The 134,871-nt window shown below is 46.5% G+C and overlaps 4 protein-coding genes across 11 annotated transcripts; 2 read left to right on the top strand and 2 right to left on the bottom strand.

The window, feature by feature from the left end:
- The first annotated feature begins 61,651 nt into the window (after positions 1 to 61,651).
- RAF1 (Raf-1 proto-oncogene, serine/threonine kinase) lies at positions 61,652 to 102,512 on the top strand. 6 transcript variants are annotated; one of them, XM_066558139.1, is made up of 18 exons: positions 61,652 to 61,741; positions 72,407 to 72,462; positions 81,091 to 81,306; positions 81,956 to 82,068; positions 83,065 to 83,167; positions 84,709 to 84,866; positions 85,773 to 85,871; positions 87,305 to 87,458; positions 90,650 to 90,677; positions 90,768 to 90,895; positions 91,870 to 91,987; positions 93,946 to 94,030; positions 94,829 to 95,005; positions 96,226 to 96,272; positions 97,618 to 97,736; positions 99,276 to 99,407; positions 99,953 to 100,087; positions 100,976 to 102,512. In XM_066558139.1, exons 3-18 carry the CDS (start codon positions 81,100 to 81,102, stop codon positions 101,114 to 101,116), a joined length of 1,944 nt encoding a protein of 647 aa, XP_066414236.1. In that variant the 5' UTR covers positions 61,652 to 61,741; positions 72,407 to 72,462; positions 81,091 to 81,099; the 3' UTR covers positions 101,117 to 102,512. The 6 variants fall into 6 exon arrangements, 3 of the variants coding, with proteins under 3 accessions (XP_066414236.1, XP_066414235.1, XP_066414237.1); XR_010784393.1 differs by lacking the exon at positions 61,652 to 61,741 and having other exon boundaries at positions 72,365 to 72,462; positions 100,976 to 102,108; positions 102,307 to 102,512; XR_010784392.1 differs by lacking the exon at positions 61,652 to 61,741 and having other exon boundaries at positions 72,365 to 72,462; positions 100,976 to 102,108; positions 102,171 to 102,512.
- On the bottom strand, positions 102,394 to 115,182 carry MKRN2 (makorin ring finger protein 2). The gene is made up of 8 exons (XM_066558141.1): positions 115,107 to 115,182; positions 114,327 to 114,455; positions 113,281 to 113,426; positions 111,274 to 111,578; positions 108,916 to 109,130; positions 107,328 to 107,438; positions 106,770 to 106,914; positions 102,394 to 105,598 (listed from the first exon to the last, which is right to left on the bottom strand). Exons 1-8 carry the CDS (start codon positions 115,130 to 115,132, stop codon positions 105,452 to 105,454), a joined length of 1,224 nt encoding a protein of 407 aa, XP_066414238.1. The 5' UTR covers positions 115,133 to 115,182; the 3' UTR covers positions 102,394 to 105,451.
- Positions 115,183 to 115,270: 88 nt separating this feature from the next.
- MKRN2OS (MKRN2 opposite strand) lies at positions 115,271 to 119,294 on the top strand. The gene is made up of 4 exons (XM_066558005.1): positions 115,271 to 115,467; positions 116,236 to 116,285; positions 116,854 to 117,016; positions 118,578 to 119,294. The coding sequence occupies exons 1-4, from the start codon at positions 115,271 to 115,273 to the stop codon at positions 118,828 to 118,830; spliced, it is 663 nt and encodes a 220-aa protein (XP_066414102.1). The 3' UTR covers positions 118,831 to 119,294.
- Positions 117,283 to 129,621, bottom strand: TSEN2 (tRNA splicing endonuclease subunit 2). 3 transcript variants are annotated; one of them, XM_066558002.1, is made up of 12 exons: positions 129,579 to 129,621; positions 128,314 to 128,503; positions 127,502 to 127,583; positions 126,775 to 126,811; positions 124,174 to 124,672; positions 124,000 to 124,077; positions 123,484 to 123,534; positions 122,710 to 122,848; positions 121,667 to 121,703; positions 120,819 to 120,930; positions 120,322 to 120,411; positions 119,615 to 119,914 (listed from the first exon to the last, which is right to left on the bottom strand). In XM_066558002.1, exons 2-12 carry the CDS (start codon positions 128,485 to 128,487, stop codon positions 119,855 to 119,857), a joined length of 1,359 nt encoding a protein of 452 aa, XP_066414099.1. In that variant the 5' UTR covers positions 128,488 to 128,503; positions 129,579 to 129,621; the 3' UTR covers positions 119,615 to 119,854. The 3 variants fall into 3 exon arrangements, with proteins under 3 accessions (XP_066414101.1, XP_066414099.1, XP_066414100.1); XM_066558003.1 differs by having other exon boundaries at positions 129,585 to 129,619; XM_066558004.1 differs by lacking the exons at positions 119,615 to 119,914; positions 129,579 to 129,621 and adding an exon at positions 117,283 to 117,472 and having other exon boundaries at positions 128,314 to 129,083.
- Positions 129,622 to 134,871: the final 5,250 nt, after the last annotated feature.

The following is a 134,871-nucleotide window of genomic DNA, read 5'->3' as shown; positions in this document are numbered from 1 at the left end:
GTAATTCTTGTTTTACAAGTTTCTCTTTGATATTTAGGCAAGGGATAATCTTGCAGTTAGAGAACAAAAGTGAGGAGCATGGCATCTATCCCTGGCTCAGTACTTCCTAGAGAAAACAAAGGAGACAGAAAACAAGGTGGAAGCACAAAGTGTTTGCATTTCTTGCACACAAGGAAAATGCAATTTTATGTCAGGTCCAGTGTCTGCCCCAGAAACCCCAAGGCTCCAGAGCAATTTGTGAATAGCTGTGCTCAGAGGAGCTCCAGTGCCCTCCCTGCTGAGGGCAGTCTGTTGTTTCAGCAATACATCTTTCCTAACACAGTCCTTGCAAGTAGTGGACAAAGAGCCAAATCTTTTAAAGACCAAATAAAACAACAAATCCAAATTTGCAACCCATGTTGCTGCACTGTTTTCCTCAGAGTGGTTGGAGCTGTGGGTAGAGAACTGATGCAGTTGCTGGCTGATTGTCTTTCTTGAGAATGTGTCTGTACTAAATTAGCTATAGGAAATCTTCTAGGGCAAAATGAATCTGGTTGAGGAGAAGCAATCACACTGACTGATTCCAGATGCTTAGTCCATTTTGATTTGTTGTAATTAGCTGATGAGATTTCCAATAATTTCTTATTTTGTGCCTATAATAACATGAGAGTAATGAGCTAGCTCATGACAGATACCCACATTTAGAACCAGGCAAAAAGAACTTCCTTTGCTAACTAAGAGCTGCAGCTACACAATCATCCCTCTATTTCTCTGAAGAGATTGAAGTCAGTTATTCAGGAAGTCCTGTGGAATGAAGAGGTACAAGGGGGCCCTGGAGCACAGATTGGTGTCCCAGGAGAACAGGAAGGTAAAAGTGCAGATAAAGTCACCATGAGGCCATACCTGACATAACCAGTGTGGAGAAAGTGTCTCAATCAAATGTCCTCAAGCACATTCTGTGACATGGCAAGAACATGCAAACCTCCTTGTGCTCTTCTGTTATTTTTAAAACACCCTATGGAGTTACCTGCTGGCTGGGATGCTTGGGATGCTGTTTTTACCCTGTGTCATTTCCTTCCAGGTGTCATTTCCTCTGGTCACAGGGACAGCTCAGCCTGAGCCCAATGCTGTGGCTGTTAAGCTGGCAACGTGTTCAAATCCCAGCAGCATTTCATGGCCTGTGGCACGGCAAAGACCTCTGCTGAGGGTGGCTCTGACACCACACACCCCCAAATATTTTAGGATAACCTCCAAAACCTGAGAACAGCAGAGATGTTGATGTGCACAGTGCTGGTGGAGTTCTGGTGTCCCTCTAAAATGGGAGATTCCACTGGAGGGCAGGTTTGCTCATTCTGCTGCCTCAGTTTCTGGGCAGTGCCCTGCGGTTATCCCGGACAATGGATGTGCCGGGATTGTCCCCGGAGTGCCGGCTTTGTTACCAGCGGCTGCCCTCGGGCATCTGCCGCAGTCAATCTGCAGCCCCGGCTCCTCCCTTGCTCCAAATGCTTTTGTCACTGCCCCCAGCCACTTGCACGAGTGATTCCAAACTTGGAGTTTTCTTGATGAGGAATCAGTGACCAGCAATGTCTATGCAGTGTTTATGCAATAAAAAGTATCAATTCTTAATTTATCATTCTTGGACTGGATAAACCCAGCCTTCCATGGTGTTGCTGAGAGCACTGAATGCCTGTGGCATTCTGCCGACTCTGGCAGGGCATGTCCGGAGCTGTGACTCCAGAGGGGGATCAGATCCCACAGCTGTGACAGTGATTGCAGGGGTCCCAGCATGAGGGAAGAGATGAGGATCTCACTCCATGTTTCAGAAGGCTGATTTATTATTTTGTTATATATATTGTACTTAAACTAGAAATTATTTTATTTATATGTATTTAAACTATTTAAATTATTTTATTGTATATATTGTATTTAAAAGAATAGAAGAAAGGATTTAATCAGAAGGCTGGCTAAGAATAGCAAAAGAAAGAATGATAACAAAGGCTTGTGGCTCAGAGAGTCCGAGCCAGCTGGGCTGTGATTGGCCATGAATTAGAAACAACCCCATGAGCCCAATCCCAGATGCACCTGTTGCATTCCACAGCAGCAGATAACCATTGGTTGCATTCTGTTCCTGAGGCCTCTCAGCTTCTCAGGAGGAAAAATCCTAAGGAAAGGATTTTTCATACAATGTGTCTGTGAAACACAACCAAACCTCTTTGCTGGGCAGTCCCACTGGGCTGGGTCAAACGTGTTTTGGAGCCTCCACTTGAGATTCACAACCAGCCCACCTTGTATCAGTGAACATTTGACATTGAGCAAGTGTTCCTTACACCAAAGCTTCATCTTGTTGAGGGGCCATCCCCCCATGACTGTTCCAGTTGTGAAAAATGTGTATTTTATGATTGGTTTTTTGCAAATATTAAAATGAATATTATATGTGTTGTGTTAGAAAGTAATGCTGTATTAATTCTCTTAAGTAGTGTGGTAAATATAGTTATAAAAATGTTAAAATAGAAACTGTGCTATATAGGATACTTGTTTTAAAGAAAGGACTCACAGTGAGACAGCAGCCACAGGACACTGAAATCTTTCAGAGAAAAAGAATTTATTGCCCTCTTATCAGAAGAAATGAACTTCTTCCTGCCTTGAAGGCGCTGCTAGGATTTAGAGGGAGAAGCTGACATGACCAGACAGAATCCTGTGTTTGAATGGAATTTATGCATCATGTATGAGATGTATGAACATGCAACAGGTTGTTGTTTTTAAGGGTTAATCCTCTGTTAACATGTGTTCTTTTTTCGGGATTATGCTGCCCAGAAAAAGGTACCCAGATGTCTGTAACTCTTTGTTTCTATTGTCTCCTATTGTCCTAATCCAAATTGTCCAAATTAGTATTACTCTAACTGTATTACTATTTTTATAACAATTTTATTACTATTAAACTTTTCAAATTTCAAAACCAAGTGATTGGCGTTTTTCACACAGTTAACTCTGGGAAGGAAAGAGTCTTAGGGAAAAAATAGTATGTCAAGAGGCAGTGGCAGGGCAGAGACAGCCAGGTGCTGGAACAGCTTTACCGAGTTTTCCAGAGCTGGAAGCAGAGGAAATGGCCTGGTCTAGGCTGACTGGAGTGAGGAAAGTTGAAGGCAGAGCTGCCTTGACCTCTCACAGTGCCGTGGCTCCCAGCAGCAGGTTCCTAACCTAGTTTGGCTGCAGCAATGCTCAGTTGGGATCCAAGGCTGAAATGAGCTCTTTATCTGTACTTGACCAGGCTCCAAGTGATTTCAGTAAGAGGAGGCTGAGTCAGGACTTGGCTATAGGTGGATCAGAGCCTTTGCAGTGTTTATTTATTAAATATCTCCCATCTGGTGTCCTGTTTGCAGCCTGCCAAAGCAAAAAAGGATTAAATGCTTGTCCCCCCCCAACATCTTATTACTGAAGGAATGAGTAGAACTTTTTTTCCCCTCTACATTATTCCTGGAATAAGCTGTCAAGCAAGCAGTTGAGTTGTTGCACCTTACCACAACTTTTGCCAAGAAAGATTTAGCAGCACGGTAATTTAATGGAAAATATTATAGCCACATTCCTTTCAGACATAAATTCTCTGCAAAAAGATAGATATCTAATGGGAAAAAAATCTGTTAATATTACAGTGGTTTATCTGCTTTATTGTTTTTTCCAGTGAGGTGTTTCACCCAAAATAGTGCAGAGGATACAGGAGAGTGAGCTAAGTGAGGTTATCCCACCTTTGATTGAAATGTGGATATAAACCTGACAGCATCCTTTCAGCTGCATTTAATAATACATAGAAGTACAGAAATAATGATGAGAAATAGTCTTTAAAAAGAGATGTTCACCTAAAGCTGTGCAAAGCCATGTTAGGGATAGGCCTGTCAGGAAGGAGCGGTGGGAGTAACTCACAGGAGAGGAGAAATTATCTAAGAAATGTAAGCATTGCCAGCAACAAAAAGATAACTGAATTCCATGGTAATTTCCACCAAGCAACAAATGAAAACAATTGGCCTCTACCAACAGAGATGACAAACAGTTCTGTAGTTCCTAGAATATTTGTACGTGCTAAAAATAAGTGTGGCTCACTTTAATTGCACGAGAAGCTACAAGCTGAGGATGAGTAAAAGGTCATAGAAAGGTGCTGGCTTGGAGGTAGAAAAGCACAGGAACAGGCATCTCACAATTCCCAGTTGTGACAAAGGTGTGTGTGTGAGATATGCTGTAAATAGAGTTGCTTTAATTATATCATAGGCTCAAAGTTGGAGCAATAATGCAGCTGAGGCAGTTTTAAAGATTAAAAAAAACCCCAGATACTGTGGGGTTCCCCAGCAGTGCAAACATTCTGTGTTTGGAATTGTAAAGGTGAAAATTTACAGGTGAAAACTCCTGTAAGTTGCTCTCACTTTGACTCTTTTTATGTCAACTCCATATAGATTAAATAGAAATGAAACCTTTTTCTCCTCATAATTGTATCATCGCATAATTTTTCAATGCTAAATTTACAATGCTAATTGTTATTACAATACAAAACAATTACAATATTGGTTACAATTTTCAATGGTAGTTGTTTGATTCAGCCAAATACAAAAAGTCCTCAGCCTAAATGCTCTTGGTAAGTGACAACATCCTTAACACATGAGGCAGCTTTTTCTCCTCAGTGCACACAGCTCGGCCTTGCTCTTCTTCTCTTGGGATGTTCTCGAGTTGTTTTAAGGATTTCAGTCCCAGAAATGGACATTGCAAAACCTTTCTGACGTTTTGGGGTTTCACTGGTTTAAGCAAGACTTTTACTTAGGAAGGAACTATCTCCATTTCCTAGGCTTCTCCTCATTTACATGTGTAAAGTTTAACTTAGTGAACAGCTACCAAAGTCTTGAGTCTCAGAAAGGGATTTATTCATGAGCACATATGGCCTGCTATATAAATGCATAGTTCATCATTCATAAGAGGTGTGATCTTCCCTGTATAAATAAATAATTTTCTTCTGTTTTCCAGCTTTTTGAATTGATTACTTATAAAATCTTGTGGTGCATTCTTAGGGAATCTAGGAATAGCTCTCTCTGGCACAAACACTTAACACTTTCACATAAACTCTGATTTGAGTGCAGAAGGGGCTCCCTTCAACCTTTCAGGATACATTTGCAGTGCTCTGTCACCTTCCAGGTCCTTCCCTCGAGTGCTAAATACCCCCAGTTCTACTGCTCAGTGTGAGGAGTGGCTATTTCTATTTTGTAATGTTGTACACAGCAGATTTTGCTTCCCCTGATGATTTTTCTTCCCAAGTGATCTCTGGAGTGGCTGGAAACCCACTTACATGTTTTGTGTGACTTCAGAATTACATTCAGTGCAAAACTCTTTTTTTTTCCCCCCAGGAAGGCAGGCTTTATTTTAAAATAAATGGCTACACAAAACCCTTCTCCAAAGTACCCCATTTATGCACGATCCAGGTGATCATGCTGCTGCTTTAATTATTATACAGAAATGTCCCATCACAGAAAGCTGTGGGAACTCAGCACATCACTCCGGATGTCCAGAGTTACCGAGAGAACCCTTGGGGGTCTCAGAAACCCTGGAATGTTGCCAGGAGTGTTTGGTGGCTTGATTTTGATCCATCTACGGAAGTGACAGCAGTTTGAGGACATGAGAATCACTTGGGAGTGATGAGTGCAAGAAAGACACATTTATAAGGTGAAATATAGATTTTAGGGTTTTTGGTACAGGGGGGTTATGGAGACAAGATGGAGGGATCAGGGCGTGTCTCATCCTTCTTCTTTCTTCTTCTTGTCATCCATTTTCTGTGGTGATGTTGGCACTTGGGGATTGGTTCATGGTGAAGGTGCACTTGTTAATATGGGTGAAAGGTATTGGGAAATAAAGGTAAATATCATGTACGTAGATATTAGTATAAAAAGACATGACCGCCCCGTGAGTGGTCAAGAGTGCCCTTGGCTGCCTTGCAGATCAGACCTCTGTTGGGCAGACAGAAAATTTTGTAGATAAGAAACAATAAACAATCTGAAGACCGAAAAGCTGAAGAGTCCAGACTCGTCCTTTGAAACGCGTGCCACCCAAGAACCACCCTACCCGTGTCGGGGCAGAGACAGACAGCCGAACCAGACAGAAAGCAGCTGTAATTGCACTCAGAATCCATTGAACAGGAGGATGTCCCTCAGAGTCCAAAAACCAAGTTTGATGGCAAATGTTTCACCCAGAGCAGCCTCTGCATCACAGTGAGTGCACTCAGTGATTCTGCCCTGAAAAACAAACCTGAGGAGGGTGTTAGAGCCAAGCACAGCCAGAGCAGCAGGCTCAGACCTCCAGGCAGGCCATGGCTCTGGGTGGGAAGGGTTTCCACAGTCTGGTGTTATTTCCCAAACTTCTAACAACCTTAAATGAATGCCAAAGCTGACAGCAACTCCAGCACCAAGTGGACACCAGTTCTGCCAGCAGAGGCAGAGGCAATGACCAGGAAGAGCAGCACCACCCACCCCTCTGCTGCAGGGCAGAGGAACGAGTGCAGAGTCACCACTTGCAGCTTGCTTCTGGGGACCCTGCAGCTGCAGGTGGTGCCAAAGTTGGTGTCCTGAGTCTGGATGCAGTGCAGGCAGCAGAGCTTCCCACAGCCCTGCTTCTTCCACTGGGCAAGCGGGTTTTTGTCTCCTCCTTGGTGCAGTACCCATATGTGGTATTTTCATGGAGCCCCCATGAGGGGAAGAGGGATGAATCTGACTCCATGTTCTTAGAAGGCTCATTTATTATTTTATGTTACTGTTATATAAAAGAATACTATACTAAATTATACTAAAGAATAGAGAAAGGGTACAGACAGAAGGCCAGAAACTGATCAAAACTGATGACTCTTTCTCCAGAGTCTGACACAGCTTGGCCCCTGATTGGCCAATGAGTAAAAACAATTCACATGAAACCAATGAAACACTCACCTGTTGGTAAACAATGTCCAAACCTCATTCCAAAGCAGCAAAACACAGGAGAAGCAAATGAGATAATATTGTTTTCCTTTTTCTCTGAGGCTTCTCTGTAGCCATGATATTTTCTGAAAAATCCTTTCCTTAGGATTTTTTCTCCTGAGAAGCTGAGAGGCCTCAGGAACAAAATGTAACCAATGGTTATCTGCTGCTGTGGAATGCAACAGGTGCATCTGGGATTGGGCTCATGTGGTTGTTTCTAATTCATGGCCAATCACAGTCAGCTGGCTTGGACAGAGAGCTGAGACACAAGCCTTTGTTATCATTCTTTCCTTTTCTATTCTTAGCCAGCCTTCTGATGAAATCCTTTCTTCTATTCTTTTAGTATAGTTTTAATATAATATATATCATAGAATAATAAATCCAGCCTTCTGAAACATGGAGTCAGATCCTCGTCTCTTCCCTCATGCTGGGACCCCTGTGAACACCACCACACCTCTCAGCTTCCCAGGAGAGAAATCCAAGGGATTTTTCCAGAAGATATGATGGTGACATAGAGCTCTCTGCTGATTGCTTTCCTTGTGTGGAAGGGATCAAAGATCTACCAGGTTTTCTGCTGGTGGAGCCTGAAGATGGGCCAGAGGGACTCCACTCTCCTCTTCCCTTTGTGTGGCTCCATCTCTGCTTCTCTCATCTCCTGACCCAGCAGGTCCCAGACATCCAGGGGACCCTTCCTGCTGCTCCTCACTGGGGCATTGCCTCAGGAACCAGAGGGCCAGGGGAGCTGCCAGCACCCCCCCAGAACCACGGCTGCTCGGTACCCAGCCCATGGCTCTCCTCTCCTCCCTAGATTATTTGCAGCAATTCATTTGAAGTTCTTAGCTAAGCCCTATAACCTTGAATTTTATCTGCAGCAGTTCTTTAAAGTTTGGAAATAATTAGCTCACCAAAAAAAAATTTTGCTCCTCAAGCAGACAAAGTTGTTTTAATCATGCACCTGGTTTATTGGCACAACTCTAGAAATTTATATATCTGAAAGTGTTTGCAGTGAGTAATCTTTGATCTTCCATTACACCCGAATCCACATTATATAAACTTAAAATGGTTTATAGAAAATTTAAATGGATTTTTTACACCCTTTTCAAATCCCTCCAGAAAAATCATTCTGTTCACAGATTGTCTGCAGATTTATTATTAATAAGAATAAGCAAAGTTAAGGTCCAATATTGTGAGATTTGAGTAATACTAAGTTCTGTTAATTTGATTAAGGATGGGTTATCTTCAGTTGATTTTGTTAAGTTAATCTCTGTTAAGTTCAAATGTTACTGAGTTTGGACCATGTCCTGTTTAATTGTTCTTCACTTTAAGCTATTTCCTGTTCTATTTCAGTCTTGTTGAGACTTATTTTCAGTTCTGTTTTTATTTAGTGCAAATTAGGTGTTGGCAAAATTACATAAAGTTCAGCCCCAGTATTGTTAGATTTGGAGCAATGTTAAGTTACATTCTATTAACCTGATGTCATTTTGCTGTGACAGGTACATGACTGTTTGGAAAGGTGTTATCTCAACTTCCTAAGGCAGTTACTCTGATATATTGATCACACGAAGAGAATTTACTGATTTGATAATAGGCATTATTCACAAGATGTTATTACTGTATTTATAGCCAGCTCCTTATATACTTTAACATCTCTTTGTGCAATTATCTAAAAGACTCATGTTGTTTCAGGATCCTTCTTTTTTGCTCTCTAGCTGCTTATGCATCTGTTAGACCAGCTGAGCTCTCTGGCTGGTCCCTGCACTGGCTCTGGGGTTTGACTCAATGCTATCTCATAATTTTAAGTATTTTTCAGAGTTCCAAGGAAAGATCACTGAGCTTTATTGAAAGCCTCCTCTGAATTGCTGGTCCTGTGCTTCTCCCAGTTATTACTACAGAAGCACTCCAGCAGTTTGCTGTGTTTGAAGCATCTCTATCCTGAAGGAAGCCTCAGAGGGATCCAGCTACTAAATATTTTGATTATTCTTTAACCCCAAGGCCTTTACTCATAGCTGCTATTCTTAGGAGCCTTGTTGTAAAATGTGTTTAGGGAATTCCCTCCCAGTTGGAGCTTGGGGAGTGGCCAGACCTTGGGCCTACCTGGATGGAGAACTTGCCAACAAACCCAGATGTTTTCTGCATCAAAATTAGATTCAAGCCACTTTGACTTGGCAATTTGACCCTTTATATGTGACAGCTGAACCTATTTTTAGAGTGAGTTTGGGAATTATTATCCAGAAGTAATTATCCAAGCCCTCACTAAACTGAGGTTTGTCAACTTTTACAGACTGTGGGGTGATGGCACTGTATTTTAGTGATTACTAATAATCCAATTTCACATGTGTTATTAATTAGGTGTATTGTCTGAAATATTCCTAATTGTTGTACCTGACTTATTCCTGATTGCTGTCAGTTTCTTGTTCCTCTACAATATTATATTATAACAATACAATATATTGTTTTGTTATTCCCTTCATGTTCTTAGTGAGAGCCATACATGCTGTTTTTAAAACAAAAAGAAAGGGGAATTAACTCAACCATTTGGACTTTAAAACAATGGCCATTTATTTCCATTTCCCTAAGAGACATTGGACATGATTTTGTGTTTTCATGCTGTAAAACCCTGTGTCAATGGCATGATAGAATTTGATGAGTTGGTCTTTTATGTATCTTATCCCACATCTAACAGATAACCTTAATGAGATAATGCCCTCACAAGAGTGAGCTGTTTGCACATCAGAACATATGAGCCATTTTTAAATTAATGAAAAGGGGGAGATGTCATGGTCAGGTTGAAGAATTATAAAAGCAAGGCCTTATGAAACCAGGGAAGTTTTGCTCTGCTAAATTGCCAAAGCTGGCCTGTCACTTCTTCTAAGAGCAGTTACAAGTTCCCATGTGAAGCTGTTTGGAGAGTGAGAGTTCATTAACACAACAATCTGGTCTGAGGGTGAAAAACAAATGCACCTGCAATAACAAGGGATTTGTCCTATGAGAACCAGTAGAAAAAATTATATAAACTAACTAAAAATACAGAAGTTTGATAGATATGCAAAATACCATGTACTGACCAATAAACCAGGAGTAAATGTGCTGTGAACCAATCAAACATGACACAGGGCCTTCTGATAACCCTATAAAATATCACCTATACAATAAATATTCAGCTTTCTGCATGAAGAAGATGGAGTCTTGGCTGATTTATTCCAACACTTGATGACTTTTTAATACAAAATAGTGATTTTTGGAGATCTTAAGGACTGATGGAGGAATCAGAGTAATTCCAAGCCCTTTGGCACATGTGGAAATGCTGTTTGAATTACCCCCACACATCAGCAATGAGACTTCACCTTAAAGGCATTTTTCCCCAGTATTTCATGATTATTTGACCAATTTTACACTACCTTGGGTGTGGAATCAAAGAATCACAGAATGATTTAGGTGGGAAAGGACCTTCAGCATCCTGAAGTCCAACCATAAACCCAGCCTCCAGTGCCACATCCCCAGAAGAAGAGAAAGAGAGTATTTATTTAATATTTGGTATTTACAGAGTTTATCAAATTGTGTGTATGGACTTCAGAGCTGCAGCCACTGGGCTTTCAAACCACCCCTAATTCCTGGTGGATGGTACAACACTTATTATTTAGGACTGTTTTGGAATTCATGTCAACACTCTAAAAGCAGATACAGTCACCTGAGAGAAGGATTGCATTTGGTCCCAGCATTTGTTATTCAATAAAATGTAAAGCTTGTCATGGCTCACAAGTATGGCTTGTTTTTCCTCACTGCTGTCCTATTTTGATAATACAGTAGTTAAATATGCAATAACTCATCTGAGACTCATATGACTTAATATTATCACCAGCTTTAACAGGCATGCTTCATATTAAAGTCTTTAAAAAATTCTTCCTTAAAGATTCAGGCAGCTGGAAGCCCAGTCATCATTATATCATCAATATCTGTCTCCAAGGTTAGTCCCACTGATGAAAGGAGTCATCCAGAAGGATGTTTTATCCATGGGAGCCTGAAAATGGCACAAGACTGGTATCTAGCAAAAGATAGGGAAAAGGAGGTTGTGTGTGAAATTAGGAGAAAAATCAGCTGTCCCTGAAAACTGAAGAATAAATAGAATTATTTGGGTTTTTTTCTTTACAGAAGGAAGCTGTTATTTTTCATAAACTATCACTTATTTTTGTCTTCAGTGTATACCAGGATAAAACACATTATCTGCTCTGGTTATTTTCCTGGAAGCAGCTCTCAGTCAGCTTCAAACTGGGAGCAGTGATGGAAGCAAAAACAAATGGAAAGCACCTCAAGAATGTGTTTTCATATTTGGAGCTGGGAATGACCTTGGGTGTTGGCTGCTGCCTGGGCTGTTCCCAGGTTCCTGCAGGGAGTGAGGTTGACACTGCAGCCTTCAGAGACAAACACTCCCATTAGCAACCTGACGAGCAGGTTTGTGGGCAGGAGCTGCACTGAGTAATGAACATTTGGGCTGTTGGGGTGGGAACAGGACTGAGCTGCAGGGAATGTGCTGGGGGGGGGCTGCAGCCCAGGGGCTGTGCTCCCCAAAGGGCTCTGGGCAGCTTTCCAGGCTGGAGGAAGAGCCTCAACGAGCAGCTCCTTGCTCCTCACCTGCTGCCCACAGGGATCCCTTCCCCTGTATGGGTACCAGGGGAATGTCTGAGCCCACTCCACGAAATTGTCATTGAATGAGATGGAACCTCCTGCCACAAAGGCAGGGAAGGGGCTTTGGGCCAGGGCCTTGGTGCTGGTGATAAAATGGTTAATTCTTCCTCATACCTGGGCACTGCTACACCTGCAGAGTGGTGGTGAAGCCTGTGAATTCCCAGAAAAAACAGTTATTAGAATACATCAGAACACAGATCAAAAGTGGGACATGCTAGGGTTAAGTTTGTTTTTACAGCCTTAATTTAGGAACTCTGTGGGCAGACTTACAACAGCCTTCAGTGAAATAGTTCAGGGCTGATTTTCCCCACCTCCTTGGAGTCAGCCAGGGTTGTTTGCTGATGGAGCATTCACCTTGTTGGAAAAGCTGGGAGATGCACAAGGAGACTTGAGGAGAGGGAAAGGACAAATTCATGGCTCAGAGAACCAAAGCCTGTCAGGGTGACTGAATTCTGTCCTTGTCTGTGTGATGGGTCTCAGGTGGGATGGCACACAGAGCCTTTCCCAGGTGCTGACTGTGGGTTTGTGCCCTCTGGACTCCAGGGGCTCTGCATGTGAGACACTCAGCAGGCAGAAATGACCACAACTGGCAGCAGCTCCTAGCCCTGAGTTATCCCTGGAGTTAGCAGGAGAAAAGTCACAGGAACTTCTTCTGAGCCAAGGGTCAGCCCTGGAAATGGCTGAATCTGTTTGATTTGGTTGTCTCATTGTTAGCTGAGTGTGTGTCTCACCATGTGGGGGGACACATTCATCTCAAAAAATGTGTGAAAATGATTAAAATCTGGGAGAGTGCTGAGCAACCCAGCCCAGAGCCTTCCAGAGGAGAACATGGGTGAATAATCCATGGTGCTCTGTCAGTCCTGGCCTGCCTGGAGCCAGGGCAGCCAGGGCCAGAGATGGGACTGAGGAAAACTCCTGCCCTCCCAGCTGTGAAAATGGGACACTGCTGCAGCACAGCCTGAACAGCAAGGTTTTTAATGGAACAAACTTCTCCCACCAAAACTTCTCCCCCCAGTGTCTCTGTGCTGATCATTCCTCTGGAACAGGGGCTGCTCCAGGGCATTTCTGCCAGCACCCATCCCAAACCCCTCCAGACGTGTCCTGCAGCTCCAGGCAATGCTCAGCTCTCTGTGCCCCCACCCCATGGGGTTCATTCTGAATTCCAGCCAGGCCAGCAGGGCAGGGGAGCTGTGCCAGGCCCTGGGCACAGGTGAGGGCTCCACCCTGGCACCCCCAGTGACCCTGGGCACAGCCCCACGCCCTGGCCATGTCCCTCCTCCTCCTCCTCCTCCTCTTCCTCCTCTTGGCAGCAGCAGCCTCAGCTGCCCCAGTGAGGTGTGAGAGCCCAGACCCACCTGGGCTGGGCAGCAGAGCTCAGAGTTCACAGCCAGGAGCCCTCTGGGGGCCTCTAATTGTCCACCCTGCTGGGGGATCTCACAGCCTGCACAACTCCCAAGGCTTGCTGTGTTTCCCTTTCTTTTTAAAGGATAACTCAATAGGAAAATGGAAAAATATTATTCTTTAAATTACATTTCATTTAAATGAATTTTAATTTTCGTTTTAATTTTAGTTTTAATTTCAATTTCAATTTCAATTTTAATTTTAATTTTAATTTTAATTTTAATTTTAATTTTAATTTTAATTTTAATTTTTTAGTTATTTAAAGAATAACTCAATAGGAAAATTATTGTCGAGTACTTGGAGACTGATCAGGTGAATTACAAGTCAGTGATGCTCTGTCTCTGTGTTGCAGTGCAAGTGGAAACACAGACTCCTTGGCAATACTGAACTTGTCAAAATCCAATCTGAACCTCCTGGTTTGTTTTTCTATTGGACATCTCTCTTTCTGGGTCTTACACAGAAACTTAGGGAAAAAATGCTTGTGGAAAGATGGTGAGTGAGAAGTGCTCAAAGGTGTTAGGCAGAGCCAGGGGATCCCTCTGCACAGATCACCCTCCTCCTGTTGTTTCTCTGAGAACAAGACCACTGTCCACATGTCATGCCCTCATTTTTGTGCTGTCTCTGAAAACAAGCAATTTATTTCTAAAACAGCAGAGGATACTGAGATAAAGACTGAGGTAAAGACTTCTTTAGCCACCCACTGGCTTCCCCATCTTGAAAGAATGTAAGCATTTTAAAATTTAAAATCACATCCTGTTTGAGGGGTAACTTTAGGAGAGTTCCCCTTACACACAATCCAGCTTCTTTTCATTATTATATCCTAGAAAGCCACTGGTCTAATTTTGCACTTGGGACTGGGACTGGATGAGGGGAGCAATTCTGTATGTGAGTTGGGGCCAGGCAGAGCCCGAGGCACAGGATGTGACAGAGATCCCTGCAGGATGGAACCCAGGGAGTGCAAGGGCCCTTTCCACCCTGCTGGTCCCACAGAGAATGGGATGTGTGAATTCCAACAGATCCCATTTCAGGTTCACTCCATATTTAAACTCCTGGTGCTCATCTGTTCCACCAAGCAAAGATCATCTGAAAAATGTGCTCCCTGTGAGCAGTGGCTGAAAGGCTCATTCAGCTCAGCAAGTGGAGCAAGCAGAACGCTCCTGGCAGAAGCAGCAGCTGTGAGCTTGACCTTTCCCCACTGCCCCTTTCCCCCTCTGCTCTCAGGAGCAGGCTCAGGCATTCCTAGGAGCTGTGCATTTGGAAAAACAGAGCTATTTTTATTCACCCTGTGGTTTCTCAGCAGAGAGGTCTTGGGGAATATTTCCTTTCACGTCAGTCCCTTTAAACATTTTACAGAGCAGAGTCTGTTCTGGGAAGTCAGTAAATTTGAATTCATGTTTTGAAGTTTTATCATGGCTGGGAATATAAGGTGCAGGAGGCAGCCAGCAGGGCTGATGAATAAAGCAAATGCAGGCTGTGCAGTCCTGCTCAAGCTATTACCAGAGTATTTTACATTTGCTGTGCATCCAAATTAAACCCTTTACAGAAGCAGAGCAATCCAAAACCATCTGGCACTAGAATTTGGGATTTCATAATGCCTTAATGCAAACCATGTGAGCGGGATGTCCACAATGTCTGTGTCAGTGGGTTGGAGGAATGGATGGGGAGAGGATGAGCTTTGCAACAGTTGTGTCCATTTCCATGTGTGCTGTCAGTGCCCACCTTGCACCACTGGGGCTGGGCAGGGACAGCCTCTGCTCTGTCACCTGTCCCTGCCTGAGCCTGGGCACTTCTGTGCTCCTGGACACAGAGGAAAAGCCCAGATCAGAGAGGAGGAGCCAGGGGCACAACTCCAGAATAAACTGAATAGCCACAGGAGGTTTTCCCCTCTTGACACCGAGTGACAGCTAGGATTTGTTATATAACAGCTGATCAAAGCCCTCTTTGGCCCTCATGATGGGAGAGATGCTTCATCTTCTGCCAGGGCCCTGCTGAGGTGCTTTCCCCCCGTTCACTGCAGTGTCACAAGCAGGGCAGTGATGGTGGCAGAGGGAACTCGGGGTCCCTGGGCATCCAGGGCCCCTCTCTGCCCTCTCAGGGCTCAGTGTGGGCAGGAGCACCCTGGGCATGAGGCAGCCCCTGCCCATGTGCTCAGGGCAGCTCACGCCCAGACACCTTCAGCCCCTGCCTGTCCTGCCTGTGCCTCTCCCAGATGTGCTGCAGGAGGCTCTGCTGTCCACCTTTGCCTTCCTGGGCTCCTTGAGGAGCCTGTGGGCTCTTTATCCTCTTCCCTGGGTGGATTCTTTATTGTTCCCTGTCAGATTCAGCTTTTTTCTGACTCAGAGATGGGGTAACTGAGAGGTGCTTTAAAAACTTTTCTTCTATTTTCAGCTTCTTTTATCTCAGAGTTTACATACAAATACCTACCATGTAAACCTTCTATCAAACTTGAAAAATTCATTTCCCACACTTCCCTAGATGTTTTCCTTGAGGGCACTGCCAGAAGAGCCCTGCAGTGCTGCTGACACTGGTGTGGCCCTGGGGACAGCCCTGTCCCTCAGCCATCCTCAGCTTGGGGCACCCTGCTCTCCTGGGAGGAGCTGGATCCTAATGAGATCCATCCCTAATGAGAAGGAATTGGAGATGCCAGGTTCCATTGGCACTGGGGAATGTGCACAGTATGGAATGGGCAGATCATGGAATCCCAGACTGGGTTGGGTTGGGAGGGACCTCAAAGCCCACCCAGTGCCACCCCTGCCATGGCAGGGACACCTCCCACTGTCCCAGGTGCTCCCAGCCCCAATGTCCAACCTGGCCTTGGGCACTGCCAGGGATCCAGGGGCAGCCACAGCTGCTCTGGGCACCTGTGCCAGGGCCTGCCCACCCTCACAGGGAGAATTCCTTAACATCTGATCCAAACTCTTTATCATGGGAGCCTGTGGGACCCCAGCACATCCCCCTGGCTGTCCAGGATGGCCAGGACCCTGCCAGGGGGCTCAGAGACCCTGGCACAGAGCCCAAAGCACCTGGGGGTTTGATTGTGACCCATGGAGCAAATTACCAACCTTAGATGAAGATCAGCAAGCCACAACAGTTTAGGTAGAATAATAGTGAAGTTATCATGGGGTGGAAAAGTAGATTTTGGGGTTTTAGAATGGGGGTTCAGGGGGCAGGATGGAGGGAACTGGGTGTGTCCAGCCTTTCTCCTTCTTCTTCTTGGCCTCCATCTTCTGCTGTGATGGTGGCACTTTGGGACTGGTTTAGAGTAGAAGCTCAGTGTCTAACATGGGTGATGGGTATTGGGAAGTAACTGTAAACACTGTATGTGTAGTTTTTAGTATAAAGACACAACAGCACCCTGGGGGCAGGCAGAGTGCCTGGAACTGTCCTGCTGGATGGACCTCAGCAGGGCAGGAGACAATTTTTTATAGATAAGAAACAATAAACAACCTTGAGACCAGGAAATGAAGAGCCCTGACTCCTTCTTCAAGTGCTGGGCTGGGAAAAGAGACTTTGGAACTTTTCTTGGGGTCACTGTGAGCAGCGAGAGACCCCGACAGGAGCCATTCCCCCTTTCACTCCATCCTGTGTGAACCATCTCTCTCCATCTTCCCTGAAGCTCCTTCAGGCAGTGCAAGGACACAGTTTGGGCAGCCCAAAACTTCTCTTCTCCAGGTGAACAATCCCAATTCTCCCAGCCTTTCCTCACAGGAGAGTGCTCCAGGCCTCTGAGCGTCCTGCTGTCCCTGGATGGAACAGACACCTCTGCCCTGGCAGGGTGGAGCAGAGGACTCACCTGGCACCAAGCCTTTCCAGCCAACATTTTAAATTAAAAGCCTCAGTGACAGTGCCAGAAAAATAATCACAGCAGTTACATTTCTTTGGGATGGCAGGACTGAAGTCCTTATGGCAACGTGAAGCCAGGAGAGCTGGAGAGGGACTGGGGACAAGGATGGAGGGACAGGACCCAGGGAATGGCTCCCAGTGCCAGAGGGCAGGGATGGATGGGAGATTGGGAATTGGGAATTGTTCCCTGTGAGAGTGGGCAGGCCCCAGAGCAGCTGGGGCTGCCCCTGGATCCCTGGCAGTGCCCAAGGCCAGGATGGACATTGGGGCTGGGAGCACCTGGGACAGTGGGAGGTGTCCCTGCCATGGCAGGGGTGGCACTGGGTGGACTTTGAGCTCCCTCCCAACCCAAACCAGTCTGGGATTCTGTGATTCTGTACCAGCAGCCAGTACATTATCAATTATATGGTGACTTCACCAGCAATGTTTACTGGTAATTTAGTAGTTACACATTATTCCAAAATGTGAAAAACACCAATCACTTGTTTTTAAAATTTTAAACGTTTAATAGTAATAAAATGGTTATAAAAATAGTAATACAATTAGAGTAATAATAATTTGGACAATTTGGATTAGGACAATAGGAGACAATAGAAACAAAGAGTTACAGACATCTGGGTACTTTTTCTGAGCAAAATAAGCCCAAAAAAGGACACACGTTAACAGAGGATTAACCCTTAAAAACAACAACCTGTTGCATATTCATACATCTCATACATGATGCATAAATTCCATTCAAACACAGGATTCTGTCTGGGCAGTGTCAGCTTCTTCCTCTTCATCCTAACAGCGCCTTCGAGGCAGGAAGAAGTTCATTTCTTCTGATAAGAGGGCAATAAATTCTTTTTCTCTGAAAGATTTCAGTGTCCTGTGGCTGCTATCTCACTGTGAGTCCTTTCTTTACAAAAAAAAAAAGAATCCTACATAGCACAGTTTCTATTTTAACATTTTTTATAACCTAAAACTATATTTACCGCACTACTTAAGAGAATTAATTCAGCATTACTTTCTAACACAACACATATAATATTCACTTTAATATTTGCGAAAAGCCAATCAGAAAATACGCATTTTTCACACCAAACGATTATAAATTCAGCTTGTCAAATGAACAACTTCGATTATTTCGCAATTCTCTCTTCACAAAGCTGTCTTTCTGATGCAGGAACACAGCAACAGCCGCCGGTTCCGTGTCCCCGCTGCCGGGGGGGGCTCGGGATGGGTTTTTGGGGCTCTCCCGGCTCGGGATGGGTTTTTGGGGCTCTCCCAGTGCCCGAGGCCGCCGCGAGAGGGAGGACGCGCCCCGTGCCCGGCTGGCTCCGGCGCTGCTCACGGGAAATTCTATTTTAAACCAGGGCAGCCCAAATCCCTGCAAGATGTTGGCTGATATTTGTGGTGCAGTGCAAGAATAGCTTATTTTGGGTTGCCATAAACACATCCCGAGCTGACATAAACTAAACGAAGAGACTTTACAAAGTGTTTATACCAGTTTCACTGGGCTGGTTGGGACCTTTGTGTTTGGATAAACACTGAGCCTGAAATGCACTAATTTAGCTCAGAATGGGCATGAAAACCTCTGGTTTATCTTCAGAAGTAAACGGTGCACTGTATTCAGCAGCAGCTTCACAGAACTTCTTGAAGAAGACACTCCTCATCTGTATTTCATTGTTTCTTTTTTGAATATTTTGTATTATTTTTGTTGTTGGTTCTGCTTCCAGACAATCTCTTACCACTGGGGCATTCTGTGAATGCAGCCACTTTCCCTTGTCTGAGGACAAGGGAGAGGAGATGTCCCACCACTTGGCTGCTGGAGAACTTTGTGTTTTAAGCAGAATTTGTAGCTGAAAAATTCACTGAGGATTTGTTCTGAGGATGGTGCTGAGGCTTGTTTGCTCACATGAGGGGGAAATCACTTTTGGAGTGGCTCAGGTTTGAAATGCTTGCATCTGTACAGTATCTTCCCTTCCCAATATTTTCCCCTTCCCTTGCTTCTCTCAGTTGAGATCACCTCGTTCCTCCCTTTCAGACACTTCCTCCCGGGCTTTGCAATCTCCCTTGCCCAAGGAAATGCAGCTGTCACGATGGTTCCCAGATCAAAATTCAGCCTTTAATGCAGCTGGGGCTTGATCCATTAACCACTTTGAAGATTATGACCAAAGCCTGTAAGTGGCATCTGAAATATGAGCCGGCAGCAGGAGTTAATGAGGCCCAGGGAGCTGCAGAGCAGCTCTGCTGTCCCAGGCAGGGACCCAGGGAGGGACCAGGGCAGCCAGCCCTGCTGCAGGAGGGGCAGCGGGGCCAGGGACGGCCCCAGGCACCCCAAACAAGGTCAAAAAGCACTAAATTTGGAAGTGAGAAGGGGGTTTTGGCTGTGGTATTGAACGGACACAGAAAGGAGCAAAGTGTGGAGAGAGGAGCGATGTGGCTGTGCTGGGACTGCCAAGCCAGGGAGCAGCACCAGGGGGACCAGGAGCTCTGGGAGCAGAGGGAACACGGGGAGAGGCTGCCCTGGGAGCAGGAGGATGCACGGGGGGCTCCCAGGATGCACAGTGAAATCCCAAAGGTGCTTAGTGAGGTTCCCAGGACGCTCAGTGAGGTTCCCAGGATGCTCAGTGAGGTTCCCAGGATGCTCAGTGAGATTTCCCAGGATGTACACTGAGGTTCCCTGGATGCTCAGTGAGATTTGCAGAATGCTCAGTGAGATTTCCAGAATGCTCAGTGTGATTTTATCCCAGACTGCAAGGCAAGATGGATTCTATTTGCCATCTGTATGGCAGCTGTCTTCTGTTCATTGGGCAGTTTTCCTTATCTCTTCCACAACCAATCCTCCCTCCAGAGAGGACATCTGCTGATAACAGCTATTGAATGTCACTGCATGGCTATAACTACAGCATCCCAGTGTGAGATGCTCTGCTCAGAGGGAGGAGCCAAGCATTGCTACCCAGATAGAATCTGGAGATTCTGGAACACCAGCACGCTTCTCCACTGGATTCCCCAGAGGAACAGCAGCTGCCTCTTCTTCCCCTGGATCTTCAGAGGAGGACTACACCCTTTTCTACAGGATTCCTGCTCCAGCAGAACCACACCTAACACTCCAGGAGGGCTGCAGCCACAATTCCAATTGGACTGATACCAACACCCTGACCCACAGGGTGTCAGGTTGTGTTCTGACTCTGTCAGTGTTGTTCTAGTGCACTGCATTGTTTATTTTATCCTTTTATTTTCTTCCCTATTAAAGAACTGTTATTTCCTGCTGCCATATTTTTTGCCTGAGAGACCCTTAATTTAAAATTTATAACAATTATAAACAATTCTGAAGGTGGAGGGGTTTACATTCTCCATTTCAGGGGAGGCTCCTGCCTTCCTTAGCAGACTCCTGTCTTTCCAAACCAAGACAGATTTCCAGGATGCTCAGTGAGGTTCCCAGGATGCACAGGTGCCACTTGCCAGAGGAAGGCTCTGGTGATGTAAATGGCAATAATCCAATTTATACACTGTGCAAACCCAGGGCACCGGGAACATTTCTCTGTCTACTCTGGGGTGTCCTGACCCCCAGGGAAGCTCTGACTTTGACCCTCATTCATGGAGAAAGTTTCCCAGACTTCAAAATAAACCAGAATCCACAAAAGTGTGAAATAGATTATAGAGAGTAGTGTAGTTATATCACTTGGTGAGAAATTTAGTTTTGGGATTTTTAGTGTGTTGTGGATGGAAGCAAGATGGAGGGCACAGGGTGTCATCCTGGGTTTCTTCTTCATGCTTCTTCTTCCTCCTTCTCCATGGGTTTGGGTGGCATTTTGTAATTGGGCAGAAAAGTCTGCATTGCAGCTCTGTGGGATCAGTTCTTGGGTTAAAAGGGAAAATAATCCAGGTGTCAGCTCTTAATTGGATAGCTCAGTCTTAAAAGACCTCGTAACAAGAGACTGTTGGCCATTTTGTGCCTTCTAATGAAAAGCTGCTGACCTCACAGTAATGAGACTGTTTTACTGATAAGAAATAATAAACACTTGAGTCTGAACACGAATTACTGTCTCAAGTGCCTTCAATCCAGACCCAGAAAAACCAACGACTGGTACCCCCACAACACGCCCTTGGTCCTGTCAGCTGAGGGGAAAGGCAGGGAAATAACCCACACTGAGCACTGACAAGCCTGTGTTCACATCTGGGAGTTTCTCCTGAGTGAAGAAAGAGCTCCAGTATTTAAAACTCCTGTTAAAAGTGAGCTGTACCTTCATGTTGACCAGCACAGCCTCAAGAGCCAAAGGTGAACCTGCTGTTTCCCTGAGCTGCAGGAGAAAATGAGAGGAAGGAGCCACCCACAGCATCAATTAAACAGGATTCATCTCACATCAGCATGGAGAGAGTTGATGAGATCAAGGATCCACCAGAAACACTCCAATAAGTTTCCACTGAATCAACATTTTCTGATGCAAAACTCCGAATATTCTGTGACTCTGTCCTGTCTGGAAAAGCTGCAGCATCTGAAATTGTTACACCGAAAGTACCAATTATCATTTCTCCATTCCATGAATACCAAATGCTCACAATTGCTGCCTTTTGGAGTTTATTATAATTCTAAATATGATCCTGCTGTGACCCACTGGAACAGAGCAAATGGCAGAAAATGTAAATTGACAAAACTTGGAGATTTAGGCATTAGAATTATTCCATTCAGTGTATCATTCAGGCTTAAGTTATTACAAAAATAACTTAAAATTTTGTTTTCAAATACTCACCTCTACTTGTGCAAGGCAAAGTCAAGTCACTACAGCTTGGTTGGTCTCTTCTGTTTTACACATCAGCAGCTGAGTGAACATATTTCCATCTGAACATTAAAGAAAACAGCCTAAAAAGGAAAATATTTAGTCAAAGCTTTGTATTTTCAGTTGGGTAATATATTCATGAACAACCAAATTTTGTTTGTTCAGGACAACCAGCTGACACAGTGAAAATGGAAGTGGCCTTGTTCATACAACTAATCCTAAATTATTCTTCAGCCTTCCCCAGTGAGCCAGGCAGGATTCAAACTCAAGGTATTGGAGGTGCCTCATCCTCACCTGGCTGATAATGAGCAATTTTCCTGTGACAGGGGGAGCACTGAGCCCACGTTCCAGGGAATTTCTTTCCATTTGCACGCCCTGATGTGGGCAGCCCTGAGATGAGCTCAGCCTGAGCTGTGGTGATGCAGTGACCCCAGCAGAGCTGTCAGTGCCAGAAAATGCCACCACATCAGGCCCTCTGTGACCCCCTGTGCAGGGCACAGCTCCCACACGACTGCCAAGAAATGAGACTCCAGTTTGGAACTGATATTGATATTGATATTGATATCAATATCAATATTGATATTGACTGCTTGCTGCTGGGGCTTTTGGTTTGAGCAGGTATTTGTTTGGTTTCATTCTTTGGAGCTCATTGCTGGGTCAGCTTTGGCTCCTGTGGCTGGGGAGCAAAATGTGAAATGCAGCTTGATTGGGCACAGTGAATTTTGGGCTTTTTTACTTCTTCAGTGGCTGAGGTTTAGGTGAGAGTGTAAATGTTTGTGTTGTTTCCCAGACCTGCTCAGGGTGCACAACTGCCCTTGAACAGCATCTGTGTCCCCAGAACAGCACAGCCACGTGTGCCACCACACTGGCTCAGTCCCACAGGCTCCAAACCCTTCCCAAAACGTGCAGGGCCCCTTCCAGGTGCAGCTGTGCCCTCGAATGAGCTGCAGCACTGTCACCATGACATTTTCTGAAAAATCCTCTTTGCCCAGGGTTTTCTCCTGGGAAGCTGAGAAGCCTCAGAGAGGAATGAAAACAACAATTATCTGATTGCTGCTCCTGTGTTTGCTGCTCTGGAATGTGGCTTGGACATTGTTTACCAACAGGTGAATGTTTGATTGGTTCCATGTGAATTGTTTTTTCTTAATGGCCAATCCCAGCCTGGCTGTGTTGGACTCTCTGAGTCAGTCATGAGCTTTTATTATTCATTCTTGTTTAGCCTTCTGATGTATCCTTTCTCTTTCTTTAGTATAGTTTTATTATAGCATTAATATAATATAATATGATGTGATATAATATGATATGATATAATATGATATGATGTGATATGATGTGATGTGATATAATATAATATAATATAATATAATATAATATAATATAATATAATATAATATAATATAATATAATATAATATAATATAATATAATATAATATAATATAATATAATATAATATAATATAATATAATATAATATAAATATAACATGATGTGATAGAATAGAATATAGTAGAATAGAATATAATAGAATATAATATAATGTGATATGATATAATGTGATATAATGTAATATAATGTAATAGAATGTAATACAATGTAATATGATATATGATGTGATATATAATATAATATAATATAATATAATATAATATAATATAATATAATATAAATATATCAGCCTTCTGAGAACATGGAGTCAAATTCTCGTCTCTCACCTCGTCCTGGGGACCTCACAAACAGCACAGAGCACCTCACACCCTCCCCAGCTCAGATGCACACTGTGCTGTAGGGGTGGCAAGCACTTGGCTGCAGGAGCTCCCACATGTTCTTTATGTCCTTGAAACTGGAATTTTTTAGTCTAGGGCCAAGAGATGCCAGCTCCAGCACTCCCCTACACCAGTGAACTCAGTTTTTGCTTTGAGTTTTTGAACTCAGAACTTTGAGGTTTTGCTTTGCTTTTGTTTGCTCAAGCATTAATGAGCCTTTGTGATGCAGGATTTGAATAAAGTAGAGAAAGTGACAGAACTTTATTTTTCTTTCTCTGCTTCATTCAAATCCTTTTCTAAAGAGCAGAAAACTTTTCTGCTCTTAGAGTAACTTTCTACTCTCTTTTTCTACTCTTAGAGTACTCTCTTGGAGTAGAAACTTTTCTAAGAGTGGAAACTTTTCTAAAGAGTACAAAAGGATTTGAATAAAGTAGAGAAAGAGAAATAAAGTTCTGTCACAGACAGAGTGACTGAAAGAGTGACACTTCAGATCCTGAGCCCCTCAATTCTCCATCCCACCATGTCACTGCCATTCCTGGCCTCACACAAGGCCAGCAGAGGAATTTGTGCTCTTGTCTGCAGCTGCACAGAGCCTCTCAGATGCCCCCATGCTCTTCTACCTCTGCAGGTATTTGTTTCTAGCTGCCTGCAGATATTTTGCAGGAGAATTCCCTGCAGGGCAGCAGGGAAATGAGTGTTAACTCTTCCCAGGCCAGGCTGTAATCTGGAAACAAGCCAGAAATCTTGGATTCATACCAGGATGTCAGTGTTTTGTTGAGGAGCTGTGACAGCCAAACCCTCTGGAGCACCAAGCAAGGCCCTTGGCATTTGGGATGCTCCCTGTGAGAACACTTGGGAAGGTGGCACTTGCAGGATTTCCCCTCCCTGGTGCCCTGTTTGAGCTCAGATCTGAAACTTTGCCTTTTCTGACCAACTTTCAGGTGTGTTTTCAGAATTCTGCTTGGGCTGAAGTGCAGCAGCTGTTGCTGACTCTGGGTTCACCAGCACCGGCTGGGGTTGCTCTGAGATTCATTGTCCAGCTTGACTGGGGCAGTGCTAGGGTGGCACAAAGCCCTGGGGGTTGGATGTCACCATTTCCCAGGGTCAGCCCTCCTGCCCTGCTCTCCTGCACAGAGATAAAGCAAATCCCTCCTCCTGCAGGTGACTCTGCAGGATGGGACAAACAGGAATGACCCAAACCCCACGGGCTGAGCACGAAATCAGTGACTTTGTGAAGGTCACCTTGGCTCTGGGCATTTCCCTCTGCAAGGCAAACCTCACTCCTGCTGTGTTTGCTCTTTGCATACACCATAAAGTATCCAGGATATGAAATTGCAGCACGCAGATGCAGGAACGCCTCTCGCTGAAGGACTTTTCTGATTTAATACTGCACAAAGGTGAAAGCTTCACTCTGGTGTGGTGTGAGAATTGGAGAAACAGAAACTTCCACAGACACTGAAGGGTTTGAGCTGCAGCCTTGGGAGAAGCTTGGATTGATGTAAAAATAAAATGTACAAAAATTAAGCAGAAAAATCATAAACTTATGATTCTAAGTTGTAAGAATATGCCTTAAGTGAGTGAGCAGCTGCACTGCTGAGATGGTGAAGGGTTTGTAGTGTAGGGCTGGGGTTGTGTGGAGTGAGCTGAGAGCTCAGAATTATAACAGAAGCATTTGTGTGCATGTGAGACAGAAGCCATTGGATAAAAGTATCCACAGTGCAGCAGAAGTGAGTGAAGGTGATGGGTTAGAAAAGCAAAATAAACCCTGTGGCAGCTGTCCATTGGGTTAGAAAGTTCTGTATTGCCTTGTAACAAAGAACTTGTGACTGCTCTTGAGCTATGGCTGAATGCTTGCTCCTCTAAAATCTCACAGCCCCTGGACTGATGTTTGTCTGAGCAATAAATCATTTTTAGCTTGGAAATAATCCCACCCCTTCATCACCAGCAGTGCCAATGACAGTGTAGCTGCCCCCAGTTCTTCACCAAGGACTGGCCCAGCATCTCCTCTGGGCACTGGAGGCACAGAACTGCCCCAAGGTGCAGGGCCTGAGTCAGCAGCTGCTCTCCTGCCTGCCTGGGGAGCAGGGAATGTGCCAAGCTCATCAGCACCTTGCCATACCTGCAAGCTCCCGTCAGGAAAAGAGCCTCAGGGGTGGGTGTCTGTGGAATTTAGACCCAGTGTGAGACAGCCCGAACGGTTTGGGCAATAAATGAGTCACTGGTGGCTCTGAGCAAGCCCTGTGTCCCCACAGGTGCCTTCAGAGGAGCTGGCATTCCCTTCCATGGCGGATGGCAGCTGCCAGAGCTCGGCTCTGCCCGCCCAGGAATGCTCAGCACGGGACTGCTTGCAGTAAAGTGGAAAAATTATAAGAAAAAGGCCTCATAAAATCCAGCCTGCTCTGTTGTATCCATTGCTCACCTGTCATTTCTTCTAAGGGAAGGCAGCACTTTGCATGTTCCCATGTGAAAGCAAACCCAGAGTGAGCAGTTGGTTAACATAACAATCTATTCCTGGGTGAAAACCACCTGACACCTGTATAAACTGTGCAGGGGTGGCGCAGTTAGAATATCTGACCCCAGAAAAAACAGTTCTTACTGCTACTTAGTGGTTACATTCTTAGATCTGAAACTTAACTGCTATTTTAATTTTGACTGGAGTCTCAAAGTCCTGCAGAAAGCAAAGCTCCTCAGCTTGTGCACAGATTGGAGCTGGCTCAGGCAGCAGGGATGGAGCCCGGGCTGCCATCCCCAGCCGATAACAGAGATGGAGCCCGGGCTGCCATCCCCAGCTGATAACAGAGATGGAGCCCGGGCTGCCATCCCCAGCTGATAACAGGGATGGAGCTCGGGCTGCCATCCCCAGCTGATAACAGGGATGGAGCCCCGGCTGCCATCCCCAGCTGATAACAGGGATGGAGCCCGGGCTGCCATCCCCAGCCGATAACAGAGATGGAGCCCGGGCTGCCATCCCCAGCTGATAACAGGGATGGAGCTCGGGCTGCCATCCCCAGCCAATAACAGGGATGGAGCCCGTGCTGCCATCCCCAGCCGATAACAGAGATGGAGCCCGGGCTGCCATCCCCAGCCGATAACAGAGATGGAGCCCGGGCTGCCATCCCCAGCTGATAACAGAGATGGAGCCCGGGCTGCCATCCCCAGCTGATAACAGGGATGGAGCCCCGGCTGCCATCCCCAGCTGATAACAGGGATGGAGCCCGGGCTGCCATCCCCAGCTGATAACAGGGATGGAGCCCGGGCTGCCATCCCCAGCTGATAACAGGGATGGAGCCCCGGCTGCCATCCCCAGCCGATAACAGGGATGGAGCCCGGGCACTCCTCCCTCCCAGCAGATCCAGTTTCAGCCACAAAGCACCGGGTCCTTATCAGCCCCAGGAGTGCCTTTGTTCTGCTGCTGGCTCTTGACCTGCATCAGGAAGGCAAACACCTGCAGAGCTGCCTTTCCTGTGTCTGGGGCATGAACCAACAGCTGGGGCACTCTGAAGTCCTGGTTCCAGCAGAAATTTCTCAAAATCCCCTTTACCTGTGTCTTTCCTGCTGCCCCATGCCCTGTTTGCCACACTGATCAGGGGGACATCTGATCCAATATTCTGTCACTGGATAAATCAGGGCAGCACAGAGAATTCATCCATGGGCATGGGATGGTGGAGAGACCAGAGCCCAGATTTCTTTCCCACAAATCCTCATTTTAACCCAGGTGTAATTATTGACTGGGAGGACTCTGGGATGCTCTCTTGGATTGCTCTCAGGGCAGTTTATAAATCCAACAGTTCAGTGCTTCCTGCTGCACTCCTGAACTCCTGACACCCCAGCTCACCCCAAACCATCAGAATCATTCCAGTCATCAGTTTTATGAGGTAAGGAAAAAAAGGAGAGTTCTTTTTTCTCCAAAATGATATTACTTCTGCATTGTTTCCAGGCTCAGCCCTGTCCCAGATGTACAGAAATATCCAGTTTTCTATTTAGCAATATGGTGTGATTGCTCTCCTCTGAAGAGAGAGGCTGGTGCTGCTCCTCAGTGAGGTAATGGGCACAGGGGAGTCACTCCCCTGCTCACATTTGGCTCCTGCTTTCCAGTGTCTCCTCTATAAAGCAATTTATGGTACATGGAGGCTCCAGGGGCGTGGGAGCTGTGTGAGAAAGGCAAACAGAAAGTTAACTATTGCATCATCCTCCAATGTCCAAGTGACCAGGTACAGCAATTGCTGTGAGAAATCCAGGATTTGGTTATTTTCCTTTTAATTTTTTTGAGTATTAAACTACAAGAATGAGGGCATAGAGCATATTTTAGCCAATAAAGTTTGCTGTTAAGTCAATCAGAGGGTAAGAGATGTAAAAAGAGACCAGGTAGGGTGGCCTGCTTTGATTCTGATACAGAAATACTTCTTTAAGCCCTGTAATAAACCATCTAAAATGAATTTATTTGCTTATTTTAGCAGTGACATCCTTAATGGCAGGCAGTATTCTGGTTTGCTGCAGACATCCAGGTGGGTACCTGCACTTCTGAAAGCACTGGCCTTCCTCTGAGCTGCACAAACAACCAGAAATCAGACCCAAAGAGAAGGAAACCAGGTAAAAATCCTGGAACAACACTCAAGAGGCAAGTCTAAGTCAGTTACAGAGAGGTATTAGTAGGAACCTGAGCTCCTTGAAAATACTCTTTGTATAAAGAATGCTTTTTCATCAGTGAACTAATTCAGGTAATTTCCCTGCACACAAAAAATTAGGTCAAAGGTAGTACAAAGTGCATTTTATTAATCAATGTTCAGTTTATGGACATGTCCAGACCATGATACAGAACAAATGAGAGGTGCACTTCTTGCCCTGTGTAAGGAAACACTTAGGAAAGGAGATACTGGACATTTTGGCTGATGGCACAAGTGACAGGGACATTGTCAGCTGAGGTCTGGAGCTGCACGTGAAAAATGTCTCAGTGAAAAGCCTGGACTGAGCAGAGCAGCTCTGAGAGCAGCATCTGGCCAGCATTTGGCAGAGGAACAGCTTTTCTCTCCCAGTGGAACCAGAGAGAGGAGATCACAGCCCCCCCAGTCTGAAGGAAAATCCTCCTATTGAAGGGATTAATGTAAAATGGTTTGGCTCTGCTTGCCCTGGCACACTCTGAACTCAACAAAAAAGAGAGACAAGACCTTCCACAAAGTAAATTAAAGGTGAGAATCCACTTCTTACCCTGAGAGACCCCAAGTGCAGGTGCTGCAGATCAGACTGTGTGGATGCTCTCATCCCTGCTGAAAAACACAGCTAAAATTGCTCTCTCCGCAGTTACAGCACTGAATAAAAACCTTTGGGTTTGAACTTGAATTATCCACCCCTTCCACAATTAATCTCAGTGTCATTGAGTTTCAATCCTGCCTTCTGCCCAGTAGAGATTCCCAGATTAATGGTTTTTTACCATGTCCAAAAAAAGAAATAATAACTCAACAGAGCAAAGAGCAAGGACATGTCAGGGCAGGTAGGAAACAATCTCTTCCTAGAGATTAGTTGTAAATAAGCTGGGTTTGTGTGGCAGCTACACAGATTAGGGTTTGGATAAAATACCCTTGTGTAGAGAACAGAGCAGAATTTCTGTTTCCCCTGATGCACAGGACTCACTGTCTGCTGTACAAATATTTACACGGCGGGAGCTTCAGGCTTCTTGTGTGTCCTGCACTCAGGGACTCCCTCATCTCTATTTCTTGCTGGGAGAAAGGCAAAAAGTGGCTGAATGAAGCATGACAGAAGTGGTAACTCTGTATTCCATCACCAGCACCCCCTTTTCTCTCCACCCCTGCCTCAGGCTGCTGAGTGCACATCCTGGAACATCTGCCTGCTTCCCCTGCCCAGCACAAACACCTGTGCACAATCCATCACCCCAAAGCACTGCCCTGCACATGCAGAGCTCTGGGTAAACACAGAGCACACTTAACATCACTTCTTGCAAGGAAATTTATTAAATAGGTTGTTATATATCCCCCCATCATGCTTTGGGCCTCAGTGTTTGTCTTGAGTTGTAAGATCTGATTTGGGGTGTGTGTTCTATTGCCATCTGTCAGAGGTGGGGCAGGTATCTGCTGTTCATGGGCAGTTTTCTTTATCTCTTCCACAAACCCATCCTCCTTCAGGAGATATTTTCTGTCCATGGCCACTGAGTGTCCCTGCATGGCTGATCCAATTCCATCATCCCATGGGGAGATGCTGCGCCCAGGGGAGGAGCCAAGCATTCCTACCTGGATCCAATCTGAGGTTTGGGACAGCACAGCAGCCTTTGCCCAGTGCATTGCCAGAGGAGCAGCTTCTGCTGCCCTGCATGGCCAGAGGGAGCCCAGGCCCATCTCCAGCAGCCCTGGAGCTGCAGAGGAAAACTCCCCCCTTGTGCAGGATCCCTGCTCCAGCAGAGCCACAGCTGGCACTGCAGGAGGGCTGAGCCCCCATGGGATGGGGCTGTGCCACCCCCTGACACACAGGGGACAGGGCATGGGCTGACTCTGGCAGGGGTTTGGTTTGTATCACTGCATTTCATTTTAATTTTCCTGGTAAAGAACTGTTATTCCTATTCCCATATCTTTGCCTGAGAGCCTTTTAATTTCAAAATTGTAACAATTCAGAGGGAGGGGGTTGACATTTTCTATTTCAGGGAGGCTCCTGCCTTCCTCAGCAGACACCTGTCCTTTCAAACCAACACAGCATTTAAAGGGATTGCTTTGGGGCCATCCATATGGAATATTCTGATAGAATTTCTTCCCAAGCAAGACAGTGTGCTGTCCCATGTTTTATGTTCTGCTGCTCAGATCTGCTTTGGGGCCAGCCCAGAGGAGGCCACCAGGTTGATCAGAGAGCTGGAGCAGCTCTACTGTGAGGAAGGACTGAGGGGTTGGGGTTGCTCAGCTTTGGGGTGACCCCACTGTGCTGTCCCAGTGCCTGAAGGGAGGATGGGGCAGGATTATTCACCAGGGCAGCAGGGACAGCACCAAGGGCAGTGGCTTCAGATGGAAAGGGAGCAGGTTGAGATTGGATATTAGAGAAAAATCTCTTCCCTGTGAGGGTGGGCAGGCCCTGGCACAGGTGCCCAGAGCAGCTGTGGCTGCCCCTGGACCCCTGGCAGTGTCCCAGGCCAGGCTGGACAGGGCTGTGCTCACCTCAGGGGGCTCCCTAGGGCTGGGTAGTTGTTGCCTTATTTTGTGTTACATAGCAAGAGTTCTGTTATCATTATGGTGCAAGGATTCCATATCACCAGAGTTTCATACCTCCTCAATGGTTCTCATGGGCAACTCCTCTAAACACCGACTTTTCCTGGTCCCTGCAATAACATCTGACTCCTCTGTCTCCGGATCCCACCAAGCCACTCTTTTATACCACTTGTTCTTATTGGCTACAGGTGTGGCCTGTTAACATCAGGCCTGCTCCTAATCTTTAGTAATTGATTCAGCTGCAACTCTTTGGGGGATAAGATCACATTCTATACCACCTTCATACTGTATCCCCCTACAGGTAGTCCAGAGCTGCTCCCACCTGCCCGGGGACCAGCCCAGTCTCAGCACTCACTGCATCTTCTGCCTTGATCCCTCCTCCAAGCCCTGTGGACCAAGCTGAGAGATTTCTGAGGCAGTTGTAACATTCCAGAGCTCTCTGCCAGCTGCTGGGTCAGCTCACACTCCCTGGCAGAGTCTGTGCATCCGGAATGACAGAAACCAGAAAAATTAAAGAGCAGATCAGAAATTCCATTAACAAATCACCATTACTCTTCTACCCCTTAAAAAAAAGGAGCAAGGCAATGGGGCATGGGCAAATTGCCACTTTTTGGCTCACCATTGAGCCTGAATCTGAAGCACTTTCAAGGAGGTGTCTCAGGCTGCCAGCCGGCAGCAGGAAGAGAAAGTGAGGCTTGGGGTCACTTCTGGAAAAATCTGGATGAGAAGAACAATTCTATGGAAAATTTGTATCAATGTGAAAGACTAGCAAGTTTTTCACTTCATCTGTGCTTGATGTGATGAGGCACTGCAGCATCACAGTGGCAACAGCAGCTCCTGAGCTCTGATATGCAGCTCTGAGGGTAAATAATGTCACTTTTCTTGTGGTTCCTTTTGGGAGTCTGCTGACTTGGACAAAGAACATGAAGGGTTCCTCAGGAATGAGCAGGACAAGAGAACCAGGAGGAGATGTGACCCAAAGAACATCTGAGAAGTGAGAGGATGAGGATGCAGGGGGGTGCCTGAGGTGTGTTTTCCCAGTCCCTTCCCAGTCTGTGCCCCAGCAGAGCAGTGCAGGCAGAGCTCCTCCTGCCCCTGTGTGAGGTGGCACCAGGGACAGCTGGCACAGCTGCTTCAGTCAGGTGAGCACATGTGAAATAATGCCACTCTGCCAAGGAAACATGCTCAGGGTACTTAATTTGCCCAAACCAGTTTTAAATGTGCCAGGAATAAAAAGCCCCAAATCTGTAAACTTCATGGGGTGGAGAAAACTGACAGGTCACAGCTGCTCTGTTCAGATCTCTGCTTTCAACTTGCTTTGCTCTGCATTTGTTACATGGGAAAGGACAGAGAATCTGCCTTGTCAAAAATGGATTTTCAGGCAATGCCAGTGTCACACACCCTCTGGATCTGCAGGAAATCCAGCATTCCTGCCTCCCCACCTGCAGATCCATGCTGTCCCTGTCCCATGGCAAGCCCAGTGCTTTCTGTTTGCCTTGATTCCTCCTCTCTGCTGGCAACAACCCCTTGTGCAGAACACAGCCACACAGCACAGTGCAACAAGGGCAGGAGGGAGCATTCCCAGCTCCTGGAACTCCATCCCTGGAGGCTGCAGTGACTGCCCTGCCATGGGCAGGCTGAACCCTCCACTGCAGCCCAGGCTCTGCTCCTGTCACCTCTGCAGTGAAATGCCTCCCTACACCCGTGTTTTCCTTCCTTGGACAATCACACTCTGTTGTAGACACACTGCTGTGGTTACAGGTCCTGGAAAAGTCAGGATGAACAATTTCTCAATTTCTTAATCAGATAAATTGGCAATCCTTCACTTGCTTCTCTGCTATAGAACAGAGAATTAAGAGGTATATTCAGGTAAGGTGACCCAGCCAGATTTATTCCAGTTGTACAATGTGGAAAGGAAAGGTAAAAACCTGACAGCTGGCTAGGAGATGTGGCCCTGATTTATCTGGAACAGACCTGGGGGCTGCAGCTCTGTGTGTGTAAAAGGAGCCACCATGACTGGGACATGTGCAGTGACCTGCTGCCCTGTCCTGATTTACCCAGGCAGGCCAACCTTGCTGCCAGCAGCCCTTTCCAAAGGTAGCCTGCTCTGTGCCTGCCTTACTGCAGGGAAATATCCTGGCTCTTTTGGTAACCTCCTGCTTTTGGCACCCAGCTCACACAGGCTTGGGACAGACTGTGGTGTTGTGAGGTCCCCAGGACAAGGTGAGAGATGAGAATTTGACTCCAAGTTCTCAGAAGACTGATTTATTATTATATTATATATTATACCTTATGTATTATATATTACATCTTGATTATATTATATTATATTATATTATATTATATTATATTATATTATATTATATTATATTATATTATATTATATTATATTATATTATATTATATTATCTATTCAAAACTATACTAAAGAAAGAGGATCCATTAGAAGGTTAAACGAGAATGATAATGACAGCTCATGACTGACTCCTCTGAGTCTGACACAGCTGATGGTGATTGGTCATTAATTAAAAACAATTTACATGTTTGGATAAACAATTTCCAGACCACATTCTAGAGGAGTAAAACATGGAGAAGCTGAGGCTTCCCATCTTCCCAGGAGAAGAAATCCTGGCGAGAGGATTTTTCAGGACAGATCTCTTTGCATCTCTGATTTTTATGTGCTCACCCCTAGCCCTCCCCAGCTTTTCTCTGTGTTCTGGTGATGTTCCCTTGCAGTTTTCCCAGGACAGGAATAAATCCAGGGCTGAAAGTCCCAGGTTGTGCCCAGAGCCAGGCTTTGTGCTGTGTGCCTGCAATGCCTGGCTCGCAGGGACCCGGCTCCGGTTACACGGGCTGGCGTCAGGCAGGCTCTGCAGCTAAAAATAAAAGCATCCAAAGCACAAACCCCGAAGAGAGCGGGATATTAAAATTCCAGGAAAGCTGGAGGAAAAGCTGGAGCAGCCCCGAGGGGAAAGCACCAACATTTTGGGGCGGTTTAAATGAAGCCTCGGGGTTTGGCTGTTTTGAGGCCTGTCAGCCGTGTGGCCCTCAGGGCTCGGCCTGTGGCTCCAGGTGTTTGTGCTCGCACAAAGGAAGATTTGGAGCCTTTTGGGAGGCAAAACTACCCCTGGTGCTGGCCCTGAGAACTCCTGACCCCAGAGAAAGCTTTGGAGCCTTTGGGAGGCAGAACCATCCCTGGTGCTGGCCCTGAGAACTCCTGACCCCAGAGAAAGCTTTGGAGCCTTTGGGAGGCAGAACCATCCCTGGTGCTGGCCCTGAGAACTGGAACCACAGAGAAAGATTTGGAATTTTTGGGAGGCAGAACCACCCCTGGTGCTGGCCCTGAGAACTGGAACCACAGAGAAAGATTTGGAATTTTTGGGAGGCAGAACCACCCCTGGTGCTGGCCCTGAGAACTGGAACCACAGAGAAAGATTTGGAGCCTTTTGGGAGGCAAAACCACCCCGGTGTCCCTGAGAACTGGAACCACAGAGAAAGACTTGGAGTTTTTGGGAGGCAGAACCATCCCTGGTGTCCCTGAGAACTGGAACCACAGAGAAAGACTTGGAGTTTTTGGGAGGCAGAACCGTCCCCGGTGTCCCTGAGAGCTCCTGAGCCCAGGCACACCTGGCCCAGCCTTGGATTCCCCCTGGATGCCAAGCCCCGGGATGGTGCTGGGTGTGGGAATGCGGCTCTGGTGAGTCCTGAGGGGGAAATGGGCTTTTCACAGCTTCTGCCGCACCTTGAATTGTCTGCAAGGTGAACAATGGATCTGTGAATCCAGGCTAAAGGGTCAGAGTTAAATACTTACCGAACCTGCTTCCAAAGGTGAAATTAATTTAGTCTGCAATCAGATGGAAAAGCCCCAGTGCTGTTTCTAAGGGGAGGTTTATGAATTTTGTATGAAGGATTTGGTGGAAATTTCCACATTTTCTGAGCACAAATCATAATCTAATAATCTTTGAAATTGTCGTTTTCTGTTTAAATATTAAATAGCTACAGGGATTAATGTTTACCAGGTACAGAGTTGTATTTTGGAGTGTGATTGCCTTTGCTTGGAGCAGCACGGTTCCATTTCAGCCTAGCAGACTGCTTGCCTTTGACCCGGCTGCAAAAACCCTTTCTAGATTTAATCGAAGTCTCTTTTAAAGCAGGAGCTTTATCTCTGACTCCTATTTGGGTGCTTTGAAAGTAAACCCGCCAGGAGTGTGAGAGTGAGGTTTAAAAGCAGCTGTGTGTTTGCATAACAATGGATTAAATCCACACAGTCCCGGGGCTGCCGGAGTCCATCTGCCCCGGAGCTCCCTGCGTGTGGGTCAGGAGTTTCCAAATGATGCCTCAGATTAATGAGTGCAAAGGCCTGGCTTTTCCAAGTGTGCCACAGTTTAATCCTGGCCCTCGATGGGGTTTTGTGAATCACAGATTGAACTGGGTTGGAGAAGACCTTTAAGATGAGCTGGTTGTGCTCAGGGGCTGCAGCAGGGACGGGCACTGGGAGAGCACCTTCCCTGGTGTGCGGGTTGGGGATTTGCTTTGGGTCTGTGAGAAACGCCAATCACTTGGTTTTGAAATTTGAAAAGTTCAATAGTAATAAAATGGTTATTAAATTAGTAATATAATTAGAGTAATAATAATTTGAACAATTTGGATTAGGACAATATGAGAGAATACAAACAAAGAGTTACGGACGTCCGGGTACCTCTTTCTGGGCAGCATAAGCCCGAAAAAAGGCACACGTTAACAGAGGATTAACCCTTAAAAACAATAACCTGTTGCGTATTCATACATCTCATCCATGGTGCATAAATTCCATTCAAACACAGGTTTCTGTCTGGTCATTGTCAACTTCTTCCTCTTAATCCTGATGGCATATTCCAAGCTAAGCGAGGCAGGAAGAAGTTAGTTTCTTCTGATAGGAGAGCAATGAATTCTCTTTCTCTGAAAGATTTAGATGTCCTGTGGCTGCTATCTCAGTGGGAGTACCTCATTCCTCTCTTTAAAACAAGTATCTTACATAGCATAGTTTCTATTTTAACATTGTTATAACCTAAAACTATATTTAACACACTACTTAAGAAAATTAATACAGCATAAGTTTCTAACATAACACATATAATACTCATTTTAATATTTGCAAAAATCCAATCATAGAATATGCATTTTTCACAGTTCTCCACCTAAAGAACAGCAGCTCCTTCTGAAGGAAGCTGGAGGTGACTCCTGCTGACATTATTTGGATGTTTTTAATAGGATCAAGGAAAATCTGAGCCAGGATATTCCATAGATCCTCCAGCCCAGCCCCTGGCCCTGCACAGACACCCCAGATCCCCTGTGCATCCCTTGGGCAGGGCTGTCCCAGCCCTGGATGTGCAGTGTGTGATGTGTGTCACCTTCTCAGGAAGCTCCAAACCTGTCCCCGTGTGCCTCGTGCAGCTCCACTCCTTCTTTATTCAGGACTTTTCCTCCTGGTCCGAGCTCTGTTTCCCAGAAATCAGCTCAGTTTTTGTTCAAAGAGTTGCCTGGTACAACTCAGGTGTCCCCACATTCATTTTCTAGCAACAGGTGCTGGGAAGAGCTTCAGGGTGTGCCCAGGGTGCGGTCAGAGCTACCAACATCCTCTGGTTTTTGGATAGGAAATTATCCCACTGTTCCCTGAAAATCTGCAGTGCTCACTGCCCTCAGGATTAGCCCTGCATTGATGCATTTCAGGCTCACCTCACCTCTCCAGCAGAATCAGAATTAGCCCTCCAAAGACCTGGGCCAGGCTCACTTTTACTGCTTCCTGCAGCCATTAATTAAGGTAGCAGCTAATTTTGTATGGGATCATCTATTTTTGGCTGTATTTTATAGAATGATTGCTGGAGCAAGTTGGATGTGTTGCATCTTGAGTATTACTGAAGCTGGAAAGCAGCCAGAACAACCAAGGAGCAGAACTTCCAGGCAGTTTTCCATATCTGCAGTAAAACTCAAGTCTGCAGCAAAGTTATCTGAGGAATTCAGGCTGTGAACAGCAAATGGGAAGGGAATGACACAGATATGAGGGAGGAAAAAAAAAAGTGAGGTATTTTATGCTTTTGGAAAGCTTCCTGCAGTTATATCACTGCATTTCTGTTATTCCTCAGCAAAATCAGAGACAACAGATTGCACTTGAGCAGCTCCAGTCATTCTTGGCAACCTGGGGAAACCCAAGGGAGCTGAGAGGGGTGGGTCAGAGGTGATTCCCCACCCTTGTCCATTTATTGCAGAGTGAAATGGCCAAGGACCAGCATGATGGGGATATTTCCCAGTGCTTTAATTACTTTGTGCCTCATCTTTAGCACAGCTTGTTGAGTATTCCGTGTTTTTTTTAAGAATCAGGAGACTGAGCTTACTGTGTTCTGAATGTCAGAGCACATTTCAAGGGAAACAAAAAAATCCCTAAAACCCATTGCTCCACAAACAGCAAGACTAAAGCAGTTTCACCACAGATTTATGTGGTCTCATCACTTAAGCACCTCTGCTATAAGGATAATTATATATATTTATATATAAGGATAAATAAATAAATGAAAAGATAAAGAAATATATATATAAGATATATATAAAAGGAGATATACATATATAAGTACATATAATATTTATATATTTATATATTGTATAATAATATTAATATAAATATTAATCCATATATAACTACCATATTATTATATAATAATATATATTATATATTATATATTCACATATATGTATATTATATTATACACACACACACACACACATATATATATATATATATATATATAAAAAGGATATCTTAACTGTGGCTGTCATTTCAGAGGGCAAACCCCCCACGTGCTGGGGCTAATTCAGCCTCAGGTATGTGGGCACTGACCAGCCTGCTGCATAAACAGGAAGATTTTGTGCCTGAGTTCTTTCTTTCCTTCAGCTGAGGAATGAACATGGTTCCTTTTTCTGTCTTCAGTTGTTGACTTCCAAGAAACTTTAGAAAATTAATTCTTCTTGAGGCCTTGACTCATGTGTCAAATATGTATGAAATTTGGAGCAGAGATAGACTGAGCCATTACATAAGCTTCCTCTCCTTAGGAAAGCAACCTAATCAAGCTTGTTCCATAAGAACTCCCCACCCAGATGACTGGAAATGGAGGTTTTTTACCAACACAGACCTGTGCCAAACAACAGCCATCAGAACCCCTCTGGCCAGTGTCCTTTTTCTTGGCAGAGATACCTGCTTGTGCAGGACAATGGAGCACATTTTGTCCTCTTTTGAAAGAGGAGTTTACAAATGTCAATTCCCAATCCAAATCCCAAATAAGCTGCCATTCATCAGGCTGGGGGAGAAACAATAACAAAATGGAAGTGCATTAATTTATTTCCCCAAATGTTCTGTTGCTGCATTTCCCTTCACTGACAGCTATCCCACACTTCCTCACTGAAGCTGAAGGAAGAAGGTTGGGATGAGTGTTTTTGGGCATTGTAAGCTGGATTACTGTAGTTAATCAATGTAGTTAATTGCATTAATTTATTTCCCAAAATGTTCTGTTGTTACATTTCCCTTCTAAGCTCCAAGGCCACACTGAGTTTCCCTTCACTGACAGGTATCCCACACTTCCTCACTGAAGCTGAAGGAAGAAGGTTGGGATGAGTGTTTTGGGCATTGTTAGCTGGATTACTGTAGTTAATCAATGTAGTTAATTGCATTAAGTTTATTTCCCCAAATGTTCTGTTGCTGTATTTCCCTTCACTGACAGCTATCCCACACTTCCTCACAAGCTGAAGGGGAAAGGCTGGGATGAGTGTTTTGGGCATTGTAAGCTGGATTACTGTAGTTAATTAATGCAGTTAATTAATGCAGGCTCCCTGCCCTGCCATGGTGAAGGCAGCACTCCCTCAGCTCCTGCTGCTCTGTGCTCATTGTTGTGCTCGCTGCCTCCCTCACCTCTGCAGCCCAAGGGTGACATTTTCCCAGTTTTCCTCAGGTCCCCCTGGTTTGGATTGTGCTGGGGTGTGCTCTGTGCTCCCTCCCCAGTCTGGGGAACATGAGAATATTGCTGTGCTTCTCCTCCTGAGCACTGAGCTGCCACTTCTCCCCTGGTGGGGCCAGAGAGAGCCCCAAAGAGGAGCAGAGCTGCCAGCAAAGCCCAAGGATGGAGCAGCACCCACTCCAAAATTCACTGCACTGATCCTTGCACAAAACCCTGCTGTAGTTACACAGCTCTGCCATAAAAGATGAGTTTGGGCTTATTTCATTTTTCATCAGAGTGCCCTGGCAGTTTAATTAAATCCTTGTTCATTTTGATGCCCAGGATGATATTGACTTTTGCAGTCAGTTGATTACCAGCAGATTCAGTTTGACACTCAGGTTTAAACCTTGCTAATTTTGATCCCAAAAGGTGTCCAGGAGTCCCTTCTTGAAGAACCTCATGTCTGAGGGTCCCAAGCTTGTCCCCTCCTCTGGATATTTCCAGCCAGGAGCCATCACTCTTTCTCCTTGCCTCAAATATTTGTTACCCTGGTAGCAGGTAGTGAATTGGGGGGTCAAGATAGAAACCTTTTTACTTTGGAGGCTGCAAAGAAAGAGTCCAGAATTCTGTCACAAGGTTCTATTCTATTCTATTCTATTCTATTCTATTCTATTCTATTCTATTCTATTCTATTCTATTCTATTCTATTCTATTCTATTCCATTCCATTCCATTCCATTCCATTCCATTCCTCTTGCCTCCTAGCAGGAAGAAAGTATGATAGCTCCATAAAGAATGTGGACTTTTATACAGAACACATCCCTCTGGTGCCCAAACACTCTGGTATGTTAAATGATTGTTTGCTTACCAAAAGGAAAAACAAAAAATGCAAAGTTTTTGCCAGCCCTGGCTCTGCGTGCCCCACACACCAGAGAGGCACCTGCACAAATATTGTTTGCATACAAATAAATTTGTGTACACTGAGGTGGAGAAGAAAAAGAGAATCTAAAAGCTGAACTACTCCACAGGAGCCAAGCTCCTCAATTCTTTCAGTGTGTAATTACTGAAATAATTACTGAAGGAGCTGTATTAAAGGAAAAAGAGAATAAACATTTGTAATGAATGCTGCCAGGTTCACACTCTGGGACTGCACTGGCATTTTTAACCTGCTGACTGAATTTGAAGCAGAGTATTTTTAGCTGCACCTGTAGGTTGGTTTTGCTTTTGTAAAGTGTCTGCACACCCCCTCCAGCCTCTCCACCCACTGTCTCCAGTGCTGATGGAAGCACCACACACACACAGTCACCCCACAGACTGGCTTGGGTTTTTTCACTTTCATTTCTTAGCACATACATGAGAATAATTTCACTGGTTTCACTTTAATTTATAATCTATTTGTCCACCAATTCACCAATACCTAAACCAGCTGGCTAAAACCTGAGTATCCTCCCAGAACTTTCGCATAGAAAATGGTTTATTTTAAAATTGTTTTTGTTTGGTTTGTTTGTTTGTTTGGGTTTTTTGGTTTTTAGGAAATCTGTAGTGGATTTGAAATGAACTTTGCAGTTTTGAGCACTGAAAGCCAGGGAAGAGTTCTGGGTACAGAAGTTCTGGGCTGTTGAGGCAGAGAAAGCAGTGCTGCTGTTTGGGTAAAGGTTATCCCAGACTTTGTTCCAAGTCCTGTCCTTCCTGTGCATTCCAAAGCCAAGCTCCAGGTGCTGGGATTGATGATTTTCCTGGTGTCACACGTGGGACAAGGCAGATGCCACAATGAAAGAGGGGCTTTGCCACCAGGATGCCAGCAGGGAGAAGAATTTCTCAAAGTGAAGGAAAGGAGTTGGTGTTTTCATATTTCAGTCCAAGCCCTTTCTTTGGTTGCCACAGACCCATTGTGCTGACCTGCATTTCATCCTGCAGCCTCACTCTGTGCTGATCTGCATTTCATCCTGCAGCCTCCTCCCCACTTTTCCATGGCTCCTTTTGAGCAGCAAATCTTCCCAAACTGAGGCAGGGGAGGATCCATGGGAATGCCTTTGCCAACAGCAAGAATAACCCTGAGTTTGCAAAAGGGGGAACAAAAAGTGTGTCAGGCTGAAGGTGCAGAATTGCTCAGCAGCAGCAGCAATTGCTCTCTGAGGCTCTTCTTGCCTTATTAAATCAAGTCAATACTTGCTCAATGATCAGGATCTCTCCCAGTTTCCATCTTGTGCTGCAGCTCAGAGGAGGAGGAGGCTCCAGGAGGTTGTTGCTCTCCTCAGAGCCCACAAGCAGGGCAAGGATGGGAGCAGGAGCAGCTCTCCTGCCCAGGGGTATCACTGAAACCTGCCAGTGGAAATTCATTCCTCCCTGGGGATGCAACCTCCCTTCTGAAGTCACCTGCAGCAGGTGAGGAATTCCTTGGGTGCACCAGATCCTTCATTTACCTCTGGGCAGGTGGCAGAGAAATTACAGGTTGGTGAGGCAGTTCAAAAGGGAAAAAACCCAGGGCAATCAGGGAGCCTCGAGGAGCAGGAGATGAATTCCTGCCAGGCTGCATTCTGGGGTGCTGGGATCAGCTCCCAGGGCCAGCAGATGACATCCAGAAGAAGTGCAAGGCTTTGATTTTGCAATTGTACACATAAATATATACACACACACATTATTTTATCTGAGGAAAGATTGTAATCATTGTTGAATCAAAGGTGAAATTTTCAAGGTGCAGGAGGAGCTCTGCTCTCCAGATTATATATTAAAGTTGGATATATATTTCTAAATCTTGCTTTGTTGGTTCAACACATGGACATGGCTTTATTTTTACTTGCAGTATATAATATATTGGTCAGTACAGAAATACCTGGTTGCTGTCCTGAGAAAGCCATTTAATGCATGATCAACTGGGGCTGTGTTAGCTGTGAAAAGCCCTGAAATACCACAGTTAATTTTGCACATGGACTGGAGACAGCTCAGTTCATTGTGTGGAAACACAAGGTAGGAAAGAGACCCTTGGGACAGTTTTGTGTCCCTATTGAAGGCATTCAGCTCACAGAATAAATAAATAAATAAATAGTGCCTAATAAATAAATATTGAAGCCTCTGTTGAGCAGGCAGAGCTGGGAATTGACAATTCCCACACCAGGGATGTGCAGTGTCACTGGCTATTTCAGCTCTTCCTCTGCACAAATTAACTCCTTCCATCAAAGTTTCCACCCCACACTGAGGGGTGGGTGATGCTGAGGAAGGGAATGGGCACATGGGAGGAGAGGGGATTCTTGCAGCAATTTTATTGCTGAGAAAATGCCAGAATTGCATTACAGGAGTCAACATTCCTGTGTCCTGAGATGGAAAAAGCCCCAATAGATTCGATAATCATTCCTTTCTCCTAATTCACCTGAAGGAGTCTGAAAGGCTCCTAAAACTGATCAAATTCATTATGTGCTGCTTTATTATTAATTTATTATTATTAGGTTCTCACAAGATTCAGTTCTCTCAGGGGAGTTCAGAACCAGACCAGTGCAGTGTTTTGTACGTGAGCCAATGAAGGAAAACCATCTCTCTGTTCCACCCACACAAACCTTGCTCTGAGGACACTCTAATCCCCAGGGCTCTGAGATCCCATTAGGGCAGGTTAAGGTGTCCTGCTCCTGGGATATTTCCCCAAGGCTGCTCCTTTCTCCTGTGCAGCTGCAGCCAAGGGATGCAGGAGTGCAGCTGAACCAGCTGTGACTTGAGCACCTGCTGGGGAGAGAGGCTGCAATATGAAGGAATTGTTTCCCCTGGCTAAAAAGCCAGCCTGGTAACAGCTGCCTCTGCAGATAAACAACCCTCAGTTTCTAAATCCAGTTTGGAGGGTCCTGCCTTGCTGCTCACTGCCATGGCCAGGACACAGCTTGTGGAGCTGGGAGAAAAAACCCCAAACCTGACTGAATTCCCCCCTCAGCCTCCCTGCCACCTTCCTGGGCTTCATCGCTCTCCCATCCTGCCAGCCAGTGCCTCCCACAGTTTTCCAGCACCTTTGTGGATCTGCTTTCTCTCACAAGCTTTGCATTTGGGTTCCTTCAGCTGTTGCCAAAATCCTGCAGTCCTTTTCTCAAATCCTCAAAATTCCAGAAGAATGCTTTGCTTACCTTTTCCTGCTTCCTTCTTTGAGCCAATTCTACCAGAGCTGAAGGAATGCAGTCACAGCCTCAGCTCTGCCAGGAGAATTCCACCAATTAATACTGGTTCAGGAGCTGATGGATGGATGAGCAGGTGCCACTTCAATTCAAAACTGATGTGCTAACAAGGCTTGTGGGAAATTTATTATTTATTATTTCACCAAAGAATGACTCGAATTCCTGAGTGCAGGCTAAGGAAGAACTACTGGTACACAAAGCTTTACACATTTAGGTCTTAATCAGAAACTTGTGCAATGTTGTTTATGGAATTGTCCTGATTCAGATGTGGCTGTTACACCACTTTTGTTAAGAGGAAATAGATGCCAAGGCACAGAATAAATACTGATATCTGATCACTGGGAATGAAGAGATTACTGACAGAAGTGTTTATTTATGGACAAAGGTACCAGGGATGAACCATGGAGTCAGCAGGACCATCATTCTTTGATACAGCTGAAATGAACCCTTTGTGGGAAATGAATCCTTCACACCAATACTTCTTCTCCAGTGCTTGCCTCTCTTCCTATTCTCCACACATTTATGTTATCAGCTATCAATTTCTATGAAATGTCCCTTGATGTATTGTTCTGTGCCCCTTTGGCTGTGGCAAACTGCTCCAAGGGCCACCTTGGTGCATCCTGCACCTCCAAGTGTGAGTGGATGCACACTCAGCAGAGACATTCTGTCATCAGCTTTTTATTCTCCTGGTTTCAGCTACGCGCTGAAAACTGAGATTATAAAAAGATATGATCTCATTGCTGAAGTGTCTCCAGCCACCAGTGGACTGAAATTGTTTTTCCTTATTCAACAAGCAAAATCCAGCATTTCACAGCTCTTTTGAACACAGATGTGGAACTCTTAATTCAATACTTGTAGCTTGTACACCCTGTTGTGCTGGATTTTAAAAAGGCCTCAGGGGAGATGGAAACTTATTGGCCATGTTAGCAGAGGTGTGGTGGTTCCTCTTCTCTCTTCTCTTCTCTTCTCTTCTCTTCTCTTCTCTTCTCTTCTCTTCTCTTCTCTTCTCTTCTCTTCTCTTCTCTTCTCTTCTCTTCTCTTCTCTTCTCTTCTCTTCTCTTCTTTTCTCTTCTCTTCTCTTCTCTTCTCTTCTCTTCTCTTCTCTTCTCTTCTCTTCTCTTCTCTTCTCTTCTCTTCTCTTCTCTTCTCTTCTCTTCTCTTCTCTTCTCTTCTCTTCTCTTCTCTTCTCTTCCTTCTCTCCCCTTCCCTTCCCTTCCCTTCCCTTCCCTTCCCTTCCCTTCCCTTCCCTTCCCTTCCCTTCCCTTCCCTTCCCTTCCCTTCCCTTCCCTTCCCTTCCCTTCCCTTCCCTTCCCTTCCCTTCCCTTCCCTTCCCTTCCCTTCCCTTCCCTTCCCTTCCCTTCCCTTCCCTTCCCTTCCCTTCCCTTCCCATGTTCAAGTCAGGAGGGAAAATTATTGAGAAACTGGAAATTTATGGTGCTCGTTTTGTCCACAGTCACTTTTATGCAAATGGTGACCTGAGAGCATCCAAGCAAAATGCATTTCCCAAATCTTGGGGCCAGTTCTTGTGCCCAGAGACTGAACTAAGCAGGAAATTCCATTAGCAAGAATTCCTGCACTGTTCCTTCATCACCAGCTTCAAACCTCTCCAGATGGTGGAGTTTCATATGGAGGGTGTTTCAACACTCCCAGCAAAGCCTCCTTGTGTGGAGGCCCCTCAGCTTTGGTCTTGTTCCATCTGGAGGTCAGGAAAACTCACTGGAGTCATCTCCAGCAGGAACACTTGGTGGTTTAGGGAACAGGTATATATTATTGTCTTGGTTTGAGAGGACAGGTGTCTGCTAAGGAAGGCAGGAGCCTCCCTGAAATGGAAAATGTCAACCCCCTCCCTCCAAATTGTTATAATTTTGAAATGAAAAGTCTCTCAGGCAGACATATGGGAATAGGAATAACAGTTCTTGACTAGGAAAATTAAAATGAAATGCAGTGATACAAACCAAACCCCTGCCAGAGTCAGCCCATGCCCTGTCCCCTGTGTGTCAGGGGGTGGCACAGCCCCATCCCATGGGGGCTCAGCCCTCCTGCAGTGCCAGCTGTGGCTCTGCTGGAGCAGGGATCCTGCACAAGGGGGGAGTTTTCCTCTGCAGCTCCAGGGCTGCTGGAGATGGGCCTGGGCTCCCTCTGGCAATGCAGGGCAGCAGAAGCTGCTCCTCTGGCAATGCACTGGGCAAAGGCTGCTGTGCTGTCCCAAACCTCAGATTGGATCCAGGTAGGAATGCTTGGCTCCTCCCCTGGGCAGAGCTTCTCCCAGCACATCCTGCATTGCACCCTAAGGCAGCTGCACACACTGAAGCTGCTTTCTGGGCTGACATTCATGATAAATGTTCCTTTAACTCCATCTCCCTGGGCAAAACCTGGCAGGGCCATTTTGTGATCACGCCTCTTACAGTGGAGCAGAAATTGTGAGCATTCCACTGCAAAAAGCCTCTTCATGTATCTGGTTTGAAGTGAGCACAAAGATAATACAAAACACTCAGATTCTCTTGTGTTCCTCTAATTTCAGTGCTCAGAGTCCCATAAATTACCACTTGATGGGCCTTTAAGATTCCGCTTCAGTGGAATTTATTGGGCAATATCAAAAGCAAGCAAACAAGTGGAGAATGAAACCCAGCTTCCAGTCTCAGGGTAGTGTTCCATGCTGAATTGTCCACAGAAACTGTAATTGCTTTCTAGCAGGAAGCAGAAGATGGTAAATCTCTTTCAGAAGTAGGAATTAGTCATGCACAGATCAAAATCTATTCATATGCAAAGACCACTCATCAATAAATTGCAGCTGCCTGAAAATAGCTGCAAGGCAGTGGAGAATATTCTGTGTTTGTCAAGTTAATCACTTACATAAAATTGCATGTTGGATGACACTGATGGAGATCATGATTGTCAAATATTTCCTTGGCCTACAGAGTGATTACTCCAAAAGGATTTCTTCAGAAAAAGAACTCATCAAGGACCTTTTCTGACAAAATGCTTTTTCATTGGAAAATGAGATTCACACCCAGTTTTGCATGGAAAGTTCAAAGTTTTGCATGGAAACCAATTTATTTTGGTGAAGCTTTTGGAAGGGAAGGTCTCAGAGCTCTAATTCAAAGTTTCTGGTTTAGATGAGAAGTCCCTTCATTCCAAATTATCACATAGTCCAGGCCAATTGCTCTGAACAAAGAAGCTCCAGGATTTTGCTCCTATTTTTGTGGATTTATACAAAGTAAACCAGCTCCATCAGGAGACACTTAAAGACAAAAAAAACCCCAAAACCCAAACAAAAAAAAAAAAAAAAGCAAAGCAAACCAAAACTAAACAAACCTCCCCAAAAAAAAAGAAAAAAAGAAAAAAAAAACAAAAAACAAAAAGCAAACAAAAACTCCCCAAAACGAAAAAAGAAAAATAAAAGAAAAAAAAAATTAAAACCAGCCACCAAACCCAGGGACACGCTGAGAACTCCCAGCTCTGCTGGAGGCTCCAGCCCAGCCTTTCTAGGCCAGTGTCCCCAAGCCCTGTGACCTCCTTGGGCCATGTGAGGATGGGCTTGGTCCTTGGGAGGACCTGAGCAGTTCCAGCTGCCCTGGGGATTTGAGCCCAGCTCAGGACAGGACAGGACCCTGTGAAATGCTGATTTCCTCTTGCTGCAGCCTGCAAGCAGCAGCAAGGCTGGGGCAGAGCAGAAGAAATAATCCAGAGTTGTTTATATTTATATTTATTAATTGTATTATATTTATTTATTATATTTATGTTTCTAAATGTATGTTATATTTATATTATAAGAGAAGAAGAGCTCTTGAATTTCACCTGAGAGTGGTGCTCATAATCTGAGATATCCCCTTATTTTATCACAGAGCAGAACAACAAACAGGACCAAAGTGGGTTATCTATTTGTATTTTTATTTTTATTTTAGTGTGACCTCACAGCTCTGATTTGATGCTTTGGAAGCTCCAGGTGTACAATACAATCCAGGTGTACAAAACCAGCCAATTCCTGTTTTCATTCCCTGCCACTTCACACTATTTCCCAACTGATCCCCACTATCACTAACAAAGTCATTTTGCCATTCTTGGAAATCTCTTTATTGCTTTTAACTTAATCTCAGAGCCAGTAAAACATTTCAGACTGCTAATTTCAATTACTCCCTTAAATGACTTGGCTAAGGAGTTTCTGGTAGAGCCACAATTTGAGCCTTTCTCTGCCTTAAATCCAAAGCCTTTGTAGTTGTTGCTCATCAGCATCTAAATTTTGCCATGATATTGTTGTGTATATTTTTATTGTGCATTCTGTCTCAAAACCACAACATTTCCTTATTAACACACAGCTCTGTGAAGAGAATTAAGTGGCACAAAGCATCAGACTTGAACATTCAGGTAGTTTAGAAAGGAAATGTGGACCTGATGGAGCTGAGCAATACCCTCAGCAGGCAGGGCTGTGAGAGGCTCCAGGCACACCAGGCTGGTGCTGAGCTCCTCCCTGCTGCCATGGTGGGCAAAATGCACAAGAAATGCAGGGGCTGAGTTAAATTCAGCATCAGGTCTGAAAGATGGACCTGGCACGGCACGTTCAGCTCACAGCAGAGCCACTTTGCTGCTTCTTGTTTCACAAAGGACATTCTAAAACTTAATTTTTCCCCCCTTTCTGGCCATATTCCATGCTGGAAGGAGCAATACTTCTCTCATGTGGTTAGAAATACCCACTTGGCCAATGATCTCATGCAGCAGGGCAATGGAATGATGCTCCCTGCTGCCATCAGTGATTAACACACTGCAGCCAGCCATTAATTATCTTTAACCAGCTCAGCACTCTGCTCTTTTCCACTCTATTCGAATGGAAATCTCAAAAGTTGTTGTATTTTTAAAATTAGTATCTTTAACCAATTGCAGCTCAGCATTGTGGTCTTTTCCACTGTATTCGAATGGAAATCTCAAAAGTTGTATTTTTAAAATTATTTTTAACCAGTCACAGCTCATTACTCTGGTTTTTTGCAGTGTATTCTAATGGAAATCTCAAAAGTTGTTGTATTTTTAAATTATTTTAACCAGTCATAGCTCAGCACTCTACTCTTTTCCAGTGTATTCTAAATTTTTTTATTATTATTTTTAACCAATCACAGCTCAGCACTCTGCTCCTTTGCAATGTATTCTAAATTTTTTTATTATTTTTTTTAACCAGTCACAGCTCAACACTCTGAGCTGTGTATTCTAATGGAAATCTCAAAATTGTTGTATTTCTTAAAATTATTTTCTTTAACCAGTCACAGCTCAGCACTCTGATCTTTTCCAGTGTATTCTAAATAATTTTAAAATTATTTTTAACCAGTCACAGCTCAGCACTCTGCTCCTTTGCAATGTATTCTAAATTTTTTTATTATTATTTTTAACCAATCACAGCTCAGCACTCTGCTCCTTTGCCATGTATTCTAAATTTTTTTATTATTATTTTTAACCATTCACAGCTCAGCACTCTGCTCCTTTGCAATGTATTCTAAATTTTTTTATTATTTTTTTTAACCAGTCACAGCTCAACACTCTGAGCTGTGTATTCTAATGGAAATCTCAAAAGTTATTAAGTTGTTGTATTTTTTTTAATTATTATCTTTAACCAGTCATAGCTCAGCACTCTGATCTTTTCCAGTGTATTCTAAATTATTTTTTAATTATTTTTAACCATTCACAGCTCAGCACTCTGCTCCTTTGCAATGTATTCTAAATTTTTTTATTATTTTTTTTAACCAGTCACAGCTCAACACTCTGAGCTGTGTATTCTAATGGAAATCTCAAAAGTTATTAAGTTGTTGTATTTTTTAAAATTATTTTCTTTAACCAGTCACAGCTCAGCACTTTGGTATTTTGCAATGTATTCTAAATTTTTTTATTATTATTTTTAACCAGTCACAGCTCAGCACTCTGATCTTTTCCAGTGTATTCTAAATTATTTTTTAATTATTTTTAACCATTCACAGCTCAGCACTCTGCTCTTTTCCAGTGTATTCTAAATTATTTTTTAATTATTTTTAACCATTCACAGCTCAGCACTCTGCTCCTTTGCAATGTATTCTAAATTTTTTTATTATTATTTTTAACCAGTCACAGCTCAGCACTCTGCTCCTTTCTGTTCTATTCTAATGGAAGTCTCAAGTCATTGTATTTTCTTTCTGGCTCAGTCTGAAGTGGTTTAGGATGATATTTTCCATAAAGGCTCTTGGACATAATTCAGCTTTTGGGAACCCCTGTCCTGGAGCCTGGCCAGGCTGCAATGCCACCCCTGCCCTGTGCTGCATCCTGATCTCCTGTTCTCACCTTTGTTCCCACCAAGAGGGAAAATAAAACCTCCTTTGCATTGAGGAGCCTTGGGGTGAATTCCTGAGGCGGACACTGCATGTCCATTCCCTCAGGAGCAGCAGGAATTCCGTGTGATCCTGAAGCCCAAATCCAGGAGTTCACCGCTTCCACGCGGAGATTTCTGTGCTCTGCCAGGGCCACAGCTGCAGCATCAGGAGGGCACAGCTGAACTGCCCTGACCTGGCCCTCTGCCCTCTGTGTGCTTTCTGCTTTTTCCTAGAGTTTGCCTGAATAGAAATGTTGCAGGGATTTATTGCACATTGACGTGACATCAGCCCATGTGACTCCTTGGGGGGTTATTTTTGTAGCCTGTGGTGATATCACTGAGTTCCTAGAATCAGGCTGATAAATTTTAGCACTGAGCATTTATTTAGTTGAGGAACTTCTGTATTTTTTTTTTAACTGCAGAGTTCCTTATTTTACTTCTCTTTAAGCCTGGCTTTCTGCAAACTGTCTGTTGGGTTGAGTCTGCTGTTCTCTCTAGAAAACCTGCAGAGGAAAATGTTATTTTATTTCTCTTTCCTCACTTTCCCATACTCTTTCTCTCTTTTTTTTTCCTTTTTAATTTTATTTATTTGTGCAAAATCTGTGATGACAACCCTTTAAACTCGGCTTTTTAAAAACATCTTGCACACACTCATGGGGCTTTGTGTTGCCAAGCTCTATATAAACAAAACTCTGAGTTCAACATCTTTTTATATACTCTCTGCACCTTTATCCCAGAATTAACACCCCAAATGTTGCTTTAGGATTTACCTGTCAAGGATTTTCAAGTTATTTGTAGATTTTTTGTAAACACAGCACAGCTTTTAACCCTTCCAATGAAACCATGTGGGTTTTCTGCTTTACTGTCAAAACAGTATTCTAAATATTGACATGACATATTGGTATTTTTTCTGTGTTGGAGAAACAACTCTGTGTTTATCCTACTTAATTAAACAAAGGTCAAGCATGGCAAAACGTGCTCTCCAGGATTGTGGGAGGGAACAGAGCATCACTAAAGCTCAGCCATAATTATTTTGAAAATCCTAGGCCGTCCTGGCTTAGCAGATGCAGATTCCAACAGCTTTGGAACATTTGGAGAACTGATCTGCATGGAAATCTTGTGTCCTAAATACTTCTCAAATTAGGAGATGTGCACAAGTAATGTGTATTAATAACACCATACTTATTTTTCAATAATAGATTATTGATTTTATCAATCTGTGCATTTTAAAGGAACAGCTAAAAAGATAAAATGCTTGCAGGTTGTTCAGAGACTCAACATAATATAGAGATTTTTATAAAAAAAACCCCAAAAACTAAAAGGATCTTTCCCTCCAAATCTAAACAGGATAAACAAAGAGCAAGATTAGGTGCCAAGGAGCAATTTGTCACAGTGTAAGTTATTTCTAAATGACACTTTAAAAGCTCTTGGCTCTGGTATTTCAAATATAAAATCACAGCAAGATGCACACAAATCCTAAACGACAATTTAAAGAAATCAGAAGAGAATTTCAAATGCCCAGAAATAGAAAATCAGCCTCCAATTCAGGAAAACCTTTCCTGGACTGTGACAGCACTGAGGTCACAGTGGCAGAAATGGCCTTTGGTGTTTGCCTGCAGCCCCTGCCTGACCCCTGCCTCTGCTTTGGTGGAGAATATCCACAAACACCCAGCACAGCCCCTGTTCCTGAGCTTCTCCCCTTCTCAGCCACATCTTTCCAGTCCCTACAGGACGAGGCATGGGAGAGGTGCTGGTCTTATGAAAATAACTTGATTTTTTCTCTCATCCTTTTCTCTCCCCGGCTGAAGAGTCCTAATGCCTTTAGGTGCTTCTCATGCTGGTTTATCTCTCTGCAAATCCCTGCTGCTCTTTTCTGCTCCTCTGAACTTTGTTACATATGAATGGCAGTGCAGGAACACACCTTCATGCTGTGTTCAAAATGTGGGCACATCCTTAAATTCTGCACTTGAAGTAAATCTTCTCTTCTGTTTTGTTGTCATCTCTCTCCCATCCTAAACTGCTGGTGCTGTTTCTTGTTTTAAGCATTGCTGAGCACTCAGCTGGCATTTTTAGGGAGCTCTTTCCAGTAATTCCCACCTGTCTTTGTCTGGTTGACAAGAGCTAAACCAGAACCCCTGGCTGGTCACACACACACACACACACACACAGAGTTTAATTTAGGTTGTCTTTTCCTAGACTGTTGCTTTGCATCCACATCTAAAGGTGTAATCCACAATTTCATCATCTGATATTGCACTTTTGCAACGTCTGTCTTTTGGTCTCAAGTATCTTGAAAATTTTTTTATCAGCAAATTTTCTTGCCTTCCAATTTACTCCTGTTGTTATTTTTTATAACGTTTTGAAGAAGTCACGTGGGCTTTCTTCAAACCAGCGAATACCTGTGGCAGGTAAATGAATTATAATGCATATGGAATTTTGAACAATAGATTAAAAAATAATTAAGCTCTTCAGCTCTGACTGTATCTAATGATATTGCTGCTCATGTGAGTGTGATAAACAGCTGAGTAAGCAGGGCTGCCCTTTGAGATCCACTTTGCATATGCAAAAGCTGCTCTTTGTGGGATCGGTTTCCAGCTGCTCAGGCTGCAGGTTCCCAGCCAATAACTCTGCTCGTGGGCTGCTGCCAAATGGGGAGATTCCAGTCCCTGCACACCTCAGCCTGCCCTGGCCTTGCTCAAGGAGAGCTGGGCTGGTGTCAGGCAGGAAAAAGAAATAAAAAATAAAATCTGACTCAGTGTGAGTGCTGCTGCAGGGTGAGAGGGGCAGGGAGGGCTGCAGGGGGAAAAGGGGCTGTGCCTTTGGCATCCTTTGGTTTTACATCCTTGGCAAGTCTGCTTTTACAAAATACTATCTTTGAAAGAGTGCCCAGCAGTTTTCTGCTGCAGAAACAATCCAATTACTCAGGATATAATTACAGGTACATGTACTGTTCATCTGCACCTCAGCCCTAAAGCACAGCACTGCTCCTACTTTTGATTCACAGAGGAAAAGATGAGGTTCAGAGAACTTAACCAAACCCTGTTTTTCTCTTTTCTTGAGCAAATCTTGGTTTTCTCACTGAAACTTGAGCCTTTGACAGAGCCATGGACTGCTGGTCTGACCTGTGCATGCTGTGAGCACATCACCTGGGAGGAGCTTCCACCCAGATTGCTCCTGCTTGTGCCTGGAAATTCAGCCCAAAACCTCCAAGTTCTTTAAGGAAACTTGAAGCCTGACTCAGTTCATCTGTCTGCTCGTGTGAGTGTGGTAAGAATTACTCACCAAACCTTTTCAGCTGGATGCTGTGAGTGCTCAGCAGGGAAGCCCAGGTGGCTCCTGGTGGGAGCTGCTGGTGGCAGCAGCCCTGGCACACTCTGCTCCAGGCTGCTGATAACAGCTGCTTGTTTACACTGCAATATCAGCGGGAAATCCCAGTCACCAGCTCGGGGCAAGCTCCAAAATCCAGCAGCTGGGGCTGTGAGAAGGTAGATGGGTGGCACAGCAACAGCTGCTTCACTGTGGAGTGAATTGTGCTTGACACCCCTGTCCTGATGGCAGTCATGGATTTGGAAATGCTAATGAACAGCAGGGCTGTTGTGCCTTGTAGTGAATAGTTGTGGTAAGAATGGTATTTACAGGGCTGATTGCTTTGAAAGTTTGCTGCTGCATGAAGCTGCTGTGGAAGGATCATTCCATATTCTTGCCTTCTGTGATGAAAGTTTTCTTGGAACTGCTGTTCCTTCAGTGAGGAACATGGTGTTGAATGGAAAACTACCAATTTTCATAAGAATAAAATTGTTAATTTCAATAGCCTGCATAAAGGATTCTTTACAATGCTGCTCAACTTTGGCTACCTAGGATTTTATATCCTTGTCCAGTCTTTTCCAAAATAGTATTTTCAATAATTCTTGTTTTTTGAAAGCCTGCCCAGCTTTCTGCTGCAGCAGAACAATCCCATTTACTCTGGATTAGTGAATTCTACAATAGCAGCTACTTCCAGACCCAAAACTGCAGAGTAAAGGTAATTAGGGCATCGTGGCTCCTTGCCAGATTCCAAAGCAGCCTTCCCTGGCAATTATCATCCCAACTGCTTCATAGGAGCTGCTCCACTTTCCTCTAGGAAGGGGGATTTTACAGAAAGGGAGTCAGAGCAATTCCTACCTCTTGCCTATTTTATTATTTATTGTTCCATATCACTACACAGCAGTGGCATATTTTGTGTAAATTCTTTCCATTACTCACAAAGCCACACAAACAGCTCGGAGCTTTCCTCAGAGAATTCTTAACTTCCTGCAAAAACAAGCAACAAAAAGCTACCAGGAAAAGTAACCAAAGACTTTTAATCACTTGACTCTATTTCCTGTCCCTAAGAGAAAGTAGGATTTTCCACCTGCTTAAGTTAAATACTCAAGTGAATTACAGTCTATTAAACGAAATAAATCCATGATATTTTATTGTGTCAAACAGGAGAATGGATCCTATTTCTTATCCTTACTCAAAGACTTCCAAGGATTGCTTCAGAAATGGCAAATCCTCTTGAGTAGGTCTGTTTTATACAATCTCAATAATTTACTTTACTCTGATAGCACTAAAAACCTGAATTTAGGCATTTGGTTGTAATGGAAATGTCCTGAACTCTCCTGGTATAAACAAAGCAGAGGTGACCTTTTTTATATAGTACATTTAATATATAATAATACATATACTGTATATTATATTTGAAAAATTATTAAATTTGCATATAAATGCTGCAATTTTTATTTTTAATAAAACAATGGCTATAACCATCAATACTCCTTTAAGAATAAGTGCAGTTGACTGTTATCAAAAGATAAATGAAGAGGGAGAGGGAGAAAAAGAAGGCAAATAATTTTGCTTGCATTCTTGTCAGCCAAGAGCGTGATCCTGCTTGAAAACTTGATACATCAAAATCCATTTCTTCAGGAAATAATTTATTGCTTTGTACTGAATGTTTCACCCAAAACTTTAGTTTGAATAGGTAATTTTGAAGTCTAAAAGCTACAAGAAGTTAAATAATTCACCCAGAGAGTGCTGGGGCAAAGCATCTGAAGATTGCCCCAACATAAGATATTTTTGGTTCTGATGTTCCTTATTTACAAGGATAAGGTTTTCCCAAGAGGAGGAGAAAATCCACCTTGGTTTATTTTCAGAAGACAGCCTTGAAAGAGATGAATCTGTCAGGTGTGTCCTGGGGAGATGTCTCAGCACAGAACCTCCCAGATGGAAATAATGCCTTGGAGTTTCACCCTCCCTGCCCCAGGACAGCTTTGGCTTTGCTGCAATTGCAGAGCCAGCACAGAGCCCCAGTGCCTGTGAGCCTGCAGCAGCAGCTCAGAACCCAGGTGGTGTCCATGGAATCCATGCCAGGACTAACACGGGGCCGTGCTGCAGTCATCAAAGCCCAAGCTGCAATCAGTAGTAAAGACATGATTCCATACTAGCAACAAAACATTGCTAGTCCTTTCCATCCATTCCACTTTGTATGGGATAAGGGGGGGAAAAGAACCTATTTTTTAAATTTCCTGTCTAGAATTTAGTGTGTGAACACAGAACCAGTTATTCCAAGTTACAAATACTTGCTGTATGAAAAGCAAAGGTTTAGCTTGCTCTAGATTTTGCTTTTTTGGTGTTTCTTTGGCCTCACTGTGGAATCAAATGGATGTCTCAGCAATGATGTTCCAGCAGTTACTCAAGCCCTTGTGTCACTGTTCCATTTCTGTGGAGGGCAGAAGAAAGCCTTGCAGAATGTGCTGTTAATGCAAAGCTTCTGTCTCCACCAGAAATAGGTTTGGAGGTGAGGAATGTCTGAATAAATGAATGTGAATACCTGTGAGTATTTGATGTGTATCTCCAAAGTATTAAAAATACTCAGGTACAAGCAGGCATGTCCACACTCATTTCTGTGCAGTTGCTGAGAGATGGAACAAATCTCCTAACGCAGCACACTGGGCTCTGCTCTGAGCTCCAGCAGGAGACTTGTATGTTTGCATTCCTTTGGCCTGATGTCTTTGCTAATTACTGCTCAAGTCATTTACTTGTTTTGCTCATAGCATTGTTTTGGGTTTTTATTATCTTGCAAAAAGAAATGAAAAAAGAAGTTCGTTCAAAAATAAGACCAAAGTGAACATCATCGTTCATTTGATCAGAGTTGACTTTTCTGTTGAAGCAGAAGAATATCCTGATAAGTATAATCAACCTGATTATCACTGGCCAGTCTGAGACATGAATGTGCAACAGCAAAAAAGTCCTTAACAAATGAAACATCTGACAAAAACATCCCCCACCTTTATCATCAGACACCAAATGAGCCACACACTCATGGAAGTTTGTAAAAATTGCACGGCTACACTGGTGTGTCATGTTAGAGCTTCCCAGGGGGATCTCCTGATCCTTGTGCTGTGCCAGAGCAGTGCTGAGCCCTGTGCAGGATGGGTCCAGCAGCCCAGAGTGAAATTCCCCCTGTGCAGCTCTGGAATGCTGAGCCCTGTACAGGATGGGTCCATCAGCCCAGAGTGAATTTCTCTGTGCAGCCTTGGAATGCTGAGCCCTGTGCAGGATGTCTCCATCAGCCCAGAGTGAATGTCCCTGTGCAGCCCTGAAATGCTGAGCCCTGTACAGGATGTCTCCATCAGCCCAGAGTGAATTTCCCTGTGCAGCTCTGGAATGCTCTGTGCTCTGGGCAGGGCTGGTAAGAGCTTCCCCTTGTACAGCCACCAACCCTCAGCAGCTGCATGGCCACAATCCTGCCCTGCTGCACATCTTCAGGAGTGCCCTGCTCTGAAGGGAGGTGCTTGCAACACGATTTTGAATTGTGCTGGCCCTGGAAGCACAGATTGCTCTGTGGGACGTGGAGGACAGGAATCAAAGGCTGGCTACAGCAGGGGCGTGTTGCCAAAAGTAACACAGCCCTTTGATCACCTATCTCTGTTTATCCCAATGTTCGAGATGAACTTGAAAGACAATGGATAAATAGGCTGGAGCTGAAAGCCAGACAGGTTTTTTTTCCCTTATTTTGGACTGCTTTTTGTACCAGAATCCAGCTAAGGAGAGTTGCATTCTCTTAGTGCAGGAATGCAGGCCCATGGCTAAAATGGACTTTTGCCTTTGTGCTGCCTGCATGAACCTTTGAGTGGTGCAGGTATTTATGGCCTTATAGGCACATGGTAATTAGCTGTGTTATCTGGGAATGGCAGAGCTCAGAGCACTAGGATGGATCCACTGCCTGCTCTGGGCTCCTTGTCTCTGGAATCTGCCTTTGATGAGAGCTCAGAGTGACGGGAGCAGGGCAGGAGTGAGGCTTTCTGCACAAACACATCCCAGTGAGAGCAGCCTTCTCACCACAACTATAAAAACCACTGAGCTTTTTGATGAAGAAACAGAACAAAAATGATCTGTGAAGAGATAGAGGAAGGTTTGTGTATTTTTCAGCTACAGTCTGATAGAAGCCTCCTATCCTACTCTGTCACTACTCATTCCTTACTCAGGATTCCTTGCAGGAAAATGAAATGTTGCTGTCACCTTCTACCTTACTACAATGAACAGCTGCAATTCTTCTGCCTGAGGAGAACCTGAGTATTGAGTGGAGTTCAGTGGCCATGAGAAATTGTCAATGCACAGCTTAATGCCACACTGAATCAGGTGATAAATCCTTTATGGAGCTCTCTATCAGGTGTAACTGCTCTGCTGAAGAAGAGTTTTCATTGTATGTTCAGGCTGGGTTCTAAAAATGTTTGTCAGGAAAGAGCTATTTATGCTTTGTTATTTTTAAACTGTAGTATACCTAGCTCTGAAGAGATTTTGTTGTGGTTAGACTTTTTCAGAAAGTCAAAATAAACCAAATAAACCAGTTCGGTTAGGTTTCAAAAATAGAATACACGTGTAAATCAAAGTGCTGTATTTATTGTCTCTGCAATAGGAATGGCTGCTCAAATAGACATAAATTATAGCCTAGATTTTTAGTTTTTAAAAAATGTGTCCTCTTTTTGGAGCCCAAATTATGCTTATTCAGGCTGAGTTTTTATTCCCTGTGCAGGTGGTACTCATCAGTTCAGCATCTCCACATTACATTTATAAAATATTATTCTAAAATTATTGTCATGCTTTGATATTCTCAGTATCCAGTGCTACCCCAGCTGACCTGGTGCATTTGTCTTGTGCTTTTTGAAACTTCCTATGTTCTGAAAGGAGATTTATCCAGGCTCTCAGTGCTTTCCAAAATTATCTGGAATTTAACTGCTATTCTTTCCAACACATTTCCAGCTACGGGGAAAAACCAGTTATAGTTACCTGATAAAATGAATTTGTACCTGTCAGACACAACAGGGAGGGAGCACTTTGGAGCCACGTGCCTTTAGGGATATTTTCTATTTGCTTTTTCTCAGTTATCTGTGCAAACAAATGGGCACGGAGGTGTGGAACAGCAGAGGACCCAGAGGATTGGCTGGGTGGTGGCAGAATTGTCTGGGAGCAGCACCTGCACTGGGCAGCTCGGGTTTCAAAGTCACACCAGGAGAAAGTGAAATCTTGGGCAGAAGTGCTGCAAATGAGCATCCAAAGCCCAGGGAAGGCAGTGAGCTCGGTCTGTCTGGAGGAGAGCGAGAGAAGGGCCTGGGGCAGTGCAGAGCCCGCATCTTCCTAGGAGCAAATCACACTGCATGCAATGGGAGAGGCAGCAGAGCCCGGCTGCCCTGAGCCAGGCACTGCAGAGCTGGGGGCACCAACTGCCTGGCAATTCTCACTCTGCGTGCAGCAAATCCACTGCTGCACACTTCCCTGAGAATCCTGGCTCTTCGTGTGAAATTATCAGTGACAAAGGGCTGGCTTCACTTTGTTTTTTCAGGAGGAGATTGTTGTTTCCTCTTTGTAGAGCTGCACTCTCAGAATAATTTAATTACTGCAAGGCTTAATGAAAAGCTGTTTCAATTTATACTCTGAAGTGCTCCCACACAAACTGGTATTGAAAATCTACATAATTGATATTTTCATCCAACATATTTATTGTTAATTTTATAGAAAGACACCCAAGAACCATATAAGTAGGAACATCTAATAGATTATAGAACTATAATCTCCTTACTATAATCTATTAGATGTTCCTACTTATATGGTTCTTGGGTGTTTTTCTATTTTCATATGGAAGAGAGAGATTTGGCTCCCAAGATTTGGCTGAAAAGCTGCTGGAGAAAGGGTGAGAAAAGGCAGCACTGTAACCAGCCCAACAGCAACCACCTTTGGCTGGATATGAATAAAGTAGAAAATTGATGATTTGTTCAGGACAAAGCAACAAAAATTATAGTTTTCATTTCAGCAAAACAAGTTAACTGCACTGTTAAGAGCTTCATATATAAGGTGTCCTGTTGTTGTAAGGTAATTTATGCAATTTAAATTCTCAATGCATGAAAAACCCAAACTAAACATTATATTTCCACTCCTCTGAACACTTTAGTGGCACAGGGAAATAATAAAGCCTTTCAGCTGGATGATAAAATATAAATAGTTTATGCATCATCATACACATAAGAGATGCCTTATTTGGCTTCTCTTTTAGGTTGCTCATGCTTGATTTGTTCAAGCACTTTCTTCATGGGCTCTGTATGCTGGACTGCTTTAGTATCTAACTTAAACTTTTTCCTAAGCAATGTTCTCTTATTAAAACAAACAAACAAACAACAAAAACAACAACAACAACAAAACTTATGGAGGAGTAAGAGGATAATTTGTAGCATAATCAAACCTTGCAGAAGGACAATGCTTGGACTGTGGCTGGATAAAATGGCAAAGTTTGTTTACAGCAATCCTTGGCTTGAGGAGGGAGGGAAGAAGATTTGATACACAAAATTCTATAATAATAAAATGTGTATATGCATTTCTTCTTTTTCCTAGCCAGCATTCCACTCCTAATTCTTGCTGCTCATTCTTCTGAGGCTTAGAGGCATTAAGGACACGATTGAGGTGATGTGGTGGCATTCAAACATTTGATATTTTTGGAGAATCCCCAAGTGAAGCCTGGGAGCACAGGAATATTGCACACAGCAAATGGAATCACCACAAATAAGGAAAGGTTTTCCATGCTCCTTTCCAGCAGGCAGGGTGCAAACTCTTCTCAAAGATGGGCATGGAGCATCCCTGCCCTGAGGGAGCTGAGGGGGCTTTGCCTGTGTGACAGACCCACAGGGGGAAAGGGAATGAACCCATCCCCAGGCAGGATCAAGGTGCTGCCACAGCCTGAAGCCCAGGGGCTTTCATTCTCCTCTGATCACTGCTTTTTGTACAGGCAGGAACCCTCCAGGTGGTGAAAGTGCAAGAGCTGATTGTGTGCCTGGACAAATGCGAGTCCAACACCTGGACATTCACCCTTCAAACATCTCACCCCAAACACAAACCACATCAGCCTGGAGAAGAATGCTGATAATTTTCAGTTTAGTTTGGAAAGTCTGCTCAGTTTTTGTTTCCCTTCTGCTGCAGTGCTGTAATGTTTCAGTTTCCCTGGTTGCTTTTCTGTTTCCTTCTTGCAGTTATTGTCTTCCTTTGCATGTGCTGCATTGTTTAACTCTGAAATCTGCCTTGCTTTCCTCCAGATCTGTGTTTATTTGCTCCATGACTACACTCCTTCACTGTTCTGCTCTTTTAAAAGGAGTTTAAAACTTTCTGAAAGGTCTTTGGCAAAACCTCCTCTTCATGAGGTGGTTTTCCCTCCTTTCCTGCTTTTTCAAGCTCCTCATGGTGTTTATGTTTTATATTACAGTATTTAAAGATCCTTTTGCATATTCTGCTAAAATCTGTACTACCCTACCATAGTACATGGACATGCTGAGTCTAAAGCCATGTGAATATTTATTGTACACACAGCTTTGAGTGTATTTTTGGATTTTTTTCCTCCTGGGCTAAGTTTTGCAGTCAGATACATGGATATGACTCCTGTTCAAGTTGTATAAATAAACTGGATCTGTGCATCATGGCACTTCTTCAGTTGAAATGTGACATTGAGAAGTTACTCTGTAAGAATTTGAAAAGAATGATTTAGATTTTAAATTTTGCCCTCAGTGGATACCACCTCAGTCTGGATTTGGTTTTCTGGTAGGTTTGAGCCCATGGCAATAGGAAAGAGGACAATTAGAGAGTAAGGTCTTTTCTTTACAGCTGGAATCTCAGTGTGGTTTGTCTTGTAGAAGGTGCTATAAAAGCTTAAATATTTCCTTTAGCAATATCCTCTAAATTGTAGGCATTGTTACACTGGAATCAGTGGTAACTTTCAGAACAGGTGGGAATCACAGAATTTTGGAGACATGGAAACTTCTGTTTCAGCCCTCCAGAGCTCCTGGTTGCCATCCCCATTCCAATCCCCTATTCCTTGGCAACCACACCTCTTCCTAGGGGGCACCAGGACCTAAGAACTCTCTTGAATTTTGGGATTTTTTCTTATTTGGTGCTCAGGAGAGGCAAACCCAACAGTGCTGCTTTTTCCTTGTCCTTGCTATGCCTCTCTGAGGTTAAGTGACTTTAGCTGAACTCAGGTTTTGGTTTATATCAGAACTTTCTTCCATAGAGAAATCCAAAATAAGACAAGAGAATTTTGCTGGAGGCTCTTTTTTAGAGTAACGCTTATTTAATTAACAATTAATGTAACTTACATGACTGTAAATGCAAACGTGAAATGCTCTTTGAAAACCCTTCTAGGAGAAATGTTTTCCTTTGCAACGGCTACCCTTAGAAGCTGGATTTTGGGGTGGTAATTTGTTTACTATTTTGATCTACCTTTCTGTATGTTTTCAAAGCTAAGTGAGTTAAGAGTGAGCAGAGCCCTTTGGTATCCCCGCTTTTCCATGGAGGCTGTGCGGAGTCACACAGGGACTGCTGCCTGACAGCTGGTCCCTGTCTCCTCCAGGAACAGAGCTTGCACGCTAGTTCTTTTTATTTATTTTTTTATTTCTCCCCAGATACCTTTCCCAGCAGCTCACACCCCACCCCTGAGCACGTACCGCCCTATGGGAATCGCTGCCTGCTCCGCGCAGAGCCGGGCTCTGCTGAGCGCAGGTAGGAGCGGGCTGGCTGAGCCCAGGTAAGGGAGCGCTGCCCGGCCACAGCTCGGGACCCCGCTCTGCTGCACCGGACCCGCACACCGGGGCTGCTTCATTGGCTAATTCATTGTCAAATTACAAATTAATTGTCAAACTACCGAGGGCTCGGCCGAGGCAGGGCTAGTGCGGGCGGGCTCGGCAGCTGAGGGCGGGGGTGCCTGTGAGGCGGCAGCGCTGCGCTGCCCTGAGGGGAGCCGGCTCTGCCGCCCACCGGCGCGGCGGCAGCGCTCATGCCGCTCTCCCAGGCCGGGTGGCGGGCAGGGCTGGAGGCGCGGCGGCGGCGGGATCCCCTCGGGATCGCCTCCTTCCTTCATTCCTTCTTTCCCTCCCTCCTCCCGCCGCCGAGCCCGCGGCGCCTCAGCCGCTCCCAAATGGCGGCGGGGCGGAGCGGCCGATCCAGGGCTCGGCGCTCCCGCGCCAGGCGGGGAGGCGGGAGCGGCCGGGCAGGCGGGCGCAGGGACGGCGTCGAGCGCCGAGCGGGCGATGGGCGGGGATAAATGTCTGCCTGGGCGCGGGGCCGCCATTTTCTCTGAGGCGCGGAACGAGCGGCGCCGGGCGGCACCGGGGCGCGGGGGACCCGCCGGGGGCCCGGGACACAGGTACGGGTGGCCGGGGAGCGCCAAGGGCGAGCGGGAGAACCGTTCCCCGTATTTCCTCTCTTTGCGGCGCTGCGTTCCGCGCTGGCGCCGCTCCGGGCTCGGCCCCGGGCGCGCTGACCCGGCCGCCGCCTCGGCCGCTCGGCCCCGGCGGACACTGGGGAGGAGGAGGAGAACCGGGCGGCTTCGGGCCCGCGGAGCTTCGCGGCCGGATTGCCCGGGCCCGGCCGAGGGGATCGGTGCCGAGAGAGCCGGGGCGGGGCGAGGGTGCCCGAGGGTCGGGGGGAGCGGGGCTGGGTCGTGGCCGCCGCCTGTCAGCGGCAGCGCGGAGCCGCGAGGGTGGGCCCGCAGCGCCCGGGGGAGCATCCCGCATTGCTGGGGCCGTGCCCTGTGCAGGAGGGTGAACAGCGGGCATCCCGCATTGCTGGGGCTGTGCCCTGGGCAGGAGGGTGAACAGCGGACATCCCGCATTGCTGGGGCCGTGCCCTGTGCAGGGACAGTGAACAGCGGGCATCCCGCATTGCTGGGGCCGTGCCCTGTGCAGGGACAGTGAACAGCGGGCATCCCGCATTGCTGGGGCCGTGCCCTGTGCAGGAGAGTGCGAGTGGGCATCCCGCATAGGATGAGCAGTGGGATGAGCATCTCGCACAGCTGGAGCCGTGCCCTGTGCAGGGAGGATGAGGAGGATGAGCAGTGGGATGAGGATCCCGCCCAGCTGGAGCCGTGCCCTGTGCAGGGAGGATGAGGAGGATGAGCATCCCGCACAGCTGGAGCCGTGCCCTGTGCAGGGAGGATGAGGAGGATGAGCAGTGGGATGAGCATCCCGCACAGCTGGAGCCGTGCCCTGCCCACAGCCGGGGCTGTGCTGTCCCGCTCTCCCCGGGTCCCCGCTGTGATGCTGTGGCTTTGTCCCTCCTGCACTTCCAGCGAGGCTGCCTGACCCTGCTGTTAGTGTCATCCATAGTCTGCTGAACTGGGAGTAGAAAACGCCTTTAGGTGTATCAGCACAACTGAATTCCTTCTACTTGGGCACTCTTTGGTCTGAATTGCTTGCTTGATTATTTTTTGCAAGTTAAAATCCGTTGGACATTTGCAGTCAGGGGTAAGATTGAGTCCTTATCAGCTGCTCAGCCCTGCCTGTAGCAGTGGTGCTCTGCAGGAGCAGTTCCAGCCCTGTCCTGTTTCTGCCTCTCTTTCTCTGCAGCCTGCCTGTCCCACTCACCTGTGACAGCCCAAATGACTCGTGCAGAATTGCTTTCCTTCTTAGCCTTGGAGTGACATGCAGAGGTGCAGGGACTGCAGAACCAGTTGCAATGGGATTGCTGCAGCATGGTTTGTGTTCCAGCTGCAGCTTATAGGTGTGCAGAAGCAGAAGGATCTGCAGTGGTGTAAAACTCAGAGTATTTCCAAAACTGAAGCCAGCTTAAAATACCTGAAGATGTTTTTTATTTTAATCCTTCAGAAAAGCTCAGCTGCAGCTATTGCCTGAAGGATCACTGCATTGTGCCAAACTAGAATGGGCATGCTTATTCTTCAGGATGTGTCTGCAGTGTTGGTGCAGAAGCAGAGATTGAGTTGATGAATGTGAGAGTTAATTCCAGGCAATTCTCTTAAATCTCTTCTGGGGACACCCACTCAGAATGGAAGTGGCTTTAGTTTGGTTTGTCTTAATGAGAATTTTCTGCAGGCAAACCCTGAGGCTGCAATTAATCATGAAAGATGTAGGGATCTCTGTGTGTGCTCATGAAATGAATATGGTGACTGATTAATGTAGTAAGCAATTTAATCTTAGATTATTAAATCAGAAGTGAAGTAGCATTGTTGGGTTGGGGCAGTGATGCTTTCAGAGTCCTGGAATATGTTTTTCATATGGTTTGTTGCTATTCTTAATATTTTCAGGACTGGACAACATTGTGCAACATTGCAGATTAACCTGCTTTAAAGGAAAAGCTGAAAATGGCAGGAAAAAAGCCTATTTTTTTTTCCAAAGAAGATCTAAACCTTATTTTTTTCAGTTTAATTCCTTTTCCATTTTTTATTCTTAACCAACAGTGCATTCTGTTCAAATGACGTATGAAGTCACTGCTGTCTCAGGGCTGGCCTTACTATATCTTATTAAAAGAGCTCATTTTCTGAACCACAACCATGACCCACGGAAATCATTGCTCAGCACTTCTTGGTACGCTACATCAGCAGTAATTTCTTCTGGGACATCTCCTCCCCTCCTCCCTCCAGATTATTTATGTGCCTCTTTGTGCTGTTGGAAAAGCAGGAGTTGAGAAGAAAATCACGTTTTCCTTGTTGGAAAACATTAAATTCAGAGCTGTTGGTTTCCAAGCTCCTGTAGGAGATGGGAAGCAAAAGCTGTTAGGTGGAATTATTTTCTATCAAAGAGCCTTCAGTCAAGATTCAGTGCAGGAGTTGAATTGATGTTTAAATGGTTTTTATTTTGCTCATTAAGTTGGTAGAGCAATGAACTCGGGCAGTTGAGTGCAGGCTGGTGTTTGGGTCTCTGCTCACAGCCCCGTTCATTTGTGCTTTGCTGTGCTGCCAGAGTGGGTCCCTTTGCCACGCCTGTGTCACACCTGCAGCTCCCCTCTGCTGCTGCTCTCCTTCAACACCCCGAGCTTCTGCTCCTCCCCTTCCCGTGCTGGCTCTGCTCCTGCCTCCCGGGGCTGCCCCTGGCCGGAGGGACAGACGGACACACGGAGGGAAGGGGGGAGGGATTTCCGTGGCTTTGGGCTCCTCCTGGGGATGTGCTCCTGCTGGGATGCCCTGGCTGATGGAGATCAGGGAATTCCCCCACGCCTCGGCTTCCTATTTCTATATCCTGTAGGAATGTCCCCTTCTTTGTGCCTCTGCCTAACTTTAAAAATGGGAAATACCCAGGAATTGCTGCAGGAGAGGCAGGACAATTGGTGCCACCAGTTAATGGGATTTGTGCAGCTGCATTTCCAAAACTTTCATGGCAGTTCAGGAAACAAATGAATGTTTGGCCTCTGTGTGCAAATGGGTGGTTGAGCAGGATGATTGTGCTGTAAGAAATAAGTTCCTGGACCATCTTCTAAATTAGAAACACAGATATCTAAAGAGTGTGCAATGAAAAACAGTATTTAGAGTTCTGTTTATAATAAAATCATTAAATTGCATAAGTTAGTGATCTTTATTTGGGGAAGCAACAAAAGTCATCAAAACAAGATGAAAACTTGAGATTTACCAAGCACTGTGATTGAAGCATGATTTCAGTAAGTTTCACATAAGTTTAATTTGTAAACAGACATGTTTACCTCTGCATTGTACCGATTCTGATTGATTTTGTGTAATTGCTTTGCAAAACCCTTTGGTGTTTTCTAGTATGAAATATATCCACTATATTGAATAAGGTTGTGGAAACATTTGTTCAGCTTTACAAATTAATTGAAAGAGGAGTTGATGTAACAGTAGAGACTTGGCTAAGAATTCTGAATTTATGACAAATTACCAAGGTATTTTAGCCATGAGCATGCATTAGCTCATGGCTTTTGAGACAGCATGAAGCAGATACAATTTATTCTGTATGGGTAACCCATGTTTAGTGATGTTCTTATTTTTTTCTGAAGAGAAAGTCTCTTTTGGCCCAAGTTCTGTGAAAAATTCTCCGAGCTCTGCTGGCTCTTGCTGCGTGCGCTGTTTTTTTGTAAACAACGCTTTTGCTTTGAAAAGCAGCTGGCTCACGTTTATTCCTTTAGTGACTTGAATATTGTGTTTGTACTATAAATGTCATCTGTTTTACACAAAGTTGATTTTATTGCAGCACTGTGTACTGACCTTTTACAGTTTAATAGAATATGGTCATTTGTGTACTGAAATGCTGCAGTGCACACAGCAGATGAGGGTAAACAAAGTGCTGGTCTGGAGTCATTTGTAAATGAGAAAGGCATTTTCAGAGCTAGGAATTAGAGCTGATCATTAATAAATAGCATGTTTATAAGTGTCCTATTTTGAAGTGATGTAGTCCATGTGATTGAAAGGAGAGATTTTAGCAGCAGAGCCCTGGGTTTGTGTGGCACAGCAGGGTGGCCATTGCGGGGTTTGTGTGCAGGTGCAGGTGTCATTTCTCTGTGCTGCTCCTGGAGGCAGCAAGGGAGCAGAGCACGGTTAAATCAGAGCTCTTCACTTGAGGCAGAATCGCCTTCAAATCCCGAGTGCAGGTGGTGAGCGTGACACCCGTGCCGTGTTTGCCTCAGGAGCTGTGCAGTGGGACCTTGTCTCCAGCTCCGCCCTCTGAGCCTCTCCCTCTGTGCTGTGCCTGGATCACCGGGCGCTGCAGTTTTTGATTCATCTCAGGTTCGGCTCAGTTTGTACCTGCCGTGCTTTCCCCTCCTGTGTGGCTCTCAGCCTCTCCCTCTGTGCTGTGCTGTGCCTGGGTCACCGGGCTGTGTGCAGTTTTCCCTCTCAGGTTCAGCTCGGTTTGTACCTGCCGTGCTTTCCCTCACAGCTGTGGGCTCTCAGCCTCTCCCTCTGTGCCTGGATCACCGGGCACTGCAGTTTTTTCCCTTTTAGGTTTAGCTCAGTTTGTACCTGCTGTGGTTTCCCCTCACAGCTGTGGGCTCTCAGCCTGTGTTGTGCCTGTGCGCTGCAGTTTTCCCTTTTAGGGTTAGCTCAGTTTGTACCTGCCGTGCTTTCCCTCACAGCTGGGGGCTCTCAGCCTCTCCCTCTGTGCTGTGCCTGGATCACCGGTTGCTGCAGTTTGCCCTCTCAGGGTTAGCTCAGTTTGTACCTGCCGTGCTTTCCCCTCCTGTGTGGCTCTCAGCCTCTCCCTCTGTGCTGTGCCTGTCCCTGGGTCACCGGGTGCTGCAGTTTTCCCTCAGGTTCAGCTCGGTTTGTACCTGCTGTGGTTTCCCCTCCTGTGTGGCTCTCAGCCTCTCCCTCTGTGCTGTGCCTGGATCACCGGGCGGTGCAGTTTTCCCTCTCAGGTTCAGCTTGGTTTGTACCTGCCATGATTTCCCTCACAGCTGTGGGCTCTCAGCCCGTGTTGTGCCTGTGCCTGCATCACTGGGTGCTGCAGTAACCTGAACCTCCTCACTTATCCTCCTCCTTACCCTAGGAGTAGTATACGAATGAATTCAAGGCAGATTAGAATGAGCAGAATAACAGGAAGTTAGTCGAACTAAGACGGTTGATTTCGACTCAACAAATTATAGCTCCCACCCTATAACTTTCTTTATGTCCTACCACCACCTAAGCTTCTACTCAGCCTTCATCCTAAGCAGCCTAGGCCTAGCCTTCCATCAAACCCACCTCATCTCAGCCCTACTATGTTTAAAGAGCCTAATACTTTTTTCCCCGGTGCTCAATCACCGGGTCCACCTCGGTTTCTACCTGCCGTGCTTTCCCCTCCTGTGTGGCTCTCAGCCTCTCCCTCTGTGCTGTGCCCGGATCACTGGGTGCTGCAGTTTTCCCTCAGGTTCAGCTCGGTTTGTACCTGCCGTGCTTTCCCCTCCTGTGTGGCTCTCAGGCTCTCCCCCTGTGCTGTGCCTGTCCCTGGACCAGCGGGTGCTGCAATTTTCCCTCAGGTTCAGCTCGGTTTGTACCTGCTGTGGGTTCCCCTTGCAGTTGTGGCTCTCAGCCTCTCCCTCTGTGCTGTGCCTGGATCACCGGGTGCTGCAGTTTTCCCTCAGGTTCAGCTCGGTTTGTACCTGCCGTGCTTTCCCCTCCTGTGTGGCTCTCAGCCTCTCCCTGTGTGCTGTGCCTGTATCACCGGGCACTGCAGTTTTCCCTCAGGTTTGTACCTGCCATGGTTTCCCCTTGCAGTTGTGGCTCTCAGCCTCTCCCTGTGTGTTGTGCCTGTCCCTGGGTCACCGGGCACTGCAGCTTTCCCTCAGGTTCAGCTCGGTTTGTACCTGCCGTGCTTTCCCTCGGTTGTGGAGCAGCTGCCACAGGGGTTTTGGAGCCCGGGCCGTTCCCATGGGCAGCCAGGATCGCTGTGCCAATGAGCCATTGGGTATTTTTAGTTCAGAGACGGGAGCTTGCTTCCCCAGCTCGCCCCTGGGTGTGCCGTGGGTTAACTGCACTAATTAAAGCTGCCTCAGAGGTTCAGGCGCTAAGAAATGGCTCTGGGCCCCCAGCAGAGTTTTGTGTTACATAAATGTCACCGTAGAACCAGCTGGAGTTCTGAAAGTGGGGATTTTTGGAACCCTGAGTTGACAGATTACCAAGAGGGGGGTGCAGGATAGTGCAGAACTAGAAGAAAGATGTCTCCAATGCTTTCATAAGGGAAAACATTTAAGATATTCTATTGAAATAATTTAACCATTATTCTTTTAATATTTTAAATATTACAATTTATTGAAATAGTTCATATTTTAAATATGGCCAATTTTCCTTTTTCTCTAATGTCTCTTAGACTGCTTCCAGTGTATGTCCCTGTCAGCTCTGCCAGTAATTTCTGCTGGTTTTTGCATATTCCTTTTTCTTGTTCTCAGCCATTTAAGTGTGTTTGCTCAAAGTCTGCTCATACTTTCAGTATTTTATAGTGGTTTTTCAGTCTATTAGCACACCACATTAGCACTGCTCTCTTTAGTCACTTGCTACCTGTGGCAGAGATGACTAAATGATCATTGTTTTTTCTTTATTCAGATGTTATTTGTGTCTAATAAACTTGAGATTTTATGTAAGAATTTTTTGGTGAAACTGAAGGAGTGTGGTGGGGAGGTGCAGATGTGTGTACTCCCTTTTGTTTGTGTGGAATTGTTGCAGAAATGGAGCACAGAGAGAGAACCCTGCAAAGCAGAGCAATTGTAGGGAAGACCATTAGACTGGAAGTGTTGCTGGGAAGAAAAAATACTGGTTAATCATACTTTAATTTTTTTTTTAAATTCCTAATTTATTGGTACCCAAAAAATGCTATTTATATTGTTTCCAAATCATTACCATAGAAAGTACACTATTAAAAGTTTCTTGTAAAAGAGAAAGTAAAGTAGATTTTAATTCCACTTAATGTGGAGGTAAGAGTGCCTGTAATTGCCTGTGCAGCTTTCACTTGGAAAGGTGAATTTTGATACATGGGAACTTAGGGTTGTTTAAACTTTACTTAGAAACTTTGTTCTAAAGTTTCTCTGAAAGTTGGCACAGGATGTGACTCCACCTTCACAGGCAAGAAGACATTTTCTTTCAATTCTTGAAGTTCAGAACTTACCTGGTAATTGTTGATTCTAAGGCTGCTGTTGGGTTAATATTTTCCTTATTTTGATGATTTCTGATAGCAATTGAATTCCTTCAGGTCCAATCTATTGCATAACCCCATTAAAATATTTTTCATTTCTTGTGTATTTGTGTTGTAATTTGACGTGTTTGGGTTTTTTTTGGTGAAACTTGCACTATAAAATTCATGCATTCAAAGTATGGCAGAAATGTCTAAACTCTATTTACTCTTGATTTTGCACGAGGCTGATGCTTAGTTTTTAAAACAAGGACCCAGTGCTGGGGCTACTGTGTGCAAACAACCAACATCTCTGATTATTCCAGGGCTTGCAGGTTTCAGGAGAGGTCAATTTACTGATGATCAGTCAGTTTTTCTTTAATTGAGGCAGAAAAGTGTGAGAGCACCTGTGCCAGCTCAGTGACTCCCTGCTTTTCCCAGGCTTTCCTCTCGCTGTGCCTCCAGTGGCTCTGGGGAGCTGTGTCCAATCAATCCTGCTGTGGAGGAGGAGCAGGCAGGAACCTGTTTGTGGTGCTGAGATGGGAGGGTGCAGCTCTCCCTGGTGCCTAATTAGAAAGCTAAGCACTTTTGGTCACCTGCAAGCCAAGCTGCTGGCTGTGGAGCAGAGTCTGTGCTGGTAAAACAGCATTTCTGCCTTTGTTTGATCCCTGGCCTCACAGCTGCAGTGCTCAGCTTGGGCTGCTTGTTATCTCTGTGTGGAAACGTGGCAAAAACCCACCGAGGGTTCAGGGCTGGGGAGGGCTTGTGCCAGGCTCAGAAATGGGATAACAGGAGTTCTGCAGGGGGTGGGTCTGGGGCTGCCAGAAAATGCAGTAAATTAAGGAGATTCCAGTGTGCTGCAGCCAAAAGGAGCACCAAAATGTGCCAGGCTCTAATTTGATGCTGACATTTGACAAGGAATGCACTGAATTGTGAGTGACATCAGCCCTAGGTGTGCTGGGTGCTTTAGAAAGCTGCCACAGGCAGGAGCAGTGCTGCAGCAGAGCCTTGGGCTCCCGGTGGTGCAGGGCATTGATTGCAGCTCAGAAACAGGCCCAGCTTCCTCTGGGATTTCTGCAGCCTTTTGGGTTGCGGGTGTAAGCGGCTCACTGCAATGGTGAGGTTATAAAAAGAGAGCCAGCTGATGTTGCAATGTAAGCACTGCCCCTGTAGTGGAAAGACTGTCCTTTGGCATGCTCCCTGCTGCTATTTTTACCTCTTCCAGTAAGATCTGCCCTTGTGATGTTGAATTACAGGACACTACCTGGAATCATTTTCTGTTACAAAGTGAAGAAAATGTTCAGTAAAATTGGGCAGATTGACATAAAAGCTGTCTTACACTGAAAAATATTTTTCTTTTCTCAGCACAAAACTGTGACTACAAGAGATTCTTTCAGGTTTTTTTTTTTGCATATTTTATGTCTGGCAGAGTTTTTCTTTAAATTTTGGGTTCCTTTGTATATTGGTTATTTTGTCTTTCTCAATTTCTCATGTGGAGACTTTGAACAGGCAGTGTGAGTTTTAAAGATGGGGATTAACAGTGTAGCCCAGGAATCAGTGGAGTATGAGGTTTTTGTCTTAATTTCTAAAAGGCCAGGCTGATGTTGACTAAATTTTATTCTGTATTCTTGCACACTATAGGAAATTAATATTTCTTTTTTTTCTGGGAGTAAATTACCAGCACTTCCAGTGACAAAATGCTGTAATATTGTGGTGGAAAGAGGAGCAAACAGCAAGAATGCCCTGCCAGTGAGCCAGGGGGGTCCAGTGGCACAGGTATCCAGTGGAGATGTGTGCTTGCTGAAATGTCTGACATTTGGGATTTCCTTACCCCACATACAAGGTGTGTTTTCTAAAACCATCAATCCATAGTTCAGGAGTGACTGACACCACTGAAACCCAAACCTCAAGCTTTTGTGCTTGAGGCTCTTTGTGCCTTTAGGAGTAGGTTTGGGGCAGAGTCTTTCCAAGGCAATGGTTTGAGTGATGAATTTGTGTGCTGGCCTTGCTCCTCAGAGCAGCTCAGGTGGAAATCCTGCAGGACACAGGGGTTGTCCTCTCCCTCTGCTCTGCCTTTGTCTCATTGAGCAATTCCAGCCAGGTTCCATTGACTCTCACATCTGCAGTAAACTGGGCTTTTTGGCAACTCTCATTCCTTAAACCCTCATGTTTGCCAGTTCTGCTAGCAGATGTTCTTACTGATTGTTTTGTCATGTGTCTCTTCATCTCTCATGAAAAAAAAGTAATTTTTCCTGTCTTATTGCTGTGGTGGCAGATAGAAATACTGCACCTGCTTCTTCAGCCTATCACACTTGTTTTATGCTGTGCTGTCTCTTCTTGATTTATGCATGAGATTTCTTTTTCTTCTTACAGATTGTACTGTAAAAATGCTTTGGGTTTTCATTCTGTAAATGAAATTTCCCCATCAGTTTTCTCTCCTTTTTTTTCATGTAACATTCTCCATTTTAGTGACTCACTGCCATCTCTTGTATTTGGTTATAACTGAAGATCTCATCTTTTCCTCTGGTGTGAGAAAACCTGAATTCCTTCCTTGTCCCCAGTCTCCCTGCTTGTCTTTTTCCATGATGGAAAGCATATTTACAGTATTTTATGTGCCACATTCCTTAATGTTTGTTGGAGACAGCTGTGCTAGGTGGAAGCAGGGTCAATCCACAGTTCAGGGTGTCACTAGATTCCACTTGGAAAATGACTGAACATGGCTCAAGGTGGAGGTCCCAAAGCATTGATCTGGTTTCTTGTTAATCTTTGAGAGTTTGCTGGTTTGGTAAAATCATTGCAGCTTCTTTTTATTTATCCATTTGAGTTTTTTCCCCATTTGCTCTGTCCAGAAGAGAAGATACCTGTAACCAGAAGCGAGCTGCCAATATAAAATCTCTTGTTGATTTTTTTATTGCATTTTTTTAGAAAGACATGAGGAGTCTGTGACTTCTTGGTCTGGAGAAGAGAAACCTTTGTGTGGGGATGATCCCATCAAGATTTCTTCAGCTTCCCTAGGAATTCTCCCTTTTACAGTTGCTGCTTTATGCAAGATACAGAGAGCCTTCAGAGGCTTGGCTGCTTATTACTGTTTGTTTGTTTTGTCTCCAAGATTTGTCAACATCTGTGAGTCAGCAAGGTGTTTGTCTGAGTGAGGAGCTGACGTCTGAGAAGGGACTGTTCAATCCTGTTTAATTTTTACTTCAGTGAGTTTTTAGCTGAAGATTTTTTAGCTAAAAGATTTTTTTCTGATGTTCTGGAAGAAGAATGAAATGCTTTTGAGCTGGGTAACATTTGGTGGTTGTGCACTCTGTGTCTCCTTACACTGAAATGCTGCATGAAATAAAGGCTGGAAGACCCTGAAAACTCTGAAAGCAGAAGGATGATCATTTATCATTGCTGTCATTTTTTTGTTATTTATTTGGTATGTAGTGCATGTATATGTTTGTCTATTAAAATGGAAATATCTTCTGGTTTTTTGTCTTCCACAGATGATGTGCTTCATCCTTTTGTCATAGGACTTCATTTGCTGAAAGGAAAACTAAAGGTATAAATAACTTTCTCTTGTTATCTTTCCCTTCCTCCTTCTCCTGCCCCTTCCTTTCTTTGGAGATTCCTGAACCTTCCCTTCAGGGGGGGAAACTCAGCTCAGCCCCTCTGTGCTTGGATTCTTGCACTGCTGCTCAAATCCACTTTTTGTTTTTTGAAAAATGCCCCAGAATCCATCTGGAGCTGCAGTTGTTACAGGATTTGCTTTATCAGAAGTGTGTATTTAACTTAGCTCTTGCTTGAGTCAGTCTCCCTGGATATTTACTTTGCAGGGGAAAAGCCCTTCCTCAGTTTAGAACTTCAGCTCTTGATATTTGCCTGTCTTTTCCAAAGAGCATTTGCCTTTCCACACAAGTGCAGGTCTGTTGGGACTAATCCAGACCTAATGTAAATCTGTCTGTGGCATTATCTTCAAACTCTATCTCTGAAACAAAAAGGCTGCTATGGCACTTTAAGTAAATAAAAACCCACCCAAACCAGAACTGTAATTTCATGGGTGTATTTAATAAGATAATGTTAAAATGGAGTATAATTTCTTTTGGAGGCTCTCAGGACAGTAGATGTTTGACATAGTCTTAAGTATTTTTTCTTGTATAGAGTCTTAAATTTTTAAGTACATTCTGTTGTTATTTGCCATTTCATTCAGGTTTCTTGGCAAGTACAGGTGCATGCAAACCATGAAAATAAAGAAGGAGAAGTCCAGCTATTCCCAGTTGCCTCTTGCTCTAAAATATTTGTTCATCTCCAGAGGATCTCTCCAGGTGCTGTGTCCCTGTGCCCTGCCCTGTGCCCGTCTGGGTGATGTTTCCAAGCTCTTGGAATGCCATTATTGACCTCCACGTGGCACTGCAGGGCTGGTACAGAGCCCACATTTCATCACATCCATTTACTGGCTGCAGTGAAAGCAGGGAGCACCTGGCCAGGCTGGATGTACAGATTTTAATTCATTTCATGAATTCAGCCTTGCCTGTGCTGTGCAGGGCTGGTGAACAGCACCTTGCAGGTCTCTGTGCAGAGAGATGTGAGCTCCCTGCAGCTTCTTTAATAATCCTCAGGCTGTTCCTTCTGCCCAGGCTCTCAGCCTGGGCTGTTCTCAGTGCTGCTGCATTTCCTCCATGTGGCTGAGGGAGGACAGAGCCAGGCATTCTTTGTGCTGAGGGTCTCAGTCACTTTTTTGTTTAATCCTTGAGAACTCGTGTGGGAAGGGCATTTGGTGGATTGCTGACATTTGAGTAACTTTTTTTCATCCTTGCTGTAAAGTGGATGAGTTCCAGGCAACTGCAAACACAGTTTGGGGCTTTCAGACTGGGAACAATTGGCATGAGCAAGTGCAGAATGCAAATGGGCACATGGCTGGGAAGGTATGTGCACTTGATTGAGAGATTTGGGGGAGAAGAAAGGCTTCTCCAGGGTTTTGACCACGTAAAGAAAGACAGAACACTTGGAGTCCCACTTCTGTCTGCAGAGCAAGGCCCACGTTAAAGAGATCTCTCTGTGGATCTCCCTTTGGAGAATTTGACAGAATTCAACATTATGGCACAGAAAGAAGAAGTGTGAGTGGCAGGGCTGTCACATAATGTGATTCTGGTACCAGCAGCTATAAAGAGCAGTGTTCAGTGCTTTTTGTTTCTGGTAATGAGTTTGAGCTTACTGAATTCAAAAAGGAGCACGACTTAAATGTCACTTCAGCTTTAATAGTGATAAAGCAGATGAGATGAAAGATTATGGAACATTATACTAGAAAGAGAAGTGGAAATTTTATTTGATGACAGAGTTCTGGTGCTTTGTAAGGAAAACTTGCACAAAATCTATGAGCACTTTGCTTGCTTGCTTTTTCCTTTCCTGCTGTTTCAATAGCAATTCCATAAACTGATTTGTGAATCTATATAAACTCTGCAGCTGTACTTAAATCCAATTTCAAAACACTCTGACTGATTAGAAACACCTGCTGCATTTAACTTTTTACCTGGGATTGCTTTTTTGCTTTGGGAAAGGCAAAGCTTTGGATTCTCTATCCCTCTTTTAGATGCAGGGTCTTCAGTGCTCCTGTTTCTCTAATGTAGGAATTGTGGTTTTGCAGGAAAAATCAGAGCTCCACGTTTGAATTTCATAGAAATAATCATGTGGGAAAAAAATGGGTGACTAACATGGGAATGCTCTGTGTGGAAAGGACAAACCAAACAGATCTTCTGGGATCTGCCTGGGAAAAGTGGCCCTGAGCTGTTAGAGCCAACAGAGAGCAGGCAGAGGGTGGCCAAAGGTGCAGATTGTTCTGGTGACCAATTCCTGCTCAGCAGAGCCCAAAGTACAGGTGCTGCAGCCAGGGAGTCTCACTGGGGTTGTGCTTACTAGCCAGAGTTTTTATCTGACAGCAGCTTTTAAATCCAAAAAGATACTGATCTCGAATGAATAATAAATGAATAAATCTGAAAGCAGGTTGAGAGTTGTATTGCTTGTGTCCTCCTTACTCTAGGGCCCACTTGGAAAACCAGTGTTATTTTTTTTTCCTGAAGGCTGAAGTAGTGACTTAAACCAGAATATTTCTGATAAATAAAGAGCAGAAAAGATACTTCCAAGATCAGAACAGCAGAGGCAGAAATTGTATGTGTTTCTCTTGGTTTTTGTTCTGCTTGGTTTTTTTCCCTGAACACTGACATTTCCTTCTGTTAATTTTTAATTTCTGTCAGTTGTCTAAGGGAGGAATTTGTTTTTTGGCATTGATCTCTTAAAATGAAGGGCACATGAAGGGAAAGCACCAACCTTGTAGATGTGAGAGGGATCTGGCCTGGGTTGTTGCACTGATCCCAGCTCATTCCCTGCATTCATATTTCAATAGATCACAGCTTTATTTATTCATATAGGAATGGGTCCATATTTATCCTCTACTGCTCTGAAAAGCTGCTTTTAAAAAATGCTGCTATAGATCACAACAGAGATTTGTCTGGTTTGAATTTCTGGTTTTCTCCCAGATAATTGGTCACCCAAGCAATATTAGATCAATTAATTACTGTATGGGAGAAGAAAAAGCCACAGTTCAATGGATCATTGATCTTTTTGTGCCAGAGATGAAAACTTTGTTTCTAAGCAGCTTTTCAAGCTTCTATTTACTGATAAAAGTGTTCAGTTTGAAGTGGATTCTGGACTTTGTTCTGTGCTGGTCTGTGTTTGTAGGTGTATTCCATGAAACACAAAATTCCAGGAATTGGTGTGGATAAAAATGGCAGTGCCTGTGTGCTGGCAGGGGGAACTGTTTTGACTTGTTTTTAAAAACAACCTTGGGTGCTTGTTCCAGAAAAAAGCAAGGACAAAGTAGCTAAAGTTTGGAGTGAGAGTTCAGCTTGGTAACTTGTGAACTTTCAGCCTAACCCAGTGCCAGTTTTGGCATTTCCTAGGGAGGGAGGGTGAAACTTTTAACAGCTCACACCAGCAATTTGTCCTGCTGATGGGAAGAGTCAGAGCAGCTTCCAATACCTTTTGAGCTGGAGTGAATGACATGAATGTATTGATTGTGTATGAGTGACTGATCTCCAGGAATTTGGTGCTGTCAGATGTGCACATTCCAGAGCTTTTGGGTTAATACTTGTTCCAGTGATTCATGAGCAGAATCTGTAATGTGTGCAAAAAGCACTAATGAAAAGTGCACTCTTGGTCACAGTGTGCAGAAGTCCTGGGGGACTTGCAGCAGTAAATGACATTGGTTTCATATTAAATGTTCAGCCTAAGCAGAAAAATCATCAGGATCAGTTTCCCAGCAGTCCTGGATCTACAAGGAGACTGATGTTCTTTAATATCTTAAAATATTCTTTGAATGCTGCTGTTGCAGTTTGTCAGTTGGAGAAAGGCTGTTTGAAGTCATTTTCATGAAAGTGATGAGCTGCAGGAAGAAAAGATTTAAAGAAAATTTTTAGAAATATACATGAAAACATCCAGCTGGCAGTGGATTATTTGAGCATGGCATAAACATAAATCCAGTATCTGGTAATGATTATGTATCAGAAATATGCTTATAATTAATTGAAAGAGAGAGAAAAGCAATTTTTTTTCTGGAAGAGACAAACCTAAGAAGAACCATAGTTATGAAGGCATCATTGTAAAATCTTTCCTCCTTTATTTTAAATTAAATTTCTCTTTAGAACAGAGTTTCAAACATCTTTTCACTGGAGTGAATTGGTGTGGATGCTGGGGGAGCTGAGTGTAGTGAGTAAAAATGCCTTTAATGAATTTACTGCTTGGAGCAAACTACCCAAAGGGGGTAAATCTGCTGGAGAGAATTGGTGTGGATGCTGGGGGAGCTGTGTGTAGTGAGTAAAAGTGCCTTTAATGAATTTACTGCTTGGAGCAAACTACCCAAAGGGGGTAAATCTGCTGGAGAGAATTGGTGTGGATGCTGGGGGAGCTGTGTGTAGTGAGTAAAAATGCCTTTAATGGATTACTGCTTGGAGCAAACTACCCAAAGGGGGTAAATCTGCTGGAGAGAATTGGGGTGGATGCTGGGGGAGCTGTGTGTAGTGAGTAAAAGTGCCTTTAATGGATTACTGCTTGGAGCAAACTACCCAAAGGGAAGAAATCTGCTGGAGAGAATTGGTGTGGATGCTGGGGGAGCTGTGTGTGGTGAGTAAAAATGCCTTTAATGGATTACTGCTTGGAGCAAACTACCCAAAGGGAGTAAATCTGCTGCCAGGGCCCTGCAGGGTGGGCTGTGCTTCACTTACCTGCTCAGGTGGGCTCACACCTGTGGCCTGGGCTGTTCTCCCTGCTTTGTTCTGCTCCTGTGCCCATCCAGGGTTCTGAGGGAGGTAGATGAGTGTGGATGTGCAGGGTTGGGCTGTCATTTAATGTCACTGCTGTCAGCCCCAAGCTGGTCACTTGGTGCATGGGAATGCTCTCTGTGCCTGCAGGGAGCTGCTGCACTTCCAAGGGGATGGTTTTGTATAGATATTTATACATTTCTTTGCACTGGAGGGCAGCAGAAAGGTGGAAGTCATTCAGAGTCACCTCCTAAGCAGCAGCTTTCTGTCTGTCTGTCCTTCCATGAGAATACTCTGGAACAAGGCCTGAGAAGTGAACCTGGCTGCCCATGCTCTGCCAGAATTGCAGTGTTCTCAACCAGACTGTTCATGGCCTGGCTCAGGAGGTGTCTGGGGGCCCCTGGAACCTCTGGCACCCTCAGGGGCTGGCTCTGAATAGTTTGGGTTTCTCCAAGGAGCTCCACCTTTCCAGCTGCCAGCCCTTGTTCAGTGGGTGCCAGAGCAGGTTTAGCAGCTCTCCAGCAGGGATTCCCTGTCTCTCCCCAGGAGACTGTGAAGATCTGTTAAACTTCCCTTCCTCTCCCCTGGCCCTCCACCCTCAGGCCTCTTGGCAGGTTTTTGCCAGCTTCAGGCCAGCTCTGACCTCTGTTCTCATCCTGCTGCTGGCTCTTCCTGAGTGCCCCAGCAGCACCCTGAGGTCGGGGAGGAGGAGAGCTGAGCACGGTGTGTGTGGTACCTCCATTTCCTAGGGAAAGAACTCAGCACCTGGGGATGTGCAGGGTTGGGCTGTCATTTAATGTCACTTTTGTCAGCCCCAAGCTGGTCACTTGGTGCATGGGAATGCTCTCTGTGCCTGCAGTGAGCTGCTGCAGTTCCAAGGGGATGGTTTGGGAGCAAACCCAGCCTGGCAGGCACTGAACCCTCAGCCAAAAGAGGTGGCAAACCCCAGTGATGGCAGGAGAGAGCAGGGGAGGGGGGACTGTGCAAGGCATGGCCAGTTCTGGCACTGTGCAGCACTTGTGAGGCAAAGACCCTGGGAGAGAAGGCTGCAAATGCCTAATTAAAGATAGAACTGACATTTGGATCTACAGAGGCTGTGAGCAGTTGCTGTCTGTGTTTTCCTGTGTGTGCAACACCCTTAAAATACATTGCTGGGATCTTCCCTGGTAGCTGTGCCTCAGTGTGCAGGTTTGGGGGAGACAATGCCCTGAGAGCAGGGAAGTCACTTTTTGCAAGTTTAAATTCTTTGTCATTTCCTGCTTTCTCTGGATTTTTTCAGGAACTGTTGGCAGCATATCAAAATATTAAATAGAAGGGCTGGAGTGTTGGGGTGTTGTCAACTTCTGTCAGCAGGGACAAGGAGATTTTGGTGGCTGTCCTGCAATTCCTTAGCTCAGCTCAGCAGAAAAATCAAGCTGGGCTCTTTTTGTTTAGTTTCATCTGTTAGCTGGAAGGGTGAAACAAAGGAGTTTCCCATAGGGGTTAAGTTAAGAGAAGCTCTCTGGGTTTCATCTTTCCCCTCTTATCTAAGAGTTTATCTCAGTTTTTATTGCTGCCATCTCAGTAGTTACTCTTTCAGCTGCCATGTGCATTATGTGGGTGTTGTAACTGAACATAACTTGTTTTTCACCTTTCTGGTGCCTAGGAATTGTGAGATGTGTGGTGAACTTGGTTGTATTCCTCAGTTTTATCTCTCATTTTTCAGAATGTCTCCGTGTCTTCCTATTCCTTATTCCCTTTTTTACATCAGATATAAAACTCTTGTCATTTATGTGCCATGGATTGAAAAAGAAAAAAAAATCCAAGTATCTCAATCCTGTTAGATGACTGGGCATGGAGTTTAAATCTTACTGACATTTAAACATTTGGAACTTTTGGACAACTGGACCTGCAGAGCTGATGGATTGAGGAGTGGCAGGGGTTGGCAGGAGGAGATATTCAGGAACTGGCTGGAAGTTCCCTTTGAGGCTGAGGTTCTGCTGCTCTGGGCTTTGCCTGTGGTGGTAATGACTTCACCTAAACCAAACCTTTCTGTGGAACTTTGTTGTTGTTGTTACATTTCCTTTCTGGCTGCTGGTCAGATCTGGCTTGAGGTCTGCACCAAAGGTACTTGCAAATGTGCTGTGAAGGAAAACACTCTGAAATTCAGCTTATCCTTCTGGGCACCCCAGAATGGACCTTTAACATTAGTGGAGATCTTTTTTATCCAAGAATTCCATTGTTTTAACTCTTCAACTGAAACAAACGCTGCTGCCTTTTCCCTGACATAAACATGAGGAAATGTATTGGAGGGCTCAAACAATTTGCAGCAAAGGAGGTGCAGGACCACACATGAGATGAGACTTGAGCAGCTGCTGACAGGTGCTCAGTCAGTGCTGGGTGTTCTCAATCAGGTTGTTTGATTTCAGCTTTGCTTTTGCCTAATTTTGAATCAGATGTTTGAGTATAATTTGGAGTTCAAGCTGCATTGCCGTTGGGATATCTGGGGCAGAAATCCAGTGATGCCTTTACCTTTGTCCCTGCATGTGCAGAAATGAGTGCTGCCTTGGAAGTGTGCAGAGGGAGAGGGTTGTTGGTGTCCTTGCACTGGGAGATGTTTGTAAAATCATAAAGTGGTTTGGGTTGAAAGGGACCTCAAAGCCCACCCAGTGCCACCCCTGCCATGGCAGGGACACCTCCCTGTCATGGTTTGACACTGGCACAATGCCACATTGGCCAAAAACACAGCATCTCAAAAAACACATTTCCTGTCAAACCACCACACTCCCACTGTCCCAGGTGCTCCCAGCCCCAATGTCCAACCTGGCCTTGGGCACTGCCAGGGATCCAGGGGCAGCCACAGCTGCTCTGGGCACCTGTGCCAGGGCCTGCCCACCCTCACAGGGAACAATTCCTAATGCCCAATATCCCATCTAAACCTACTCCCTGTCAGTTTGAAGCCATTCCTTGTGTCCTGTTAATTGTAAATAATCCCTCTCCCATCTTTCTTGTTGGCTCCCTTCAGGTACTGCAGGGTTTCAGCTGGGTCACCCTGGAGCCTTTTCTTAGGCTGAACAATCCCAGTTGTCCCAGGTTTATTTGTGCTGAAATACAACTGAGCATAGTGGGTGTGAAGGTTGAGAAATATTTTTTTGCTGTTTCACACTATGTAAATTGTGATAGTATTTAAAAAAACCTAAACAACCAAAGCCTCAAAATCAGTGATAAAAATAGATTCCTTAATTAATTCTTTTCATTGTAATTCCTGTTGAGTCTCTTTTCTTAACAGTCTGGGCTAGTGCCTGTGTGGCATATCTGGTTTTCAGGACTGTTGTGCTGGCCTCCTCCAGAGCTCTTTATTCTGGTGACCAGGGAGGGTTAGGGTGGAGATCAGGGAAAGGTTCTAGCCCAGAGGGTGCTGGGCACTGCCCAGGGAATGGGCACAGCCCCGAGGCTGCCAGGGGTGGGATTTAATTATACTATTAAATAGCAGGGTGGGATTGTTGGAGTGGCTGTGCAGGGCCAGGAGCTGGGCTGGGTGATCCTGTGGGTCCCTTCCAGCTCAGGATATTCTGATTCCATATTCTGGGCACCTCTCTGAAAAGCCCCCCAGGCACTGATGATGTAGATTCCCCTGCTGGTGAAGTGCTGTGTGTCCCTGAGGTGTTACACATCTCTTGCTGCTTGTCTGTGTGTATAAAGTGAAATGCTTTCAGGAGCAGGCTGATTGTGCAGCTGTGGGTGAGCTGGACCTGCAGTGTAGCTTGATCACCTCACCAGGCAGGGCAGCTCCAGATGCTTCTAGAAAAGGCTGAGATTTGCTGTGTGAGGAGGAGGAGGCAGCCCCACTCCAGAGGGAAGGACGTGGCCGTTTCCCTGACTCTCCCAATGTTCCTTAGGCTGCACCAATGGAGCACATCCAGGGAGCTTGGAAGACCATCAGCAATGGCTTTGGGCTGAAGGATTCTGTCTTTGATGGCCCCAACTGCATCTCCCCCACCCTGGTGCAGCAGTTTGGGTACCAGCGCCGCGCGTCCGACGACGGCAAAATCTCGGATACGTCCAAAACCTGCAACACCATCCGCGTCTTCCTGCCCAACAAGCAGCGCACCGTGGTGAGTGGGGGCTGCCTGCAGCTCAGAACTGCTCTCCTGCTCCCACTCCCTGCTCCTGCCACCAGAAATGCCCTCCTGAAGGGTCTCACTGGGGTTGAGTGATGCTCAGCAGTTGGTTGGTTTTAGAGGATGTGGTTTATTTTGGATCTGTATTTTGAGAAGCTCTACTGCTCTGTCTCAATGCTGTGAATTTTCTAAAGCACATGAGCATATTGCACATGGAAAGGTCATTGTTGGATGACCTAAACAATGATGCCTGCATGACACTTCTGTCATTTTCCTCACTTGAAATGTGGGGGTTAAAGCTGAAGTGAAACTTGTTGAGGGAACACTTCTGTTCAGTTTCTTGGAGCTGAGTGTCCCTAATAATAGTCTTACTCAAAGTTTCTTGAAATCTAAATTAAACCTTTTTCTGTACTGGGGGTAGCTCCATTTGCCTGCATTTCTCTTCTTTCTGTAGGCTGCCTACTTGTGTAAAATCCTGTTTCATAGAAACTCCGAAGTCATAAAATGCCTTCAGAATGTCCTTTGCAGGAGTGCACTTTGTGCAGCTTTCCTGGAATTTCTTAAAATGACAAAATGGTCTTGGAAAAGCCTAAAGGAGCTGCAGCCGTGTGTAAATGCTTTGTTGTTCTCCCCTTGCTGCCAGGTGAACGTGAGGAATGGGATGACCCTGCATGACTGTCTGATGAAGGCTCTGAAGGTCAGGGGGCTGCAGCCAGAGTGCTGTGCAGTGTTTCGACTTCTTGCTGAACCGAAGGGGTAAGAGGGAGACTTCCTCCCAGGGAGTGTAAAAATCTTGGGTTTGGAATAGCAGCAGTGATGTTTTCTTCCCCTCTGGCTGATTTCTTTTAAAGCAGTTTGGTTGTGAGCACTTTGTGTTGCTTTCTTTGCCTTTTTCTAGGGTAACTCTGTCACCTTTCTGTGTATTGGCAATTTCATTTTTGTTTGAAAGCTAAATATTGAAAATATTTAAAATGGAGGGGTTCCCTCAAGTGCTTGCAGCCCCTTAGTGAGGGTTTTGCCATGCTCTAGATGAAGTGATGCCTTCCTTCATGTTTGAGGTGCATTTCTGTGCTGCCTTTATAGATGGTAAATTCAGTGCCAGGGATTCTTAGCCCACTTCCCTGAACAGTTCTCTGTGCTCAGTTTTAAGGCTCTGCATTCCTCTACAACTTCCCAATATTTGGATTTCAGTCTCACTTCAGATACTCCTTATTTATTTGTAGGACTGGGGGATGCTACTATTAAATACCAAATGATTGTCCTACAAGCTGAGGGAGTGAAGGTATCTCATGGAGTTAATGCACTTCACACCTCTCAGGCTTGGCCTTAAAGCTCCCTGCAGCCTCAGGCATTTGTGGGGTTACATCTCTGAGCAGCTGAGGCCATTCTGGGGTCACCAGTCCCTGCCCAAGCACCTAAGAATGGATTTTGTGTCACTCAAGATTTCTGTTACATTTATAAGGGTATTTCTGTGACTCCATTAAAGCTTCCAGGTGCTTTATGTCAAATATTCTATAAAGAAATAACATGTTAAAAATGAGCAGAAAAAGAGGTGACTTGCAATATATTCCAAGTTGCCTCTGATTTTTTTGAGTGGAAGACACTGAGATCTGTCCAGCTCACTGTAAGAGGTTAGCTATGCTCTTTTGGCTATTTGTTCTCAGTTTACTCAAGAAAACTCACAAAACATAATTGTGGATGAGGCCAGACCTCTCTCCAAGGTGATTTTGTTGTCCCCATTTTCTCTTTCAGAAAGAAAGTGCGTTTGGATTGGAACACAGATGCTGCCTCCCTGATTGGAGAGGAGCTGCGAGTGGACTTCCTTGACCATGTCCCACTCACCACTCACAATTTTGTAAGATTTTCTTTATTCTGCTGAGAATTTCATCAGTTGAGCCACAGATTTGGCCAAAGAATGTTTTGGGCATTAGAAAGCTTTTGGCTTTCTGGACACAGGGATTTTCAGAACTTGGGGTTGATTCCTTCACCCCTGTTCCCCACCAATTCCATTCCCTAAATATCAATTTGCAGTGAAATGCCAGAATTGTGATTATTGCCCTGGGGATCCCCAGGTGTCACAGCCTGTCCAAGCTCACATTGTGCATGTTCTTCACAGCTCTGATGCGTGCCATTTTTATTTTACATAAATACCTGTGTCTGTAACTGTTGTGGTAAGATACCCATGTCTTTAAAGTCTAGAAAAGGCAGAAAATTTGCATTTTCTGTCTCGTCAGTCAAAAAAGGCTGGATAAGTTCAGCAGCTTTACTGGACTGATGGTCCAGTGTTTATTTGTGCTGTTAATTCTGCAGGTAATGACATTATTTTGTGAGCTAATGCTGCTTTGTAATTTGACAGAGTGTTCTATGGGGGAATGAAAGGCTTGTAGTTCCTTCTCAAAAATTGATTATTTATTCCACACAAAACAAGTAAGTAGAAGGTGGTTTTGTGCTTTGTAGGTTTTTTAATTTTTAAGAATTTTTAATTTTTTTTTTTTTTAAGAAGAGATAATGCCCAACTCCTAACAGTTTTACCTTGCATTATTGTCTTCTCCTTGGGAAGGAACTCTGTTCCCATATTTTAGCTTTTTTCTTGTTTTGTTCTAGAAATCCATTGTGGTAATCCTAAGTCCTAAAGGATTGTCCTTTACATCTGTTAAAAAGGTTGGGATTGATTTGCAAAACCTGAAAGTCATTTTACTGCTACATTACATTAAAAAAAAATACAGAAAATGTCATCTGCAGTTGGTCAGCAGAAAATGAATATTTTTCTCCAGGTCTGGAAGAAGCTAAAATTTGGAACCCTCCTCCCCAGTAGGTTCTGGAGGAAGAAACCACTTGGTTCATTTTAATCTTTTCATACTCCAGAAGCTTTTAAAAAAACAAAGTAGGCTGCCATTTAAATAAGTACAAATTCCTTCTATTATTTTGATTACTAAGAAATGTATTTCTCATGCAAGGGGTATTGGTTAGTTGTAAGCACCAAGAGTTTTGGCTAACAAAAAAAATGAGCTGGGCCTTCCAGTCTGATCCTCTTTCACCTCTTTGGTGCTACTGGAAACAAACACAAACCTCAGCTCTTGGCTCGCACAGCTCTTCACCTTGCTGAGCAAAAACATCATTTTTGCGTTTAAAAGAACACTTATTCTTTTCTTTTTCTTTGATTGTTTGTTCTGTAAATAAAGCCTTCAGTGCTTCTGGACTTCCCAGGTGTCCAACCAACCTGGAAATCCACTCTAGAATATTTGAGTGTGGTTTTAAGCTCAGTAGCAACCTGGGGGCTCTGACAGCATTTTACCGTGGTTATTTATTTCTTTTGGGCTCTGACTGTCCAAATGTCAGTTGATGAGCTGATTAAGAGGTAACTAGCTGGGATTAATCCCTGGCTGTGTTTTCCAGGCCAGGAAGACATTTCTGAAGCTTGCCTTCTGTGACATCTGCCAGAAGTTCCTGCTCAATGGCTTCCGCTGTCAGACGTGCGGCTACAAATTCCACGAGCACTGCAGCACCAAGGTGCCAACCATGTGTGTGGACTGGAGCAACATCAGGCAGCTCTTGTAAGGACTGCTCCTCTCTATTGCAGCAGCAAGTCTGGCTGACACTTGGTGTTGTGTCTCTGATCACAGAGATCCTTCTGGGTTGTAGGGAAGGCAGTCCCTGTGAGCAGAACTGTGGGTTGAGCTCATGAAACAGCCAGCAATGAGTGTCTGTTCCCAGGGAAAAGGCCGTGCACATCAGCTGCAGTTTGTTCTTGCTCTGGATTTTAATGCTCTGGGACAAGCAAACAAACACCTTGAATGGCCAGGCAGTTACTCCAGTGCCCTCTGTTTGAGCAGGGGACAGCAATTCCTCCCACACAACACATGTTAGGAATCAGCCAGGCCATGGTTCAGTTGGATTTTAGCTGTTTAGTGTTCACCTGTTCTACACCTCAGCTTCTGACACTGGTGAAAATGGTGAGAAAACAGATGGAGGATAATACTTTCCTAATACCAGTTACAAAAAGTTGAAAATGATTATGTTAGAAGTCCTTTTATGCAAAAGAGTTAAAGCCTGTAATTGTTCTAATGTTTCTTAGTGGTTGTAATTTTTTATAACTAAACTTGGTCATGTGGTTCTGCATTTTCCCATACTAAGAGAGTGCAGGATGACTTGTGCCACTTGGTGCTACCTGGTTTGAATAGAACTTAACTGGGTCAAGTACCCTTTCAGGAAAATCTCAAGTCTGATATAGAAAGATTTGTCTCTCAAGTTTGGAAAGAACACGTGGAACTTTTCTTTGGGAGTCTGAAGGCAGAGATTTTAGCGGTACACAGAGGAAAAACATGATGTAAAGATAGGAATGTGTTCATGAAGCTAATCATGCTGCAAAGAAACAGCCCTTTAAAATTTCAGCTTTCAAGAGCATTGTACAGGAGGTAGTGTAGCAGTTGAAGTTGTAATTGTTTTTGTTGATATTTCAGATTGTTCCCAAATTCAAATATCAGTGACAGTGGTGTCCCTGCACTACCTCCCTTGACAATGAGACGGATGCGGGAGTCTGTCTCCCGGATACCTGTTAGGTAAGCTTGTATTTCCTGTCATTTCTCTTTTGGGAAATACACTTCTCTCAAAGCAATCCATCCAAAGCAGCCAGAGACCCCCAGCTCCTCCAAAGCAGAGCAATCTGATCCAGGGTTGGGATGAATGTGCAAGGCAGCAACACCACTTCATCACAGACAACTCTTTCTTGTTCTTAGATCCACCAAAGCATTGATTTCAGATTTCATAGTTTCAAGTTTTAGCCTTAAAATTTTAAGGTAGAGTATTAAAGGCTTTTTGGAGACCTTTGTTTTCCTGCCTAAGAAAATCCAAGGCTCCCTTTTGGTATTTTTGTGAATTCATTTTATTTTATCTGATCAGGTAGGGTGCATCAAGAGTTTGTGTCTCGTGGTGGATGATTCACATCATAACTAAAATAATGCTCTGATATTCTGATGACAGATAGGAGTTTAAGGAGACAACAGTGGGAACTGAAAATATGCTCCTCTTAAAGAAAATTCTCATACCTAAAGAGAACATGCCTGTAGTTTTAATTCATGCTGAAATGAAACTTGTGTCCCTTCCCAAGGGGCCTGTCCCCTGACCCTAACACGTGCCTGTATTCTTTCCCTTGAAATTCTAGAGGCTGAAGAGAGCAGGCCAGCTTTTGTTTTTTCTGCACCCATTTGAACAATCTGGGCAGGAATGAGGCACAGAGCACGTAGCTGACTTGTAAATGGTTCTATGTCTTTATTTCTTTGTTTTAATGGGAACTGCACCAGGAATTGATCTTTGCCATCTTACTCTTATTTCCAGTGTTGTTGAACAGTGAGTTACTAACTTTATAGATCTTTTGTGAGGGCTGGCCCATTTCAATTAAGATACATTTGTGTTTTGGGATCCTAATGGTCTGAGTGGCCTTAGCTGTGATTTAGAACTCTTTGTTGAGCTGGATTTTAGCCTTGGCCTCCTTTTAACTGGTGTTGGGTTTCATGACTTCCTTGCTGGCTGTTCTGTGCAAACCATTGAACAGTCTTGCAAAGCTTTACAAATTCAGGGCTCAGCTCTTAAGCTGTGCATTTAACAGGCTTGAAATGAGCAGTTTGTTTAGTTTCACAGTCCTGAATTCATCTCTCAGAGGCAGTATTTTGTCAGTGTATTAAATGTGATTTGATGGGGATTGAGGTGAACTGTGGCAAAGTTCCTAACAGCAAAACCAGACCTCAGCTAAACACACTAATTAAATATGTGAGCTGACAAGATCTTCAAGTTTTTCAAATTTATTTCTTAGATTAAACTGGGACTGATTCAGCTGACCAAGTAGTTTAGTTGATGTGTAAATCCCAGCTTTTTCTCTGCTTGGAATTGTGTGTATATTGCTTTTGGACAGGTTACATTGAACAGTGTTTTTCACTTGCCAGAGGGGGAAATAAAAATAACCACAACTCTCCCTTTGTCTCTGTTTCCTTCTCAGCTCCCAGCACAGGTATTCTACACCTCATGCCTTCACTTTCAACCCATCCAACCCTTCCTCTGAGGGCTCTCTGTCCCAAAGGCAGCGCTCCACATCCACCCCCAACGTGCACATGGTCAGCACCACCATGCCCGTGGACAGCAGGATCATCGAGGTAACAGCAGGGCTGCCCTGGGGCTGCACTGCCCTGCCACAGCCTCTGTGGCCTTGCCTTCCTGCCTTCCTCCCCTCTGCTCACTGCCTGCCTCAGCTGCCTCACTGGGGAAGAGATCAGGAGACACCTTTGCATAGGAAGTTCATTATTAATTCTTGCAGTCTATCAACTTTGCTGCAGGAATTGGGGAATTCTAGGGGTGTGTCAAGAGGTTTAACAGTTAAGCTCAGTTTTGTGAAGAAATGCTTTTTAGATGTGTCTAAAAATGTTTTTCCAAATGCAAAAGTCTGGGTTTGTGGGGGAGGCTGGTGTTAATTTTCAGTCAGACTAAAGGTGCCCTGAGTCTGGGTGTAGTTCTTGGGCTGGGAATGCTCAGGTCAGAGCTTCCTGGGGATCTGTTTTGTGTTAATTACACCTGAATGGAAATAATGACAGTTCTGGGCCTGTGGGCTGAAGCCAGTCTGTCTGAGACTATTCCTGCTGGTCTTCCCTTCAAACACCTTTTTTTTGTATTTTCCTACCTTAGACTGGCAGTGAGGGACAACTCTGGGAAATCAGGCCTAAAGTGGTTGGGTTTCTTTAATTTTGATTTGTGATAACCTTAACAAACTGGTGTGCAGGAAATGCTGAACTGCAGGACATGGGAGAGAGAGCAAGCACTGTTTGCTGCTTTTGCCTCTGGAATAGTTTAAAAACTCTGGAGGCCAAGCCAAAGCCTTTCACTGCTGAGCTCACCTGCATCTTCAGCTGCTGATTTATGGACTTGTGTGAAACCTGAAGATCCTCTGAAGGGAGTGAGAGTTCCTCTGGCCCTTGGAGCAGAGCAGGAGTGCCCTGCAGCCCCAGGAAGCATTTTTGGTCAGAGGCTCTGTGTCAGCTGCCTTTGTGTCCTCCCTTTCTCATTGGGTTCTTTGGCTCCCAGCCCTTTTTGCTGGTTCAGAGGCCAGGCTGACCATCTCTGATGGCACAAACCACAATGGAGCACTCAAGAAAATCTGAATTATTGATCTGGGTAGAGTGATGAGTCTTTAAGGAGACATTTTTTTTCTTTATGCAGAGCAGTAAAGACAGAAACACTTTCTATTCTGGATCTTCACATTACCATAAAAATAGTTGTTACATTCTAAAAGCTTTTCAAAGGCCCCAAAGCAATGCAGGAAGAAAGTAGCAGAGACTTTCTAGTAAACCAGGAGAAAAATTATAATAAAAAAATGCTTTACCCAAGGATAGATCCTAGTGAACCTCTGGGTTTGAGCAGGAATACTCGAAAATTTTATTGCACTTAATTATCATTTATCAAGCAAATTAGGTTACTTTTTCTTTCATTTAGCCTAAGATTGGATTTTTAGAAATATTTTTTTATACTTCCTCTGTTCTTTTCTTTTATCTCTTACTGTGTTGGCCTAGAATAACAGCCTGAATGCTTCTCCCAGCTCCTGGTGCAGACGCTTTTGTTTGAGGGGAAGAGTAGGTATTTCCTTGGTGCCTTCTGTTTTCTTGTCATTAACAGCATTGCTGTAACTTGTAAGCCATGGCAGTGTCCACCTGAAGTGTTGAATCTGGACCTGATCTGATGAGAATCTTGCCAGCATGTTTATACTCAAATATTGGGGCTGTTAATTGGAAGGGGCAAATTGATAAAGAGCTTCATGTTCAGTTGATCTGGCTGAATTCATCCTCCTCTGGATGGGAATAGGCTTGGATTAGAATGCATTGGGTCTCACAGCCTTTAAACAAAACCCTCTCAAAACACATCCATTGTGTGGCTTTTCCCTCTGGAAGTGGTTTTTATTGGCTGTACCCATCCAAAGCCCTGAGATGAAGAACAACTTGGACTGTTTTTATTTCCCATCAAAGTAAAGCTGACAGACTACAGCACTGGGGATGGTGTTACTTGTGTTGTAAGAACAGGGGTTTGGTTTGTTTGCTGTTGAAATCAGAAGCAAATAAACAAATATTCACATCAGGATTGAAGCTCCAAAATACTTTTTCAAAGTAAGAACTCCACATAGATAAGTATGAGAAACAATTTGAATTCTTTAGTCATCCTTTGCCAGCTTCCTTGAAAGCAGTTACATTCTCAGGCTGATGTACAAAACCAATCACTTGTGATTTGGATTCTGAAAGGTTTTATCATCCTTAAAATAAACAAAATTAGTAAATGGAGGAGTTCTTCATTGGTTGTTCATGCAGATTTTAATCCACTCAGGTGTGGAGCAGTGGCAATCTGCAAGAATGCTGTACTTATCCAGCCTGGGTGAATGCAACTAATTAGCTAAAACAATGTATTTTATAACTGAACCTTTGCTAAGGATAATCTTAATTTGAAACTGTGGAGTGCAATGTGGGCTTGTTCTGTCCTCCTATGAAGTCTTACATTTATTATTCTACTAATTAGTTAGAGAATTTGCATTGACTTCTGTTAACTTTGACAGTGTTTAATCTCTCTGTAGTGCATGTTCTTGCTTTGTACTCACACAGTCCCTGGATATTTTCCCTTTCCTGTTTGTACTTTGGGATAATGCAAAAGGCAGGTGAGAAAAGCTGTGCAGTGCTGTTTGTCAGAGCTTAGTTCTCTCTTGTGCATGGCTGTAGAGTTGTGTTGTGCCCGTGGCATGAGGTGACACTTGTGGCACTGTCCTGGTGACCTGTGGGAAACACTGCTCAAATGCCAGATTCCCTGTGGGAATGTGCTTGGAAAAGGAGAGGGCTTTGTGTAGGGGCACTTGTGTAGCCTGTTTTGGGGGTTGAGGTGCTGTGTGCAGCTATTTCACACTGGGTGTTGAGGTGGAATATTTGGGGGGGTTCAAAGTCCTGCTTTACCCCAGGAGCTGTTTGGGGGTTGTGCCCTGGGGCCATGCCAGGAGCTCTGTCCACACCTGGAACACGAGCATGAAGTGCAGGGGGAGCGCAGACGGTGTTGCTGCTGCTGGGTCTTGTTTTGTGCCCTTTTCCTTTTTGGTAGCAGTCCTTTCAGTATGCTGTGAGCCTCTTCCCTGTGTTGGCAGAACTCACCAGTTGCATGGGTTTCCTGCAGGATTGGTGTGATGAGCAGATCCCCAATCCTGGAGCTGCTGGCCAGTGCTCTATTGCACTAAAACTGGCCCAGCAATTTCCACACCAGCCCTGCTTGTTCCTTTGTGTGCTCCTTGTTCCTTTATTAACTTTATTCTCCATTTCCTCTGTTGCAGGATGCAATTCGAAGCCATAGTGAATCAGGTATGCTTTCAAAATTGAACATTTTCTAATATGGTTTGATTTGGTTGTTCTCTTGTTCATCAACTGTTTTCTTGTATTTCTGTCTTAAAGCCTCACCCTCTGCTCTGTCTGGAAGTCCTAACAATATGAGCCCAACTGGCTGGTCTCAGCCTAAAACCCCAGTCCCAGCCCAAAGAGAGAGAGCCCCTGCATCTAACACACAAGAAAAAAACAAAATTGTGAGTATGGTGATGTTTGCTTTAATTCACAAATGAGTTTGCACTGTGCTGGGATGAATTTCTGCACTGAAGGGTGCAGGTGATCTTGGCTTGCCCTGCACTGTGTGTACAGGAACAATTTATTGTCATTAATTGGGGAATGATGGCACTGATGCCTTGGATTCTAAATGCTCAGAACAAAGTGTTCTGGGTTGCAAATGAATTTCAGCCAGTGGTGTGACATTGTCAGTGCAGGCCCAAGGATTGCCTTTTAAATCTTTAGAGGTTGCATCCTTTTGATCTAGTTTTAATTTATTTCAAATTGGCTTCATTAGCACTGTTTGAACTGTGTTGTTTCCATAGAAAGGGGATATTGCCAATGCCTTCATTTCCCTTGGACAGTCAAATATCTCAGGGAAAAACAAATTTACAAAATGCAGCTTTTCCCTCAAAGGTTTGATTTAAACTTAGGGGTGGGGGAAAGAAAGAAGAGTTAGAATAATAATTGATAATATCTTGAAATTTTTGAAGGCTTCTAAGCTTTCACAAGGAAAACAGAGTTGCTCAGTGGGATTCACAGTTTTTCCTCACTTAGACATTTGGGAATTTTGCTCTCATCTGTTTGGCTTATTCCATTTAAGAGTTCCAGAATTTTAGTATTGTGCCTTTGAAGAAAGCATTTTCTTAAATATTTCAGATGTTTTTAAATAATTGATCATAAAATATATGTTCCTTTTAGGATCTCAGATTAGGGTTTAATTTTCTAGTGCAGATCTTCATGATAAACAGTTCAAGGCATCCAAGAAAAAGGGGGTGATTTTTTTTATTTGGGTTTTTTGCTGAAAACTCCCACCACCCTCCCAAACTGAGGAGAAAAACAAAAATCCAAACTGCAGGACCAACCCCTCGAGGTTTCAGGGGGAAATTATTGAATTGATTTGTGTGTGTATAATACAGGTGATTAAAAATGACCTTTCTGTGAATTGTTGTTGCAGAGGCCTCGTGGCCAGAGAGACTCCAGTTATTACTGGGAAATAGAAGCCAGTGAAGTGATGCTGTCCACCAGGATAGGCTCAGGCTCTTTTGGGACAGTTTACAAGGGCAAGTGGCACGGTGAGTCTGGAGCTGGGCAACATGGAGCTTGGGGTGCTGGGTGCCCAGCTGCCTCCAGAGGGAAAAGGGATTTAGGGGTGCTGGGTGCTCATCTGCCTCCAAAGGGAAAAGGGATTTAGGGGTGCTGGGTGCTCATCCTTCACCCAAGGGAGAATGGATTTAGGGGTGCTGAGTGCTCATCCTTCACCCAAGGGAGAATGGATTTAGGGGTGCTGGGTGCTCATTCTTCACCAGAGGCACAGGGAAAATGGATTTATTGCTGCTGGATGCTCATCTGCCACCAAAGGCATAGGGAGAATGGATTTACTCGTGCTGGGTGCTCATCCTTCACCAAGGGCACAGGGAGAATGGGTTTAGGAGTGCTGGGTGCTCAGCTGCCTCCAAAGGGAAAAGGGATTTAGGGGTTCTGGGTGCTCAGCTGCCTCCAAAGGCACAGGGGAAATGGATCTTGGGGTGCTGGGTGCTCATCCTTCACCCAAGGGACAATGGATTTAGGGGTGCTGGGTGCTCATCTGCCACCAGAGGCACAATGGATTTAGGGGTGCTGGGTGCTCATCCTTCACCAAAGGCACAATGGATTTAGGGGTGCTGGGTGCTCATCCTTCACCAAAGGCACAATGGATTTAGGGGTGCTGGGTGCTCATCCTTCACCAGAGGCACAATGGATTTAGGGGTGCTGGGTGCTCATCCTTCACCAGAGGCACGATGGATTTAGGGGTGCTGGGTGCTCATCCTTCTCCCAAGGCCCAGGCAGAATCAGGATCTGCTGTGTGAGAGCAGCCCTGGGGTTCCAGCAAAGCACAGACCCCAACCCTCAGTCTCACAAGTGCCTCTCCATTCTCACTGCTCTGATCTCTTCACTCCCATGCTCCACACCAGTTTGCTTTCTGAAAGGGTTTGTTTTCTGTTAGCTGGGCAATTCCACAGCCTGCTGTTCAGTTATATTTAGCTTCTCTTCAAACCTTTGTGGTTTAATTAGCATGCTTCATTTCAAGGTGGGATGGAAAGGAAATCAGCATAAATAAATTGTGGAGTTTTTTCAATGAAAAAATAATGAATGTGAGAGTTTGATCTGTAGGTAGTGGGGATATTTTGAAAACAGGCACCCTGCAAAGCTGCAGAATTTGTTTCTAAATTCATGGCTTGTGATTTTGAACAGAAACACACAAAAACCTTTCCATGCTCTAATTTAAATGGCATTATTGTTAGAAAAAAAAACCCTAACAAAACAAATCTGGAAACTCACCTGCTGCCCTCTGTTTTTAATGAGTAAATACTTGCATGTCTCAAGGCCCAGATGCTGTCAGCAGCAAGGGAAGCACTATTGTTACACTAAAAGTCATGAACAGTTTCTGATTTTCATTATGGAACTGAATGGGACACAGAAATCAAGAGGAAAATTAGTTCAGTCAGATCTTGTAATAAAACATAAATTCATATTACAATTTATTTGTAATGGGACACAGAAATCAAGAGGAAAATTAGTTCAGTCAGATCTTGTAATAAAACATAAATTCATATTACAATTTATTTTAGTAGAACATTCACACCTCTTCAAGTACCAAGAATTAAAGAAGTAAAGAAATTCTGCATGAAGGAGAGCTGTTGGGTTTTCTGATGTGCTCAAATGAAGTTTATATATAAACACTTCAATATTTAAATTTGCTAATCAAACCACAAAGGTGTGTATACATATGTCCTGCAAAATGGATTCTACCTCAACATAGCCCTAAAAAATAGAAGGGAGGTGTGGGAATAATTAATTAATGGCTTTTTCCATTAGACTGAAATTCAACTCAATGAATTGCTTGACACCACAGGAATTTGTCTGCAGGGAAATCTTGACCCTTCAGTAGAGGTTCAGATGAGGAATTTGAATTGCATTGTTTATTTTTGTTACTTTGAGGAGGAGAGGAAAGCTGCATCTTCAGTAACTTTTGTTGTCATTTTATTTCCAGGGGATGTAGCAGTGAAGATCCTAAAGGTTGTAGACCCAACCCCAGAACAGTTCCAGGCTTTCAGGAATGAAGTGGCTGTCCTGAGGTGAGTTGGAGTTCCACTGCTAAATTCTGATATTCCAGCTGCTGCATTTGCCTCCCTGCAGCCTTCTGGCCCAATGTTCTGTGTGTGATAGGCACCAAAAGCAGATTTCCAGAGAAGAATAAAAGAGACAGTCCTAGTTCAGAATATTTTTGTGGGCTCTTAACATTGCTCAGCCCACACTGGGCAGTGAAGGTGGGGATTAATGAATTCTGCCCTAATTCTCACCACCAGACAACACTTGAACTGTTCCTCTTCAAATGGCACCATAATCATTATTTTCCCTAAACACATGCACTGATCAGTGTAATTGTTCTCTGCTTTCAGATCCTCAGGTGTTTTAGTGTGTGTGATGTTACTCCTGAAAATGAACCAAGTAGATACATAACAAACCATCTCCTCATCTGATAATTCCTTTAGGGTTTGCAGCTATCTTTGGTTTCCCTTGGCATTCAGCCTTCCACCTAAAGCTGGGATTTTTCCCAGCTTCCAGGGTGTTTTCTGCCATTCCAGTAACTTCTAACCCCACTTGCAAGTGTGACTGTTGCTTGTTGATGTCAAATTCTTAAATGTTGATTTCAAATAACTAAAAGGGAGTATTGTAACTAAAGAGCAAAAGACCAGCTGAAAAACAGAAAATGGCAACTGTGGTGTATTTTAATGATTTGTGAGCCCAAATTTCACTGCCACACCGGCCTGGGATTGCAGAGATGAGATGCATTCAGCCAGGAGTGCCTTTGGAGCAGCCCTGGGGAGCACTTTTGGTGCAGCCCCTGATTTCTCTTGGTGCTCCTCTGTCAGGAAGACCCGGCACGTGAACATCCTGCTCTTCATGGGCTACATGACCAAGGACAACCTGGCCATTGTCACCCAGTGGTGTGAGGGCAGCAGCCTCTACAAACACCTGCACGTGCAGGAGACCAAGTTCCAGATGTTCCAGCTCATCGACATCGCCCGCCAGACCGCCCAGGGCATGGAGTGAGTGCCCTCCCTCTTCCTGCCCCTCCCCTGCCCCTCCCCCGCCCCTCCCCCGCCCCTTCCCCGCCCCTCCCTGCCTCATTTTATCAGCTATTTTATCTGCTTCTCCAGCCTGAGCTCTGCTGTAGTGCAGCAGATGCAATGCTGTTGTAAATTCAGGATGAGGGGGCTTTTCCTCCCCCGTGTCAATGTAACCCTGCAGTGTCTGACACACTGATTGATGCTCTGTGGGATCAGGGGTGGCTGCTCTGTTCCCCAGGACTCACCCAGATGGTTCTGGAAGCATTTCCAGCTCCCTGCTCTCAGCCCTGGTTCTGATGCTGGGAGCACAGGAGCAGCTGCTGCTGCCATAGCTCATTCCTTGGAGCTCAGGGCCCAGGTTTGCAGCCACTCTCCAGGAGCTGGCCAGGGTGAAATGTCCATTTGGAACAGATCCAGGAGCTGGCCAGGGTGAAATGTCCGTTTGGAACAGATCCAGGAGCTGGCCAGGGTGAAATGTCCGTTTGGAACAGATCCAGGAGCTGGCCAGGGTGAAATGTCCGTTTGGAACAGATCCAGGAGCTGGCCAGGGTGAAATGTCCATTTGGAGCAGCCACAATCCAGGAGCTGGCCAGGGTGAAATGTCCATTTGGAGCAGTCAGCCCCAGCACAGGGCACAGAGCTCATGGCTGTGAGGACAGCCCCAGTTTTCCAGGGTTAATCCATCCTCCCTGTGCCTCTGGTGAAGGATGAGCACCCAGCACCCCTGAATCCATCCTCCCTGTGCCTCTGGTGAAGGATGAGCACCCAGCACCCCTAAATCCATCCTCCCTGTGCCTCTGGTGAAGGATGAGCACCCAGCACCCCTAAATCCATCCTCTCTGTGCCTCTGGTGAAGGATGAGCACCCAGCACCCCTAAATCCATCCTCCCTGTGCCTCTGGTGAAGGATGAGCACCCAGCACCCCTGAATCCATCCTCCCTGTGCCTCTGGTGAAGGATGAGCACCCAGCACCCCTGAATCCATTCTCCCTTTGGTGAAGGGTTAATGGAATTTGTGCCACTCCTTCCTGGCATTTCTTCCCTGCACTGAGCACAGCTCCATTTCTTTGTTCCCAGAGTAGACTTGTGGAAAGCCAGCAGGGGTTGGGTGTGTAATAAACTGAACAAAGTGTCTGGGGGGAATGAAAATGCTGATTGTGAGCAGCCCTGCTAATGGCTGCTGTGCTTTTCCCTTCACAGCTATTTACATGCCAAGAACATCATCCACAGAGACATGAAATCCAACAGTATCCTTCCTTCCTGAGTCTCCATCCTCTGCTGGGAGGGATTTCTTGGGCATGGGGAGCTTGCTTTCTGTGGGGCTTGCACCACCTATTTAAAATAGATTGATATATATAACTACTAATGGGCAATCCCTGTTGATGAGCTAGCAGGGATTTCCACAGGACATCTGTGCTTGTTTGCCACACTTGGGATAAAGATGTGCTGCAGTTGTGCTCAGGAGTCTGTTATTTTACTGAAATGAGGTTTATTCAGTGCTCTGGGACCCACATGCTGCTCTCCCCCTTGGTGGGAGCTGTGTGTGCCTGTTCATCTGTGTGCACACGTGGGTTTGTTTCTGTCTCTTGGGTATTTTTAGTATATTGAGAACTCCTCACATAACTGGCAGAAAGGAAGCCAAAAGTCTTCCTTTAAACTCAAGGAAAGGCAGCCTTTTACTATTCTATTTCGTGCAAAAATATAGATTCAGTAACACATCTGGAGTGAAAATGGTGGGAGCTGATTTCTTGCACCTTTGAAATGCCTGGTTTTGCAATTACCAGAACATCCTTGGAGATGGGAACTGGGGCTTCCTTCCATCACATGTGACCAGGATGTTTTGGCAAATGCCATCATAAAAAATCTGCCAAGTTCAGTAGTTCCAGAATGTCAGTGGATTCCCTTTCCAGTTAAACAAAAAAACCCCAATTATTTTATTGTATAGGAGGTCAGAAATTTGTGATTCCTAGTAATGATGATCATTTTTGTGAATTAAGTTAGCTCTGCTCCTGACATACAAACATGACTGACTCTTTCTCATTTCTATTTCTGAATTATCTTCTTGAACTTGCAGCATTCCTAAGTCAAATCAATAAATGATCACTTCTTAAAATAACCCCAGCAAAGAAGGTGCTGATATCAGTGACAGATCCATGAAGGAGATAATTATAAATAGTGTGGGTGTATTTGCAGTTAAAATCATAGTTAAACCTCAGGAGATCTGCCAGAGAACTTCATGGAAATAGATTTTATTTTTACATTTACTTCTCCTTGTAATTGTTTCTTTCTGAATTTTCTTTTCTGAGTTGTGAGACCTCTGGGCTCTTTCTTTTTCTCAGTTATTTAAGGAGCTGCAGCCATGGGTGGTAATGAACTGTTGATTTCTGTCCTAGCTCACCATAAAGATAAATCTACAAATGCTGCTGAACATCTGCTCTGGTTTAGTGTTAAATGTTAATTTCAAACCCCTTTTCCTTTGTTTCCCATACAGCTCCCAGCAGGTTTCAGTAAAACAGGCAGCACTTGACACTCAGGTCAGAAAATACAGAACTGTTGACTCAGTTTTGTGCAGTTTCTTTAACAAACCTACAGATATATTTCTTCATGAAGGCCTGACAGTGAAAATAGGAGACTTTGGCCTGGCAACTGTCAAGTCCAGGTGGAGTGGATCCCAGCAGGTGGAGCAGCCCACGGGCTCCATCCTGTGGATGGTGAGCACAGCATCCCTGCTTTGCAGAGTTCCCTCTGCACTGCCCCCTCAGCACTCACTCACTTCTGCCAGGCCTCTGGGGCTTTTGTTCAGCTGTAGGACAGGTTACAATTGGGGATGAATTGTGCAAAGTAGGCACCAGGCACCCGTGGACTCTCCACTGGGGCTTGGGAGTTATTTTAAATATTTAGGGCTGCCAGTAAATCTGGGAATGTGTGTTAAAAATGTCAGGATGCTTGGCTAAGGCTGCTTTGTGCTCTGGAAAATACACACATCACCTGAAACTGAGTTCCAGAAGCAGAAATGTTCTTTTCTGTAAAAAAATGATACAAAAAGTCACATTTTGAAAAACTTTCCGTAAAAGGGTTCAAAACTAACTTACCTAATGGCATGCAATGTATTTGTGTACATGAAACAGACCTTGGGGAAAAAAAAAACCCTGCATATTTGCTCATTGCAGGCTTTTCAAAACCATTTCATTTATTTTAGTCATGTGTAGCCCATCCTTGCTGAGCTGTCACAGGAGGGGAGGTTGGTTCTGTTTCCTTGGAAGCTCCTGTGGTCCCTTATCATGGTTTTTATGCTGTTGTACTTTAGTGCTTTGCTTAATAATTCTGAGGGAATTCTTCAGGAGGGAGAAAAGATCTCAGCCAGTGGGGAAGTTCTGGTGGTTCACACCTTGTTTTGCTCAGCCATCTGACAGTGTTTGTTTTAAGAAGCTTCATAATTTGCAAATATGTTCAAATGTTCCTGCATTTCTTCCCTGATCTGTTCAATATGTGCTGGTTTGTGTTTGGCTTTCACATTTCCTGACCAAATTTTGGTATCAATTTACAAGAGATGAGAGTTTTGTATTTTCCCTTTTAACCTTGCTACCAAGGTTGCAAATATCCAAATGTTGCAAATATCCAAATATTAATATTTTTTCCAATGGCAACATGCTTGTTCAAGCAAAGGATTGATTTTTTGGTGTGCTCTGAACTGTACTGATATTTTTAATAAGATAGGAGTAGCCTGAACTTCTCCAGAGCCTTAGGTAAACTCATCAAGCTTTGGGGGTATGTTAAACCAGGAAATATGAAAAATGTTCAAATGTTCCTGCATTTCTTCCCTGATCTGTTCAATATGTGCTGGTTTGTGTTTGGCTTTCACATTTCCTGACCAGGTTTTGGTAGCAGTTTACAAGAGATGAGAGTTTTGTATTTTCCCTTTTAACCTTGATAGCAGTTTAAGAACTGCTGGTGAAACTCAGGCTCAGTTCTGTGTAAGGTGTAACAGGAGTCAGTAAATGTTGCAAATCCAAATATTAATATTTTTTCCAATGGCAACATGCTTGTTCAAGTAAAGGATTGATTTTTTGGTGTGCTGTATTGATATTTTTAATAAGATAGGAGTAGCCTGAACTCCTCCAGAGCTTTAGGCAAACTCATGCAAGCTTTGGGGTGCCCTTTGCTGACTGATTCCCAGCTGAGCTCGCTGTGTGTGCTCCCAAATCCTCTCTCTTGGCTTGGTGCTGTTGTGGCTGCTTTGTTCCCTGCAGGCCCCCGAGGTGATCCGGATGCAGGACAGCAACCCCTTCAGCTTCCAGTCAGATGTCTACTCCTATGGAATAGTGCTGTATGAGCTGATGACAGGGGAGCTGCCCTACTCCCACATCAACAACAGAGACCAGGTAGGAGCCCTCGGGGGCAGCCCAGCTCATTCTGCCCATGGCACATCCCCTGGCCTGGGGAATGCAGGGTAAATACAAATGCAGCCCAGCTGAGGTGGTGCTGCCAGCCTGCCTGGTGTCAGCAGTGAATGTGGAGCTGAGAGATCCCTCAATATTGACAGTGCGGGTACTCAAAGGAAAAAATTCCTTGGTAATAAACATTTGAAGCGCCCTGTTAATTTATTCCCAGCTTACAGCTTCTGCTGCCCAGTAAAATACTGGTTTATACATTTGCAGTTATGGGAAAGTCCCATTTTGGTGTGCAATATGCTGCTGCTACATCAGGAAGATTGGATTTGGTGCTTTTTACCAAGGGAAAAACCCCAGTAACAATTGTCCAGCCTTGGAGTATTGAATACTCGTGTTTGGTGTGTGCTGTTGGGCAGCCCAGCCTGCAGGGCAGTGTTGGTGCCCTGTGGGACTGGGGTTCCTCACCTTGGGGGCACCACAGCTGCCCAGCAGTGAGCCCCCTGTGTAACCTGCTTGTGTGGGTGGCTGTTTTGCAGATCATTTTCATGGTTGGCAGGGGCTATGCTTCCCCAGACCTCAGCAAGCTGTACAAGAACTGCCCCAAGGCCATGAAGAGGCTGGTAGCAGATTGTCTGAAGAAAGTCAGGGAAGAACGACCTCTGTTCCCACAGGTGAGTGGGGTGTGCTGCCAGGGCCCTGAGGGCTTTGTGAGCAGCCATTGGGGCACACAGGACCTGCTCAGATGGAAATTCTGGCTAACAGCCAGTGCAGCCTTGCCCTGGTCCTGTGTTTGTTGGTAATGCAGCTCTGGGCAGTGCTGTGGTTGGACTGACAGTTCCTGGAGTCCATGGAACACAACCTGAGGCTGTGCTGGGCTGTCAGCACCTGAGACAAACCAAACCCCTCTCACTCCAGAAAAGTGAAATCTATCTCTGGGTATACATTTCATTTCAGAGTTGAGGGAAATGAGGGGCCACTGCTCCTTTCCTTCCTCACAACTCTGAACAAGGAAACAAAATCCACTGGGGGATGTAAACTCGTGGAGCAATTTTTGGTATTTCTACAAGGGATGCTTTGCCTTTTCCTGTCACTATGGGGATGGAGAAGGTACTTTCTTATACTCATTAATTATGAGTAATTAATTAATTAAACATCAGCAATTTTGGAAAAACAACTTCTTGCTGTTGCAGTCAAGCATTGTTTAGGAAGTTCTTTTTAACTGTCAGGCAGAAGATGCCGTTCCTTCCCTGTTACTCTGCTGGAGGGTGGTTTAGACGCTCATTAATTGCTCCTAATTATCTGTGAACTGATGAAAAGCACCCTCCAGCCTCTGGCACCCCCTGAGGCCCTCACAGCACTGACAGTGCACAGTGGGCAGAGTTGGCTTCCTCCAGCTCTGATCTCAGTGCCCCACGGAGCATTAACATAAAACTTAACATAAAACTGGATAAGGACTGAGTGAACGAATGGATAAATGGATAAATGAATGAATGAAGGTTTGAATGGAAGCAGAGGGAGCTGCAGGCCCCACAGCCTCTCAGAGCTGCTCTTTCCCCCAGATCCTGTCCTCCATCGAGCTGCTGCAGCACTCTCTGCCCAAGATCAACCGCAGCGCCTCGGAGCCGTCCCTGCACCGCGCCGCCCACACCGAGGACATCAACTCGTGCACGCTGACCTCCAGCAGGCTGCCCGTGTTCTGAGCACCCTGCCCTGGCTCCAGCAGGCTCTTCTGAGTGCTCTGCCCTGGCTTCAGCAGGCTCTTCTGAGTGCTCTGAGCGCTCTGCCCTGGCTCCAGCAGGCTGCCCGTGCTCTGAGTGCTCTGCCCTGCTCCTGGCTGGAGCTGCAGGGGGAACTCGAGCTCTGCCTCCCTGCCTGGTGTCCAGGCTCCTCCAGCAGGACCCTCTGTGTCCCATCCCACCACGAAGCTGCTCTGGATTCGTGCAGTTCTCAGCCTGCAGGGACACAGCTCCTCATTGCCTTTGCTACCATCTCTTGTTCTGGGAGAGGTAACAGACTACAAATCAAGAGATCTATTACTATTTTTTTAATAGATGCACTTGAGCCTTATTTTCCCCTTCCCAGAAGCGATGGCTGTTAGTTTGGCAGTGGCTCTGGCTGGGTTTGCTCTGGGCTCAGTGAGTGAGGGGGCTCTGAGGACAGCTGATGTTCTGGTGCTCTGACTGCCCCGTGCCAAGTGTCACCTCACCCTGGGGAGTTGTGCCTGGAGTGGGAAGAGGAAATAACTCTGGAAATCAGCTCCTGCCTAAGAGCTTCACCAAGCCAATGAAATAAGTTCAAATGCTAATTCAACACAAAATAGTTTTGCAATAGTTTTGCACATAGAAGAAAAACTCTTGCAAAAGGATGGAATCTGTCGTGAATTGTCCTGCTCAGAGAAGGAGGTGAGCCAGTCCTGCTTTGGTCATCTTGAGAAGCCTCCCAGCTGCCTTTGGTACTATGGACCTGCTGTGCTGCAGCCCAGGCAGGGTGGGTGAGGAGGGCTGGGCTGCCAGAGGCTGGGGGTGTCCCCCTCCTGCAGAGAATGAGGATTGGGGGTGTCCCCCCTCCTGCAGAGGATTGAGGATGTTCCCCCTCCTGCAGAGGATTGGGGGTGTCCCCCTCCTGCAGAGAATGAGGATTGGGGATGTCCCCCCTCCTGCAGAGGATTGGGGGTGTCCCCCCTCCTGCAGAGGCTGAGGATTGGGGATGTTCCCCCTCCTGCAGAGGATTGGGGATGTCCCCCCTCCTGCAGAGGCTGAGGATTGGGGGTGTCCCCCCTCCTGCAGAGGCTGAGGATTGAGGATGTTCCCCCTCCTGCAGAGAATGAGGATTGGGGGTGTTCCCCCTCCTGCAGAGAATGAGGATTGGGGGTGTCCCCCCTCCTGCAGAGGATTGAGGATGTTCCCCCTCCTGCAGAGGCTGCATCCAGCAGGAGCTGTTGTCCAAGAGATGCACTAGCAAGAGGAAACTGAGCATATACAGTTTTTCTTGTTGATTTGGGTTTTAATTTTGTTTTTATTGCTCCTGAGAAAATGCATTTATTGTAAGCCAAGGTTCCTCTGATTATCTTATTTTAATAAAATAAATTAAATTTTAGGTTTAAGATTCAATGTCATCATTTTAATGTAGTCAGCCACAGTTCTGAGTGGGACATTTGGAAACTCAAGAAATGACATTCTGAATAGTTTTTAAAAAGTAACTGATAAATAACAGCAGTGCAAGTAAAAACACACTTGATAAAACCCCCTCTCCATTTCCAGTCACATGCCAAGGCAGTTTCTGTACTGTAGTGATCTTTGAGCAGCAGCAGCTTTGGACGCCCCCTGCCCTGCCCCACTTGGGCTCCATTTTCTCTTTACTGAGGTGCAAGGGAGGTTTTTGTGTGGGCTGAACTCCATGGAGGACAGCAACAGGTGGGTGAATCTAAAAATGGATTTTTTCCAAGAGCAGTTGGTGAAATGTGGTTACTAGGGCACAAATGGGAGCCCATTTGGGATTTTGCCTTACTGAGGGTCAGGGAGTGGGGCCAGGGCTGGCTGTGCCCTCTGCACCCCAAAGCTCTGGGCAGAGCTGCTGCCTTTGCTGGGAACTGGGACAGTCCCTGGAATGCCCCAGGAGCCCCTGCAGCCTCTGCTCTGCAGCAGCACCCACAGAGCTCCTGTGAAAGGGAGAGCCAGAGCCAGGCACCAGCTCCAGCTCATCCTCAGAATGTTCTGGAACAGGCCAAGGGCAGGATGTGAGTGCCTGGGTGATGATAACTGAGAGTGCCTGTGAGCTTTGCTTCTTGAACAGCAAACTGAGACTTGAAGTCTCCAGATAGTTCTGCATGGTTTTTAACAATATGATTGGATTTGGACTGCAACTCTCTCTAAACATTATTTCTCTCTAATTGTCACTTCATTATAACAAGCTTAAAACATGGAAGGAAAGCACCCACAAGAGGTAAGCTGCTTTTACTTTAACTCTGATTTCCCAAAAGAAACCATTAAGCTGTGATTTTTAAACCAGATCATGTGTCTCTTGAAAAAATGAAGGATTTTGGATAAATAGGTTTATTTTAACCAGCACTGATGTCCAGTTCAATGAAAGGTGCTGAGTGAAGAACTTAGAAACTCAGACATGGCAAGTCCCTGGTAGCTTGGAAAAACAAGTCATGGTTTTAATTTCAGACTATCCCTCATGGCTTCTTGGTGCAAAGTAAATCAGGAATGTCCTGTTTAGGGTAAAGAACATCCTCTCCATTGATTTTTTTTTTTTTTTTTATGTATTCCTGACTATTTCTTTCTGGGGGGGGGAAAAATACATGTGCAGGAGCAGATGGAGATGAGCTTGAGTGGGAGGGTGAGGGCTGGGGATGTATTCTGGGGTACAAGGGGTGTTTGGATGTCCTTGACCCATTGCTGTGGGTGTGTGACATCCCCTCTCAGGGATAATTCATCTTCTGCTTTGTAATTAGTGCTGCCCAATTGCACTGATGGGACTTCAGCCCCTTGCTGGGCCAGTTTTCCCAAGGGAGGGAATTGATGATGTTACAGCCACTGCAAGGGCAGAGCTGGCTGTGCAGTGAGCACTGCCCAGAATCACCTGCAGGGGGGAAATGATGGGGGGTTCAATTCCCAGCTGGGAGCAGAGGGGAGGAGCTGCTGAGGCAGCAATGCCAACAGCAGCTGAATGGATCATCCTGGATCACTGCTCTGGTGCCAAGAATCCCAGGCTGAGGTTCCTGCTGCTCCCTCCCAGCAGGGACCCAGAGCCTGCTGCCACCCCCAGGCTGGCCCTGTGTGCCCAGGTCTCTCTGAACACTTTTTGCTTCATCATTTCCCACCCCTGGTGGCTCAAGGCTGTGATCAATCACTGATTACAAACCTTCCTGCCCTTGGCCTTTCTTTCTTACACATTTTAAGTATTATTTTTATGCTTTTATGTTGCTATAGATAACAACCAAACCAGTTACACACCTGCCTTCCATTGCAACCCAGGTGCTGTAAAACAAACCCCACATCTCTGTTGGTGTTTGCAGACAGTGCCCAGTGATGTTCCAGGGGCTGAGTCAGTGACAGCTCCTGCTCAGCTGTGTCCATGCTGTTGTTACTCAGCAGCCACTGCAGTGCTCACTGAATTGTTGGTTTGAATTCCAAGTTAGAACAGTTGATTTGGCAGAATTAACTTCTGCTCCCAGATTTCACAATCAAACTGCCTTTGCCACACCAACAGAAATCACATTTGTAACAAAGCCAGAATTCAGTACCAGTTCTGTTACCTCAGCAGAGATGTGCATGAATCCCTCAGCCCTCCTGGGCCTTGCTGGGGCAAAGGGGAGTGGAGGCTCTGAGAACACCTCACTCCCCTCTGCTGCAGCTCCAGGGAGTGCAGGAATCTGTGCAGCTGCATTGCCTGGGCAGCAGGAGCCACTGCTGCCTCTGAGCACTGGGATTGCTGTGAAACAGGCTGATTACACTGGGATTAGGGTGAAACAGGCTGATTACACTGGGATTGCTGTGAAACAGGCTCATTACACTGTAATTAGTGCAAAACAGGGCTGGGAGCACCTGGGGAGCCAGGCCTGCCCAGAGAATCCACCAGCCTCTGTGAACTCCAGCTACTACCTCAGGCATCATTACCAGCTCCTTCTTAAGGAGAAAACCCTACACTGCCCATTATTCCCAGTGGGTTTTGTAGTTTTACATTTAGCTGATTTAGTGGAGAAAAAAACCCCAAAGCACCCAAACTCTAATTAGCAACAGTTTTTACCAGCTGAAGCTTTCACTGGACCTGTATTTACACTACCACTCAGCTCACAAGACAGCAGATGTCAGGCCAGAGAGGGAGAAAACCCTCCTGGGATTAAGGGATTTTTTTCCATGCAGCCAATTATTTTTTTCTTTTAAATATATTTTAGTTTTTGTTGTTGTTGTTGCCATATAAAAACTATCTGAAAACTTGACCAGGACTGCACAAGTAACCAGCAGGGCACGTTTTGTTCTACCTGTGCTGGAGAGATAAAAGCATGGCTGGGAGGCAGCAGCACTGGGGGCTCAGAGGAGCTCTGGGTGCTCGCTGGGCTCCTCCTCAGCCCCAGAGAGGTGCATGAAGAGCTCCCCCAGCTCCGTCACCTCGGCGTCGGGCGCGCTGCGGCTCTCCCTGTCCTCGATGAAATCCCACAGGCGCACGGAGTTGAAGAACTGCAGGAGAGACAGAGCAGCCTGAGCACCCCTGGGGCACGGACACATTTGAGGAAAAATCCTTCTGGATCCAGAAGATCCTTCAGGATCTTTCCTCCTGAGACACTGGGAAGCTTCAGCTTCTCCATGTTTTGCTGCTTTGGAATGTGATCTGGAGAATTGTTTACCCAGCACGTGAAATTGTTTTTACTTGATGACCAATGGCAGCCCCACCTGTGTAGAGGCTGTGAGCAGTCACAAGATTTTATTATCATTCCATTCCTTTCCTTGCTAGCCTTCTGATAAAATCCTTTCTTCTTTTAGTATAGTTTTAGTATTTAATTTTCTTTTAATATAAAATATATCATAAAATAATAAATCAGCCTTCTGAAAGATGGAGTCAAGATTCTCATCTCTTCTCTCATCCTAAGACCCCTGTGAACACCCCCACAGCCCTGGCCTGGGCTGGCACCTCCCCATTCAAACCAGCCCCAGAGGTGGCTGTGAGCTCTGGTGACAGCCAGGCTCAGTGTGCCAGGGGAGGGGACACAGCTGGGGCACAGCCAGCACCACCTCCTGAGGTTTTGTCCTTTCAGCTGCCCTGAGTGCCAGCACAGGGAGAGCTGTCAGAACTGTGGGTGAAAGCTTTAGGGGCAGAATCCCTGTGAGGAAAGGTTTGGACTGGTCACAAAAACATAATCAGAAGCACTTCTTTTGCTCTTTACAGATGCAGCCAAAGTTTAGTAGGATTATTATCTGTCTTCAGCACACTAAGAAGAAAATGAACCAAAGCTTCCCCAACTTCAGCTGTGCTTAAGACAGTAACTCTGGCCAAGCCCCAGAGTACTGGACAGCATGGCACAAAGCCCCTCAGACAGCCTAAGGGGTGAGCTCCCTTCTGCCTGAGGCAAGAATCATGCACAACTAACAAACTCTGCTCCAAAGTTCACACAGTACCATGTCTCCACATCAGTCAGTCTGTGAGCCAGTTTATACTGGTCAGAAATACCCATTTGGCTCATAACTGGAGAAATTTGGTAAAATCCAGGCATAATGAGAGACACTCCCTGTCTCCAAGGACAAACCCTTGCCCAAGGAACACTGAGGGGCTTTTTGTACCTGTCCTGCATGGCAGGAAGCACTGGCAGCAGCACAGCTGGGGCTGCAGGAGGGGCTGCAGGGCTCTCCTTACCCTGACAGTGCCCTCGGAGCTCAGCTGCTTCCTGGGTTTCTCGGGCTCGGCGCGGGTGCCGTCGGGGTAGGCGTGCAGGTACAGACACTTCCCCCCAAAGGGACACGTCCCTTTGCCTTGCTCAAAGTACTTGCAGGGCTTTTTCCTGAGGGAATCACAAGAGAGAGGTTATTGCCTTCAGCTGGAAGGGCAGGAGGTGCAGCTCAGTGCCCACAGCCCCAGTGATGCTCTGCTAACACAGCCACTGAGCTGAGAGCAGCAATGTTCTTCCATTTTCCCTCCCTCAGGCACCAGCAGTGGTGGCTGAGGGATCCACACAAAGGCAGTTTTGGCAAGGGAGCTGAAGGAGCTTCAACATTTCTGAGCATTTTCGACATTCTGAGTGTCTGACCTACAATTGCACAGGCACAGAGTGAAGCAAAGTGTGAGCAGAGATGAGGAGCTCTCTGCAGAGGGGTCTGTAATTCCATTAAGTTTAAAAAGAAAGGCTCAGCAATTGACTGAGTCTTAGAGCAACTAAAAAACAACGTGAGGGGTGTGGGTGGCTGCTGAACTTACCCCACTCCCTGCTTGAAAGCTTCAATCAGCTCATTCTTCTTCTCCTGCTCTTCCACCCAGTACACGCTGGGGATGACAAACTCGGAGATGACGCGGCACTCGGGGCAGGACCTGGAGGAACAGGACAAACAGAGATGCTCTGCTGCCTCCCCACACTGGGAGCCTCCTCAGGCCTGCCCCAGCAGTGAGGATCCTCCCCAGACAAGGGCATCTGTCACCTCAGGCACCCACAGACACCTCACTGAACTCTGGGGCAGCTCCACTTGCAATTACTCAGTTCAGGACACCCAGGGCTTGTGTTGGTTTCTGCACTTGAGCAAAAGTTTGCACATTCCTCCCATGGGCAGAGACAAACTCTGTCCTGGGAGTGCAGCAGGAAGCCAAAACCACAAATTAAGATGTCTCAGCCTTTTGAAATGCAAGGAGCTGATGGTCCCTTCAATGACATTTGCAGTGAAAGTTGTGCAGAAAAGTCTGTTTTGGTAGAAGACTGAAAATATTGCCCACCTTTCCTTGAGCCTGTTTGTAACTCGAGAGATGCTCAAAGAAGGAAACTTCCCTGATTGGATGTTTTAAATTCTCTCTGAGGGGGAACATGTGTGGAACCCATTTTTTGTGGAGCTAGAAGATAAAGGCACTTACTGAGGCAGGTAAAGTGTGGTTAGTGGGACAATGACCTGGAGCAAGCTGGAACTGAGGGAGAAATCCCATCATTGAGCACATCCATAGGAAAACATGGCAGTTCTTGCAGAAGCCCCTCACTGCAGTGGGCACTGCAGGGATAACAGCTGCTCCATCAGCTCATGCCACGGGCTGCTGTAAAGATTGTGTGTCTGCTGCTCAGCACTGGGACACCAGGACACTGGGGACACCAGGACACTGGGGACACCAGGACACTGGGGACACCAGGACACTGGCACATGGAGCACTCCAGTGTCAGCAGGAAATGAAGCATTTCCACAAGGGGCAGAGCTCTGCCAGGTGCCAGCTGCTCCAGAGCCCACTGTGCCCACTGAGCACAGGAGCAGAGAGGGCTGAGTGGCCAGAGCTGCCATGCAGGGCTGTGGGATGAAGGGAAGTGCAGCAAGGGGCACCCAGGGCACCCTGCTGCTCCTGCAGGCAGCTCTCCCAGCCCAGCCCTGGGGGTGTCTGAGCTGAGAATGTGACTCCATGCTCTCAGAAGGCTGATATTACATTATATTATAAAACCATACTAAACTCTAGAGAAAGGATACCTCAGAAGGCTGGAAAAGTATGATAATGAAAGCTCCTGACTGCCTCAGAGAGTCCCACACAGCTGGCTGTGATTGGTCATTAATTAAAAACAATCCACATGGAACCAATCAAAGATGCACCTGTTGGGAAATGATCTCCAGCCCACATTCCCAAACAATCAGATAATTATTGCTTGCATTCTTTTCTGAGGCCTCTCAGCTTGCCAGGAGAAGAATCCCTGGTGAAGGGACTTTGCAGCCAGCACCACGGTGACAGCCCTGGGCCTGGCAGAGCTGGGGCAGGCTCTGCTGAGCTCTGCAGCTCCAGCCCCCGTGTGTGAGCAGCTCAGCCCCCAGGCAGGTGCAGCACTCACTTGATGATGGGGTTCTCAAACTGCTTGGCACACCTCCACTGGCGGATGCAGGACAGGCAGTAGGTGTGGGTGCAGTTGGACAGGATCCCAAACCTCCTCTCCGAGGCTGAGGCCTTCTCATAGACCACCTCCATGCAGATGCTGCACACCTTGTCCTGGCTGGCCTGGATGGCAAAGGCCCTCTCCATGTCGTGCTCAAAGGTTGCCATGCACATCTGCCAGGGGACAGGGCACTGTGAGGGACAGAGGGCACACCCAGCTCCTCTGGAGAGCAGGGAGCACTCACTGAGGGCACCAAGTGCCAGCCTGGCACACCCAGCCCCTCTGGAGAGCATGGGGCACTCACTGAGGGCACCACTGCCAGCCTGGCACACCCAGCTCCCTCTGGGACAGCAGGGAGCACTCACTGAGGGCACCACTGCCAGCCTGGCACACCCAGCCCCTCTGGAGAGCATGGGGCACTCACTGAGGGCACCACTGCCAGCCTGGCACACCCAGCCCCTCTGGAGAGCAGGGAGCACTCACTGAGGGCACCACTGCCAGCCTGGCACACCCAGCCCCTCTGGAGAGCAGGGAGCACTCAGTGAGGGCACCAAGTGCCAGCCTGGTACACCCAGCCCCTCTGGAGAGCATGGAGCACTCACTGAGGGCACCACTCCTACCTGGCACAGGCACAGTTTAATTTAAAGAACATTAAATTCAATCATGTATTTCAGCCCTCAGTGCTCTCCCAGCTGTCACAGATAAAGATGCCAGGGTGCTTCACTCACCCCTTTCTGCATCTCTGTCAGAGAACAGGTACTGAATTATTTGGTGCTTCAAACACCCCCCAGAAGCATCTCACAGAATAGGTGCCACACTCAAGGTGCTGCTCTGACTATAATTAAGGCCACATTCATTCACCAGATGCTAATTTTTACCCAGGTGAGGAATTAGTCTCTTATTTCAGCTTTCCTCCAGCACTTCTCAGCCCAGCAGTGACAGTCCAGAAGCCATTCCCACAGCCACAGCACTGCAGGGTGAGCTGGTGCCTCAGGCAGAGCCTCCCACAGCCCTTCCCTTGGGAGAGCTGCAGTGGGAGAAGGCAGCAGGGCAGTGCCAGGCAAAACCCACAAGCTGCTGCCTGCAGCCAGCTCAGCTCCAGAGGCTTGAGCTGGCCCAGCACCATTCTCCAGACCAGCAGTACAGGAGGAGCTCTGTGGGAGAAGCCCCACGTTGAGCTGGACCTCTCACTAGTCCTAAACACATTCATACTCTTAACCCCAGCAGCCCTCTCCACCCCCATCCCATTTCCTCTTCTATCCAAGAACCTCAAGAACACCCCCAACACAATCACAAACACAAAACCTCCTTCCTAATCAGCCTAATCCCAATAGCAATCTCCATCCACTCTGGAACAGAAAGCCTCACCTCCTTCTGAGAATGAAAATTCATTATAAACTTCCAAATCCCCATCAGCCTAAAAACAGACTCCTACTCCCTCACCTCCTTCCCCATTGCACTGCTCATATCATGATCTATCCCTGCTGAAGATTGCAATGCAGGATGTTTTCCATTACCATCTCTGTGGCTGGTTACCTTTGCCAAGTGGGCAGTTTGCCTTATCTCTCTCTCTGAGTGACCACATTCACACCTGCCTGGGAGGGGACATTGCTGATAACAGCTACTGAATGTCCCTGCATGGCTGATAAGAACTGTAACATCCATTGGGAGATGTGAGCCCAGAGGGAGGAGCCAAGCATTGCTACCCAGATAGAATCCTGAGGGTTTTGAGACACCAGCACGGCTTCTCCACGGGATTCCCCAGAGGAACAGCAGCTGCCTCTCCTTCCCCTGGATCTTCAGAGGCAGAATCCATCCTTCTCTACAGGACCCCCTTGCTCCAGCAGAACCAGCCCTGACACTGCAGGAGGGCTGAGCCACATTCCCAGTTGGACTGCCACCAACACCCTGACCCACAGGGTGTCAGGCTGGGTTCTGACTCTGGCAGTGTTGTTGTAGTGTGCTGCATTGTTTACTTTATCATTTTATTTTTTTTTCTTCCCTATTAAAGAACTGTTATTTCCTGCTCCCATATTTTTGCCTGACAGCCCCTTAATTTAAAATTTATAGCAATTTGGAGGGGTGGGGAGGGTTTACATTCTCCATTTCAGGGGAAGATCCTGCCTTCCTTAGCAGACTCCTGTCTTTCCAAACCAAGAAAATCCTACAATTTCCAACATGAGATATGGCCTAGACCCCTACATTACAACACTTTCCACCTCCCTGCTGTTCTTCCTAATGCTGTACTCATCCCACTCCAAGGTTGAGAGCAGCCAGCCCCAGCCCTGCCCTGAGCTGCCCCAGCTCCCCCTTTACCATCTCGTGGGCTTTCCTCTGCTCCTGGTCGAAGGGGTGCAGCACCTGGAGGCCGCAGATCTCGCAGAGCTGCCCGTGCAGGTAGAGGCAGCGCTCCCCGAAGTGGCAGGCGCCGGCGGCGGCGTAGGGACACAGCTGCTGGGCCGGGCTGCAGGGGGAGCCGGCGGGCGCCGCCTCCTCCAGGCCGCTGCAGATGGCCTCGAGGTACGAGTGCGGCTTGGCCTCCTCGGCATCGGCATCGCCGGGCTCGGGGCAGCCCGGCACGGCCCCGGGCGCCGCCTGCTCCCGGCTGGAGCCGCACAGCTCTGCGGGACAAGCACAGCGAGCGCAGGGTTAACCCGCGGGGTCAGCGCTCCCTCCCCGGGCGGGCCCATCCCCGAGCCCCCTCTGCTCGTGCATGGCGGGGCTCCCAGGCTGCCTGCTGAGCAGGGCAGGGTCTGTGCAGCTGTGCTCTGCACAAACCCGCTGGAAACCACAGCAACACCAGCGCTGGACAAAACCTCCGGGAGCATCAGGTGTGACCAAGCAGCCCGGGACAGCCCTGGACACAGCCCTCCCCACACTGGGAGCCTCCTCAGGCCTGCCCCAGCAGTGAGGATCCTCCCCAGACAAGGGCATCTGTCACCTCAGGCACCCACAGACACCTCACTGAACTCTGGGGCAGCTCCACTTGCAATTACTCAGTTCAGGACACCCAGGGCTTGTGTTGGTTTCTGCACTTGAGCAAAAGTTTGCACATTCCTCCCATGGGCAGAGACAAACTCTGTCCTGGGAGTGCAGCAGGAAGCCAAAACCACAAATTAAGATGTCTCAGCCTTTTGAAATGCAAGGAGCTGATGGTCCCTTCAATGACATTTGCAGTGAAAGTTGTGCAGAAAAGTCTGTTTTGGTAGAAGACTGAAAATATTCCCCACCTTTCCTTGAGCCTGTTTGTAACTCGAGAGATGCTCAAAGAAGGAAACTTCCCTGATTGGATGTTTTAAATTCTCTCTGAGGGGGAACATGTGTGGAACCCATTTTTTGTGGAGCTAGAAGATAAAGGCACTTACTGAGGCAGGTAAAGTGTGGTTAGTGGGACAATGACCTGGAGCAAGCTGGAACTGAGGGAGAAATCCCATCATTGAGCACATCCATAGGAAAACATGGCAGTTCTTGCAGAAGCCCCTCACTGCAGTGGGCACTGCAGGGATAACAGCTGCTCCATCAGCTCATGCCACGGGCTGCTGTAAAGATTGTGTGTCTGCTGCTCAGCACTGGGACACCAGGACACTGGGGACACCAGGACACTGGGGACACCAGGACACTGGCACATGGGAGCACTCCAGTGTCAGCAGGAAATGAAGCATTTCCACAAGGGGCAGAGCTCTGCCAGGTGCCAGCTGCTCCAGAGCCCACTGTGCCCACTGAGCACAGGAGCAGAGAGGGCTGAGTGGCCAGAGCTGCCATGCAGGGCTGTGGGATGAAGGGAAGTGCAGCAAGGGACAGCCAGGGCACCCTGCTGCTCCTGCAGGCAGCTCTCCCAGCCCAGCCCTGGGCGTGTTTGAGGTCCCCCAGGATGAGATGGGAGACGAGAATGTGACTCCATGTTCTCAGAAGGTTGATTTGTTATTTTATGATATTATATTAAAAGAAATGCTATAGTAAACTATACTAAACTCTAGAGAAAGGATACATCAGTTCTTACTGAAGCCCCCTGACTGAAGTGGACACCTGGACACCTCCAGGGATGAGAACTCCCTCCCAATCCCTGACCAACCCCTCCATGAAAAAACTCTTTCCAACATCCAGCCCGGAGCCCTCCCCAGGCTTGGGGAGAGGGCTCACAGAGCTCCAGGAGCAGAGCCTGACATGCCCCACACAGAACACTGCCCTCCCTGCCCCGGGGAGCTGTCACCTCACGGAGGGAGGCTCCAGGGACAGCTCAGGCTGGCCTTGGAACTCCGATAAGCACCGGGGACAGCACCTCCCTCCCTCCCTCCCTGGGCTGGCAGAGCAGCTCCCACTCACTCCTGTCCCGCAGCACCAGCGTCCTCTTCTCCCTCCTGCTGCGCGGGGCGCCGGGGCCGGGCTCGGGGGGCGCCCGGGGGCTGCCCGGGGCCGCGGGGGGCGGCGGGGCCGCGGCTCCGCCCGCAGGGAGCCTCACGTGGTCATACCTGCGGCACGGAAACGGCACCGGGAACTGGCACCGAGACACCCAACCCACAGCTGACCCGGGGGGACGGGATCCCGGACAGACCGAGGGGACACAGCCCGGGGGAAACAGCCCAGGGGAAACCGGGGGGACACAGCCCGGGGGAAACCGGGGGGACACAGCCCGGGGGAAACCGGGGGGACACAGCCCGGGGGAAACCGGGGGGACACTGCAGCAGCAGCCAGGGGACTGAAGGGGCTGCTCCATGGACACAGCCAAATCTCCAATATTTTCAGGGAACAGAAACATTCCCCAGCTGTGTCTGGAGCTGGACACACATCCCAGTGGCAGGAGAAGCACAGCCAGGCCCTCCCTGAGCCCTGCAGGAGCCCAGGCAGCCACAGCAGCTCCAGGGCAGCACTGCTGCCAGGGCCTGGCACATAGACCAGGCAAGGCAGGGGAACTGAGGGGAGCTGCAGGAGCCTCAGCTGGCAGAGAATCAATCCATGCCTGGTTCTCCCCAGGCCATTCCCCTGGGAGGTTTAACCTGCAGACTGCAGGGAGAGCTGTGGAACTGCTCAGCCCTGCCCCAGCCCAGGGGACACGAGCAGGGCACTGCCCCAAGGCAGAGCTGAAAGTCCCCAGAACTAAAACTGAGCTCTGGGACGAGCAGGAGGGGGCTGCACCAGGAGCTTCCACCTGCAGCTCTGACTGAAGAACGGGGTGGGAAACACACCTGAAACCCAAAGCTCCATTCCTACAGAGCAAAACAACCCCTGACACTGAGCCGGAGCAGAACTGCACCGCTGCAGGTGAAAGCTGCTTTAGGCTCGGGCAAAACTCACATTTAAGAAATTATTTCCTTGCCCACGTTCTCTGTACCTGCCCAGGAGCCCCCGCGGTGCCCAGGCACGGTGCTCACCTGCAGCGGGAGCCGTAGGCACACTGCCCCTTCTGGTAGTACTTGCAGATGGTGGAGGATTTGCTGGTGGCCAGGTCATGGGAGAACAGGCACTTGCTGCCCTCCCGACACACGCCCTGCAAGAAATACCTGCGGAGAGAGAGACGCGGCTCACTCAGGGCGGGCGCTGCCGCCACGCTTGGCTTTGCTGTGATTTGTTTGTTTGTACAGAAGCAGCGGGGCTGGCAAAGCCCTCCCAGCCCTCGAGCCCGAGCTGTGCCCGGTCTGTGCCCAGCGTGCCCCCGAACAGAGCGCCCCACGGCCACCGCCACGGATGGGCACTGCCCGGCGGCCCCTCGGGACCCCAGAGCCCCTTCATGAACAAAACTCCCCGACGAGCCCTGGAGGAGCCTTCCCTGCTGACCCCGCCTGTTCCCCGGGCAGCCTCAGGGGCAGCGCAGGGCTGGGGACAAGGGGGCAGCCACGACCCCCAGCTCGGCACGGGCCGGCCTCAACGGGGGAGAGCGGAGCGAAGGGCTGTGAGGAGCGGGGCAGGGGCCGGAGCGGTGTTTGAGGGGTGTGAGGGCTCCGAGCCCGGGCGGAGCGTGGGGGGCGTGAGAGCGGAACGAGGCGCTGGGAAGGCGCGGGGCAGGGGCGGAGGCGGGGAGCCCGAGGGCTGTGAGGGCTCTGAGGGCCGTCAGAGCTGTGCCGGCCCTGAGGGCTGTGGGGGCCGTGCGGGCTGTGAGAGCTCTGAGGGCCGTGAGAGCTCTGGGGGCTCTGGCCCGGCCGGGCCGCGCTCACCTGCACGTCACCTGCTTCGTGCTCATCGTGCCGCCGCACTGCCCGGCCCGCCCGGCTCCTCACGCCGCGCACGGAGGTTCCGCGGCACGGGAGGCGTGGCCGCGGCCCCGCCCCGCCCCGCGGCCGCGTTTCCGGCCGGACGGTTTTGGCCGGCGCGCCGAGCCATGGCGGTGCTGCGCGTGCGCCACTGCCGCGCGCTCCTGTACTGCCGGCGCGCGCCGCCGCGCTGCCCCGCGTGCGGAGGGGACCTGCGCGGAGCCGGGCTGGCCGCCGCGCCTGTGCGCCTGGACTGCCCCTTCCGGCACGGCCACCGGCAGCACCGCGCCTTCCTCGTCAGGCCCACCCGCGGCACCTTCCTGGAGTAACCGCCAGGGGGCGCTGCGGGAGCGCGGCGGGACGGGGAGGGGAAAGGGCGGGAACGGGGCGGGACCGGGAATGGGAATGGGAATGGGGAACGGGGAACGGGAATGGCAACGGGGCGGGACAGGGAATGGGAATGGGGAGGGAATGGGGCGGGACGGGGGAGTGGGAGAGAGGGAAATGGGGAGAGAACGGGGCGGGGCAGGGGAATGGGAATAGGGATGGGGAATGGGAATAGGGAATGGGGAAGGAACGGGGAGGGACATGGGGAATGGGAATGGAGAGGGAACGGGGCGGGACAGGGGAGTGGGAATGGGGAGGGAATGGGGCAGGACGTGGGAGTGGGAACGGGGAATGGGAATAGGGCGGGCACTGAGAGGGAAATGGGGAAGGAAAGGGGATGGGAAAGGGGCGGGCACTGAGGGAACGGGGAATGGAATGGAAGGGGAAGAGGGAGGGGAAGGGGGAATGGGAGGGGAAAGGGGTGGGAATAGGGATGGGAAAGGGGCGGGCACTGAGGGAACGGGGAGGGAAAAGGGCTGGGAAAGGGAATGGGTGGGGAAAGGGAAGGGAAAGGAAAACGAAGGGGGAAGGAAATGAAATGGGAAGACAAGGGAAGGGGTAAGGAAGGGGAAGGGAGCGGAAGGGAGCAGACGGGCCGGGGCTCAGGCCCCGGGGAAGGCCGGCTGTCCCCCGGCAGGTGTCGGGCAGCTCTGCCGGGCTGTAGCGGCCCCCGCTGTCCCTCAGAGCCGCTCTGCTCCTCCCGCAGCGGCTACGACGGGCACTGCGACCTGCACGTGGGCATCAGCAGCTCCCAGGGTGAGCAGCGCCCGCCGTGCCCCCTCAGGAGCCACCCCAGCTGCCACCCCTGCTGTTCTGGGCGTTCCTGCTCGGAATGTCCCGGGATGCGCTCACTGGGAATGGCCTCACCTTGCAGCACAGCTCCAGAGCAGAGCCATTCCCCCGAATGGATGAAACAGGCACTGAATGGAATAGACAGGTGCCTTCCACCCCTGGGATGAAAGGCTGGGCTTGCTTTAAAGGAATTACAGTTCAATTGAGTTAAACACAGTTTTTGCTAATTCTAAAAATTAAAAATCATTTTTAAAAGCCACATTACAAATCCTATTGGATTCTACCTAGAGTAGGCCCACCCTGCAAAACATCATTTCAGATGTGTATTTCATACAAAGCCAGTCTCCTTTGGGGGTCAAAAATGAAGCCTGGTTGCTGCTCTGATTATTAAAGGGCCAAGCCTTTTTTCAAACCAGGCTGTGAGAATGAGACCAGGTTTTTGCTGGAAACCAGGACTGCATTTCCTGCTCAGCTGGTGGGAAGCTGGGTCAGAAGAAAGGCCCAGAAGGGCTCTGTGTGTGTGTGTTTGCAGGTGTGGTGTACAACTACGACCAGGAGGGCGTGCACAGGGATGGCAGGGGCTGGGAGCAGTGCATCAGCATCCCCCTGGTGCAGCCAGACATGTGGGAGCTCTTGCAGCACTGGGACAGCCTCCTGGAGGAATTCTCCCTGGAACAGGCCTGGCTCCCTCACAGGTGTGTGTAACAGCTGGGGTGAGTTTGGGATGGGCTCTGGGGTCACTCAGGACACCATTCCTGGCAGCCTGGCCTGGCCTGGCTGCACAGAACGTTCAGAATTTTAAGTAAAACTCAGCTGCTGGAACATAAAAGCCCTAAAGCAAGAGGTGGCTTTAGGGAATTTTGCATTAAAGCCCCAGTTCAATGAACCATTACCTGCACACTGCTGAGTACAAAAGTCCAGGCACAAGTCCATAATTCTTTTTCTAGCAGTTTGAGGTGTATTTGCATTTAAAGGCTGAGCACAGCGATGGGATTCTTGCCCTGTTGCTGTTTTTGATGTAAGTGGTGAGAAATGGAAAGCAGGCTGATTCCTGCTCTGCTGGTGACAGAGCAGCTCTCCAGGAAAGCAGCACTCCTGGAACTGTCCCTCAGTGACAGCAGCTGTGACACTCACAGCCTGTCTGGGTGCCACTGAAAATGCAACCATAAAAGAAAAAAAAACCCATCAAATCAAAAGCATTTTTTAGCAATTTTCCATGTGCTGACTATAAAATTTTGGGGATCAAACATTACCCCCCTAAAGAACATAAAATTTCTATTTGAAATCAAATTTTCTAATATTTACAGAGCTGGTAAAACCAACAGAACTTGTGTCACTTTTACAGTTCCCAGTAATATTAAAAGTGCCTTGACATCCAAAGATCACTGGCAGAAGGGCAGAGATGTGTGCATCCCTTCTCCTGGCTTTCCCTGGTTTTTCTGACACAGTGACCTTTTTCCACAGCCACACCAGTGACCACTGAACTGAAAACAACTTTAATGAAATCCTCTGCTTATTTTTTCAGTGGACAGGAACTGCACTGAGCTAATCCTGTAACTCCTTTGGGTTCAGGCCAAACCTAATCTGGTTTTCTTGAGAGCTTTTCACTTACTGCAGGGTGGTAGAGAAATCACAGATAGGATTTGAAACGAGCTCCCACTCCCCCGTGGTGGCACACACACAATTAACTCTGGGGCTGCAGGAAAGGGCTGCTCACAAGAGCTGGAAGAGCAAAGCTTAACAAGGTAAAAGACAAAGAAGTATAAAAAATAAGAACTGCTTTTTGTCAAGCCTTGCAGCTCTCATTTTTACAGAGTTCAGGCTGGGAGGTGCCACTTGTGAGGAATATATGGAAGCACTGGCAGGGAGGGCGAGTAACTGGAGAGTATTCCTGGAGTAAACACTGCCCAGGAGTGGTGGTGGGTGCCAGTGCCCTGCTGAGGGGGGTTTGACACTGGCAGTGCCCTGCTGAGGGGGGTTTGGTGATGGCAGTGCCCTGCTGAGGGGTGTTTGACACTGGCAGTGCCCTGCTGAGGGGGGTTTGACAATGCCAGTGCCCTGCTGAGGGGGGTTTGACACTGGCAGGGCCCTGCTGAGGGGGGTTTGGTGATGGCAGTGCCCTGCTGAGTGAGGGGGTGTTTGGTCAGTGACACCGCCCCGCTCAGTGAGGAGTGTTTGGTCAGTGACACCGCCCCGCTCAGTGAGGAGTGTTTGGTCAGTGACACTGCCCCGCTCAGCGAGGGGATGTTTCCCCAGGTACGAGGAGCAGCAGCACAACTGTTTCACCTTCGCCTTGGCGTTCATCAACCGCGTGCGGCAGGGCCGGGGCGGGCCCGCCCTGAGCAAGGCGGAGTTCACGGAGCGCTTCCTGCTGGCCCGCAGCCGGGACGCCGCCCGCTACCTGCGGCTGCAGCAGCAGCTGGCTCACAGCGATGTCTACGTCGTGCCCTTGGCTGAGCACGAGCAGGAGCAGGAGAGCCTGCCTGGGATCCACAGCCCGCTGGAGTAGCGATGGGAAACGAGGGGATGGGGCTCCACCTCAGGGGTTAAGGTTCAGTGTGGTTAAAACACCATTAACTAAACCCTGCAGCTCAGGGAGGATCAGGATACTGAGCTTTTGTGCATTTCAGGGAAGTTACACACACACAATGTACACACGACTGAGAATTTCCATGGGAACTATTCCTGTGGAAAAATGATTTGTGATTTAACATTCACTGTGTGCTCTGTTGTGCAAAGACACTTCACACCAGAAATGAGAACTGCTGTGGAATTCAGGGATTTACAGATGAACTGTGGGAACTTCAGCTGTAGCAGACCAAAGTGGCCTTTTCTGTCATATTTGTTTGATGAGTGAAAAAGGGAACATATGCTTGTGTGCTGCTAAATCCCATCCTTGTCTGATGATTTCCTTTCCTGTCTGTTAATTGCTAAGAAATGTACCAACAAATAAATCCAGCCTCTTGCCTGTCAGATTTCTTTTTCCATTCTGAACTGCAGGGTAAAGGAAAGAAGCTGAGGTGGAGTTCAGATACCTGAATGTGAAGCTGCAAATCCCAAGGGAAGAAACACTTCTCACCCAGAGTGGGAGAGGTGCCCAGGCCCCAGAATAAATTTAAATTCTGGGAAGAGCTCCTCAATTCTGAGCTGTGATTGTAGAAGTTCCAGGGTCCCAACTGCAACAACCAAACCTCTCCCCAAATCTAAATTCGAATTCACCAAGACTGTGAAGTCAGGTTTGTGCTGCCATAATATCAGAAATACTGTTCCTAATGACTGCAGTGTAACCACCATTCAAACATGCACCTTTTTATCTTTTATATTTTGAGTTGGGACACAGCTTTTCATCTGCTCACGTACATTTTTCAGTAAAACATTCTCTCCAGTAAACATGATACAGCTCATTTTAAACAGCATTTATACACAGCATTTTAGGTTGCTAGGAAATGTTCTGAGGCAGCAGTTCATCATGAGATCAGGTGAAAACCAACAAGGAGTGGTTTTTAACAAGTGAGGTTTTCCTGTGCAGTCAGTTAAAGTTCATCGGGCTCGCTGCGCTCACGGGAGGAAACCCAACGGGACACGATCAGCTCCTGGAATAAAACCCAAGGAGGAAGGAAAATCCCAAAAGGCACAGGAAGTCAGTGGGGGATGGGGCCTAGGTCTGTACAACTGGTTATGTGTATGATGTGGCCACTGAGGTGTTTTAGCAGGTGACTCTGTTTGCTCCTGAAGAGAGCTGAGCTCTCACACTTTCCCCCCTCTTATTTCTGACCTTACCTCAGCCCTGCCATCTCCACAGGGTTTTAGGAAGCCCTAAATGCTGCCAGGCCCATTATCAGCAACATTCCCATTCCCACAGGAGGTGTAAAGCTTACAAAGATCCCACAATGCACTTTGCATGAAGGAATTGGATTGTATTGCAGTCACGTGTGCAAAACCCAAATCAAGGCAAAGAAGGCACAGTTGTCCCAGGGAGTGTGAAAAAGCAGGAACTCACCTGAACCTTGATTCTCTTCATGCACTCTGGGGTTGCCATCTCCTCTGCAGTCATGTCAGAAGGTCTGATCAGGTAGCACAGCATGAGCTCCTGTGGGCAGCAGCAAACACAGGAATCTCAGTGGGTTAGGGAAGCACCGTGGAGCTCACACTGACAGCCTCAGGGAAATTCCATCTCACTGCTCAAAGGAAAACCCTGGGACATGGAAAGGGCTTTAAAAACAGCAGTGGCAATCAGGAAACAAGGGTCCCTCAGGTCTTGCTGTTCCTCACACAACTTTCTAACATTTCTACAAGTGGCAGAACTTTCATAATTATTCTTATTTAACAATAATTCTCCCAGGATTCACCTGGATATTGATAAAGGAAACTTCTCTGCCACTGGCAGATCAACATATTGTTCAGCAGGAGGATTCTCTTCCCAGCCTCAGTCCAAGTCCCTGCCCTTTGGAGCCAAACTTTATCATCCCAAAGCTGCTTTTTCCCCAGAGCTTGTACCTTAGAAGCATTTGCATTTGTTCTGTTCAGCCCAGACAGGGACATCCAGCTGAGGGGTCTGCGAAGGGAACCTTCAAAATTATCATCCACCAACTCAGCAATGACAGAGTAACTGGGAAACACAGCAGGCAGGACAGGTCACAGAAAGGAAATTGGCATTTTCTGAGGACAACTCAAGAACCAGGGGCTAAAAACTGGCATTAAACAATCTGCCAGCTTGCAAACTGTGACATTGAGTCTTTCTATGAGGAAAAGAGGAGAAATACTGAAGTTGTGCATGTGCCCAGTGGTGCCTTCCCTCCCCACCCTTCTGATGTTTGTAGCATTCTCTTTGTTAATGCCAAGCTGACATTTATAACCAATTTATTATCTAGGAGTTTAACCTGTCTAGCCAACAAATAAAGACAATTATCATCCTTTCAAAGTTCTCCCAAATTACATAAATTACCCAGATCACCTCTTTTTCTCAATTAGTATTACAAAATCCGATTATTTTCCTGAGTCCATCATCATCTGAGTATAAATCCACTGCAGCTTGTGATTTTGAATGCCTGTTATGTATATTCAAAGAAATGGTGTCATTTTCTAAATTAGTACTACAAAATCCAATTATTTTCCTGAGTCCATCATCATCTGAGTATAAATCCACTGCAGCTTGTGATTTTGAATGCCTGTTATTTATATTTAAAGAATGGTGTCATTCAGCTCCTCTGCTGAAGGGATTTTCACATTCCCAGTGTGAACACAATGTATTTTGAGTGATGAGTGTGTGCTGAACCAGTGAAGATGCTAAACTGGTGTGAGTGCAATTGAACTGAAAGAAATGAGCAGAAACAGGAGTGTCAAACCTGGCATGGTAGAACGGGGGCCCTTTCCTATACAGCACTGAAACAAAAGAGAAACACCTCAGTCAGATCAGAGTTAAAAGGGTTTAATAGCAGGGCTCGTCAATATTGTCAAATGTTCTGTAAATTTTAATTACACAAGAAAAAAAAAACCTCAAGTCTTCTGAATTCTGCTCAGAATTAGGCTGTCCCAGCAAGTGGAGAGAGGGAAGAGCAGCAGAGTGACTCAGGGCAGGGCAGGTCAAAGGCAAGGCAGAAGAACTTTAGGAATTAGCAATTGTAGGAAAGAGTTTAGGATGGGATTTTTTGGCAGGGATGATGAATTCAGCCAGAGCTACACCCTGACCTAAAGGACTTGCTCAGCACACCCCCCAAAATGTGCCACCACTTCAGCAGCATTAAAACACCTGCTGGGCTGCACACATCCAAAAGCACCTGACTCAGTGCACATTCTGTAATAACAGGCATTGCTGCACTGCTTGTGTTGACATGAGCCAAACTGAGCTCTTGAGCTCCTCAGCAAGGACACCACTCATTAATTCTGTAATATTAAACCTCCAACCAAGAATACAAAAGAGCCAAGTCCATTCTGTAGCTCCCCCAAAACCCACACAAAGAAACAGTGCTGGCAGTGAGCTCAGCAGAAGTCCAGCTTCTCTTAACTGGGATGGATGAGGTGCATGAACTTTATTGAGGATTGGGATCTGAAATCAAACCTGTTATTCTAGAGACTGTTAACACTGCAGGAGATGAGTTTAGGAGAGGACAGAGAAAGTTGGGAAGGGAATTTCAGTGCAATCCTGTAGGAATTATGAACCTCATGAAGCAAACCAGACCTTCCAAGCTGTCTCTTCACCTCCTGGATATGGGATGTTCCTTTCCTCTCCCATCCCAACTTCACTGCTAACCCCAAACATCCTCTGCCAACTGCAAGCAGCAAAGGCTGCTCCAGTCCAGCAGCTCCTCACTGAGTTCCCCTCTGGAGTTCTGCCTTGCCTGGAGGAGGGCTGGGCAGGAAATGACCCCATTTTTGGGGAGGTACTCACAGAGATCCGTGCCATACTTCAGCCCCACCTTGGGCACCCAGCCCTTGCCCCTGAAGTAGTGGTAGGCCATGTAGGTGGTTTTGAAATCAGGCTTCACCTCACTGAACACTTGCCACAGCTTCACGATGCTCAGGGGCTCCTGCAAAGCACACAGCACTGAGATAAACCAGCCATGCTCTGCTGCACAGCATGAAAAATCCCAAACACCACAGCAGCAAATCCCAAACACCACAGCAGCAAATCCCAAATAAATAGCACAGGCTGCTGCACAGAGCAGGAACTGCAGCCAGCAAAGCAGAACCCCTGGATTCAAGGCAGGAACCTGCTGCTCCACTTAGTGGCTCTTTTAGGCAGTTCACAACCAGACCCATAATAAAGGAAAGGCTGATAAATCTTCAACTAAAAGCACAGGTTTGAATTATTATGGCATTACATGAATTAATGCTTAAAACTCCAAGGAGTTTTGCCATCTCAGGTGTGATTATTTACTATATTATTTCTCCTATAATTCCTGCCTAAGTTAAAACAAAAATCCTTTCTCTGCAGACAGACAGTGCTTAATTATATTGGTCTTGGTAAACTTAAAGCTTTCAGAGCTGCATTTCCTAAACAGAAATACCATTATTTGTAAGAAAACCTTCCCAGTTCCTGTGTTTGATATTTCCTCCTCCAGAATTAACAGCACAAATCTCTGCCATACAGGTGAAGATTCAGACCAAACCATATCCAGAGAAAAAGCATCCCCAGTAATCCAAAATTAATCCAATCTCTTACCTCACCATAATAAATGCTTAAACATCCCAGAGCATACACCAGGAAAAAAGCCTGAAAAAACAAACAGAGGCACTTTAACTGACAGCTACATTCCTCCTGTAGTTTATACACAAAGCCTGGCAAGAACAAAGACTCCATTCATTAATTTCCTACAATGTCATCCCTGCTGGAGGCATACTGTTAAAACTGACATGTAAATACAATGAGAAGCACCAGAATTGAAACAGGATTCATATCAATGTTGTATTCCTGGTGTTTCTGTATTTAAGTGCTGTCACAGGTCTCTGTGTCAGTGGGATTACTCACCTAAAGCAAACAGGATTGGACTCTGTTTTTAACCATCTCAGGCAATTATCACAGCATATTAAAGCTAAGTTGATGACTAAGACAATCCAGGTCCTTAGAGACACAGGACCCAGTATTTTAGAACCATATTTTCAATGACAGTGTAACATAGATTAAGGTTTACTTTTCCAGATGAAAAGCAAACTAACTTGCACTGTGCTTGACACATACCTCTTCCAAGCTGAGTTGTAAGTACTCAAAAATCCTAAATGGGTTTTTTCTGCATACTAATACTTCCTTCTTGACAAGCTACAAGAAAAATTGACTATTATTAAAATGTTGAACTGGAAAAAATAATGAATTCTGAAAGTAGTTTTGTCTAAAAGATTAGATCATTTTTCTTACATTCTCATGTGCATGAGTGGAGTCATCCTCAGGACAGGAGCTTCCTTCTTCCTCCTCTTGCACCAGCACATATTCTGGAGCACATTCCCTGGAGTCCATCCCCTCCCAAGCCCTCTGCTCAGGGCTCTGCTTCCCCTCGAGGCCCCAGAGCACAGGAGGGTGCCTGTGGCAGGACCCTTCAGCCATTTCCCTGGGATCCCCCTGTTCCTGGTCCCTGGAGGCACTCCCAGGATCCAGGGCTGCATCTCCTCCCTCCTTGGAGTGCTGCTTCTGACCCTCAGGGCTTTGGGCTCCCTCCCTGCCAGCAGATTTCCTGCACACTTCTGCATTTCCTGGGCTCCCTGTGGGGCAGCTGTGCTCAGTCTGTCCATCCCCATCCCCTGTGCAGAAGGGCAGCCCCAGGGGCTGGGTGTAACTCTCCAGGATTCTGCTGATGGAGCAGCTGTCCAGGCCCTGCTCCTGCAGCACGCTCTGAGCCCACTGCACGCGGCGCTGGTACCTGGGGAACACAGAAAGGAGGAACTGCGGGGATTGATCCTTTAATTCAACTGCAAACCCCAGAGGGTGCAGCACAAACAGCCCCAGCAGCTGTGGGCACAAATGGGATCAGTGCTGGGGGCTCCAGGTTTTAGGGAGCCTCATGAACACCAGGATTCTGCTGCCTGCTGTGCCTTTGCTTGGCCTTTCCAGTTCCCTGGCAGCAAACAGCATTGCTGAGCCCTGCCAAGGGCTGGGCAGCTTCACCAGGCACAAGGTCCCTTCTCCCATAAAAGCCTCAAGCCTGAGTTCCCCACAAATTTGGAATTGGAATTGCGGGATAGAAACATGGAACAAGAGCTTCAGCTTTTATACAGCCAAGGACTGAGAGCAGGAGCTGCAAAACTCTGCTGTAACTGCCCTGGAAACAGCAATGGCACAGCAGGAACAGCAGTGGAAAATCCTCCAGTGGGAATCACCGTTTGGAACCAACCCCCTCAGTTTGAACACAGAAAGGAGGAACTGCGGGGATTGATCCTTTAATTCAACTGCAAACCCCAGAGGGTGCAGCACAAACAGCCCCAGCAGCTGTGGGCACAAATGGGATCAGTGCTGGGGGCTCCAGGTTTTAGGGAGCCTCATGAACACCAGGATTCTGCTGCCTGCTGCGCCTTTGCTTGGCCTTTCCAGTTCCCTGGCAGCAAACAGCATTGCTGAGCCCTGCCAAGGGCTGGGCAGCTTCACCAGGCACAAGGTCCCTTCTCCCATGAAATCTTAAGCCTGAGTTCCCCACAAATTTGGAATTGGAATTGCAGGATAGAAACATGGAACAAGAGCTTCAGCTTTTATACAGCCAAGGACTGAGAGCAGGAGCTGCAAAACTCTGCTGTAACTGCCCTGGAAACAGCAATGGCACAGCAGGAACAGCAGTGGAAAATCCTCCAGTGGGAATCACCGTTTGGAACCAAACCCCTAAGTTATATCCTTAAGAAATGACAATAATCCCATCACTGAGATATTTACAACTTTCAGCTACTATTTCTAATAGTCTTCAATCATGACAGAGTTTTTAGAGCCTTTTCTCTTGGAATATAACATTAATTCATTATTAATAACATTTAATGTTATTAAAATAACATGAAGTCAGTTGAAACATGACTCTTCACTCTGGGAAGGTGAAAATCTTGCACAGCATTTTTTATTTCCCTGAACAAAATCCTCAGGCAGCAACTTCAGCCCAGGTAACAAGGACATTAAATGCAAATTCCAGGTGTCAAACACAAGTGGCCCCTGCAGGCTCCTGATAAAGCTGGATAATTCAGGGCTCTGCTCTTTGTTATATAAAGGACACTCCTCTCTGTCCTATTATTTAATTACCATTTAATTTGCACTTGCAGGTTTCTACAGAGGCAGAGCATTTTAAATAAAATCACACTTTCATTGATGCTCAGCATCTGCAAGCAGCAGTAACTGTAGCAGCATTAGTAATAATATGGTTACTTTTTTCCTTACCTAAAATTGAGGGCTGCAGGAGCAGAGTTTTCAAATTCAAGTGAATTTTTAAAGTTATCATAGAATTGAGTAACTCACCTGCACATGCTTAATAGTTTATACACTATTTAAACAGAAAAACAAAAAGTAGCCCAACACTGTTTTGCCAAATGTACAAACCACCAATGTTAACTGAGACTTAAAAAAAAAGGTAAAATATCCAAGTATTGTAAAAGTTCAAGAGCTGCTTCAGCTACACCATAAAAACCCACTATGGAAATGGAAGAGATATTTTAAATAGCCTGCCCCAGAAACTTCTTTTCCTGCTCCTCACTTGAAGAATGTTTATTATGCTTGTAATTGTTATGAATTAATTACCCATTCTATGCATGCACTCAGCCTTGGCTTCTATTCAGCAATCAACACCTGCATGAAAAACCACCCCGAGGATCATCCCCTACCCTATTTCTGCTTCTTCTAAAGTGATTTAGAAATGAAATAATGAGAAAATAAATGGAAGCAAGTCACCCTCAGTATTTATACAGCCAGCAACCTGAAACCCAGTGTGAGAAATAGAAACCAGGACAATCTGTTTCCTAAAAACACCAAGAAAAAAGCAAATTATTCACTTACTTTTGAGCTGTAATTATGGGCATGCTGGTGTTGACACCTGTGTAAAGAAAAAGGATCCATTGTTTTAGCAATATAAGGATGGGTTTGTGTGATTTTGGTCACTGGGTGATCTGCAGCCTGGGAATTGTCCCCATTTTCAGTCCTCAAAGCCATTTTGGTGCCACTTTTCAAGCAGGGACACAGCAGAACCAGGAAAGGTACAAATGTAACAGGCTGCACAGAGGAGAATTAAATACACATTTTTCTCCAATTATGGAGGGACAGGATAAAATAATCCAGTGATGGCACTGGGACTTCACTGTCATGGCAGAGGTGAGTACAAAATGAGGTTTTACATAAATGGCCAAGAGCAGAATGGGTTTGACTGGCTCCAGGCAGACTGAAACCTTCACCAATCCTTCCCTCATCATTGCAGGGACACCAGAATCTGCAGATTAAACCCAAGGAAAGTAAGGGGGAACAAAGCCCCAGGATGATCCCTTTACTTCAGTCTTCCCAAGCAACAACTCAGTGAAGGTTTGGGTGAATGCACTAAGGAATAATCCACATGGATTTCAACTCTTGGATTGTTCCTAGGCATGAGAGAAGGGGAGAGACAGATATCCTTCACCTGATCCAATCCAGCAGATTATTCTGCATGTAATTTATAGAAATATACTTTCAGGGGGTGAGGAAAGGTGAGAAGAACTCCCAGAGCAGTGCTGAGCTCCCAGGAGCCCCCATTTACCTCTCCACTTGGCCAGCAGCTGAGGATCTGAAATGCTGAACACTGGGCGGCTCCTGGAGAGGATCCCTTTGCCAAAATAGCCCTGCAAAGGACAGAAACCCCCAAATCATCTCATGGCACACAAATTAACTTCTACCCCCTTATAAAATGTGCAATGGTGACACCAGCTGGAACAAACAGCTCAACTCCTGCAGCATTTCAGCCCTGCCTAAAGCTTGTGTAGCTGCTGGTTCAGTATTCAACACCTGATTTAACCAAGTGTTTAAATCCCATTTAGCCTGGAGAGTGTTGGGTCTTTTCCCTGAACTCTAAATATTTGTCAGCCAAAAGCTCCCAGCAAATGTTTGAAAACAACACCTGAAACCAAGGAGATACCACTGCATTAGAATGGTACTCAGACAGAAAAAACTGAACACAGCTTGTTTTACAGAGGAATAAATCACTCTGAAGTTCAAAGAATTATACAAGCACTTGTAAAACATTATAATTTCAACCACTTGAGCTTTAAAAACAAGAAAATGCTTTGAAAAGTTGCACAAAATGCTGAAAGGAGACATAAACATGAAGGCTTTGCAGCTGTTTCTTAGCTCACAATGTCACTTCATTCCAACATTTATTTGCTTGGATAAGAAAGATTTTTCACATTTCATACAGAATATATTTTTTTTTTGTACTGATTTCAGGAGAGAAGGGAAATATGGAGAATCACAGGAGGCTGAAGGGGCAGGAAAGATAAAGGCAGCAGATTTGAACCAGTATTGTTTTACCTGCATTTAAAACACTACAAACATTGTGCAAACAGGGTGCAGCACCTTGTTGTAGAGCTGTTCAATATCCTCGGGGTTCCTCACAATCACATTGTTGTTGATGATCTCAGCCTGGCAGAGTCTGAAATCCTTCCCTCCCACATCCACAGGAAAGGGAGCCTTGTAGGTCTCGAAAACTCTTCTTTTCCTTTTTGGGGGGTGAAAAACTGCTTCTGCCATGTCTTAATTTATCCTCCTAAGAAGTGGAAAGAAAAGATTTAACACCCAGGAATTAAGGTTCACCCATTTTTTTTGTATTTCAGCAAGACCCCTCCTACAGCAGCACATTCTCCGTGGATCCTGCAGGGTAACACAGGTTTAATTCTGCAACTCAAACAGGCAGGGATGTGCTGGAGATCTCGGATCTGCCTCTGGGGCATCCCCAGCACAGCAGCCAGAGCTCATGAAGGAAACTCCAGCAATAAAGGAGTAAAACACATCCAGGAACAAAGCAGAGCAACGAGCACAAAAGCAGAAACCATACAAGTGCTTAAATATGAAGCGATGTGAACAGCGTGAGCTCCAGCAGCGCTGGGGCAGCGCTCGCAGAGCAGGGCGGCACTGCGGGGCCGTGTGTGCAGGACCGGGGCTCACAGGGGCATCCCGGGGCTCACAGGGGCATCCCGGGGCTCCCTCCAGCTCCGACACCCTGGGGCTCTGGCACTGCAGGAGAGCCACGGCCCGGCAGGATTCTCCGCCTGACACCGGGATCCGCTGGGCCGAGGGACCGGGATCCGCTGTGCCAATGGACGGCGAGCAGCGATCCCCTCCGGGATCCTTCAGGGCTGCCCCGGGATCCATTCATGGCTGCCCCGGGAGCACCTCAGGGCTGCCCCGGATCCCCTCAGGGCTGTCCCGGGATCCCCTCAGGGCTGCCCCGGATCCCCTCAGGGCTGCCCCGGATCCCCTCAGGGCTGTCCCGGGATCCCCTCAGGGCTGCCCCGCATCCCCTCAGGACTGTCCCGGATCCCCTCAGGGCTGCCCCGGGATCCCCTCAGGGCTGTCCCGGATCCCCTCAGGGCTGCCCCGGGATCACCTCAGGGCTGCTCCGGGAGCTCCCCGGGATAGCCGGGCCCTGCTGAAAGACCCGCACTCGGCCCGGGGTGTCCCGGTGGGCTCCGGGGCAGTGTCTGGTCCCGGCGTATCCCGGTGGGTTTGAGGGGCAGTGTCCGGTCCCGGGGTATCCCGGTGGGTTTGAGGGGCAGTGCCCGGTCCCGGGGGGTTCGGGCAGACCAGCCGGGCCGTTCCCGCCGCCCGCGCGCACCACGCACCGTCACCGTCACTGTCACCGTCACCGCCGCGCCGCCACCGCGCCTGCGCACTGAGCCCGCGCGGGAACGGCCCCGCCCCGAGCCCGGCCCGGCCCCGCCCCGAGCCCAGCCCGGCCCCGCCCCGAGCCCGGCCCGGCCCCGCCCCGAGCCCGGCCCGAGCCCGCCCCGGCCCCGCCCCGGCCCCGCCCCGAGCCCGCCCCGGCCCCGCCCGGGTGTCCCGCCCCGCTCCGCCCCGCTCCGCTCCTGGTACCGGTCCCGCTCCGTCCCCAGTCACGGTCTATCCCCCGTCCCGCTCCGTCCCCGGCTGTGCTCCATCCCCGTCCCGCTCCATCCCCGTGCATCGGTCCCGCTCCGTTCCCGCCAGCGGGTTCGGTCCCGCTTCGTCCCAAGCCCAGAGGGAGATCCACTCCGTGCCGGGGGTTCCGGTCCTGCTTCACCCCGGTCCCGCTCCATCCCCGGTCCAGGGGAGGTTTCGGTCCCGTTCCATCCCCGCCGTGCGGGCCCGGTCCCGCTCGGGTGTCCCGCCCCGGCAGAGGTGAGGCCGCGGTGTCCCGGCCCCGGCTGCCGGCCCCGAGCGAGGGATGCTCCCAGCAGGGAAGGACCGGGAATGTGCTCCCGGCTCTGCTGCCGGGCTGCGGTGATGTCCCCGCCGGGCTGCGGGGCTGTCCCCGCCGGGATGTGCTGGTGTCCCTCCCGGGGACAAATCACACGGCACTGGCGGCTTTAGCGCGACCGAAGTGAGAGAAGCTTTTGGAGTGAGCGATGAGCTCCTCCATGAGCAGCGGCAGAGCCACACGCGGAGATGGTTAATTAGAGACAGGGACAATGTTCTGCTCATTTGGGGACAGCGCAGGGACAATGTTCTGCTCATTTGGCTCCGGGACAAAGCCCGCGGCTCGGTGGCACCCGGGACAAGGCACCGCTGTCCCGCCAGGTGAGGCTGATCCCGCAGCTCAGAGCCAGCTGGGCACGACAGGTTTGTGCAGCTATAAAAGAAAAGCACCTGAATAAAATACAAAGCATTTTCACTATTAGGACCTGGTGTCTCTTTTTCTACAGCTTGAGCCCTGCTTGTCCAACCCATGGTCACACCTTCACCTGCTCCTGTTTGAGGCACCTGGGAGGTGCCACTGTCACACAAAGAGGAGAGAGACAATTTGGCTGCAGGGATGCAGACTCAGCAGAGAATTCTGATTCTCAGCAGAGATCAGGGAATTCCCTGATGAAAAGCTGTAATAATACGTCCTTCTTAGGAGGTATTTTATCTCATTCCTGTTTTTTTATGGTGAGCCAAAGGGCAGGCAATAGTGATTACAAGGCCAGACAGGAATTATTGCACAAAACATGAGAACACTCAGCTTGTGTTCTTACAGTTATTGCCTGCAGAGGTGTGCTTGATACACCAGCTCAGGACTTTTTGATGTTGGTTTGCATAAAAAGTGTTGAAGCCAAACCTCAGAGGGGCCTGATGTGATCCTGTCACCAAAGTACAGAGATGCTCTGGTAACTTCAGGTTCATTCTCAGAGCTCTGCAATAGAAATACCCAAATTAAAATATTCCAGGCAACAAAATGAAAGTGGCCCAGCATCAAAGATGCCACTCTCAAACCAAGTCTCACTTGAATGAAAGAAAGTTTATCTCTGCTAGCTGTATCTGGATTTTCTCTTTGTGCAGACACATTTACTATGAGACATTCCCTGCAGGGAGAAGCAGACAAAACACGACGAGCTACAGGCCACTCACATTTCATTATCAGCCTGCAGCCTTGGAGAGAACCCACAGCCAGCCCTCAATTAACTCACTCACACTCCTGTTTCTTCAACCCATAATCTGCTCCCGTCCCTGATAAGCCCAGATCGAGCTGCAGCCAGAACTTGCTGTCTGAAGGACAAGCTTTGGATGAGTCACACCTCGTTTCTTTTATCTATCAATTTCTTCTATCAGTAATTGTGCAGACACTCTCGGCAGTGTCTGCATGTCCCTGCTGCTGCTGAGGCAGCTCAGAGCAAGCAGCTCCCTGGTGACAGGCTCTGAGCTGGGGCCCTCGGGGTCACCAGGGAGTCAGGAATGTCACCCTGCTGTCAGGAGCCACGGGGAGAGGCACACTGTGAGAATCCGTGTCTCAACACAGCAGCACAAGGCTGAAATCACCCAGTCTAGAAATTGTACAGTGCACAGAAATTAAGGTGTCCAGGGCATCTACACAGGAGCACAGATACTTGCATGGATATACCCATCAAAAACTAACAGTAAGGTTAGGACTTAGTCTTTTGTCCTTGGGTGTGTGTGGCAGCCATCTTGACACCTTCAGTGTCATGCTTTTTATAGCCACAAGAATGGAAAATTTGGTGGGTGATTGGTTGATGATTTATGATCATTGTTTGTATTTTTGTTTGATTTTTTGGGGGGGTGTTAATTCTATGTTTGTTTTGAGGTGGTTATGGAGTGATGATGACAGTTGGTTATGGTTTTTGACACTAGGAAATATAGAGGAAGGTTAATTGGAAGTGTATTGATTGTTGCAGACATCTTTTATGAAAAATCCTTTCCTTAGGATTTTTCCTCCTGAGAAGCTGAGAGGCCTCAGGAACAAACTGTAACCAATGGTTATCTGCTGCTGTGGAATGCAACAGGTGGATCTTTAATTAGCCCATCTTAGATGTTTGGAATTAATGGGCAATCACAGTCAGCTGGCTCAGACTCTCTGAGCCACAAACCTTTGTTATCATTCTTTGCTATTCTGTTCTTAGCCAGCCTTCTGATGAAATCCTTTCTTCTATTCTTTTAGTATAGTTTTAATACAATATATATCATAAAATAATAAATCAAGCCTTCTGAAACACGGAGTCAGATCCTCATCTCTTCCCTCATCCAAGAACTCCTGTGAATGCCGTCACAATTGATGAGAAATGATTTGGATAATGTAGGGATATATGGTTTCATTATTTAATAAAAAAATATGTCAAGATAAAAAAAATGAATGCGTAAAATGGGATTTAAATATTAGTTCCTAGTAAATATGTGAACAGACCTGCATTGTCCTGCAGGACCACTGAGATATGGGAGGAACAAAACAATGTTGTACCTGTGAGTGAGGACAGCACCGAGGATTGCACCGTGTCCATCACCGGGGCTTTTCACAGGCTGAGCACACACTCAGGAGCAGTACAAATAAAGCCAATCCCTCCTGCAGACACGGGGCTGCGCTCAAAGCCCTGCAGATCGCTTTGCGGGCAGTTTCCAGGGTGGATTTTCGCTCCCCGGAGCGCTGCGGCCGTGCCTGAGTGCGGCAGAGCCGAGCTCCCTGTGCCCCGCCGGGCGCAGCTCCTGCCCAGCTATCCCCGCTCTGCCCTCCCTGGCTGGGAATGGCACCGGGAACAGGGAATTCCCTGCTGCACGGCTGGTTCAGGCTCGAAATCACAGCATCCACTTGCTCACTATTGCACAGAATCCCAGAATCCCAGAATAACAAGGTTAGAAGAGACCTACAAGATCATCGAGTCCAGCCTGTGCCCTGACACCTCAGCTGTACTGTAGCACAAGGACCATGTCCAGTCTTTTTTAAACACATCCAGAGATGGTGATTCTGCCACCTCCATGGGAAGACCATTCCAGTACTTTATTATTCTTTTGGTGAAAATTTTTTTTCCTAATATCCAACCTGTACCATCCCTGATGTAGCTGGAGGCTGTGTCCTCTGGTTCTGTCAGAGACCAACCCCACCTGTCTGCAGCCTCCCTTCAGGAAGGTGTGGAGAGCAAGAAGGGCACCCCTGAGCCTCCTTTTCTCCAGGCTAGGCACCCCCAGCTCCTTCAAACGTTCCTCACAGGGTTTGTGTTCCCAGCCCCTCTCCAGCCTCGTTGCCTCCTCTGGATGTTCTCCAGCATCTCAACATCCTTCCCAAACTGAGGGCCCAGAACTGCACACAGCATTTCTTGATACTGGGCTGATTTATTGCATTATTAAATTAAGGTCCAAGGCAATGTCAGCTTCTTGCCAAGGCTGATAGGACTCTCCCCTAAATCACCGTGGCTGTAACCCTTCAACCCTGGCACAGTTGCCTTTGCTGCCTGACTCTCAATGCCCCATTGTCTGCCCTGCCAGCCCCAGAAATTCAGATATAAATCCCAGAAATATGGATATAAATATGGATGTGTTATGGCATCCATGTCAGATCCACAGGAGCCTCTCTGAATGCACAGAGCCTTTCCAGGGGGAGGATGCTCCTGCTCTGTGCTGTCCCAGGATTTCTCAGGTCCTGGTGGAGGCACAGAGCTGCAAACCAGTTCCAGTGGCAGGACAAGATGTCCCTGCTAGGCTCACTGAACTCCTCCTGTGACCACACACGTGGTGATTTCCTCTAAAATCTGCACAACATTTGCAGTGCTGTGCTCTCAGCCTGCCTGTGGTTTGTGTCCTTCCACAGGCACTGTTTCATTGGGAAGCCCATCTGGAATCATTTGGAAGAAATATTCCCCTTATAAAATAGGAGCTCATTTTATATTATATGAACTAATATTTAACAGCTAATATTGACGAGTTGCTGTGCTGTGAAGTTTCTACCCCAGTAAAATGGAGTTGCCATGTGCAGGAAGGTACAGGGCGGTTTTGTTATCCAGGGTGGTTTTTTGAGTGTTTGGGGGTTTTAGAGGCAGTTGGGAGTTAATTCTCAGTCCTACCTCAGCCAAAACATACAGGCCAGGTACTCCTTAAATACATATTTTACATGCTTAGGCTTATTAAAAGAAACAGAAATGTCAGCCTGTAAAACTATTTGCCCATGTAGAAAGCCACTCATAAAATCATAAAAGAATGATCTGTTCTTACAGTGTCTTTAGGTAATTTTGGAACCCGTGCCAAGAAATAAAAGGGTTTTGCATGGAGTCCATGAAATTCAAGTCGTGATTTGTCATTGTAATAATTCTGGCTTTGACAGAATGTTCCTGTAAAATTTTGTTATCCCATCCGTGTTGTAATCCACAAAGCCCCCATGATGACACTCTCCTTTCTGGATTTTCTTTCTCACAAGGTGATGCAGACAGCAGTGGGAGGATGGGCTGTAGTTATTTACATTAGCCAGCTCCAGTTTCCCCAGACTGACAGAAATTCCCATGGAAATTCTGGTTACATTAACTTTGACAGAGATATGGGACTGTTTTTGGAAACTTAAAAAAACCCCCAACAACTAGGGAATACTTTTCATTTTTATTAACATGCAGCATCTTAATTTTGTTTATTAAAGAAATAAATCAAGGTTAGTTTCTGCTTAGTTTCAGATGGTTTTCACAGGAG

Source organism: Molothrus aeneus, chromosome 12 (genome assembly GCF_037042795.1).
Source record: "Molothrus aeneus isolate 106 chromosome 12, BPBGC_Maene_1.0, whole genome shotgun sequence".
In the NCBI taxonomy this organism is placed as follows: domain Eukaryota; kingdom Metazoa; phylum Chordata; class Aves; order Passeriformes; family Icteridae; genus Molothrus; species Molothrus aeneus.
Note: the sequence above shows the minus strand (reverse complement) of the source record. Positions and strands in the feature narration are given on the sequence as shown.

Excerpts from the sequence above, each read along its gene's own strand:
- RAF1 (XM_066558138.1), top strand. The coding sequence starts at position 72,373 with ATGGAAATATCTTCTGGTTTTTTGTCTTCCACAGATGATGTGCTTCAT. Across the intron at positions 81,307-81,955 it reads CCAACAAGCAGCGCACCGTG|GTGAACGTGAGGAATGGGAT; the intron begins GTGAGTGGGGGC and ends CCTTGCTGCCAG. Across the intron at positions 91,988-93,945 it reads TTACAAGGGCAAGTGGCACG|GGGATGTAGCAGTGAAGATC; the intron begins GTGAGTCTGGAG and ends TTTTATTTCCAG.
- MKRN2OS (XM_066558005.1), top strand. The coding sequence starts at position 115,271 with ATGGCGGTGCTGCGCGTGCGCCACTGCCGCGCGCTCCTGTACTGCCGG. Across the intron at positions 116,286-116,853 it reads GGGCATCAGCAGCTCCCAGG|GTGTGGTGTACAACTACGAC; the intron begins GTGAGCAGCGCC and ends GTGTGTTTGCAG. Across the intron at positions 117,017-118,577 it reads CAGGCCTGGCTCCCTCACAG|GTACGAGGAGCAGCAGCACA; the intron begins GTGTGTGTAACA and ends ATGTTTCCCCAG.
- MKRN2 (XM_066558141.1), bottom strand. The coding sequence starts at position 115,132 with ATGAGCACGAAGCAGGTGACGTGCAG. Across the intron at positions 113,427-114,326 it reads GCCTACGGCTCCCGCTGCAG|GTATGACCACGTGAGGCTCC; the intron begins GTGAGCACCGTG and ends TCCGTGCCGCAG. Across the intron at positions 109,131-111,273 it reads AGAGGAAAGCCCACGAGATG|ATGTGCATGGCAACCTTTGA; the intron begins GTAAAGGGGGAG and ends GTCCCCTGGCAG.
- TSEN2 (XM_066558002.1), bottom strand. The coding sequence starts at position 128,487 with ATGGCAGAAGCAGTTTTTCACCCCCCAAAAAGGAAAAGAAGAGTTTTC. Across the intron at positions 124,673-126,774 it reads CCCATAATTACAGCTCAAAA|GTACCAGCGCCGCGTGCAGT; the intron begins GTAAGTGAATAA and ends TGTGTTCCCCAG. Across the intron at positions 122,849-123,483 it reads TAAGCATTTATTATGGTGAG|GAGCCCCTGAGCATCGTGAA; the intron begins GTAAGAGATTGG and ends TGTGCTTTGCAG.